Here is a 144,179-nt window from a genome sequence, read left to right on the forward strand (position 1 = left end):
AACAATTAGAATAACTGTTAAACTGATTAATGGATCGGTCTCAAATTTTGAGGGTTTATTAAGTTCCCCAATACCCAACTTTGGGTGAATCACTATAGTTCTAAGGTAGTTTTAGTAAAAGTTATTAACAAATAACGATTTTTATTTATTTTGCAGTGTGCGTAGCAACAAATTAACTTTTAAACTTTCAAAAATCGGTATTTTGAAGGTTTTTTAATGTTCTAAAAAATTAAATTTTGTAATTTAATGTCAACTATTTAGCTTTTGAAAGAGGTGCAAAAAATCGAAAAAAATCGCGATTTTTGCACTAAATTGTTAATAATTAAAAAAAGGACGCGAACTCTAGGCAGGAAACAGGTAGGTTTTCATCCTATAGGTCTACAATAACTAAAAAAGTAGTCAGCTACCTGGATCTTTGAGTGTCCCGAACATGGTCTATTTCTAGCTTATTACCCTGGTCTAATGGCTTGTAAGCCAAGAACACAATGTATTCATTAAAATACTGCCTGTAAAAGTTAAAAGAAAAGAGAGGAATCGTGGCTACGTCAGGTACAACATAAAGACAGCACACACCTGTCTAAAGGAAACCGCACACATTTTATGGAAAATATAATGTCACTCAAATTCAATAAAATTTACATGAATAGATTCGTCTCAAATTAACGGTCAATTCATAAATCATTGCGTCAACTCTTAATTATGATTAATTACGGCGCAAATCCAAATTAAATTTTATCGAAATCACATTAAATGTTGAAGTTCATACATTTTAAAGTTCATAAAAGTGCCAGTTACGAGTACTATTGCTCTGGGTGCTATTCAAAACAGCTTAAGCCCTGCGGGACCTAAGCGGATTAGTGAAACTATTATAATAAGAGGCTTAATACCAGGGGAAGATTTATGGAGTACCGATAATTTGGGTATTTTAAAATATTTTTTCTCTCTCTAAGTTACTAATACGTACCCATTTGATTTCAGATTTATTTATATCTATCAATGTATGCTCTTATTATCGAAAAATCAGAGTTGGTGCAATAATAAGAAATGACCGTTAATTCGAGACGAATCTATTCATGTAAATTTTATTGAATTAGAGTGACATTATTATTTTTCATAAGATGTGTGCGGTGTCCTTAGAAAAGAAATTGGCATAGCAGATGCTGGCATGCACAAAACATATCTGCGAGTAATTGGAGTGTAGTAGCTTGCAGGCCAGACTGGCAAGGCAAAAAAGTAGGGTAGATTTTTACACATGCCAGTTCCAGTAAAAAACTAAATTCATTAAACAAGCAAATATTACTTATGGCCAGGAATATTGTTAGAAATTTAATAATGAATCTAAAGCAGAACTCAAAAAAGCGAAAAATTTGTTTTAATAGTAAAAAATATCGTTTAAGGTAATTTGTATTACCAAAACAACATATTATCTGGTCTACTATCTACACCATAAGGCCCGGCGCAAATTGAACCTAAGCGAGACACAACCTGCGCCGGCGAACTACGTAGACAGTTCTGCGCATCCTACTATCAGTGCGTTCGTTCGCTGGTCTCGCTTGGGAACGTTTGTCATCGGCGTACAGTTTTCTTGGGCCGTGGGACGCGTAACTCACCGCCAGAGCTTTATTTTTATTTGTTTTTGTTTGCGAGATGGAAGTATCTGAAACGAATACGGATGGTACCTAAGTACAATTTATTATAATAAATAAAAATATTAGCATAGTCAACACCCCGAGTGAAAACTGCGTTGTCTTTGTCATTAAATTCTGATAACTTTTGGTAGACTAAATAAGCAAGCGGCGATATGAAATTAATAATCAAAGTTATGCCTTTACAAAAACACATTATTAGAAAATATTCATGTTACTTAAAACCGTGATCGATAAAAATATCCTATTACACTCAAATTCAAATTGTCGGCATATTACATTTTTGTTTATTACATATTACATTTTTGTTTATTCTTAAAAATTAAAAACGAAATATGCAGATAGTGGTATTTTTTATTACCGATCAGTAGCGGAGGTATTATGAATAATTATGACCTGCAGTAATTTTAAATTATTGTGATCCGAGCAGTAAATTGAGGAATATGAGTTATGACCGAGCAGTAGGGGAGAGGTTGATTTAAATATATAAGTATTATATGCAGAAATAAAATACTCAGTGTAAGATATCTTTTTATGCACCCGCTTAGGATCAAATTCGATGTTTTCGAAAGCCAAACCGCTACGACTACTACGGACGTGTAAGATATTTTTAAAACGTTACTAGTTACAAGTACCGAAATACCGATTTTAAGTTGCCTACTCAATTCAGTACAAGGATCAGATACATCAGTATTTGTACCCAGTACCACTGAGAACCGGTATCAAAAGTAACCGTTACATGTCCGCACTGATTTTGCCCGTCTCTATTCGTCACGTCGATAGCCAACGGTTGGGTTGGCTTGTGTTCAATATGCGGCGCGCTAGAAAAATAAATGCACGGGTCACCCGTCCCGCAAGGCAGCGCAGGTTATGTCTCGCTTAAGTTAAATTTGCGCCAGGCCTTAGTCCCGGCGCATATTGAACCTAAGCGAGTCACAACTTGCGCCGGTGGAACGGGTGACCTGTGCAGTTATTTTTCTAGCGTGCCGCATATTAAACACAAGCTAACCCGACCGTCGGCTGTCGCCGTAGCGAATAGAGACGGGCAAAATAAGTGCAAACGTGTAACGGTTACTATTGATACCGGCTCTCAGTGGTACTGAGTACAAATACTGATTACAAAATACTGATGTATCTGATCCTTGTACTGAATTGAGTAGGCAACTAAAAAACGGTAGTTCCGTACATGTAACTAGCAACGTTTTAAAAATATCTTACACGTCCCTAGTAGTCGTAGCGGTATGACTTTCGAAAACATCGAATTTGATCATAAGCGGGGTGCATAAAAAGATATCTTACACTGAGTATTCTATTTCTACATACCTTTATAATAACAAGCATAAGTTAAACATTGCATTGATTGTGATTGCAAAAACGGTTCGCATGTTTTAAATAAGATTTTTGCTGATTATGTTTTTGCTAAAATATTAAATAACACAAAAAATACAATTCACAACCATCATTTAATTTTTAACGATAAACAAAAGTCTAATAAATATATGATGACAAATTTAAAATTGATCGACTTTGTCGATAACAGTGTCATTAATAGATATTTTTTACCATGAATCATTTTCCAATGATTGTGTGGATTTAGAAATACATACTAAACAATTTTTTGATCTGTATAAAGGAGATTATAATTATGACACATTATGGTACTCCTTATTTTTCAAATAATATGCTCTTGTAAACGCATAACTTTGATTTATTGGCAAAAGCCACACTAACTACAGAGCCGTGCGGTACATCTTTTCAATATGATGCAAGTCTTCGAAATGCCGCCTCTTATGTATTACAGAAACTTAACTTTTATTTTTATTAAATGAACCTACACAAAATGAAGGACACCTTTTATTTTAAAAGCAAAACATATTTTATATACCTGGATCCGGCAAACTGAAAATTTGTTAGTAGCTTAACGGTGTCTATTCGGACAAACTTTGATGTACAGGAACACTGGAACAGGGGAAGGTTTAATAGTGGAACAGTTTAAAAATTTGGAACGTCACATTACGAAAAGTCCCATGTATTTTGTCGGACAGAACAACCAATCGATTTGTTACCCTATCATTAAACTCTCATTCAAAAATCAGACTGCTATTACTAACCAACATATTCCTGTTATTTGACATGTTCTTCCTGTTTCACTCATTAAAATGCCCAGTTAGTGATAAACACCAGTCTAATTTTTCCATGAGAGTTTAATGAAATGGTAACAAATCAATTGGAAGGTATGTCCGACAAAATATATGGAACGTTTTTGTAGTTTGACGTTCCAATTATTTAACCTGTTCCATAATTAAAACTTCCCCTGTTTCAGTGTTCCCGTACATCAAAGGTGGTCTGACGAGACACCGTTAAGCTATTAACAAATTTTCAGCTTGCTATTTATCAAATTTTTGTTGGTACGCGGGATCCAGGCCTAGAAATACATTGTCACCAATGATGGCGTAATCCCTTTTCTATAGGTATAAAAATGTTGTAAATATCATTCATTTCTTAAATCTACACAACATTATCATTAAAAACCTTTAAGCATATCTGTGAATATCGCACAACCCTCAAATAAAATGTGTCATCATACCAGGCTTGTTCATGCTTAAAAATAAAATATGTAGACAAGATATAAATATAGTCCAAGTAATGAAGTTTGAAATAGGACAAAACCTCGCAATTTTTACAGAATGGATCGATTTGCTTGAAAATTTGAAAATAAGTAGTGGATAGTCCAAGGATCAAAATCTATATGATGCCGAAAGGCGCTTTTACCATGGGGGTGGTTGCCACCCTCTGTTGGGGGTGGAAATTTTTAATTATATTTTGACCGCAAAAGTTGGTAAAAACGTTCATTCTAAGCAAAACATGTTCTATACATTTTTTTGATAAAATTAATAGTTTTCGATTTATTCGCTATCGAAAGTGTTGGTATTATATCGAAAAATCAATGTTTTTAATCAGTTTTCTACTAATAACTCCAAAAGTTTTCGTTTTATCAAAACAACCGTACTTAACAAAAATGTACTATTTGAAAAAATAAATAAAACCATCTTTTTTAATTTTCTTTAAGACCAACAGTAATCAAGATATACTTTATTATATGTTAGCTCTCCTTTGTCAAATGTTAAATATTGTAGTTTCAAAGTCAAAAGACGGGAAAAATATGCATTTTTCGAGAATAACTTGTTAAAAATAATTTAAAGAATTTAAAAATATCTATCTCTAGAAATAAAAAAGAAGTGTTTAACTCAAAAATTAAGTGACTTATAATGAAAAGAATGTCAGTCCCTATTTTTTTCAGCGCAAAAGTGGTCGGAAGCAACCCCGTAATCACCACCCTAATTAAAACTAGTCATTGACCTTATTTGGTCTTATTTATTTATGTATTATTAAGTTCGAGAAGTTTGACCGACTTAGAATGATTCGTTTAAAAAAAATGAAGTTAACAGCGATTAACGAATTTTTGTAGTTTTTAAAAAATGGCGTTTTCTTCTGAATAGAAAGATTATCATCAGAGATGTGAAAAAATGTTTAAATATTAAATTGTAGCTAATTGAATTTCCAAAAATTTGGTATGAAAAAATTTTTCTCTGACAAAAATTAAGTGAGCTATTGAGAATTAAAACTTGTAATAGCATGCAAAAACCACCTTTACCAACCCTTTCAAAGTCACCTCTTTTTGTGACTAAGCATTTTAATAATATCTAATATTAATAGGCTTGTAGATCTTGTAAAAACCTACAAAATTCTTTTATAACAAACTTTCTAAGATACAAAATAAAAAAGTTACGGTTACAAAATCAACATATTTTTTTGAGAAAGAAAAAGGAGAAATCCAATTGTAAGCATAATAATGCAAGTTAGCGGTGTTTTTAGGCATTGGCCTTATTCATTCTTCTTTATTTGTGTATTATTAATAGATTCCAAAAGTTTGACTGGCTTAAAATGATTAGTTTTTAAAAAACTGAAGTTAAAAGCGAATAAAGAATTTTTTTAGTTTTGTAAAAAATGCCATTTTCTTCAGAATAGATTAGCATCAAAGATAAGAAGAAATGTTTAAAAATGAAATTGTAGGTTATTTAATTCTTAAGAAATTGGTGTAAAAAATTTTTTCTACGACAAAAGTTGAGTGAATAGTAAATGAGCATACTAGAGAAGAACATTGATTTTTTCCATACAAAAATAACACTTTCGATAGCGAATAAATCGAAAACTATTAGTTTTATCAAAAAAATGTATACAACATTTTTTGCTTAGAATGAATGTTTTTATCAACTTTTGCTGTCAAAATATAATAAAAAATTTCCACCCCGAGATGGGGTGGCAACCACCCCCATTATAAAAGCGCCTTTCGGCATCATATAGATTTTGATCCTTGGACTATCCACTACTTATTCTCGAATTTTCAAGCAAATCGATCCATTCTGTAAAAATTGCGGGGTGAAAAGCTTCGGTTCCTGGACTAATATATGTAATAGGTAAGCAGTTTTTGCAACGACAATCCAATCGCAATCAGTGTTGTTTATAATAATAGTAATTCCGAACGAGTTCTATTAGCTTTTCTACGTCCATCTCGAAAACAAAACCGCAACTGGGAATTGAGTCACGCGTCCCACGACACCAGAAAACTGTACGCCGATGACAAACCTTCGCATGCTAGACCTGGCACTGTATTCACTGATATTAGGATGCGCAGAACTCTCTACACACCTCGGCGGTGCCAGGTTGTGTTCGCTTAAGATCAATTTGCGCCGGCACTTACTCTCTGCTAGCTACTGGTATGCCGTTAGCGCGCGTTCATACATGCTTGTGCCACTTCCCAAGTATGCGCATTGCATCTCACAGCACCTTTCTAGCATGAAAAATCAAATTTCGATTAGCTGGCATGCCAGTTAACATACACACTTGCCAGTTTAGGGACAGTAGCTGATACTAGGTACCGGTATGCAAGGTGTTATTTACAGGTATGTGCCTTCCCGGCTTAAGGCAAGTAAATCATTTACACTCTTCTCCTCTTCAAACTTAGAATATTGCCAATGAAGATACTAATATGCCATTATAATTTAGTCTATTAATTGTATCACTTACCTGGCATTTAGGATATTGTTCATCCTTCGGTCTTGCTACCTTCCATCCCAGTAACGGTGGTATGCAGATTAACGCAGACAACACCCAAACAGCTGCTATCATCACTATTGCCCGCACTGGAGTTCGTTTTTTCAAATATTCTACGGCCTGTGTGATGCTCCAGTACCGATCGAGAGAAATTAAACAAAGGTTCATAATAGACGCGGTACTAAGCAATACGTCCATCGCCGAATGTACTTCGCACCTGCAATTTAAGAAACATTACTCAATAAAAGTTTATGTAATTTTATTGTATTTAATAAATTATTTTTTCAAAAATCGTGTTAAAAATGCAATTTTTAGCACTCCCTAGGAGCGTTAAAAATGCTACTTTAAGGCACTAGTGCTTTCAAATTTTTAAGGCACTGCAGTTAAAAGTGAATTATCAAATTGTGAAACGTGAAAATATTTATATTTTATTTATTAACATTAATATTAATAGTACAACTTGCGCAATTTGAAAAAGGTGGTTTAAAAGTTTTTTTTAAATTTTATTTAAACTGTATTATTGCATTTTTAACACGTTTGTAGAAAAAAATAATTAAAATTTATTAGAATATACAACAATAAAAGTAAGATGTTATTCTATAGTTGTTATGATTTACATTTTTACAGTATAGGCAGTTTTAATGTAATGTCAAGAAAAATATAAAAATGGAATTTCAGTCAACTTCAAGTAAAAGCTTTTGTAGATATTGTCCTGTGATTGAGAATGAATAAATTATAATTGTTGATATAATATAAGACGTTTGTAGAAAAAATATTGTATGATATACGTGTTGAGAACTACATTTTTAAGGCGCTCATGTGAATTGCAGAATTCTAGTATGTTCTTTAACGGTAAAATATTGCAAAACCTCTAAATTTTAAAGAACCGCTTGGATTGAAGAACCGCAAATAGAAAGTATTTTTTCGAAAAAACACTCTTAGCAAAAATATAGCCTGAAAAAAATTAAAAATAAAAAGGTGTATATATCACGTCTCTATACCTAGTAGAAGCAGAGTTATAGCTAATTAAAAATAGGTTCATATTCGTCAAATTCCAAATGGAATATTTTAACGTGAAATAACCAAAAATGAAGCACATTTCGGGGAAAACTCATTAAAACTTATTTAAAGTGTTTAAAAAAATCTTCATTTCTGTTTTATAAAAAAATTTCTAGCATCAAAAGTAAACAAGTTACGCTCAAAATAAAGTTAGTCCCTTTTTTTTTTGGTTAAAAAATCGGGAAAATCAACCCTAATTAGTATCTGTCTCAAATGAACTTATTCGTTACGACTTCACAAGTTTCTTGACTCGCGTATGTACTGTATATTCTTCTTCTTCTTCTTCTTGTAATAGGACTATGTCCTGTTTCTTCTGTTACAGTCTTTGCTGCGATCCGGAGCTCCAACTCTCGTACCATCGTTTTTTGGGTCTTCCTATGGGTCGCTTCGTGTTGGGCTTCTGTGTTTTCGCCCAATGCGCCATACGTTCAGGGTCCATCCGATCTACGTGGTCCCTCCACATGCGTCGTCGCGCTCTTGTCCATCTCACTACGTCCTGAACGCCTAGCTCTCTCAATGTGTCTTCGTTTCGTACTCTATCTCTGAGTGTGATACCTCTTATGGATCTTAGGGTTTTCATCTCTGTTGTTCTCATTATCTGTTTGGTCTTTGTTGTCTCGGCCCTTGTCTCAGCTGCGTATGTCAGTACGGGTCTAACACATGTCTTATAAATGCGGACTTTGCTTTCGGTGCTCATATATTTATTCCACCAGATTATATCCCTCAGGAAACCAGATATTCTCGCTGCTTTCATTGCCTGCTGTTTTGATTTGTATTGCCTGCTGTATTGTATATTATGATCTGTAAGTGTCATCGGTTCAAAGTCCTTATTTTTGAAATCGCTGTAGTTAAAAGGGGTTGAATCAAAAAGGGTTAAAAGGGGTCACTGATCACGAATGTATGCAAATTTAGAAACACCAAATCTTAATCGATTTTTGTCTTACAGAAAAACAAAAAAATACATTATATTCAAAAAAGCAATGCTGACTTTTTTGTTTTTCGAGATTTTTGGTATCTCTAACAATTTTTAAATTATTTTGAAAAAACATATTTTTCAAAATAATTTTTTTGTTAAATTTTACTTATCAAATTATCATCAGTAGACAGTCATCAAATAACAGTCTGATTTTTGCATCAGAGTTTAATCTCTGTTCGGAGAGTTTAAGTCTATTGTGTCGGACAAAATAAATGTGCCGTTTTCGTGGTCTGACCGTTCCAAATTTTTAACCTGTTCCACAATTAAAGCTGCCCCTGTTCCAATGTTCCCATATATCAAAGTTTATCCGACTAGATACCCTTAAGCTATTAACAAATTTTCAGCTTGCTATTAATCAACTTTTTTTCATACGCGGGATCCAGGCCTACAAGTATGGCAAGGATATGTCAAACAGTTTTACTCGTAAAGTAATGGGTACAAATAGTTTTAAAATAAAACACCCTGTCACCCAGTAAGGAGTCACATTTTATTTAAATGATTCGGGTTAAATCTTAATATTTTGAGATCTAGAATCTACAACTCAGAGATTGATCATTCTTAATGAATCATCCTGTATAGATATCGATATCAAAATCGAAAGACAATAAATAACGGCACGTGGCACTTGCGACACAATTGACTACTTCTTAGAGTGTGTTATATATTATTCAAATTTTATATCTGCTTATCACTAAAGTATCGTTGTGCTATTATACTATATTCAACAAAACCAGCTTCGTACGACCTTTCATTAAATATCGCAAATCAGTTTGGCTGATTTTGACTTCAGACATAATATGTTTTAGGAAATTAAAAAGGCAACAAGATCTCTGGATATTTTTCCATGTAAAATCCCATAAAAAATCGCTAAGGTCCATTCTGCTCATTTTTGTCTCATTTTGCGCAAAGCTGACTACAGGCTGACTCGACGCTGACACGACCTGATTACAGGCTGACTCGACGCTTTCAGCTTTGCGCAAAATGAGACAAAAATGAGCAGAATGGACCTTAGCGATTTCTTATGGGATTTTACATGGGAAATTATTCAGAACTCTTGTTACTCTTTTACTAAGGAATTTCTTTTGTGGAGCTGTATATGACGTTGCTTAAGCATTAAATCACATTAATGGTGAATCGTTGGTATATAGGGATATTAAACTGTTCAATGTACTGGTACGTACGTGACAACTGTTTTAAATTAGCCGATTCTGTCACTTTGTTTGATCTTCTAAGGTGTTAAATATACAATATAAAATTTATTCATTATTTACATTTTGATTATTATCCTATATTTATGTTTAGTTACTTAATTTTGATTAATATTATATTGTACAAATAAACGACTGGTTCGTGACGAATAAAAGAAGATTACATATATTATTTTAGTCTATTTATTCTTGATCGTTCTATGTGGGGTCGGCTTTCCTAATTGCATTTCTTCATACAATTATAATCTTGGGTCATATCAATGTTAATCTCTTTTACCAACTTGTCCTGCCTTATCGTCTCCCCCCAGGTCTTCTTTGGTCGTCCTCTCGTACTCCTTCCAGGAATCTACACTTCAGATGTTCTTCGTATTGGGTGATTAACGTCTCGACGTTTAACTTGACCAAACCATCTTAACCTATGCTCTTTCATTTTGGCATCAATTGGTGCCACACCTAGACTTCCCCTAATATACTCATTTCTAATTTTATCCTTCTTTGTCATTCCACTCATCCATCTAAGCATTCTCATTTCCGCCACATGCATTCGTTGTTCCTCTTTATTTTTCACTGCCCAACATTCAGTTCCGAATATCATAGCCGGTCTTGTATCTGTTTTATAGAATTTTCCCTTCAGCTTCATTGGAATTTTTTCTGTCACACAGCACACCACTCGCTTCTTTCCACTTCATCCATCCAGCCTAATTCTACTGCATGCATCTCCATCTATTTCTTCATTACTCTGCAATACCGATCCTAGGTACTTAAAACTATTGCTTTTCACAATCATTTCACCATCCAAAGTAGGGACGGGAAAAACCTACCAATTATAACCTGAAACCGGTTTTTTTCCTCTGCAATAATCGGTCTTTCCGGTTGTTTTTTTGATCCGGTTATAACCGGTTTTTTCTTTTTAAAGTAATAGCCCGTGAAAAACCGGATAAGTGGAAAAAATACTAAATTCAGAGAAAAAATGGGAAAATGTTTCGCTCCCCGCGCGTATATGAGAAATTTTCAGCTGATTGAAACCGATTTGACAACACAGATGACTGATTTCTATACTGATATAGACTGATTCAAATGGAGTATCGAAAACTAAGGCGCAATGTAAATGTAACCTATTGGGTATTGGCTATGAATAAAAAAACCGAAAACCGGTTTATGGAATAACCGGTTTTTTTTTTTGGACCGGTTATAACCGCCAGGTTAAACCGTAGATTGAAAAAACCGGTATAAGTGAAAACCGGTGTTTTGTCAATAACCGTCATCCCTAATCCAAAGATACCATTTTATTTGTAGTAACTCCATCTTTAAATGAACATTCCAAATACTCCGTTTTTGTCCAGGTACATCTGCAGGGTACCAGGTTTCTCCCCATAATATGATATTCTGACGCGCTCGAGTTACTGCAAAAATCCCGGCTTGGGCTCCCCTACCATAAATAACTCGCGCTAAATAAATTTCAAATATTATAATCTAGTTATGAATAGTTAAAAAAGCTATACTTTACAATTTTTTTTAACTACAAAACTCTTCTACTAAACTCTTCTAACCGGAAGCCACTGCGTATGATAACGAGGTTTCAGTCCACAATAATAATAACGAAAAGATGCAAATTCGTATCCTAAATATTTCTTTTTATCGTAGATTGACTCCTTTGATATGCACATTCGTTGAAAGAGAACCAAGGGATTTATTACGAGTGGGGATTTCTTATCCTCAGTGCAGCTTTAGAACAATTTTAAACAAAGGCTTTTACTTTGTCGCTCAACTGCTAAGCTTTTTAAATTTTGTTCTTGTTTTTCGGCGATTATTATTTTTTAATACGAATCGAAGTGTTTTACTTTTGTTTAACGAACAAAAGGGGTAAAGAAAAACAAGTTCGTATTTCTTGTTTTTAATCTGTATTTTTTCAATTCCTATTTTAGTACAGTATAGTTGATCCAAAAGATGGCATAACCCAGACATCCAAAGTGAAAGTTATCCTTCAACACCAAATTGTTCTATATGGTCCACACAATGTCCAGAAAAAAGTCACACCATTTTGAGCGTCGGGTTTGGGGGGGAGAGGGGGGAGAAATAGGTAAATTCGTAGTTTTTTAAGTTTTTCGCCCATATTTCTAAAACTATGCGGTTTAGCATGAACAACCCTCTATACAAAATTGTTTTACATTAAATTTGAAATAAAAAGGTCCTATGCATAATCTTTCTAAAATGAATGGTTCCAAAGTTACGTAAGTAGTATAGTATAACTGGTCCAAAAAAAGGCCTAACCCAAACATCCAAAGTAAAAGTTTCCTCCAACACCAAAATGTTCTATATGGTCCACATATTGTTAAGTAAAAAGTTACACCATTTTTAGCGTCCGGTTTGGGAGGGAGCTGGGAGAGAAGCCGGTCAATTAGTAGTTTTTTACGTTTTTCGTCAATATTTCTAAAACTATGCTTTAGCGTAAACAATGTTATATACAAAAATGTTCTACATGAAATTTAAAACAACAAATATTCTATACATAATTGTTATACAATCAACGGTTCCAGAGTTACGGAGGGTGAAAAGTCGAGGTTTTCGATAGTTTTATATTTTTTTGGGCAATATTTATGATATAACTATACCAACAACCCAGACATCCAAAGTGAAAGTTATCCTCCAATTTAATGGTGATTAAATGGTTGCACCCATGTGTGGTTCCTAGATTTACCATCAGGTGCCTCTCCAGGCAGCAATAAGGAGTATGCTTCTCAGATATGGGTGGTCCGAGGAAAGGAAGTACTCAGTTTTTAATAAACCTAGCAGATAGAAATGAGAAATGGAAAGCAGATTTTTTAGTACTATGTAAGGTGGAGAAGAATTCTTCAAAACAGTTTAGTGCGGACACATTTAGGCGAAAATTACAATATTAGATTGATACAATGGCAACAGGAAACCATCTCATTATACTCCCTGGTCGTCATCATGGCGTAGATTATTAAAACCAATAATATTACTGATAATGGGCCGTGGAACTCATTATTCGGCAGAGGAAGGAATGCACAATTAAACCACAGGGATTTCCATCTAGCCAGAGAAATCCCTGTGAACAAAACATCACCAGATATAAGATGAAGATCAGGCAGCCGTATAAAATAACTGATTGGAATATGATGCCAACAAGCTGAGAAATCTACTGTCTGCAATGGACAAACTAAATATTAGATAGTATCATAGGGTTGAGTGAAAGATGACCAAATACAGGAAATTTTATAGCAAAAAGATATTTATCGACTTTTAATAACTATAAAATGGGTACCCCTATAAAATAGCGTATTAGTAAGTGTGTCCCTAACTTCGACCCAATATCAGACATAGTAAATAAGGAATTTTTTCTATATTCCGCGACGATAAGCTGGCCAAATAACCAAGTAGGTGGAGGCCAATAAACCAAAGAAGAAGAAGAAAAGTAATTTTAACACAGCTGAATGTCAAACCTGTAAATATAATATAATCTAAATTTATGCTACCACTGTTGACGCTGATGAGCATAAAATTGAAGAATGAAGAACTGAAGAACTGAAAACCCTGTTTTTGCTTGTAAGTTGTGAGCTTTACCTAATAACCAATATCAATATACCTTGTATTTCAGTTAGTTCCTCAGTTTTCTTTCCAATATAATATGTTCCTGCCGCTTTAGTTTGCTGCCCTAATGTACCCCTAGGTATTTAACTGTTTTCTTGTACACGATTTTATTGTTTATTATAACTTGGAGATTATTTATTTTTCTGTAAGAAAAGTCGACGTGGGAAAATTTCCTTTCATTAATTTTTATGCGTCATTTATCATTCCAAGTGTTTATTTTGTTCACTGTATTTTGTAGGTCTCTAGTTGTTCCTTTGAACGTCTCACCGACTGCTAATATTGCAGTGTGGTCTGGAAATGTTGCTAGTTTAATATTTTCTTAATGTTGTTCTGAAGCTATTTTCTTGTGGCATTTTTATAATCAAGTATATTCAAATGGGAAATAAGCCACAAATTTACCTAAAAATGATTTTATTAACGTTTCGACGCCCAAGTCGGGTCTCGTTGTCAAAATACAAAATAATACTAAATAAACAAAAATGTTGTTGCTTAGTAAAAAATTCTTCTAATAATTTATTTAATCTGACTCATTTATATCGGCAATTCAGACACGTATTATACATTTTAAAGTAGACGACTTTAAAATGATATTGCCAATATTGATGAGTTGCGTTCCTGGGACGACTTTACTAAAAGATAGTTCATTCGATTACATGAAATCAATCCCAACTCAAGAATATCCGCCACAAAAAATCATAGCATGTGATCTGTCTTTAAAAAGACAACAAAATGCAACGGTGGCACTGAAATTCTTGCGTTAGAGATTCCATAGTAAATCACTAGGGAAAACCAGGAAAAACCTCGTGATACTATCCCGACATCGTAAGTATTTGGGTTTACATTTAGTTTACTCTCAAAACTAATACCAAATTCTGACTTGATATTTTAAATTTTAAATAATACTAAAATACTAAATACAGTGGAACCCCGTTAACTCGGATTAATTGGGACCGCGGCCGATCCGGGTTATCGAAAATCCGGGTTAGCCGGAGAAAATGGTAAAAATTAATAAAATATGGTATGCTTACAGATAAACTCCGTTATAATTGTCACACAGACACTGGTAAACCACGTTCGCATTCCACACAAAACCACACATACAAAGCGTCGTCAAAAGTCTCATTCTTAGCTTTATTAGCTTTGCACCGATTAAACTGTCTTTTGTTATCATTTTGAAAAAAAAAAAATTCTTCGATTTTAGTTCTATTTTTCTTCTAATCCGATACTGTAGATGTACCGACACCATAATATAATGCTGCAAGATTCACCTTTATCAATTCTACTTAATGCTTCTAGTTTCTTTTCCATTGTCACTACAACATTTTTACGTTTTGTTGCCCTTATAGACAAAAGACACACAAACACAAAATCTGAATAAATTTACGAACGATTACAAAACGGAAGCGAACAATAATACGACTTTACTACACATAATACCGTCTCTGATGTTATGTTATTTAATAAAAGTGATGACTAAGACCATTGTTAAAAAAAGAATTTTAATAGTCTTTTCTAAACAATGATAACACAGACAGTTTCAAAAAAATAAAGGATAATACAGGTGCATGTTGTTTTCGACAATGAATGTGGTGTACCAAGAGTCATTTTTACTATGTTATATGTAGTTCAATCCGGTTCCATTATCTCTCAAATATTATATTACATAGAGTTGGTACAAAACCTCGTGAACCTTGAAAATGCGTATGTATAAACGAAATAAAATGAAGCCAAAAACATACGAATATTTTATTTGCTGCGAATTGCGCGACAGGGTCCCATCTGCACCCTGATTGCCCTGATATTTTCAGTAATGTCGGATTCATCAATCGTTTCGTTCGTATATTGACGTCACCAAATGAATGAATTAGGTTTACGAGATTTCGTAACAGCAATACATTTTTATTGTTGAAATGTTTGTCTGATAAAAATCGGTCCGGGTTAGCCGGAGTTCCGGGTTATCGGGGGCCGACTTATCGGGGTTCCACTGTATGTACTAACTCGATATGTTACTGATTTACTAATTGTGGTATTTTCTTTCTATTGACTTCCTCCTTTAATATGGGTAACCACATCCTACTGCATTCTACCGAGGAATTTGCGACACAATTGGTTTCATTTAGCATAATTAGAGCCGCTTCTTTGATTTTTCTCTTTTTACTATCTGCTTCTTTTAGGACTATACTTAAATCTTTCCACTGAACTCTATGTTCATTATCCCATATTAAATATGGTTACCCATATTAAATATGGTTACCCATATTAAAGGAGGAAGTCAATAGAAAGAAAATACCACAATTAGTAAATCAGTAACATATCGAGTTAGTACATATTTAATATTTTAGTATTATTTAAAATTTAAAATATCAAGTCAGAATTTGGTATTAGTTTTGAGAGTAAACTAAATGTAAACCCAAATACTTACGATGTCGGGATAGTATCACGAGGTTTTTCCTGGTTTTCCCTCGTGATTTACTATGGAATCTCTAACGCGAGAATTTTAGTGCCACCGTTGCATTTGGTGGTCTTTTTAAAGACAGATCACATGCTATGATTTTTTGTGGCGGATATTCTTGAGTTGGGATTGATTTCATGTAATCGAATGAACTATCTTTTAGTAAAGTCGTCCCAGGAACGCAACTCATCAATATTGGCAATATCATTTTAAAGTCGTCTACTTTAAAATGTATAATACGTGTCTGAATTGCCGATATAAATGAGTCAGATTAAATAAATTATTAGAAGAATTTTTTATTAAGCAACAACATTTTTGTTTATTTAGTATTATTTTGTATTTTGACAACGACACCCGACTTGGGCGTCGAAACGTTAATAAAATCATTTTTAGGTAAAATTGTGGCTTATTTCCCATTTGAATATACTTGATTAATATTTTCTGTAGCAGGGATGTCATAGGTAATAACAAATATAGGTAGTATGGGTCTCAGAACACTACCGTCTGAGATTCCTGCTTTGATTGGTCGTAGTTCTGAATATTCGCCTTCCTGTTTATTTAAAAAAATACTCTTCTTAAAAATAAGTCTTCCAAATATTGTACTAGATGGACATATTGGATGCGAAGACATCTTTTTAGTTTTAGTAACACGCCTTTGTGCCACCCTTAAATGTTTTGCTATGCCTATAGCAGTGGTGCAACTTTTTTTATTTGATAAAGGATAGTCAATACTTAACACTAGAAGCACCAGAGCGGTGATTTTGACTGTTTTCTATTTTTAACCCTCTGTATTACTTATTCCTAGTTGTTTTAGAAAGTTCCTAATTTAGGCCTTTTCCTAAATCAACTTAAGCATTATAATTCCTCCTTTACAGGTACTTAGTGTAATTAGTTTTTGAGACGTGTTAATATATACCTAGAAGCACCAGGGCGGCCATTTTGACTGCTTTCTATTTTTGACCCTCTGTATTAGTACTTATTCGTAGTTATTCTAGAAATTTAAAAATGTCTTTGCTACATATATTTAAGGATTACAAGTTCTCTATTGCAGGTAGGTAGTTACTTAGTGTAATTACTTGTTGAATATGTTGATGTCTACCTAGAAAAAATGCGGTCCTTATTACGGAGGAGAAGTACCAGATCTGAAGGATGATCAACAGATAAATTTTCACTTGCTTCGGCAATATGGAACTTATTTATAGAGAATTGAATATTTTACTACACCTACAACCGTCTAAAATATATCTATCGACGAACAGCTTTTTCCCACAAAGGCAAGATGTCACTTCACCCAGTACATGGCGTATAAACCCGATAAGCTTGAAATCAAATTCTGGCTTACAGCTTATGTCTGGTCCAAATATTTATTGCACGGATTTTCTTACCTACGGAAAGATGAACAACGACCAGACAATCAACTTCTAAAGAAGGGAAGAAATGTCACGATACATAAAAAGCATTACGAAAAAGGCTACCAGCAGTACTGAAACAATAAACGTAGCAAGAAAGGATATTCCTCCGCCAATAAAAAATGAAAAGATGGAATTATACAGATCAAAAATTTTCATACACAAAGACTTGAGCTAACCAGGGAAACCAGGAGTACCAGAGAAAAATGATCAAAAATGTTCTAGCGCTGAATTCTCTATACTCAAACAATATTGAAATAGGCATAGACAAAAAGAAGAAACCTAAAACCATTACCTACTACAACCATAAAAAATACGGAGTAGACGTTGTAGATCAGATGGCCATACAGTGCTCAACCAAATCAGCTTCAAGAAGATCGCCGTTGCAGGCTTTTTTAATATCTTAGATATGGTAGGAATAAATGCTTGGATTCTATATAAGGAAGTTATTGGTTGTCAAATATTTGGGAAAACTTTTCTACTTCAGTTAAACGGAAACAAATCAGAGATACAACACGTCAATCAAATAATAACCGTAGGCAGTGACAAAAGCTACAATATCTCGGACATGTGATGCGAGAAGTATGGCATTCTATGACTCATAATGCAAGGAGGGGTAGATATCAGAAGAAGCATAGGAAGAAGACGAATTTCACGGCTGATTTTTGGATGCAGCTCAAAACAACTATTCAGAGCTACTGACTCAAAAATTAAAATAGCTATGATGATTGCCAACCTCCGTAGCAGAGATAGCACCTGAAGAAGAAGAAGTGGAAAGCTGGGAACTAAAACTAAAATAAAACATGTGAAAGTCATATTCCTATGTAAAAAATTTGTGTGTAGGTCTTGTACAAGCAAAATTAACTAATTTTGTTACTACATAAATTATTGTGCTTAAATAATTAAATAATTTATTTAAATTAACTAAATGTCTTTTGTTAGTCGGTATTAACTCAATATAGGTTTGTTTTTCAATTAAAAAACGAAACGAAAACGACTGGCGATAGAAAATTCTAATACCCGTCATCTTGACCGCTCCGGTGCTTTTAGGTATTCAAAAATGTTGGTGCTTCTAGTGTTGAAGAAGTTTTAATTTCTTTTTGGTGCTCCAAAATTAATTAAAGGTACCGTTTTTTTTAGTAATATATTATAAACAAGTAAACAATAAACAGAAGTGTGTAAGTAAGAAAGAGGTATTAATTTGATATTACTAAAAAAAACTTTAATAATAACTTTAAAAAATTTCCTAAAAATCTTTTTAAACAGGCAAAATATTTGGGAATTTAGGCAGTTATTTAAAACAAGTCCTCTCTTTTGTTGAACTCTTTCTCACAATTCACCAAACAATTTTGTTTTCAAGATTTCACATCTAAAACTTCTCAATTATAAACTTCTATCGGCAACAAAGCTTTTAACTAAAATTATTATGACTGCAAAAGCGAATGTTTAACTGTTTGTGTTAGTTCTCAACATTAAGTGTATCAAAAGGACTGTCCATAGCTTCGAGCAGTTGTGAACCCCATCCTTCGAGTCCTTCAAACAAGAGTTTTATGTTGCGGTATGGAAACATTCTACTCCAAAAGGTTATGGAGAGAAAGGTGTAGTCTTTAACTAACAAGGGATAATACAGTCCGAGTGTTACTAATTATGGTCCTATATATGTAATAGAGTTAAAATTTTCCTATTTGTTTAGTCCTTTCTTCTAGTGAGGTTACTACTTATGCGAACGCGTAGTTAAATAATCCCTGAAAATTACCCTAATTATTGGTCCAATGTAATTTGAAGGATTGTTATAAGGGATAAGTAGTCTGTAAAGTTACAATAAATAACTAAGTAATAAAATTAATTAAGACATAATGCTGCTTTGCAAGAACGTAGGCTTAAGTCAAAAAAGACGATTTTAGAGGAGACGCATTTTAAAATTTATGGATATAATTATGAGCAGAACTCCTAATAAGTTGTCACTTTAAAGAAATTTACCTATACAATTGCGTTAGAAATATATCTAAATACAAACTCTGATAACTAGATAAATTTATAAAGTGTTTTTATTAACCCCTATTACATTATTTGAGTCTTTTTTCCTGAGAAACATTTATTTCAACTTTGTTAAAACGCGGACCTAACTAAAAAAGGGTCCTTATTTCAGAGAGAATTTTCACAAAAACTAATCATAGGTATAAATAAGATCGGTCGTCCTTGACGAGAAATAAACACACAAAAATTAATCGTAAGTATAAGATCGGTCGTCCTTGACGAGAAATAAACACACAAATTGCTTCACATTCTGCGCTCTTCTGCGGCGTAACTAACTTGGGTCTGTATTCATACGAAAATGTTAAGTATTTTACTAATTTCGCGCTAAACAAATATAGACACTTGGTGCCATCTCTTAGCGACTATTATTATTAACGTCATAGGTCTTTATTCACGTGATAGATACTTTTATTTTTAGTAGATCTGCATTAATAAGTCAATTTCGGCAAATTTCGACTTAAGCCTACGTTCTTGCGAAGCGGCGATATATATTTTTTTATTTATAACAAATTAAATCAATTTTGTATTGATTTAGTTAATCTTATATCATCTAACAACCCCATTATTACCATAACTATCTGAGGGCCGTAATCACAGCTGACAACGATGTTACTGAAGAAATAAAAGACAGAATCCAATCAGCAAATCGCTGTCTGTTCGCACTGGATAAGCTTATAAAATCAAAAAATCTTACAAGAAATTCCAAGATCAAAATCTATAAATCCATCGTCAGACCTGTACTAACATATGGTTGCGAAACGTGGACCATGACCAAATCAAACGAAGAAAATTTTCGGACCTCACCACGATATTAACAGAAACCAGTATAGGATCAGAACCAACTTCGAATTAAAAGAACTCTACAATGACACCAATATTGTCCAAGAAATTAAATCACAGCGACTAAGATGGGCAGGCCACGTGCACAGACTTCATAACGAGAGACTTGTAAGACTGGTATGGGAGGAGATTCCTACAGGCAAAAGACCACTCGGACGTCCCAGAATGCGATGGAGAGATAACATCCAAGCAGATCTCCGAAAAATGAACATCCCATTTGACCCTAGGTTGATGGAAGAGCTAACAAATTGGTAGAAAGTTCCAACTTTCAGCCAGGACCCACCCAGGGTTGTAGCGCTACGTGATGATGAACCCCATTATTAGCTATCATTAGTAAAAAATGGAAATCTTGAGAAAATAATAAATGTAATGAAACTTTCGATATACCGTTACATTTACAGTTATACAACCCTTCCTGTTTATTAGAATAACGGTTATAGGAATATCCCAGTTTAAGGAATATAAATTTAAGGTACCGAAATATTCTACTAGCTACCACTGATCGTTTATTAGAATATCCCAGTTATAGGAATACTTTTGCTTGGTACGAAAGCTATTCCAATAAGCGGGTTCGACTGTAACAATAATTGGATTATAGAGTCCAGAAAAGGCAAGTGTCACCCGTTTTAATAATGTGTGTTGCCAATACGGTTCTGAATGACATTTATCATACGATTTCGTATACAACTTATCACGTTTGATGCCTTTGGTGGAAAGTGGTCCATTCCTCAATGAGACCTATTCAAAGCTTTTCATAAATTGTTGAAGCAGGTATACGTCTCATACGCTTTTGTAGAAGGCTCCATATATGCTCAATAGGACTAATAGGAGATGCAGACTGACCACCAGGGAGCATCTTCTACGGTCTAGAATCTAGAAGAAGAAGTTGGGCTGTAAGATTTTTGGAAGGCTCACTATGTGGAGACTAGTCTGAGATGGCCACTTCACTTGAATAGAGTAGAATATAATAGAGTAGTCTAGAATCGTCCATAAACAATACTTCTTGTCCTCCAACTGACATGTTCACGGACAAATAGGGGAGTCAATATAGAATCAAAACATGCATTGTATCAGAAAAAATCAAACAGGCTTATATTTTGCTGAATATTTTTTTGTTAGTTTATACATGTTAAGTTCTACTCACAAAGATTTTGCCGCTAATTATTTATTAATTGTTTAAACAATAACAATTGTTTTGTATAAATAATTTTAAAAATATCGTTGAATTCATCATTTTACTTTGATCAAATATGTTTCTATTTTGTTTTTGAATATGCTGAATCCGAACATAGCATTAAAAGTTGAAAATTTTTATACAGAAGTTCTTATACAGTATGTCTGCATAGCTAGGAACCATATGGGAAACTTTTTTATTATCAATTTTACGAAAAAAACTTATTCTTCATAAAATTCTCTGCACAGTCTAAAATCTAAAACTCAACCATCAGATATCAAATTTTATGGTCTAAATTTTAAGAATCTTATGTCTGATACAACTATCAGATATCAAACTTTTTCAATTTTATAGCAGGTATACACAAACAAAATAAGAATTTCGCTTAACGGTTAAGTGCCTTTATAGTTCACAATATTTCAATTAGAAGGATTTAATTGAACATTGTAATATAGTTTTTAATTCCAAACAACTTTTCTTAATAACAATTTTCGATATTGTGAAATATAAAGGTACTTTACTTTTGAGTAAAATTCATATTTTTTTGACATACCTAGTATAAAATTAATAAAATTTAATATATGATGGTAACGTCCGATGGTAACATCTTTCGTAAAACTGATAATAAAAAAGGTTTCAATACGTTTCAAGTTACGCAGACACAAGGGCGCCCATATAAACATTTTTAGGGGGGGGCCAAACGTGAAGATGTTGCACATTACATTTTGTATATTTCGGATGACAATATATACAGTAGACTCTCTCTATAACGAACACGGATATAACGAGGTTTCGCTTATAACGAGGTACATTAGGTGTCCCATGAAATTCCTATTGAACTATAACGCTCTATAACGAGGCATATTTGGTTATAACGAGGAAAATTGAAATCGAAGAATACTTGTCTTTACCTGTTTTTAGCGTTGTAATGGTCATAAATAAATAAATGCCCCAACTACCTGTACATAGAAATGCCCAACATCTATCCTATTATCGAGGCCAGTGCTATAATAAACTCGGCCACCTGTAATAAACATCTGCCTGTTTATCGACCGATATTGAATACTATAGGAAATTTACAATTTATGGCGACGAAGTCTCATTGTTCACTGTTCAGGTTGACCATCGACACATAATAAACTACGTAAGAGGCATCAAAAGATTTCAATATTATTATTGTTTGATATAACGAGATCCGCTTATAACGAGATAATTAATTCACCATTTAAGTTCTCGTTATAGAGGGAGTATACTGTAGTTTAAACCACCTAAAAAACCTAGTTTGAACCCTGTTGTGAGGAATTATTCATACATTTAAACACTAGACCAAGTTTTTAAATGGAAATGTCGTGGGTACCACAAAAGTTGAGCCTCTCTTTAAAACCCGTTTGAAAAGAATACAATGCTTGCAAAGCCTTCCCTTCAACTTTGGCGAGCAGACTAACCAAGAGTATGTGTCGAACCAAGTTTTTACTTTAAAATCTTAAAAAGGAGCCCCCTTTATTTTTGCAGATATAGAATCCTTATGAAAAATAAGGCACACATTTTTAGAATTGTTGATAGATGGCGCAAATAAATCGCATTTTCCGAATATAGCGCCATCCGTCAACAATTCTAAAAAAGTTCGAATAAATGTTACTTATTTTTTGAGGAGGAAACTCAATCTGCAAGAAAAAACGGGGGTTCCTATTTAAGATTTTAAAGTTAACTCTCACCCCACCTCCAGAGTGTGGAATGAAAAATCCTGTTTGGTGTCATTCTATAGATTTTTGAAAAATATTAAACACGTGTTTTTTAGTTTTATTTGGAAGTAAATATATTTCTCGATATATTAGACCGTTTCTATAATTTTGCTGTGGTATCACGATATGGGGGGCCCATTTAAGATTTTAAAGTTACCCCCCGCTCCACACCCAGGGGTTGAAGTGGTGGACTTGTTTAGTGTCATCGCATAGATTTTTGAAAATTATTGAACACGTATTTTTCAGTTTTTCGATCCGATGTTCATTTCGCGAATTATTCGGCCTTTCCGCTACTTTTGGGACACCCTGTATATAACACTCATTCATCATGAAAGATCACCTGTTTTTCATTAAAATAAAATTGTTCTGTTCATCATAATGCACACTTTAAAAATAATCTACTTACTAAAAAAATACTTTTGCAAACTAAAATTTGACTATGTTCAATAAATTTTAAAAATTATTTTTCAGTATGAATTTTTTCAAAATATAAAATATAATTACTTTATACCAGTTGTTAAAGACAAATGGCTCATTAGTGATTATCGATCAGAGATCGGAATTCTTGCTGATATGGTTTTTTTGCAGTATAAATTATTCATTTAATTTGTAATTTTGGGTGTCGATTACAGTGTATATGTTTCCCACGCCTCTAATCTCTGTCAATGTTTTCGTTAGTAGCATACCGTGATTGTGGGAAATGTGTATTATGCACATTCCATACAGACCACTGTCGCAGACACAAAGATTTTCTGTTAAACTATTAAGAACTACCCAAGATGTGAATTTTTTTTATTAATAAATATGTTGTTTCCAATTTATCTCTCAAAATTATCCAATAATGTTTTGACAAAAATGCGTTTATGTAATATAAATTTAATTTTTTTCTTTCCCGAAAAGCTAGGGGGGGGGGGCACGGCCCCCCCCTGCCCGTGTGTATGGGCGCCTATGCGCAGACATTGTATAAGAGCTCAAAAAAAATTTTTTGTTGAACATTTATTAATGTTGAAGTTGTTATTATTAAATGTATTTTAGATAATTTTTACACAAAAAAGTTTTAATCACTTTGTATAAAGTTTTTAGCTGGTAATTTTCGGTTTTTGTATTACATTTTTTTATTTTCTTAAAAAGATAGTGTTTATTTCATTTCTAAATAAACACATTTAAAATTGTAATAATTCTGTTCAATATTGAGTAATGCCGTCTTAAAAAGTGGTAGGTAGTAATTCTGTAAAACTACGAAGTTTTCAAAAATTACATTTTTTGGACGACGCGTCGTATCATTTGAATCAAATTTTTGAGATTTTTTTGAATGAAACATCTAAGTCTGGATCCCGCGTATAAAAAAAAAGGTTGATTAATAGCAAGCTGATAATTTGTTAAAAGCTTAATGGTGTCTAGTCGGACAAACTTTGATGTACAAAAACACTGGAACAGGGGGAGTTTTACTTGTGAAACAGTTTAAAAATTTGGAATGTCAGATTACGAAAACGTCCCATGTATTTTGTAGGGCAGAACATCCAGTTGATTTGTTACCCTTTTATTAAACTCCCATGCAAAAATCAGACCGCTATTACTAATCAACATAATTCCTCTCATTTGACATGTTCTTCGTGTTCCACTCATTAAAATGCCCAGTTGGTGAGAAACACCAGTCTGATTTTTGCATGAGAGTTTAATTAAATGGTAACAAATCAATTGGAAGTTCTATCCGACAAAATACATAAAACGTTTCCGTAGTCCGACGTTTCAAATTTTTAACCTGTTCCACAACTATAACTTCCCCTCTTCCCGTTTTCCCATACATTAAAGTTTGTCCGACTATAGACCGTTAAGCTATTAACAAATTTTCAGCTTGCTATTAATCAACAGGGGGACAAGGCAGTTTTTGTTTTTATTAGATTCAGAGTTAGACCACCATCTCCAGATAGCTATTTCTGCCTCTCAGGCGTTATCAATGGAGCTATGCAGTCACAATTCTGAACCAAACACCAACAGACTGCCTTATTTAACGGAAATTACCGCGATTGCAATAATTCCACCTTTAAGAAGCAAATCAGCGACATCTCTTAAAACAAGGAAGGCGAAAAGTCTCAGATATAAAGTTCACTACCATTAAACAATTAAAATAATTAAAATAAAAATAATAAACAATATTTTAAATCTAGGACTTTTCATTACAAGAAACTACTTTCTGTCTGTATCTTGAGCCTCCGGCTTTTACAATGTATCAGCACGAAGATGACGAATAAAGAAGAAAGCAGAAAGGACAGCGGTCACGCATCTACTTTCTTTTCGTCTAGGAAAAGAGCTAAAAGACAGTTTTAAGTACACAAAAATCTAAGTAAAGATGAAAAAGGGGGAAAGGCAGTGTTTGTTTTTATTTGATTCAAAGTTGGACCACCATCTCCAGATAGCTATTTCTGCCTCTCAGGCGTTATCAATGGAGCTATGCAGTCGCAACTCTGAACCAAATGCCAGCAGACTGCCTTATTTAAGGTAAATTACCGCGACTGCAATAATTCCATCTTTGAGACGCAAATCAGCGACATATCTCGTAAAACGAGGAACACGAAAAGTCTCAGATACAAAGTTTACTACCATTCTTAATCAAATTACAAAAAGTTCTATCTTGTTTGATTTTTTCCGAAGTAAAAATCTCTATTGACTCCCCTAAAATGCATGTCTGCGTTTTTTGTGAGCAGCAGTAATTAATGGCACCGTTGCTGGATTGCAAGCTGGCACATTTTGTTGCCTCAACCTTCGTCGAATTGCTGAATGTACCCTTGGAGCATTGCAGCAGTTTGTCCTGCCCTACCCTTTTGGCTTGATCTATTTTTCAGCAATGTAACAATCTGAATATGCTTTCGAAATTATTATGACTGCAATAGTAATTGCGCATGTTAGTGATTATTCTTGCCTAGACTAGTGCAACTATTTATGTTTTCCATGAAGTAGCTAAACATTTTGGTTAAACCTTAAATTAGATCTTAAATAATGCAACAGTAAACAACAAATGTAATATTTATACCAATCGACAATAATTACGGTAACCAGTTTATCGTTCCCCTCTAATATGAATTAAATAGGATTAGACGTTAAATTTATATTATAGTGCAGCATATGTGAAACAATTGTGCATTTAATGATAGAAGTATATAATTTGGACCACATATACTGCACATATATAAAGGTTCAAATTTAGAAATGAGGCCATCTCAGATTTTGCCTTTTACAAAAATGGCGGGGATTCAAAATGGCGACTATACTTATGTGACTAATAGCACGATAACTTTTGAACGAGATTTCAGATTTCAACCAAATTGGGTATATAAGTTATTTTTTAATGTATAAGATCGAGGTCTTGAACCGGGAGAATCGGTTTACCAAAAGTTGTGTTTTTCCTGGTTTTTATGTAAAAATATGCTGTTCTTTTCAATTATTTCACTCTGTATGTATTAATTTTTCAAAAAGTTAATACCGCCATTAAAAAGAGCGTAAAAATATTTTTTAGGAAATATTTTTAACTTTTTAGTTACGTTAATTACCATTTTTAATAAATGCAAAACGTATCTTCTCATGTAGCTACATACATGCGGCAGATTCGTGCAAATAATATAAGAATTATTGTGTATTTAACGGTAGAAGCATATAATTTCAACCACATTTACTACGCATACAAAGGTTAAAATTCAGATACAAGGCCATCTCAGTTTTGTTCCTTTTATAAAAATGGCGGGCATTCAAAATGGCGACTATACATTATGTGACTAATAGCACAATAACTTTTGAACGAGACGTCAGATTTCAACTAAATTTGGTAAATAGGTTCTTTTTTTGTTGAGTAATATAGAGGTCATGAACCGGAAAAATCGGTTTACCAGAATTTGTGTTTTTACTGTTTTTTTATGTAAAAATATGTTGTTTTTTTCAATTATTTAACCCTGTATATATAAATTTTTCAAAAGGTCCATACCGCCATTGAAAAGAGTGTAAACATATCTTTTAGGAAATATTTTGAACTTTTCAGTTGTGTTGATTACCATTTAATAAATGCATAACGTATGTTCACATGTACCTATGGGCGGCAGATTCATTTTGAATGCCCGCCATTTTTGTAAAAGACTAAATCTGAGATGGCCTTTTATCTAAATTTGAATCCTTTTATGTGTAGTAGGTGTGGTCCAAATTATATGATTCTACCATTAAATGCACAATAATTCTTATATTATTATTTGCACGAATCTGCCGCACATAGTGAGCATAGTGCCGGTACATGTGAAGATAGGTTATGCATTTATTAAATGGTAATTAATATAACTAAAGAGTTCAAAATATTTCCTAAAAAATATTTTTACGCTCTTTTCAACGCCGGTATTGCCTTTTTGAAAAATTAATATATACAGGGTGAAATAATTGAAAAAGAAACAACATATTTTTACATAAAAAAACAGTAAAAACACAAATTCTGTTATACTGATTCTTCCGGTTCAAGACCTCGATATTATTCATCAAAAAAAGAACCTATATTATACCAAATTTGGTTGAAATCTGACAACTCCTTCAAAAGTTATCGTGCTATTAGTCACATATATATATATAGTCGCCTTTTGAATGCCCGCCGTTTTTGTAAAAAGAACAAAAGCTATTATAATTCTTATAATATTCGCACTGATATGTCGCATATAGGTACATGTGAAGATACGTTTTGCAATTATTAAATAGTAATTAATTTAACATAACTAAAAAGTTAAAAATATTTCCTAAAAATATTTTTACGCTCTTTGTAATGGCGGTATTAACTTTTTGAAAAATTAATACATACAGGGTGAAAGACTTAAAAACAACAACATCGTTTTACATAAAAACCAGGAAAAACAAAACTTCTGGTAAACCTACTCTTTCGGTTCAAGACCTCGATCTTTTACATCAAAAAAGTAACCTATATATCAAATTTGGTTGAAATCTGAAGTCTCGTTCAAAAGTTATCGTGCTATTGGTCACATAATGTATAGTCATCATTTTGAATCCCCTCCATTTTTGTAAAGGGCAAAATCTGAGATGGCCTCCTATCTAAATTTAAACCTTTATAATGTGTAGTATATGTGGTCCAAATTATATGCTTCTATCATTAAATGCACAATTCTTATAATATTTGTACGAATCTGCCGCACCATTAGGTCTACATCGAGTCGCAACAGACCGTGAATTCATTTAGTAGTTGCCTATATTTAATAATATCACTGCATTTTGCGCTGCAAATTTTGATTCCCCCTACGCCTGATCTGAGTAAACAAGGATACACAAAGTAAAGACCCTATGATGTTTACCCATTTATTAATTTTGACTGTATTAACTTAGGACCAGAGGAATCTATTATGCATTAAATGTACGAGACTATAAGGTTGGTACGACGTGGTATGATATATCGGGACAGGGTCCACTTGTGAGCCCTTCAGACACTTAGAGCTCCGACGTAGGGTCAATTTCCTTATAATACGGACGAGGTATATAAGAACTTGGTCTTCGGCGTCCAGTCCTCATCGGACTTCTATGTCTCTCAGAATCAGAAGGGGCTGAAAATCTGAGCTCCTCTTATAGCCTCACAGAAAGCCACAACACTCTTTAAAGGCAACTTCATCATCTGGCTCGGCTGTATAAAGGCTGATCCCAGGATAAGACACATCTGATAGACCAATGCCGGGCACTTCCAGAGGATATGTGAGAAGGTTTCATCTTGCTCATCACATAGATGGCACCGTGGGCCATACGTCAATTCAAGAATATACGGTGGCCGAAGAGCATACTGACCACCAGGGAACATCTTGTACGGTCTAGAAGAAGTTGGGCTGTAAGATTTTTGGAAGGCTCACTGTGTGGAGACTAGTCTGTGTCAAACCTTCACAAATGGTTTAGGAGTCCTAAAACCTCCGCAGAAGAAGCTCCTAGCGATTATTCCGAACACTATTGAAGGGCACTCCAATCACAGGTTCGGGTCCCACAGACAGAGTGGATGAGCCCCGTCGAGCCAGGGTGTCAGGCCGTTCGTTTCCTTCCACACCTGTGTGTCCCGGTACACATACTAAGCTCACCCTGTTGATCAGAGCAAAAATCATCCAGTGCGCTTTTGTACTCAAGAACCAGCTAAGAGCTGACCTTCGGCACTTCTAACGCCCTTAGCGCTGTCTGGCTATCAGAGCAGATAGAGATGGTCCTGTCTAAGCAAGCCCTATCTATTATCTCTTGAGCACATGCCAGTATCGCAGAGATCTCGGCCTGAAAGACTAATGCATGGAAGCCGAGAACCTGGCTAGACTCATCTGTGAACCAGGTGAGTCCACTTCGACAGATTAGTGTAGGCTCTCGTTCCATCCACTCATACCTATCAGGAAACTGAACCAATAAGGAGGATGAGAACTCCAATTAAGGGGCCATACTGTCCTGTACGATAGAAAGCACAGGACAACACTCGATAGTCTGTATCCAAATGTCACAACCTCAAGTGCCGCTGTGGGAGTGGTCCTCATGGCTCTTGAGATTTATATTTAGATTTTATTTACGTTTATTAGTGAACATAAGAATAGTACAAAGTATATGACGTAAATAAGAGATTGTACATGCTAGTTACTATTGAGAAATTCACACCCAGAATGCAATACGGCTAAGATAGAGCAATACATTCCTAATGGGGAATAATAAACGCACAGGGTTGTCTTCTTCATAAGTTTTTGACTGTTTTTTCAAGAGCGTCGTACAGAGACTGTGGCAACACTGAATGCGCATTCCTATCTTAACCGTACTGCAATCCCAGTGTGAATTTCTTCACTCTTGTTTAACCTTAAATTTAATCTGAAATAACACAACAACAACAAATTTAATATTAATACCAATCAAGAATAATTAGGAGAATTACTTTATCGTTCCCCTTAAATATGAATTAATTAGGACTAGGACTAGACGTTAAATTTATATTAAGTCTACCTCGAGTCGCAACAGACTGTGCATTTCGCAGTTGCCTACCTTTAATAATCACTGCCTTTTGGGCTGCAAATTTTGATTCCCCCTACGCCTGATCTGATTAAACAAGGATACACAAAGTATAGACCCTTTGATGTTTACCATTTATTAATTCTGGCTGTATTAACTTAGGACCGGCGGAATTTATTATGCATTAAATTTACGAGACTGTAAGGTTACGATAAACATACAATAAATATTTGATGAGCTGATCATTTGACAGCACATACCAATAATTCGAAAAGATATTGTTCGATTTATTTCTGTTGGAAAGTGCTGTCACGCAAATCAAATATGTCGAGGGGAGTGTAATTTAGAAATATGTTTGTTTTGTGGTTAACGGGGAGAAAGAATTCTTTTCATGCTTATTTTTTTAATAAAAAATTGTATTAGATTGATTGAAAGACATTCTAGAAAAACACATAGAACGTCAATACTGTTTCCAATTACATTATTTATATTAAGCAAATACACTGCACCATAGTTTTGTTTGATAAAAGAATCACACGTGTTCGAAAATAAAATGAACAATATAATATAAAATTCTTGACACTTGACAATAGGGGTAAATATTCTAGATTCTAGAGTAACTTTTTCATTGCTTTCTTTTTCTATACGCTACATCTATCAGATCAGCACTCTAAAAAGGGCGAGAAGAAATTATTTTTCTAATCAGTCATTTACATAAGAGACTGTATTGGACCGATTGAAGGATAAGGGGGATGGTTGAGGTAATTATTGTTGAAAATAAAACTATAATATTGTGTAAATTTCTTGACACTCAACGATATTTGTAAATTGTTGCACTAGATACTTTGCCTACTAGACCTACTGGACCTACTAGACTATGCCTATCAGACCTACTAGACTATGCCTACTAGACCATGGCATTTAGAATAAAAAGCACGGGAATAAATCGATTTTTTGTATTGTAGTATCAACTTGCAATGTTCAGGATGACGCCATGCCAGGAAAAACGCCTACGATAGAGAAATTGGTGAAAATGCATAATTGTATTTACAGTGCATAAAATGTTTTTTTTTTTACATTTAAAATGTCTTCTTCTTCTTCTTCCTCTTTATAAGCAATTCTGCTTGTTCATTGGCCGATTGATACCTCTATGGAAGGTTGTCACTCCACCTTCTGCGCTGTCGGCCGATACTTCTTCTACCTATTGGTGATTTATCTCTTGCTATTTTGACCACACGTATCTCCCCCATCCTGGTTATGTGGTTGTTCCATTCTCTTTTTCTATTTAGTGTCCGTTCGTTTATACTCTGTACGTTACATTGTCTTCTGATATCTTCACTCCTCTTTCGATCTCTCAGTGTATTTTCTGTAATTATTCTCAGTACTCTCATCTCTGCCGTTTCCAGTAGTCTTTGTGTTATGGCTGTATCGGGTCTTGTTTCTGATGCATATGTCATTATTGGTCTTACACTGGCTTTATAACTTCTTGACTTCATCTCAGTGTTAATTTGCCAGTTTCCCCTTATAGTGTTATTAAGGCATCCTGTCAGTTTATTAAATAGACAGAGCAAATTTTGCTCTTTGTACTTGATATCTCACTTCTTTGTCTAGGGTTCCGTAACTTGACAATGTAATTCCAAGGTATTTTATTTCCATTACTTGTTCAATACTGATACCATCAATTTCTATTTTACATCTGATTGGTTCTTTACTGATTACTAAAGCACGGATTATAGGCAAAATGCCTTTTTTTGGCTATTTTGCCTATTATAATTGTTTTTTGCACTTTTTGCCTTTTTTCGTAAATTCCGCCTATTTGTGCCTTTTTTAAAATTTCATGGTACTACCCATGATATTATTCGATTACTAAACCATTCTATAATAAAATTTTGGGTCAATAATAAAATATCAATGGTTTGTTTATATAACAGATTTCTAGGAAAATGTACCTGATCGAGACTTGACGGTTAACTATTTGAAATTCCCTAAGCTTTATTAGTTTATTATCAGTTGTACAGTCGGTTACTGTATCAGAGTTTAGTCACAAATTGCTATATCCTAGTTTAGCTTTGTTGCGTATACCGAAAAGCAAAGAACACGTTTTAAAACGTTTTAGATATTTGTGTGAAAAGATGACATCTAAATTAAGGCTATGGATCGCACCTTATTCGGAACTTTCTCTAGAAGGAGCATTTTGTAAACCATGCGCCAAATCGTTAAGTTTTATTTTTTCTCTTTTTTCTCGTCCCACAACATAACTAAATTCTAAAGCGGTTTTAGAATTCTAATTATTTTTTTTTAATTCTCAGATTTCAAGTAGAAAAAAGTACTTTATTGACCAGCATTGTGGAACCCCACTTCATAAACGTAATTTGGAAAAATTAAATTTCTCTAAGTTAGCCCAAATATCTCTGCGGGATAGTTTAAGCAGTTCAAAAAAAAGGAGGAAGACGCTTTTAAATTTTATTTATGCCAGATGATGATTGCATCCAACATTCCTCTATATGAAGTTAATAAATCTAGTTTTAAATGCTTTTTCGAAAAATATCTTAATAAATCCTTACCGGACGAGAGTACATTGAGAAAACATACTGTGGAAAAATGTTATGTGGAGTGTATTTCAAAAATTAAGCGGGAGTTAGAGGGCAATTTTTTGTATATTATCGTGGATGAAACGACAGATGTATGCGGCAGGTATATAGCTAGTTTAATGATTGGAATTTTGAACGAAAACTTTGCGAGAAAACCTTATTTAGTTGCCGTTAAAGAATTGGAAAAAACAAACAATTTAACAATAAGTCGATTTATACAAGATAGTTTAACAAACCTCTTTTACCCAACCCTATACCAGTAAATAAAATAGTTTTAATGCTTTCAGATGCTGCGGCATATATGTTAAAAGCTGCTTTTAATTTAAAGATTTTTTATCCTAATTTAATTCATTGCACTTGTGTAGCCCACGGGGTAAATAGAATTGTTGAAGAAATAAGAAAGCTGTTTCCGTTGGTAAATAATTTTATAAATTTTATGAAAAAAGTTTTTGTAAAGGCTCCGTTGAGGGTGCAAATATATAAAGAAAGACTTCTCGGTGTCCCTTTGCCACCTAAAGCAGTAATTACAAGGTGGGGAACCTGGCACGAAGCAGTTTTTTTACTTTGAACACTGCAATGAAATAGAATTAGTTATGTCAGAATTTGATGATGATATTTCCGAAGCCATTCGAGAAGCAAAAAAAAATTTTAAAAATCCCAAATTGAAACAGGAACTCGCTTATATCAATGACAATTATAAATTAATAGTTACCACAATTACCTTATTAGAAAAACAAGAGATAAATTTATGTGAGTCAGTAAAATTAATAGATAATTTAAAGACGAAAATTAAATCGGCACCTGGAAGTAACGGTCAATTAATTTAAAAAAAAAATGAAATATGCTTTCGACAAGAACGGAGGTTTTTCGTTTTTATCTAATGTTGCTAAAGTTTTGAATGGGCAATTTTCCGAGGAATTACAAATTATGCCAGATTTATTATCCGCTCTGAAATATGCTCCAATTACATCTGTCGATGTCGAACGTTCATTTTCAATGTACAAATTAATTTTAAGTGATCGAAGACATAGTTTTAAGATCGGAAATATTGAAAAACATTTAGTTGTTTCTATTAATGATAAAATTTTAAGTGGTTACAATGTTTAATTATTAATTAACAGTTATTTAGTTACTAGTTTATTTATACTAATGTTATGATTATGATGTGTAAATATACCTGCCTTAAGTTAATATTACGTTAATTCACTTTATACAATAAATAATAAGTTATATTCCTTTATTTCCTATATTTTGCCTAAATGTTAATATTCCTGCCTTTTTTTAATAAAAATCTTTGCCTATATAGGCGCCTTTTTCTTCAATTTTTGTTGCCTATAAATCCGAGCTTTACTGATTACTATTGTTTGGTTTTCTCAGATGAAATTGCATTTAAAATGTGGATAGAAAAATAATTGTTACCTGAGGTTTTTGAGGTCGATGAACAAGAATACGCCATCAGAACCGACTCCTGGAGCACTTCGTGCCGCGATTCATTACTAATAATGGCCGTAGTTTTAAGTTTTGAAGGTTTTCGGCACTAAATTGGTGTAAACATATTACTTGGAGGGATTTTGGGGCCGCTTAATATGAATACGACATAAGAACCGACCTCTGGAGCACCTGGTGCCTAGGGTCACTACTAAGTTACGTCATTTTCTGGATTTTGAAGGGTTTTCGGCAATGTATCGATTCCAAACGAATACTTGGGGTTTTTTGGGGTTGCTGATAACTGTTTTGTTCAATCACATTTTTTTTATTTAGCTAATGCCTCGACAACTAATGGCCATTGGCATGGTAGGTACGGTGAATTTTTGCAGTTAGGTACCTAGTGTCATGTGTAGTGTGTGTGTGTTGAGTAAGTGTCTTGTTACTTTGCAAAGTCGACGTCATTTTCTTTGCAAAGAGACGCTAATTGTATCCGAACGTCTGTGGTCCCTTCGGTGAGTGCCGATCCCACAAGGACAGAAACTATTTTCATTTCTTAATTTATAATAAACGAAAAATTTCTGGCCCTGGTGAGATTCAAACTCACGATCATTCGGACCTTTCGATCAAAAGGTAGGCCCTCTTACCACTGAGCCCCAGAGGGGGTCAATCACAAATGAATCCCTTATTTATTCCTAATTTATTATTTTTTTATAGTTTATATAGCTTAATTATTACAGTCCATTCAACTTCCTGTAAATTAGATAATTTGCCAAATAGTTGTTATTCTAATTGTACCTCCAATTGTTGTAATTGGGTCCTCGATTAAATTGTAGTTCTAAGTGCTTTCAAATTATTCAAAATTCAAACTTTTTTTACTCTACAAAAAGGCAATAAAATTATTGATGAATCGTAGCATTTTGATGATTATAAATTTGCTTTCGGGACTGTTTTGAGACGCAGTCTATTTAGAATGGGTACCTCATTAATAGGTGCGTAAGTCATTGTTTGCCGTTACGCCAAATATAATTACCAAATCTCAATCTTAAATGGAACTCCTATTAGAATAGACATATTTGTCATTTGTAGAGATTCCCTCTCGTATATCCATTCAATTAATAAAATTTTCACTGTTCACCAAATAATTTAAAATATTCATGACATCTACCAAAATCTTTGCTCACGATGTAACAGTCTCTCTCAGATGGTTGCTTACTCATACTTGCTCTCGGCATTTACGACTGACTATGTTAAAAATAAATAAGATTGAAGACGTATGATTAGGATCGTGAACTTGTAGAAATTATTAAAAATCGGAAAACGTCTTACCTTAGATGTATACTCAGACGAAATACATACAACTACCTTCAACTAATAATCGAAATAGCAATAGAAAAAAGTGTGGTACTAGTAGACCACAAATGTACTATTTACGTAACATTAAGAATTGGACAAGAGTAGATCACCAAACTCTATGGTTTATTTTTTAACCAGGAGGAGTAAACTAAAAAAGACAGATTCACACCCAACAAAGTCACTAGAATAATAACAAATACATACATCTTCTTTTTTCGTGATCTAGTCGGCCCTTAACGGTAATCCATAAATATTATATTAAATTATTACGTTGCTAAGGACTTCCAGAAACAACTGCTTTTTATATAAAAGCAGACTAACAATCTAAAAATTAAAGGAATAACACAGAAAACACAAAAATCGATGATAATATGACTTAATTAACCTATGAAATGTCACTAGTGTCAAAATTTGATAAATGTCATTAGTGTTAAAATTTTATAACAGTGGGGTAAACTTGCCTGCTGTTGGAACAATTACAAATAAGCAATACAGCGCGGTAAATTTGGATCACTCCTCTTGGTTAAAAAACAAACCATAGTAAAAAAAGCGCAGGATAAAAGCTTTGCAAAAGTTATCGCCAATCTTCATTAGAAATAGCATCCAAAGAAGAAAACAGCTGATCATTTTACCAAAGAGTTTACCAAGCAATCTTATAGAATAACCAAAATTTACTCTTAAAGGAATGCTTAACAACCCTACAGAGATCACGAAAACTATACAGTTTTTAAAAACCGCTCAGCTGTATTGTTTTTGGACATAGTTGTCGAGGAATTTTATGTAAATATTTTTTTTATTATTATATTCGTAATACATTAGAGTTGAGCGTTATTTTCCTGATTTTCACTTCTAGCATTTTTCATTATTGAATTTAAAATTCCACACTGAAATTACTAGTGAAAGTATAAATCTGAAATTAATATAAAATCGAACGAGTACGAATATTTCACAAAGCTTTATATTTATAGACTAGGGCACATCTGTAAAAATATTAGTACATTTGGATGTTGAGAGGTGACTCATATTTTCTTGCAGAAATTGCTTGAAAATAACTCATATAATAATATTTGAGCTATCCTCCCATTCAAGAAGGTCCGGAACATTGTTTAAATAATTAAAATGTTAAAAAAATAAGGAAAAATTCGATTTTTTATTTCGTTTTTTGACTATAACTTTAAAGTGTTCATTTCCGAGAAAAGTTGCGTAATTAAATTTCCTACAATATAGGATTAGTTAAAAATTTTAATAACTTTCACCCTTGTTGCAAAATAGCAATCATTTCGAAAAACCCATAAAAACAGAAGTATTCGCATTTTACGTTTTTCAACCATTTATGCTACATTTAGGTCCTTCATATTTCACCCAGAAGAACTTTATGCTATGGTAACAAGCTGGTGTAAATTTCATTAAGGACCGTTTAACCTTCCGATGACCAACCTTTTTTTGTTACACGGATGACCAAGGGGGGGAAAATGACCCCAAGTCAAAAATGTCAAAATTGAAAATTAACAAAAAAATAGAGTTTTTTTTTTTAATTTTTAATTTTTTTTTGGCATGGACTTTATGTCTTCAGCCAGTCACAACATGAGTATTAGTGTCATGTGTAGTGTGTATGTTGAGTAAGTGTCTTGTTACTTTGCAAAGTCGACGTCATTAGCGTAAAACTACTTGTAATTACACATAATAGACGCTATTTTACTAAACATCAATTTCAGAATATATTTTTTTTCGTAACATATAGGGAATTTTTTTATTTCAAAATATGAGGATATCTAGAACGATATTAAAATCAAATAAAAAAATAATGAGTTAAAAATTAAAAATAATTTTGAATTAATTAAAGAAAATCTTATGCTGGGGTCACAATTTCCCCCGCTTGGTCATCCGAAGGTTACTAGATTTTGCAAAAGAAATTTTAAAATCCAGGTTTCGCAAAAAAAATTGATTTTTTTGAAAATGTTGCAGGACTGAAAATAAAGAACACAGCAGGATGAGTTTTTTTTTACTTAACAGAAGAATACTGTTCCTTTCATTTGTAATTTGCAAAATTAAAATTTGTTAACTACCACGGCGCCAGGATATTTTTTAAATAAACATTAATTTTTGGTGCTGCGCGCAAGACAGCGGATACGTTTGCTCGTGATTGGGCATTCCAATGACCTTTGATAATGATTGGTAAATTTTAATTTTTAGTACATTTCGATATAAATAAATAAATTTGTTTATTGCAAAATAAAAACACATACTCTGTCCTTTGAAATTACACTATTTTTAACAAAACCTTTCTTTGTTCGTATATTTTAACTTAGATAATAAAAGGTTATTAATTTTAAACATATGCAATTGTTTATACAATATTTCACAAACAATATTCAAATTAGTTAGATTTTTGTGGAATTAAAATATTAAAATACAACAAAATATAGAGTAAAAAAATAATATATTAGATAAAGGTTGGAAGAAATTTTGGAGGAAATCAACTTGTGTAAATCGAACACCGCTGTCCTGCGCGTAGCACAAAAAATAATGTTTATTTAAAAAATTCCTGATGCCGTGGTAGTTAACCGATTTTAATTCTGAAAATTGGTAATGAATGGTACAGTATTCTACTATATAAAAAAATTAATCTTTCTATGTGCTTTATTTTCAGTCCTGCAACCTTTTGAAAAAATTATTTTTTTTGTAAGCTGGATTGCAAAATATATTTTGCAACATCTGTTAAACCGATCATAATGAAATTTACAGTATTGTTTTACTAAATCATATAGTTTTTTTGGGTAAATATTGGTCCTAAGTGAAGCATAAATGGTTAAAAAGAATGGAAAGTGCAAATACTTGTTTTTTATGTTTTTTCGTAAGTGTTGCTATTTTACAACGAAGGGTGACAATTTTTAAAAATTTTAACCAATTCTATATTGTAGGAAATTTAATTACGAAACTTTTTTGTCAGTGCAGCTTTTCTCGGAAGTGAATACTTTTTAAAGTTATAAGTAAAAAACCAAGAAAAAATCGGATTGTTCTTTCATTTTCTAACATTTTGAATATTTAAACAATGTTCCGGAAGTTTTTGAGTGGGAGGATAACTTAATTATTATTATATGAGTTAATTCCAAGCAATTTCTGCATCAAAAAATAAGAGTCACCTCTCAACGTCCATCTCAAAACAGATGTGCCCTGGACTATTAACAAACAACTGAATATTCTCTTATCTCTATGAAGACTAATCAACAGTATCGTGATAGACTTCATAGGTACCGGACGTATTTCTATCAACAAAACCAGTGATAATTACCGATATCGGCTATTAATTATTTAATTTTTACTTTGTAAACTAGTTTAAACTCTTTTTGCGATAAAGTGTACGGAGTGTAAATAGCTCCCCCTAAATGGGGGAAGCTGTAAATATAAAGACGCCGTTAGGTGAAACGATTAACCAGACAGTGAGTGTAAATAACTCTAAAAGTGATGCGAATTATGAATCGGTCCCCGTACAAGAGATGGATACCACTGCTTGTTCTGTAGCAACAGCTGGAACCAGTCGTCAGCTCATTAGTGATAATGAAAAGGATATTCATAAACAAAACAAAATACCTAAACTTTTTAACCTAAGGAATGGAGATAAGTATAATTTGAATAATATTTGTGTTTATATCGAACGGAAAAATATTCAAAATGCAGGTCGGTTGCATCCTTTATGTGTGGCAGATATTTTGCATAAGAAATTGAACGTTAAGAATATTATTCAAATTCGAAGCGTTGGAAAAAATAGAATAAAAGTTTGTCTAAAAACATGTTCTGATGCCAATGCTTTGGTAAACAATCCTCTTTTATCAGAAAATGATCTTGTAGCGTTTATACCAAATCATTTATTGGAAATTAAGGGTTTGATAAGAGATGTTGATACTCAATACGATACGAAATATATTTTAGATAACATAACATCTTCCGCAACAGTAGTTGATGTTAAACGTACACATCGTAGAATAGAAAAGGATGGTGATATACAGTATGTCCCCAAAAAAACCGTCATTGTAACCTTTGAAGGGAATATTTTACCCAATTATATTTCAATAAATAGTGTTTATTTTTCGGTAGAGCGGTTTTTCAGCAGAATTACTCAATGTTTCCGGTGTCTGCTTTTTGGACACATTTCCGGGAACTGTAAAAGGGTTGAGGAATTGTGCATTAAATGTAGTAACGTAAAAGGCGAAAATCACGTTTGTAACGATTCAGAAATTCGCTGTATATATTGCAAAACTAATGACCATGTTTCCATTTCAAGAAAATGTCCGCATTATGAGAAACAACGTAAAATTAAGAATATTATGGTTGTGGAGAATATTTCCTTTATTGAAGCAAGAGAAAAATATGAAATGTCTTATTCGGGAATATCTGTTAAAAATAGTTTTTCTATTTTGTCCAACGAAAATTTTCCGCCTTTACCAGCAGTTGAATCCAGGTCTGGAAATTCTAACTCCTTTTTACACTCCAATTTTAAGAAAAATAGCAATTCTGTTTTGCCCACACATCCTACACGTAGTCCTACCGTCAACAGCAATAAAAAACGTCGAATTTCTAATGACACTCCTCCTCCACAACCGATGTTCCCTTTTCAGTTTGGCCCTAATCAACCACTGCCTCGAAATAATAATCCACCAACTTATCAAGATTTAAATAATAAAAACATTGTAAAGTCAATTGCAGATTGTATAGTTGATTTTTTAAAAAGTATTCATACTATTGAAGATATAAAAAATTTAAATAATGATTTAATTCAAACAAGAATAAATAAAGTGTTGGAGGACACATGTAAAAAGTAACCTTCACTCCATTACTAAAGACATTAAATATTTGTCAGTGGAACGCACGTTCTGCTGTTTCCAATAAAAATAGTTTAATGCATTATCTTGTAAATAATAATATTGATGTGGCAATAATAAGTGAAACATGGTTTAAACCCAACAAAGTATACAGTTTTGTAGGTTATAATGTAATTCGTAAGGATAGACAAGATGGTTTTTCTGGAGTTTGCATTTTGGTCAAAAAATCGATTTCACACCTAGAATTAAGCATAGTTTCCAATTTTAATGTCGACCTTCTTGTTTGTGGTATTAATATTAAATTCAACAATAAAATTTTAAGTATAGTTTCCGTTTATAGGGCACCGGACATTAAAACCAACACGACTGATTGGGTAAACATTTTTTCGCAATTTTCAACTCCATGTATTATTGGTGGGGATTTTAACGCGCATCATTCTACCTGGGGATCGCATAAAAACGATTCTATTGGTAAACAACTCATTGAAGCAAGTAATAATTGTGATTTTGTAGTTATGAATACGGGCGAACCTACGTGCATTACCCGGCCAGGCTGCAATGTTTCTATGATAGATGTGACCTTTTGCTCCTCGGATGTAGCTAGTGATATAGATTGGGCAGTTTACTCTGACACACTAGGATCGAATCATTTTATGATAAAAATAACTCTTGCAATGCAACAAATTCCGCAGGATATCACAGTTCCGCGATATAGATGGAACCTAAAAGGAGCTAATTGGGAGCAATATAAAGAGATTGTGGAAGACTATTTTTATAATTTTACTGATGCAGAATATCCAACCACCAAAGAAAAATATGCATTCTTAATCAATTGTATAAATAATGCAGCACAAAGAACTTTAAGAGAATACAGACCATTTAAGTGCAAAAATCGAACACCTTCACCTTGGTGGGATGCAGAATGTGACAACATAATTTCTGAAAGAAAACATTTACTGCGAGTATACAAAGAAACCCCCACAGAAGATAATTTTCTTGCTTACCAAAAATGTATGGCACTTACTAAACGAACATTAAAAGAAAAAGCTAAAAAAAGTTGGATTGAATGGTGTTCCAATCTCAACAAAAATACTCCAGCGAGCATGATATGGAAACAAGCAAAAAAAATGAATCGTAAAGCAATAAACCTGGGTAAGCCACATAATGATGATTTAATAGATGAGTTTTTTAATCATGTAGCTCCCCAGACTGTTCCTTCCACTGTAAATATCGAACAAACGTTCTTAGATAAAAATCATTTTTTGGCAAAAAAATTTCACATTAATGAACTAAATTATGCTTTAATAAATAAAAAATGTACTGCCCCGGGTTTTGATCAAATAAAGTATCCAATGTTAGAGAACCTACCAATTATAGCAAAAAGGTTTCTTCTACAAATTTTTGATGAGATGCTTGCAGGTGAATGCATTGAAGACTTTAGAAAAATTATAATCACACCGATTCCTAAACAAGGTAAAGACCCTAATTTGGCCCATTCGTATAGACCGATTTCTCTGCTATCATGTGTGCAAAAAACTTTCGAACGTATGCTAAAACATAGGCTAGAATGGTGGCTACATAAAAAAGACCTGCTTACGCCCTATTAATTTGCATACAAAAGAGGAGTGGGTACGCTAGATGCACTTACAACCTTAGTAACAAATATTCAAAATAATTTCTCTAGAAATAACTATCTTTCAACAATTTTTATTGATATTGAGAAAGCATATGACACCTTAAGCTTAAATATTTTGAGTAAAAAAATGATTATTGATTTTAAAATTCCTAAGGCAATAGTATATGCTATTGTCGGATTATATTCAGAAAGACATGTTTATGTCAGGGATTTTAACAACCATTTATTAGGCCCAAGATATGTTTTTACAGGAATTCCACAAGGAGCTGTCTTAAGTCATTTGCTTTTCAATTTATACACAGCTGACCTACATAAATTAAGGTTGGAAAAATATCCTTTTAAGATTATCCAATATGCAGATGACTTCAGCATATACTGCGAAACAAAGAAGAGAGATGAAGCTTTTGGATTTTTAATGGATACTTACAATGTTGTAGAAATATGGTTGGAAGAAAATCACCTTCAACTGTCGACCACAAAATCAGTAATGACCATTTTCAGTAGACATAATATTCCCAATATAGAAACATTTATAGTAAAACAGCGAGAAATTCCTTTTAAAAAGGTAGTTAAATATTTGGGCATTATACTGGATCACAAACTCACATGGAAATTTCACATAGAATATATGTTAAATAGATGTGAAAAAGGCCTAAACTTTCTGAAAATGACAACTAAAACTTGGTGGGGAACAGATGTTCAGACTTCCTTACTTTTTTATAGGACGTACATTCGCTCTATCGTAGATTATGGATATTGGTTATATGGATCTGCCAGCAAGAACTTACTAAACAAATTAAACATATTTATAAACCAGTGTCTGCGGATCTGTATTGGAGCCATGAAGACAACTCCTATTGAGCCCCTTTATGTTGAAGCACTTGAGCCTCCAATTTCTCTTAGAAGACATTTCCTGGCCGAAAAATTTTTACTGAAAATTAAACACCAGAACACTTTCCTTTATACCGAATTAATAAATTTAAACAATTATAATTTAACGAATAAATATTGGATGAAGAAAAACTCTCCAACCCTATGTGAAGCTCTTAGAGAAAACACAGTTTCTGCTGATGAAGCTATTAACTTAAAATCACACACAGATACAAATGATTTTGAAACATTTTTTTATGACGTTAAATTTATTAAACCAAATTATGTAAACACTGGAAGAGCAAATAACAACATTATAACAAGCATCTTATCCAATTGGGATTACCACAGTACTATCTACACGGATGCCTCCAAATCAGGAGACGGTACAGGATGTGCCTTTTACATCCCCATGGAAAAGGTAGAAAAAATGTTCAAATTAAAAGCAAATATTTCCATATTTAGTGCGGAAGCAATTGCCATATATCAAGCCCTAGTTTTTGTTTCTAACAGGGAATCCTCCGTTATTATTGTTACAGATGCGATGTCAGTTCTCACAGCTATTAACCAACCTATTTTTCCAAGCACATACTCCAATCCCTATATAATTTTAATTAAAAAATTGGTGAAACAATTTAAAGAAAATAAAAAAAATGTGATATTTATATGGGCAAAAGCACACAGTGGGATTAAACATAATGAGCATGTGGACCATTTAGCCAAATTAAGTATTTATTCAGGGGAAACCACAGAATATCTACCAAGTATTTCTGATTTGGTTGCCACACGTAAGGCAGCCTTGAAACATAAATGGAGTGACCTATGGTCTGAGTTTTGCTTTACCAACCCAAATAGATACACTTCTTTACACACAACTGTCCCTGTTTCACATTGGCATAGAACCTATAATGTCCCTAGGCGTTATATAACAACGATATCTAGGCTAAAATTTGGACATGCTTGCTTTCCTGCTCATCTTGCAAGAATTCATGTGGTTGAGAGTAAAAACTGTGTGGAATGTGGAGTAGAAGGTGACCTAGATCATGTAATTTTTGGTTGTGCCAAAAATAATCTGGAATCCACCTTATTATATAATAATATAGTTCACATTACCGGTAAATCTCCGTTTAACGTTTTATCTGCTCTAGCGACTCAAAACAGATTAATTTACGACTGCATAATCGATTTTTTGGCCAAATGTAATATTTTTCTTTAGTTAAAAAAAAAATAATAATAATTTGTTTTTACTGTTTACCTTTGTTTTCTCTCCTTTATATGTTTAATCCTATTTACCGTGGCCTAGTTTTCCTGTATATGTTTTATATTATAATGTCCTGATGGGCCCCTGGACGTGAAGCGTGTGACCCTCGTTAATGTGTATGTATATATATATATAAAATTTTCTCTTCTTTTCACTAATTGTTGTATTGATTTCCAACTTTAAATTTATCTATTCTAGTCTATATTTAATTGAAAATAATTCATAAACTTTTTACTGCTCCTAATGAGATTAAAAAAAAAAACATGTAACTGGCTGTATGGCAAACTGCCAAAGCCATATAAAAAAAAAAAAAAAAAAAAAAAAAAAAAGACTAATCAAAATAATAATATTTATTGAGGTTTCAACCCACAATAATTGATCGTATTAAATTATTATTTAAATATTACTATACAGCTAAATGAAAAAATTCAGTTATGGAAACAATATAATAAACAGATAAAAAATATGAATTATGACTAAATATTTTTTAATAAAAACGCAATATATAAAACCCACTCAGGAAAGTTTATCTTTATGACCGAAGCAGTATATATAGACCAGGGCAATAAGAAAAAATAAAACGATTTTTAACTGCAGCACGCACCTATTGACTTGTCACTTTTGCACTGTGTTCGGGATGATGTCAGGAAAAAAGTCTATAAATTTATATCGTCTTCCTTGCCTGGATGAAATCCATACAGCATAATGGAGAAATAGGTGGAAATCCATACAGCACTACAGTGCATAAAGTGCATCCAAAAGTGCATAAAAATGTCAAAATCAGTATCAGTGGAAAGATTTTGTTACCCGAGGATTTTTGGGGTCGCTGTACATGAATATGCCATCAGAGCCGACCCCCGGAGCACCTGGTACCTGGTTACTGGGAAGACACGTCATCTTGGAACCATGTATCAGAATAGAAATACACGTGGTGTTAATTATTTCTATGCATTTTCAAGATGATATAAATTTGAAAACAAACTTGCCAGAAATTATAATGTTAGGCAATTTGACTAAGAGTGCTGTCGATACATTTCATTTGTCACTCAAAAACAGTTGCCCCAAAAACTAGAAGATGACTTTAAAAAATTTTATGGTATATTGCTCTGGTAGAATTAATTGTTTTGTCGATATAATATAATATTATACAACGATATAAAACATTGGACAAGGGTTATACTCGAACTATTTTTTAAACATATTAGCGGATGTTCTGGTGGAAGATTATATCGCCGGTCCGGGATAAGAATGACGTAACAGCAAAAAGTCAACTTTCTCAGGAGAGCCAAAAAACGATTTTTAAATATTTAAAATAGGTATTAATTGAGGAGTAACTATCCAGGAGCATCGGTATGGCGTTTATTCTTACAATGATGGCTTTTGGTTTCATCCCTATTTGTTTCAAATTTCACTATTTTAATTTAATCCCCCCATTTTCAACCCTAACTAGACTTGCACGATTCTTGATCTTAAAACTTTTCTGAAAAAAATTATTATAAAAAGGAATGATTCCCTCTCATTGGCTGTATACCATAATAAAAATTATTAAAGAAGTAAAAATCTTCCCTTGTAGATGGTATACAATTTATTTAAAGAAACTTTTTCGAAAAAAGATCCAAGTTGGACTCAAAGTGGGTACATCTAATGTACTGAAGCTATTTTTCCTTGTGACATTTTTATAATCAATTATTTTCAATGGGAAATAAAGACACAATTCTACCAGAAAAATGCTTTTATTAACGTTTCGACGTCCAAGTCGGGTGTCGTTGTCAAAATACAAAATAATACTGTATTAATAATAATTTTGTATTTTGACAACGACACCCGACTTGGGCGTCGAAACGTTAATAAAATCGTTTTTTTTTTTGATAAAATTGTGGCTTATTTCCCATTGAAAATAGTTGATTATCTAAAGTACATCACAAACAAACGTTTTCGGGCTAATTCTTCATCAGGTTAAAACCTGGAAATAAATAAACCACTGTGTAAAAATAACAAAAGATGAGATTTTGACTGCTGAAAAAGTTAAGAAAATTAAGACATGTGGTCACTTACTCCAGATCCAAAGCAGTTGAAACTAGCTACTGAGGTAGGTCGAATGACCTTACCATTATAAAATATTAGATATCTAGGCTACATCGAAAGCAATAACAAGTGGATGTTAACGGAATAAAGCATATTTAAATCAACATGTTGATGTTGAAATATAAACTATTGCAATTTTTTTAGCCTGATGCATCGTTTCAGCTATTACATTGTTACTCGTCACGTGGTTACTCGGTTCATTTATTAATGGTAGCGTGTAACATTACATTATAGAGGTGTCCAGAAACTCTACCGACAAACGAAGACAGGAGATTTTTAAGATAATTTTAAGACAATTGAGCAGTTTGCTGTAAGAAGGATGCAGCTCCATATTTGGTAATTGTTGGGAAATTGAAAAAAAAACTGTTTTTTAATAAAAGTTTTTATTTTAACCCGAAAGACATAATATCAATCGTTGACAAACAGATTTATAGTCAATACTCGAGACTATTTTCAAGTAGAAAATTTTTGAAAAAATAAGAAAAAAATTGAAAAAAAGTTAGACCTGCATCTTTCTTGCACCAAACACGTAAAATAGTGCTGCTTCACTACAATTTTTGAGAAGAAAAAAAAACAAATTCCCAACAAAGACTCTTTTATTCGGTTACAACAATCAAAAGACTATGGTTTGCCTACTACACAAATACGAAAAATCTGTAAAAAGAAACAGGTTGGTGTCAAAAAAATAGCATTCAGAAAAAAAAAAATAAAACATTAAACACACGGGCAAATACATCCTTCATTCATCCACCTGGTCGTCATCATCCGTTCCAGATGATTCGGTTTTCTGGTTTTCTGCCATGGCTGCATCACTTGTGAGGCGGGTGTAAAAAGCCATTTGGTCCATAGGAACGAATCGTGTTGCCAAATCTGCATATTTGGCTTTGTGGATAGGTATAGGATTGCAACAGATAGGAATATCAGAAGAAACTAAGAGGTCGCTATCAAGGTTTCTCAAGATTTGGAATAAGTGAAAACTCGGAAGGCCAGTAGATATACTGACTTTAATACTATCTAAATGTTCATTACTGTACTGGAAAATTCGGTATTTGGAAATCTAGAATCTTTGCTTTGCTGCATCTGAGATAGCTTTTTTAAAATATCCTTCATAGTGACCACTAAAGTTCAGGATCATATTTTGTTTTACCAGAATGGAAATAAACTGTTTGGATGATTGTTTAACAAAATCAGCATATTGTTGGGCGCTAAACACGTAGTCCTTCTTCTTTAAAAACTTCTTAATAACTTCAGAGCAGCGATTACAGGGAAGAAAGCTGAGTCCTGGTTCAGGAAAGCGGTGCTCTATCTTGTCAATAGACCTAGTTCTCACCAGCACATACATAAACTAAATCATTACTGAGTTTTTGTTTTACGCAGCAGCGTTATCGGAGAAAAGGTATAAAACTTTAACATTTTTAGGGAGTATATTTTTTATATAGTGGTACAAAAATGACACTAACTCGTTTGGTGACTTTCGAGCCGTAGTTTCATCATACATATAAAAGTGAGCTTGAGTTGTCTTACCAGAATGGACGCAGAAGTTGTATGTCCACAACTGGCGTTTGTAGAAAGCTTCCCCAGCAGGACTTTTTAAAAGTGGAAGGTTTTGTTCGAAGTCAAAGGTCAGAACCTACACTTCGTCACTATGCTTGCACAGTGTGGTTTTCTCCTTCAGCTCATTGAAAACCAAATCGGCCTTAATTTCATGCAACTTCTTTTGCGCTGCTAAAACTTTTCGTTCATTTTCGTCGAGGGTCACATCTTTGAGTTTGTTATCTAAGACATCACATTTTTTGCACGTATCTGATCGAGGTGAGCCAAACCTGTAGTTGAAGTTTTCTTTGAAGTATCGATAGTAGAAGTCATAGGGAACTTTGGGTTTATATTTATATGACCTTGCATTCCACGAAAATCATCGAACATTCACAATCGTCTGGTGCAAAAAGGATGCAGGTCCGGAGCTCCACCCTTCTTGCACCAAATGACTGAGGATGCAGATTCATAAATACGTATATTTCCTTTATTTATTATCGGATCTGCATCGTTCTTATACCAGTCAATCCGCCAATTTTTTTAAATTATGGCATTAGTTTTCACCCAAAACGGTCTAAATATGGAGCTGCATCCTTCTTACAGCAAACTCCTCAATTTAGCTCAATTCGCTTAGTCCGAAAATGCTTCCTAAATGAGCTAGAGCTCTGTGAAGATGGCTTCTTGTAATTAGTTTTTCTTAAATACCTCCAGAACGCTTCAATGTAGAAAAACTAAAATAGGTACGTATATTTATCTTCCAGAGATAAATCGATTCCATCCATTGCCAATTCCTAGTACCGATTATAGGCGTCCGTTTTGGGTAAGGCAACGGTTTTTTTATCACATAACTTTTTTGTCTTTAACTTTTAAGCATTTTTGACACTGGATTATTAAATTGTGAGGCATTCTAGTACTAAAAGGTACTCTTAGTTTAAGTCCGTAGGACACACGGTTTTCTAGAAAAATCGAATTGAAAATTTTTAGTTTTTTGAATTTGAACAAAAATTTAAAAAAAGTTTCAAAATAAACGGTGTATTTTATCAGCTTAAAGCAAGAGTAACTTTTAGTACTAGAATACCTCATAACTTAATAATCTAGAGTCAAAAATGCTTAAAAATGATAGACAAAAATGTTATGCGATAAAATAACCGTTGACCTACCCACAACGGAGGCATATGACCCGTACTAGAAATTCGCAGTTAATGAAATCGATTCATCTCTGAAATATAAATAAACGTACCAGTTTTCAGATTTCTAAATAGTTTTTTTTTGAAATTTTTTTTGGAAATTAAAAAAGAAAAATTTCCAAATCGATTTTTCTAGAAAACGGTGTATCCTATCGACCTAAAACAAGAGTACCTTTTAGTTGTAGAATATCTCACAATTTAATAATCGAGAGTCAAAAATGCTTAAAAGTTAAAGATAAAAAAGTTATGCGATAAAATAATTGTTGCCCTACGCAAAACGGACGCCTATGACCGGTACTAGAAATTCTCAATGCATGGAGTCGTTTTATCTCTGAAAGATAAATATGTGTACCAATTTTCGTTTTTCTCAATAGAAGCGTTTTGGAGTTATTTAAGAAAAACTACTTACAAGACGCCATCTTCAAAGAGCTCCAGCTCCTTTAAGAAGCATTTTCGGACTAGGTGAATTGGGTTAAAATATCTTAAAATTATCTAAGGAATCTCCTGTCTTCGTTTGTCGGTAGAGTTTCTGGACACCCTGTATAAATGGTTTGTTCAGAGTAATCAATACGTATATTATTAATATTACTATCAATTATTATAAACAGTATTTTAAAATTTAATTTAAAAGTAGTTTAGTTGCTTATGCTAAAGAAAAAAGCCAGCCGCCGCCTGCAACGCCGATGGCGCGCGCGTGATATATTTCTTTCTTTTTTTGCTGACCGACCATTTTATTAATGTTTCATATATAAAATACTACATCCGCAAAACTTTTAAAGTATAATAAATGAATTTCAATCATTAATTGTTTTGTACATTCATTGGGGCCGACCGACCGACCGGCTCTGTCCCGTCATACAGTTGACCGACTATAATAACTTTTACTTATATTCAATTTAGAATGTGTGTGATGACTTTTAGCCTTAGTAAATGGATTGCATTAACTCCGCAGGTAAGCAACTTTGATAAGCTATCAGTAACACATGTTCTACGTTTCGCTTGACCGACCGCAGTATGTTTCTCTACACAATTACAGTAATCAACTGTGAAAAAACTAGCTTTAGTAAATTCAGAGAGATTTTTCAGCGCTACCACTTGAACTATTATGATTAATCAGCGGAATTCTCTGGATCAACGTCGTCGAATGCGTGCGCTCTACTTACATTGTAACACATGTATATTTTTAATATTATTTATCCGAACCAATCGTATTAAACAATAATTAATCTATTTTAATTAAAAGAACTTAAGAAGTTTCTGAATACTAAATTAAATCCCGTTACATGCGCTAGGCTCGTTAGATTCGTTTGATTCATTAGGAAGAAAATTCTGTAGTCAGTACGCACCTTTAGACATGAAAAGAAATAAAATAGTAGATTGATAGTAAATATAGTTTTACTTACCACCACAAGCCAAACACCCAATAGCCCATTAACTCATTGGCTAACGAAAACGGCATAATGATTAACCCTAGAAAAAAATCCGAAACGGCCAAAGACGCAATGAACCAGTTCTGGATATTCTTTAGCGCTTTCTCCGTACTTATTGCTATAATGACCAGCATGTTGCCGACGACTATGACGATCATTAGAACGGTAACAACAATGGATGCCACTGCTATTTGCGTGATCGTGTATCCACTCGGATAATGCGGAACGGACACGGTGTGGTTAGTTAAATTTCCGTTTATATCGTCTACCTCGCATTGGTAGTACATGTCTTCGAAACATACTGGTAGTTGTGTAGTTGAAGTTGGAGTTTCTAGTGACATTTTAGTTCTGAAAATAAAAAACAAAAGCAATTAGTCTACTGCACACTGCAGTAAAGAGTACATTAATTTCAAAATACAATAAATTCCATAGGAATTGAGATAATCGGTAAAACGTTGGCTCAATAATTTTTTAAATAAAGCAAGGACATTTTTTAAATAAAATAGTTATTTTCGGTTTTTGTGATAGAGCCAGAATAAACCATAAAATTAAAAATAATCTATACAGGGTGAGTCATGAGGAACTGTACATACTCCTACCTCGTATAGAGGCCCCTATGGGGTATAACAAATGACCATTAAAAAGTATCTGCTCTCATTGTTTAATAATATATAGGGCGAGTTTCGCATTTTGACAGAAATTTTTATTCGTCATAATTTTTGAACGGTCAGATCGATGTGTCTCTTATTTTTCTCAATCGTTACACTATTACCATCCAATCAACTGATTTAGTCAAACGCAAAAAAAATCAGGTCCGGCTTTAAAAAATTAGTTCCTTTTGGTCTTAGAAAAAATTTCACCCTGTATAGGCTTTTTGAAAAGTCTAATATGAATTTAATAAATTAGACAAATAAACCATTAAAATGGCATATTTATTTTTTTCCCCACACGATTATTTAATTTTTAATAAAAAGATCAAATTTGACTACGAATTAAAAGTTTGGTAAAGTGAACCATAGATTTAATAAAATTAACTTTTATTACAAAAATTTATTTTTTTAAACAAATATTTAATTTATGTTACCACCCAATCAACTGATTTATTCAAACGAAAAAAAAAAGGTCCGGCTTTAAAAAATTGGTTCGTTTGGGTCTTAGAAAAAATTTCACCCTGTATAAGCTTTTTGAAAACTCTAATATGAATTTTACAAATTAGACAAATAGGCAATTAAAATGGCATATTTATTTTTTCCCCACACGATTACCTAATTTTTTATTAAAAAATCAAATTTGTCAAAATCGCAATTTTACCATAAAAATAAAAAAATTAAACAACGTTTTTCTTAAAATTAAAAGTTTCACCATTTTTTTTCTATAACGCGTCTATATCTAAAACCCCCCATACACTTCTCTTTGGACTCTATAGTTTAACCTAGACGTGATCAAATAGACAAATTTTAAATGTTTTCACTTAATTTTTGCGATTTAACTTTGCAATTCACGAATCTGCACCTTTTATTTTAAAAATTCATAACTTTTACGAGAAGAAGACTGAAAGTCTACAACAATTTTTATAGTCTTCACAATGGTAATAGGTATGGTGCTGTAAAATTTCAAAAAAAAAAAATATTAAAATGGAACAGAGTTGTAGCGAGTTACCGTGATTTCATTTTTTTTTCATTTTTAGGTTAAAATTCCCATTTTGACAAAATTGATTTTTTAATAAAAAATTAAGTAATCGTGTAGGGAAGAAAATAAATACGCCATTTTAATTGCCTATTTGTCTAATTTATAAAATTCTTATTAGAGTTTTCAAAAAGCATATACAGGGTGAAATTTTTTCTAAGACCAAAACGAACTAATTTTTTAAATCCGGGCCTGATTTTTCTCTAGTTTGAATAAATCGGTTGATTGGGTCGTAACATAAATTAAATATTTGTTAAAAAAAATTAATTTTGGTAATAAAAGTTTTTTTAAATCTATGGTTCACTTTACCAAACTTTTAATAATTATTCATAGTCAAATTTGATTTTTTTATAAAAAATTAAGTGATCGTGTGGGGAAAAACATTAATAAGCCATTTTATTTGCTTATTTGTTTTATTTGTAAAATTCATATTAGAGTTTTCAAAAAGCGTATACAGGGTGAAATTTTTTCTAAGACCCAAACGAACTAATTTTTTAGAGCCGGACCTGATTTTATTTTAGTTTAAATAAATCAGTTGATTGGGTGGTAAGATAAATTAAATATTTGTTTAAAAAAAAAAATTTTGAAATAAAAGTTAATTTTTTTAAATCTATGGTTCACTATACCAAACTTTTAATTCATCGTCAAATTTGATTTTTTTATAAAAACTTAAGTAATCGTGTGGGGAAAAATATATATGCCATTTTAATTGCCCATTTGTCTAATTTGTAAAATTTATATTAGAGTTATCAAAAAGCTTATACAGGGTGAAATTTTTTCTAAGACACAAACGAACTAATTTTTTTAAAGCTGAACCTGATTTTTTTAGTTTGACTAAATCAGTTGATTGGGTGGTAATAGTGTAACGATTGACCAAAATAAGAGACACGTCGATCTGACCGTTTAAAAATTATGACGAATAGAGATTTCTGTCAAAATGCGAAACTCGCCCTGTATATTCTTAAACAATGGGAGCAGACACTTTTTAATGGTCATTTGTTATTCCCCATAGGAGCCTCTATACGAGGTAGGAGTATGTACAGTTCCTCATGACTCACCCTGTATAGTCCATTGAAATGTTACGTTTAGGGTTGCATTTCTCAGAGGAGTCAATTTTATTTTTTTTTAATGTGTAGAAGAGTTCAGTATAAGCTTAAGTTCATATTTTTGGGGTCGCCGCTCTTATTCCCCGGCCGCCATCTTGGAAAAAGGGATGTAAAACGTAGCAAATTAAAGTTTATAGTGACATTTTAGTTCTAAAAATAAAAAACAAAAGCAATTAGTCTACTGCACACTGCAGTAAAGAATAAATTAATTTCAAAATACAAAAAATTCCATAGGAATTGAGATAATCGGTCAAACGTTGGGTCAATAATTTTTTAAATAAAGCAAGGACATTTTTTAAATAAAATAGATATTTTCATTTTTTTGTGATAAAGCCAGAATAAACCATAAAATTTAAAATAATCTATATAGTCCATTGAAATGTTACGTTTAGGGTTGCATTTCTTAGAGGAGTCAATTTTATTTTTTTAATGTGTAGAAGGTTTCATAATCTTAAATTTAAGTTTTTGGGGGTCGCCGCCCTTGTCCCCCGGCCGCCATCTTGGAAAAAGGGGTGCAGGGCAAATGTAGCAAATTAAATTTTCTACAATTTCATATTATAAATAGTCCGTCCGCTATACCTTTTCCCATGCGGTACGATTCGTTTTCAATCAAATTAAGTCAAAACAGAAAGTGAAACGTACGCCGATGTGTGTAGTATATAGTATACAGTATACAAAATGTATATACACATCGACGTTCGTTTCAATTTATGTTTTGACTTAATTTGATTGAAAATGAATGGTACCGCATGGGAAAAGTTATAGCGGATGGACTATATAAATTTTTATCGTCAAGTGACCAACAAAAAAAGTTATAAACCAAAATAAGAGAACATTTTGTAAGAAGTTTCTTTTTGGAGGTTATAACTTTTTCTCCGTTAACTTTAAAATAAAATAACATCATAGCGATTTTGTAGAGGATTTTTTAACGAAAAATTTACACTATAAAGTTGTTTAATTTTATTTATTTATCTAGGTTTTACAGCACTACAAACTTGACCAGATTCTCGAATATTCTCATAGGAATATAATAAGAATAAAAATTTGGGCTTACTTTTCTATCTATATATTTACATACTTATTATGATTTTAATATTTTTATGCTATTATTAAGCTACTTTTGACCCTTTTCCCGGCCACCTTTTAAGTAGAGTCTGGAGGCGCGTTTTTTGTGTGGTATCCCCATAGGCCTAATCCACGGACAATTTCTAGACAACATAATATTTTATTATTATTATATGATGAAAAAGATCTATTATAGTTATTATTTTTTTTATTTTTGAAGTTATACTTCTTTACCGGCGATATGAGGGTGAATTTTTATATTTTAAAACCTATGATCCCGGCGCATGCGCATTATAACTTTGTTCTGATTGGATGTTCAAATGACATGTCAAAAATTATTCAATATGGCCGCTGTGGCACAGCTGTAGTTTGATTATTTATGGTTGTTGCGTTTTAAAATTTGTGTGAAAAGAAACAACAAGCAAAAGTTAGTTAATAGTTGCACTGCCTTTTTAAATAGTTTTCATATACCTATATTTTTGGACTTTTGGACTATTTTGGACAAGGAAAACTCATTTTAATTTGGTAAGTAGTTTTTATTATAATCATATTGTAATTATACATTTGGATTAGGTTGAAATACAGTAGAGCGTCGATTATCCGAACTAATTAGGGGACATAGGTGTTCGGAAAACTGATTTGTTCGGATAATCGGACTACAATATATTGATACATATTGATAGTCATACATATTTATCCACAAGTGAATAAAAGCCATATTTATATACCTACATATTTATTTATATCTTGATAATGACAAATAGCAACTAAACAAAAAAGTGCAGTCTTTGCAACAACATAATTATTTCTGGATACAATATTGAAGAAAATTGAAGATATTTTAAGCGTCAATTACTAACGCTTGCTCGGTATTCGAGTGCGGGACGCGGGAGTCGATAGTTCGAATAAGCGGTCGTTCGGTTGATCGACGTTCGGATAATCGACGCTCTACTGTACATTTATTTTCTCAAGAATGAGGATTTTAGAGAGAAATCCCAAATTACGTCCGATTTTTATTTTTAAATTATGATTTTTTGGCGTAGATTTATTTATCTAGTAGGTATGTAATGCTTTGATTTACATACTTAATTTGATTACCAACAAAAGTTCTTACCAATTTTCATCTAATATATTGTTTTCTTACTGTTTTGTTATATTTTAATATTTTCTTCCACAAAATTTAAACTACATAATTTAATTATATTCAAAACAACTGTCAAGCAGTAAAACGTTCAGTTACCCTATTTTTCCACATGACAAATAATGTGGAATTGGACGAGTGAGTCTAGGCTTCGATTACGAATCAAAATGCAAGTTTTTATTTTTTATTTTTTATGCATTTTATGATTGTAAGTATATTTGTTATATAATTTTTTTTTCAGAAAATGCGTATTTAAAATTTTTGCCAACAATTATTATCGTTCAGAAATCATTTTTTCTTTGTGGCATTTTTCAATGTGTTTGTGTGCGCTTTATTCTTTTATTTTTTTAAATTTTTGGTATTGTCTTAAAAATCACATAATATGTAGTAGAAGTATAAATTCTTACGTGCGTACAAAGTACACACACATTCTTTTTTTTTTTTGATGGTCCAGACTGAGAGTCAAGATCCTCCTGAGTATTCGAGGTGAATTTTTGCGGTATAATGAGAGTTAGTTGGCATCATTGTCGCTAGTTCATCTATTAATTCATTTTCTTCAATAGTTAATGTTGATATGTCCACGATGTTGCTGCAACTTTCACCACTACAATAAAGGTACACTGCTGAACATTTTGAGGTCTGCTTTTCGGCAGACACATGCACTTCCAGTTTCCACTGCATCTGCTAAAAATGAATTTCATAAGCTCGGGGGCACTGGAGGCTTGGAAGTTTGGATTGGTATCCAAAATTGTCCATGCTTTTTCCAGCCCCAATTTTCTGGGACTCTGTGGAAACGGGCTGCGTCTTGTTGGAGGAAGTGAGAAGATATTGAACGCATTTTTTGTCATTGTTTTAGCAAATCGTTTGTAACTCAGGGTTTTCAGAGAATCGTCTTTATTTCCGCCATATAAAGAGAAGAAAAACGTTCGCCGACAACAGTGAGTCAAGATGGCTCGACTTTCCCACCGACAAATAATTTTTCCTATAAATTTCTTACAAATATATTAACCACCACTCATGATGCGCTCTTAAAAAAAAACACATGCTGCATAATGCTTATCTAATCACTAAAATATAAATTTTATCCACAAGAACCTCAATAGTATTCTCCATAAAATTCAAAATATTTTCACAATTTTTAATACGACTGCACGTGGCCAAATAGGTAGCACAACTACTGTAAGAATAAGTTAAGTAGAGGAGGACTGACTGCTGTGCCACCTAGGATAAATTATAATAATAAAAGTAATAGCAGGCAGATATTCAGTCCGGTACGGAAGAAAAATGACGTAACTGAAAATTTTGTCAATTCCTCTTTATTGCGCATTTAACTTCTAAAATACTATGTAAAGATGATACAAAAACGCCGAACTGTAAAAATGTGCTGAGCCACTATAGGGTAGTTGCATCGTTACTGAAATACGCGCTATGTTAGACCTTGTTTCAGATACATAATGACGCAACTGTAGATAGGGTTGAAAATGGGGCGATTAAATTAAGATAATAAAATTCGAACCAATATCGATGAAAATAAAAGCCATCGTTGTCAAAAAAACGCCATACCGATGCTCCTGGACGATTACTCTTCATTTAATCCCTATTTTAAATATTTGAAAATCGTTTTTTTTTTGCCCTTCTGAAGAATTTTGCATTTTGCGGTTGCGCCATTCTTCTTCTAGACCGGCGAATTTGTCCTCAAATAACTTCTTGGGCCTTTTCTATATATTTTAGGGTTCTAAGTTTTATAGTGGGGAGAAAGGTCAAAAATAGATGAATATGTAATAGCATAGGAACGTTAAAATCAGAATAAATTGTATGATTAAAAAAATATTAAGATAGAAAACTAAGCCTAATGTTTTGTTTTTATTGTATCCCTATGAACATTCGAGAATCTGGTCAGGTTTGGAGCGCTGTAAAACCTAGATAAATAAATAGAATTAAACACCTTCCTAATGAAAATTGTTCGCTGAGAAACCCTCTACAAAATTGCTATAATATAATTTTATTGTAAAATGAACTGCAAAAAAGTTATAACCTCCAAAAAGAAACTTGTTAAAAAATTTTTACTTATTTTTGTTTATACCTTTTTTGTTGGTCACTTGACGATAAAAAGAAAGGAAATAAAAATAAAGAAATAAAATTGAAAAAATTTAATTTGCTTCATTTTATATTTTATTAGATTTTCCGTAGGGTTGGTAGCTTACGAGATATGGCGCGAAACCCCTTTGCACCCCTTTTCTAAGATGGCGGCCGGGGGACAAGGGTGGCGACCCCAAAAACTTCCCTACACATTAAAAAGATAAAATTGGCCCCTCTAACAAATGCAAGGTATGGCCCAAAATATGTAACACTTCAATGGACTAATACTCGTATATGTATAAAAAATTAACCACCTACGAAAAGTAAAACAAACACGTATCAACGTATAATCAAAACATAACCATATTCGGTCTGATTCTACTTCTAAGTAAATCTTGTGCAGTCATTAAACTTGCCACATGTGTTTCTAGGAAAAAACCATCGAAGAGTTCCATCTCCATCGAAAAACAGTACCCAATTTGGATGAGAAGGCCAAAGATACCAAAGTTCCAGATACCTCCGGATAGAGACAACATAGTCCTAAAAATTAGCTGAAGTTCCTTTAAGGTCTGTCAAATTTTGGGCCACAAGGTTTACAATTTGAAATCTATTGACTATTTATTTTTAAATAAACCACAAAAAATTTAGTTAAATCATCTTTTCTGTCGTTTCGATAAAAATTTTGTTTTCTGTCAGTTTGACGGTAAGTAAATTATTACGACATTAGCAGTTGAAACTTACATGCCTCAGTCCTAATCATAATTCAGTCACTTATTTTATTAATAAACTAAACAATATTAAATTTAAAAATGAATAACCATTTTCAATTTCTCGATCTCGTTGGAACTTTACCGCGCTTAGCAGATGGGATATGAATTATAAATTGTAAAATTCTCTCATCTTCCTTAGTCTCAGCATCCGTATGGCTTGCAAATTGTAGAAGCCTCGGAGATGTAACCAGAGAAGGTTCCCATTGTTTTCAGTCTGGTGGGATGTAGAGTAACATTATGTTGTTTTATATGCCATGAGAGTGAAAACTTAGTCTTTAAACAATATTAATTTAGAGGTCATAGAGGTATATATTAACATAGAGTGAGCCTACACTCCGCGCTTCCTGACGACAAGATCTCTTCGACTGGTTTGCGGTATCTCTTTCTAGCACATTGTATCGAGAATCTATGATGACATTCAGTGTGAGTATAGGCACGGAAGGGGAGGACTCCTGTCGCAGCTTTACTATGCATAAGAATGAAACAGCACTGATCCAAAGAAAAACGATGGTGTCGTCACATCGCTCTGAATGATACTCCGTCTATCATTATTTAAGTCTATGAAGTAGTGTTCTAAAACTGTTGACTTGTGGCATGTTTAAGTTAAATGTTAGGTGTATACGCTGAGTGCTCGTAGGTAGAGGGGATATTTAAAATTTCGTGAGCGCTAGTAGTGACAAATCAGTGAACGTTCGGTGGAAATTTGACATAAATATCAAAGTGATTAATTTAAAACATTGAAATTAAAAACATTAATAGGGAAAATATTAGTTGGTCAAAGCTATTTTGGTGTATATTTTTACCTTAAATATAATTTCTTTGTAAGTAGTGAATTTAAGTTTTTTTAATATTTCTTAATATGTAATTATAAATTAATCTAAGCGATAATTGTGAAAGTATCCAAAGTGAGAAATTAATATTTTATTCATAGAATGTTCAAATGATTAGCAAAATTTTTAAAAAATCGATTACATTTAAATACTTTTTGGCGTTGTAAATATTAAGCGATAACAATTAAATAATAAATTTAAAAATTACCGGCGAAAGTTGCAATAGTAATCCGCTAGTAGCGACACCAGCGAAGTTCAGAGCGTATATGGAAGTAGTCGCAGTTAGGTTGTAATGACAGCTATATATTTTACCTAAAAATACTTAACATGTCTATTTCCACTTTGAAAATCGTGATCAGAAGAAAATTAAAACAATTTAAAAGACTAAGTTTTCACTCTAATGGCACATAACATATCCCACCAGAATGAAAACAATGGGAACCTTCTCTGGTTACACCTCCGAAGCTTCTACAATTTGCAAGCCATACGGATGCTGAGACTAAGGAAGATGAGGGAATTCTACAATTTACAATTCACGTCACATCTGCTCAGCGCGGTAAAGTTCCAATGAGACTGGTTCCCTTCATACTCCACACAGAGTAAATGTAAATCAAAAATGAATAACCATTTTCAATTTCGTTGCAAAACGAAAATACAGCCGAACCATATTCCAGTCCAATCAGAGAGTGCTGCAAGCACCTCTACCGGTTTCGAAACCTATTAGTCTCTCATCAGGAGGCACATATGCTGCTCTCCCTGATCCAACCAAAACAAACCCCAGCGTGCAGTCCCGAATTGCAACGAACGAAATAGCATAGATGCCCTAGCGGCAACTGCTAGCAAAAGACTAAGTTTTCACTCTAATGGCACATAACATATCCCACCAGAATGAAAACAATGGGAACCTTCTCTGGTTACACCTCCGAGGCTTCTACAATTTGCAAGCCATACGGATGCTGAGACTAAGGAAGATGAGGGAATTCTACAATTTACAATTCACGTCACATCTGCTCAGCGCGGTAAAGTTCCAACGAGACTGGTTCCCTTCATACTCCACACAGAGTAAATATAAATCAAAAATGAATAACCATTTTCAATTTCGTTGCAAAACGAAAATACAGCCGAACCTTATTCCAGTCCAATCAGAGAGTGCTGCAAGCACCTCTACCGGTTTCGAAACCTATTAGTCTCTCATCAGGAGGCACATATGCTGCTCTCCCTGATCCAACCAAAACAAACCCCAGCGTGCAGTCCCGAATTGCAACGAACGAAATGGCATAGATGCCCTAGCGGCAACTGCTAGCAAAAGACTAAGTTTTCACTCTAATGGCACATAACATATCCCACCAGAATGAAAACAATGGGAACCTTCTCTGGTTACACCTACGAGGCTTCTACAATTTGCAAGCCATACGGATGCTGAGACTAAGGAAGATGAGGGAATTCTACAATTTACAATTCACGTCACATCTGCTCAGCGCGGTAAAGTTCCAACGAGACTGGTTCCCTTCATACTCCACACAGAGTAAATGTAAATAAAAAATGAATAACCATTTTCAATTTCGTTGCAAAACGAAAATACAGCCGAACCATATTCCAGTCCAATCAGAGAGTGCTGCAAGCACCTCTGCCGGTTTCGAAACTTATTAGTCTCTCATCAGGAGGCACATATGCTGCTCTCCCTGATCCAACCAAAACAAACCCCAGCGTGCAGTCCCGAATTGCAACGAACGAAATGGCATAGATGCCCTAGCGGCAACTGCTAGCAAAAATACTAAGTTTTCACTCTAATGGCATATAAAACAACATAATGCTATTCCACATTCCACCAGAATGAAAACAATGGGAACCTTCTCTGGTTACACCTCCGAGGCTTCTACAATTTGCAAGCCATACGGATGCTGAGACTAAGGATTAATCATTCATAATGACTCGACTGATATTAGTACAGTTAAAATAATTAAGACTATAACCGGACAATGATGATTTAATGAGTAAAATTTAAAGTTTTTTTAATTTAATGCCAAAAAAAGTAAGCCCATTAGCAGAACCCAATTAAAAATTATTTTGCACATCTTATTTGAAACATTATTTCGTTGAAAAATCTCATTTATGTTGGCAAAAAAAATATATGAGGGAATTAAGAACGAGAATGTTAAGGTGCTATGTTTTCTCCGTTCTGCTGTATGGCATGGAAGCTTGGACTCTGAAAAAGGTAAACATAAAAAAACATTGAGGCATTCGAGATGTGGTGTTACAGAAGAATGTGGAAAATACCATGGACAGAAAGAGTAACAAATCAAGATGTTTTGCTAAAGATGGGGAAGGAATGCGAAGTCATAAAAACCATACAAACGAAAAAACTAGAGTATCTAGGCCACATAATGAGAGGAGAAAAGTACTCTCTGCTTAGACCTATAATCCAAGGAAAAATCTCGGGAAAGAGAAATGTGGGACGTAGGAGGATTTCCTGGTTGCGAAATTTAAGGGAGTGGTATGGGTGCAGTTCAATACAGTTGTCCAGAGCTGCAGCCAACAAAGTTAAGATTGCTGTGATGGTAGCCAACCTCCGATAGGAGACGGTACTGCAAGAAGAAGAAGACCAAAAAAACAAAGTATAGGACCTTTAGTAAAATTCCAATTTATCATACAGCCATTACTATAAAATAGCACCTATATTCCATTGGTGAATAATTATTTCAAATATGTGAGGATCTATAAATTTGCCTTGGGAGGTGAAATGTGCCTTAGGGGGAACTTCCAATGAAAAACCAACCAAAAGACGAAAAAACTATAAACTCAGATTACGTAAAAGACATATATTATAGGCATTAAGTTTCCTTAATTTTCATAACTAGCGTGTTTATTGAGTTGAATTTGTCTTTCTGTGATTTTGGTTTTAATGTCGGCTAAGATATTTTTATGTTTGAACAATTTTTTTTTAAATTTGGACCTTGTTAGAGGGGGAAATTTCGTCATTTTCCCTCCTCGTAGATCCGCCATGATAAAGACGGCATCTTTAACATCTGTTTTATCGGGAATGTGCGTCGTCGTGAATAATTTTTGCAAGTATTCTCTCTGAGGTTCGCTGGTATCGCCAACTAGCGGATTACAAAAAATGCAACATTTGCCGGAAATTTTTAAATTTATTATTTAATTTTAATCGTGTAATATTTACAACGCAAAGAAGAATTTAAATTGTAATCGATGGATAATATCTGTAAGTACAAAATTTATAATTCATTATGATTCTTTTTTAAGATTTTGCTAATTAATTTTGAATTTCTAGCGATGAAATATTAGTTTCCTTCTTTCTTATATCAGATACTTTCAAATTATCGTGTAGATGGCGCTTAGATTAATAGATTAATTTACGAAATATTAAAAAAATCAAAGTTAAGTATTTAAAACGTAAGTATATTTTACGGTAAAAATATATACCACAGCTTTGGCCAACTAATATTTTTTACTATGAATGTTTTTTAATTTCAATGTTTTAAATGAATCACTTTCACATTATTTATGTCAAATTTTCAGAAAAAGTTCACCGACTTGTCACTACTGTCGCTCACGAACTTTTAAATATCCCCTCTACCTACGAGCTCAGAGCTGATACTAGATATATAAATAATCATAAACATTTGAATATTCATTTCAGTACTGTCTATTTTACCGTTTACTGTACATAAAATAAGAGCTGCAATGTATACGCAAAAAACATCTTTGCTTGTTTGAAAAAACGCATAATTTTGTAAATAATTGATGGATTCGACCGTTACTTGATGGAAGTTCATTTTATCTAACAATAAAAAACTGAAAACGTTTGTTTTCTATACTTCCACAAAATTTATTATATCTAAGTGACTACAGCTGTTTCGGCGGAGTGCCTTTCTCAAGTAATATAGTTTACAATGTGTTTGCCTTTTTAATCTTCAACTGAAGAGGTTGAGGAGTGGGGAGCTGTTTGTCTCGAGTTGGTCATTCAGAATTATATCTGTATTTTTCAGTTTATTAATTTCCATAGATTCTAAAAAAGATAGCTTAAGGCCTTTATTTTGAATATGTAGAATTTTAAACTCTTCATTGAAAGAATGATTATGATCTAGAAGGTGAAGTGCGTATGTAGAAGTGTCTGTTTTTCTATTGTTGAATGCCCTTTTGTGTTCTGCTATCCGTTTGTCAAAAGTTCTGCCAGTTTGACCGATGTACGTTTTCGGACAGTCACCACAAGTTAGTTTGTACACACCACTCTGTAGTTGCTTTCTCTTTCGGCTTTTAAATATATTAAGAACAATAAAAGCCGAAAGAGAAAGCAACTACAGAGTGGTGTGTACAAACTAACTTGTGGTGACTGTCCGAAAACGTACATCGGTCAAACTGGCAGAACTTTTGACAAACGGATAGCAGAACACAAAAGGGCATTCAACAATAGAAAAACAGACACTTCTACATACGCACTTCACCTTCTAGATCATAATCATTCTTTCAATGAAGAGTTTAAAATTCTACATATTCAAAATAAAGGCCTTAAGCTATCTTTTTTAGAATCTATGGAAATTAATAAACTGAAAAATACAGATATAATTCTGAATGACCAACTCGAGACAAACAGCTCCCCACTCCTCAACCTCTTCAGTTGAAGATTAAAAAGGCAAACACATTGTAAACTATATTACTTGAGAAAGGCACTCCGCCGAAACAGCTGTAGTCACTTAGATATAATAAATTTTGTGGAAGTATAGAAAACAAACGTTTTCAGTTTTTTATTGTTAGCATAATTTTGTTGTTATTTACAATTTGGAATAAAGTCACGAATGGGCACATAACTCGCTTTCCACTTCCACCTGCTTCCTACTAAAGTCGGTTACATATCCAACGGGTTACTTTTTTAAATGGATCATTCCATGCTCAAAGCTATAACTTATGAATGTCATCTGTATTTTCGGGTAAAATTACAGCACCAGTAATCAGTCTGTTCGTTGTTTTGTTTTATGCTTCGATATAAAAAGTTTATTTCACTGATGCAAAGTAGAAATATATTACTCTATAAAAACAAATAACGTTGTTTTTATTAAGATTAAAATATAAAGATATATTAGTACTTGACGTCGGGTCCTAAAATAGTTATGTTTTATGCAGAGAATACACTGCTTCTAGGTAATATTGGAATTGAAATGCTAGAAAATAGAGCGATGGGAGCGCTAATAACCGGCAATATAAAGCTTCTCCTTCTTCTTCTTCTTCTTCTTCTTCTTCCTACTTTATAAATAGGCTCAATGTTTTACTTCGGTTCTTAGCCTCAATTTACATTGCCTGACCATCTTTTCCTCGGTCGTCCCAATGATCTTCTTCCATTTGGAGATGTGTCTCTTGCTATTCATACTATTCTGTTTTCTGTCATTCTTTATATGTGTTGATTCCATTCTATTTTTCTTCTTTTGGTCCACATGTTTATTTCTTCTATATTACATCTCGCTCGTATTTCGTCACTTCTTACTCTGTCTCTTAGAGTTTGGTTTGTTATTTTTCGTAAGACTTTCATTTCTGCTGTTTCCAGCATTCTTTGTGTTTTCGCCGTATCTGCTCTTGTTTCCGCTGTATACGTCATTATCGGTTTTACTGTTGATTTATATATCCTGGTTTTCGTTTCTATTGTGAGGTATTTGTTTCTCCAGATTGTGTTGTTGAGACATCCTGCTGCTCTGTTCGCTATGTTCACTTGTTTTTGTACTTCTTCGTCCACTTTTCCGTAGCTTGACTGTTTTATTCCCAAGTATTCTGTTTCCATCACTTTTCTACTATTTTGTTATTTACGACCAATTTACATCGTCTTGGTTCCGCTGATACCACTATCGATTTAGTTTTCTCTGTTGAGATCACCATGTTTTACAGTTGAGCAGTGGCGGCTCGTGACCTCAGTATGCGGGTAGGCAACACACACATATATGTATATATATATATATATATATATATATATATATATATATATATATATATATATATATATATATATATATATATATATATATATATATATATATATATATATATAGTTTTACTAAGTTTTTTTATATTATATATACATTTTTCTTAGGTTCTATGTACATTTAAAAAAACGCTGATTTAAAGGACTTACTTCTTGACAAAACTCGGAAGTCAACCAGTTCGCGTGGTGATGTATATATTGTGTTTAGCGAAATGACATACACACCCCCGGGACAATCCCGGTCCCTGCCAAATCGACCCCCGACACTATTCGTCCGAAAACTAGAGTGCCACGAGTAGATTCGGGAGGAACCCTTCCTTACCACCCCCTGGCTCATCCGCCAGGTCGTCACTCGATCTCGCGTCACCCGAACGTCTAGTTTCCTTATCCCATGATTGCATTTGGTGAAGGAAACTATTCAATTCGCGCTACTCAGAAGAATAGGGCATTTAAGAAGCCCCTCTATCCTCTGTCACTAAAATTCGAATTCGCTGGTGTGTATCCTGACCGCAGTATCCCACAGCCCTTCGGCGGATTGTGAGATAAACCATCAGCCAGATGTCAATACCTATATTATTATGTTCGAAAAGTTTAGGACCCTGGCCGATCTGAAAGGTGAAAAGCTGAAAAAAAAAACATTTTTTTGGGGGTATCGAAGTACCATTTTTTGTTTTTATATATATTTTTTGTATTTTTATATTTTATTATTTCAAACCAAAATGCCTTATTTAAAAATAGTTTTATTACCTACGATAAATTAAATTAATGCGCCCGTCTTTGGTAGAAGAAAACTTATTTATGATTATGTCGTAAAATTGTTCGTTTTTAGACAAAATCGAAAGGACATCTTTTTCAATTGACAGTAAAAACAAAGCTGTCAGTCGATTTTGTGACATAGCATTTCTTAGATAGGTTTTAATTCTTTTTAAACAAGAAAAATTGCGTTCAACGGAAACGGAAGTTGCGGGTATAGTAGCAATTAAAACAAATAATTTATATGCTTCAGGAAATATTTCAATTAAGTCAATCTCATTAAAATATTGCAAAATGTTAAAAACATTTAATGTATAAAATTCTTTATCTTCGTAAATGACACATAGCTCATTAATTAATTTTTGTTTATTAAATATTCCAAAATATTGTGTTATTAAACTATTTATTAAATTATGTAGAAAACTTTTTGAAAAATTTTGAAAATGTGAAGAATTTGCAAGGCTAAAAAAATGTAATTCTTTTAAATCTCTAAAGCGAACTTCAAGTTCCATAATAATATTATCTATAATTTCAAAATATAAAGCTCTATATTTTGTGGTCCGGTCAACATCGGACGACTGTTTTATTCTTTTAGGCAGGTTTAAGTTAAATTCTGATACCCTTGTTTCAGCCACAGAAAATAAATTATTAAAATCCTGATCATTACGAAGTTGTCTTATTCTTCCCAAGGCTATACCTATTTCTTTTTGACAGAAATTTATATCTAAGCATTTCAGTTGTAAAATGTTGTACAATATGTCAGTTATATTAAATATTTTATTATAAAGGCACAGAAGAAAAGCAAACTCAAAATTTTTTAAATTTTGCAAATATCCTCGAGCACCATTTATAGATTCGGCTCCCGAATTTTCGTCTTCGATAATTTTATTAAACACTGAAATTAACTCATTCCATTTTGAATTAAGAACGTTTACAATTTTCGACTTTGAAGTCCATCTAGTTTCAGAGTTTGTTGGAATACTTCGATTTAGAATTGAATTCAGAATAAAGGTTCTCTTCGCAGAATGATTAAAAAAACCAGGAATTGATGTAACCGTTGCAAAAACTATCCTACAATTACTAATACATTTTGAGCCGTCTTGCAATACTAAATTTAATCTATGAGCGCAACAATGTGTAAAAATTGCTTTTGGAGCATCTACTTTAATTTTTGATTGTAATCCGTTTAAAGAGCCGGCCATTACACTTGCACCATCGTAACATTGAGCAATTAATTTATTTTTGTAATCATATGGCTCAAGCACGTTTGAAATTATACTATATAGAGCGCCTGCAGATCTATTCTCGCTAATATCAAAAAACCCTAAAAATCTTTCTGTTACCTGACCAACTTTGTTAACAAAACGGATTGTTAAAGTACACTGTGATTTTTCGGTTATATCAGTAGTATCGTCCGCTAGTATAGAAAAAAATTGACTTTCATTAATTTCTCTTGAAATTTCATTTTTTACGTAATCGGCAAGACAATCTATTAAATCATTTTGTATTGTTTTTGACAAACCCGTGAACGCCCCTTCTATTTTTTTAACATGATCCTGGATTTCCTGATCGCGTTTAACTACTAAATTAAAAATTTCTTTAAAATTACCCATGTTGGAAGAATTATGGCTCTCATCACGACCGCGAAATGCAAGTTCTTGTTTTGCTATCAGAATTGTAACATCAATTAAATATGTTAATAAAATTCTATTTTTTTCATTATACATCTTATTAGATAGAGAAATATGTCCAGCTAAAGCACTGTCAATAGTTTGTTTATTTTTTTCTAACCGTTTTAAACCTAAGCAATTGTTTAAATGCTCTTTCGAAGATTCATGTTTTTTTACACTAGCTGATAAATTTTTCAGATCTGAATATCCCTGACTCACCCAAACATTTTGCTTCATATTTGAGAGCAACAGACAAGGCCAACAGAAAAGTGAATTTTTAAAATAACTTCCGCTTAGCCATTTATGGTTTTCATACCATATTGTTTTAAACGATCTCGAAAATGGTCGATTGTCTTTTGTCTTATCTGTTGATAAAATTGTTAAATTTGGTAAAGGCCGGCCCATTGAAATAATTTCTGATCTTTCTTGATTTTGGCGCCTTGAAAAAGGCGTCTCGATCAAACTGCATATTACATCGTTTAAAATATTCGTATTCGATGACTAATGTTATTCCACCAATAAAACTAACACACCTACGTTTCCACAACGTCAAATATTACTTATTTTATTTATGTATGAAATAATAATTTACTCTTCGAATAAATTGATAAGTTAACAATTAACCTCGCTTTAAATTTTTAATTATCTATATAATCTAATAACACAATTCGTCAGTTTAACTTTAAATTATCCAAATTGTATTGAAACACAATACAAATATAATGGATGACTGACAAATAACTATTCGCATATTTATTTGTCGTTAATATATTAATATAAAATTAAAATCCCCTTCAATAGACCGATCTCAAATGTACCTGTTTATTATTCAGTTTTCATAAACAAATTTAAATTGTCCTACCTATTTTTGTTGAATACTTAACCTACTAATAACAGCCAAATTCAAAAAACAATTTTTTAAAACAGTTTCACAACACACCATGGAAGCAACTGATAAAGTTTTGTAGGTTCGGCTACAAGATTCTGTGCCTATCCACTTTCAAAATTCGTAGAAATCGGGCCCGTACCAGGCCTTTAGTTCGTGTAAACAAAGAGAGATCGCACGTCAATAATTCGATGTTGGCGTCGTTCTATTTCAGGCTACGTTCACGAGTGCCTGACCAAGGAATAATAATGCACTTACTGATACTACAAGGAGCGTACAATAATTATAACTGAGGATAAATTTTTTTTTGGATATTTTTAAAAATAATTTGGATAATTTTTGCTTTTTTATTGTAGGTATTGTGTCAAAATTTATAAATTGCAATTTTGAAATAAGTAATTTATAATAATAATTTATATTACTGTACTACATTTGAAGAGGGTAGGCGGCGCCTACCTTGCCTACCCCGACGGGCCGCCCCTGTAGTTGAGTCCGCGAGTCTTTACCCGTACGTCATTAACACCTGGCGAGATAAAACACATACTTTTTATCTAGCATCATTCTCTTCCACGCATGAAACTCATGATATGACGTGCTGACGTTTGTTATTAAGTAAAAACACATGTTATTTTTATGAACCATCTAGAATCTAGAGTCAGTGCATTGAAAAGAGATAGGTACAAAAAAAGACGATTCGGTATGTTTTCATATTTTAAGCACAATTTGTTTGACGTTTCTGCTTTGTTTAATTTTGTGGCAGTCAGTCAGTTGAATTTTTTGCGGTTTTTGTCGAATTTTTGCGTTTTGAAGTTTCTTTATATTACACAAACAGTTGTTTTCACAACTAATTTTATATTGGGCTTTGAAATTTTAAGGTAAATAATTATATTTTGGCAATTAATATTTAAAACATACAAAGCCAACGTCATTCACACGGTAAAGAAATGACTGTGTTTAGATTTCCGTCAAAGTGAATAAAATAACAAAAATAAAATTTATGTTATTGAATTTTTTTATAAATTGTTTATTTATTTATTAATCAATAATAATAAAATAATTTATTAAGCTACTTCAAATGTAGTTGTAATTCTGCATAAAAATTTTGAAGCAAAACTTACATTTGACATTCTATATATTTGATAACGTCAAATTTTATAATAAAACCCGTAATCGGGACAGTAGCCACTTTCTGTCAGTCGTTGTTGCGTGAAATAGATTTCCGACTTATTTCGTATGCTTTTTAGTCCAGAAAGCCACTGCGCATCCTCTAGGAAAAATATTCTAATTCGGAATTTTTGCGCAATCTTACTCAAAAAGGACTCCTTTTAACAAATTTGCATGTTGCCAGGACCAAATGGTGGTCAAAAATTTTTTAAACGTTTTTTTTTTTGTTTTTTTGCCTAAAATTATTTTTTTTGCATGGAAAAAAGTTTTTTTAGGTTTTCTGGATCATTCCAAACAGAAAAGGTCTTTAGTGACTTTTCTCTAAAAATGATAGTTTTTGACATATAAGCGATTAAAAATTGAAAAATTGCGAAATCGGCCATTTTTAACCCTCAGAAACTATGTGAAAAACTGAAAATTTTAATGTTGCCAAGGTAAGCAGATATTCTTTAAATATCGATTGATGAAATCCCGAAGAGTTTTTTGCAATACAATATTCAAAACTCCTTTGTTTTTTAATTGCTAATCAAGCGTGCGCGACACTATTTTCCACCGACAGTATGGTGCAAATGAAAGAAATAAATTAGTTATTTCGTAAACCGGCGCCTTTAAGGAAAAATCCCGAAACAGATCGATCTTTATTTTTAAGTTATGATATTGTGGCATATATGGTATACTAGTGACGTCATCCATCTGGACGTGATGACGTAATGGATGATTTTTTCAAACGAGAATAGGGGTCGTGTGCTAGCTCATTTGAAAGGTTCTTCAATTCTCTATTTAGTAATATAAACATTTACATAATTATTTACACAGGGTGCCCAAAAAATTTTTATTAAATTAAATTATTTGAAAAAAAAATGGAAGGACACCCTGTATAAATAATTATGTAAATGTTTACATTACTGAATAGAGAATTAAAGAACCTTTCAAATGAGCTACCACACGACCCCTATTCTCATTTAAAAAAATCATCGATTACGTCATCACGCCCAGACGGATGACGTCACTAGTATACCATATATGCCACAATATCACAACTTAAAAATAAAAATCGACCTGTTTCCGGATTTTTCCTTAAAGTCGCCGGTTTACGAAATAACGAATTTATTCCTTTCATTTGCACCATACTGTCGCCGGTGGAAAATAGTGTCGCGCACGCTTGATTAACAATTAAAAAACAAAGGAGTTTTGAATATTGTATTGCAAAAAACTTTCCGGGATTTCATCAATCGATGTTTAAAGAATATCTTCCTACCTTGGCAACATTAAAATTTTCAGTTTTTCACATAGTTTTTGAGGGTTAAAAACGGCCGATTTCGCAATTTTTCAATTTTTAATCGCTTATATGTCAAAAACTATCATTTTTAGAGAAAAGTCACTAAAGACCTTTTCTGTTTGAAATGATCCAAAAAACCTAAAAAAACTTTTTTCCATGCAAAAAAAAATAATTTTAGGAAAAAAACAAAAAAAAAAACGCTTAAAAAATTTTTGACCACCATTTGGTCCTGGCAACATGCAAATTTGTTAAAAGGAGTCCTTTTTGAGTAAGATTGTGCAAAAAATCCGAATTAGAATATTTTTCCTAGCGGATGCGCAGTGGCTTTCTGGACTATTTCGTGTCTACAAATTCTTTAATTAATCTTTGTAGGTCATCACATTTTTAAAAATGAGGTCATTCTTCTGTAATGATACCTTGCAACTTCAACTTCGAAAGCGCATGATTAAATGCTACATTTGGTCAGTCCTCTTGTATGGTGTCGAAGCATGGACATTAAAAATATCCACCATTAACCCTTTGGAGGCCTTTGAAATGTGGCTGCACAGACGTATTCTAAAAATACCATGGACGGCTATGCTGACAAATGTGGCAGTCCTTAAGAGAGCAAATGCTACCCGTGAGCTGCTTGATAACATCAAATATAGAAAGATGGCCTATTTTGGACACGTAGTAAGGGGAGACCGGTATAATATTCTTCAACTTATTATGATGGGTAAAATCGAAGGACGCAGAGGAATTGGTAGAAAGCAGGCCACTTGGTTGAAGAATATCCGGGAGTGGACAGGAATAAAGAAAGCAGAACACCTATTTAGAATAGCTCGAGACAGAGACAGTTTCGCCATGTTAATCGCCAACGTCAAGGGGACTTGATAGGGCACGTTAAGAAGAAGAAGGTCATCTTCATTTTCGGCTCTTATTATGACGCCGTCGGCGTAGCAGATTATCTTTATTTCCTTTTCTCCCATTCTATATCATCTACTTTTTAACTGTCTTTATGATTTCATTTTATGATTAAGAATCTTGAGGCCCCTAGACAACCCAAGCTATGCGCTCCCTTCAGGCCTCCGCCTTCTCCCTCCAAAACCACCTCGGTTAACCTCTCCATCTCCATTCTCCATCTGCAGTTTTAAGTTCAATCTCTTTTTATTATGAATGTTTAATTTTTTCAAGTTCAATTACGAATGTTTCTTTTTTTGACATTTCTTTCAAAAAAACGCTTAGCCTCTTAAACTGTTTCATCCTTTTGATTAGTGTTTTCAGCAAGAGAATGCACAGCATATTTACAGACGTTGTAACCTTTGAACAAAGTTTTTGTTGCGTCAGCCCTTGCACTTCATCTAATGCCGCTTGTTTTTTTAATGATTATATCGTGGCGAATAGGATGTCTTAGTGGAGTTTCATTTAAGCATTTGATCATAACTTTCCAACGGTGGGTAGAGATACCATTACATTTGCCTGACATGTTTGCTGAATAATTGTCTGCTCATGTCGTTTACATCAATGCCACAGTCTTTTTAAACGATTAAAACAGCAAAAGAAAGATTTTCTCCAGTATGGCTACTTATGAGTATGCATGTGAGAAAATCATTATATACTTTACCATCAGCTGGATTTACATATCGGAATAGTCAACTGGTCAATATGAGACAAATCTGGTATTAAATCGACACTTAAGGAGTAGTATGCGGATTCCTTAATTTCTTTAACAATTGTGTTCAAAACGTGTTTTCCCATTACTTCTATTATTTCTTCCCAGATCTTTGAAGATAAGTAAGAAGGCTTTCCAATACCGTTATTGCCATACTTATCTAAATGAGAGCTTAATAAAGAGGATCGTAATGTGCAAATAGCTCTAAAATGCCTAAATAGTCCCCATTAGGTTGTGAACGAAGGATCTCTGGATCACTTCTAAACGCTAATCCGCGAGAAGACAGAAACTTAACCACAGTGACTACTCTATTCAGAACGTGAATCCAGTAATCTCGTTCTTGATTAAATTAAAATAAGCCAAAGAGCTGTCAATTCGACCATGAAGGCGCTGCCTGTAGATGAGTGTTCGCCAAATGTTCGCCATGTTCGCCAAAAAGTACACATGGAAAGCAGTAAACATAAATCTCTTTTAATTTTTTTACACTGATATATTTTCGAAAACCATAGATTGTGTAAAAAATCTTGTAATACCCTCAAAATTTCTGTTTGATCCTGAAAAACTTCCATCAAGATTTTTACATTCTGAAGAACCTTTCCCAATCCAAAATTTCCATATTTCTTCAGTTATGGTATTCCATAATCTTATGTTGTTTCCGAATTCTGGGCCCAATTTACCTTTAACTTCAATTTCTAACTTAGTTTCGGTTTCTGGTTCTTTTCTTGAACTGGTATATAACTGTCATGGTATGTTTTTTCATCTTCTTCAGTTACGGAAGCTATGTTTCCCTCAGCTATTTCTATTTCATCACGTGCATTTTCATTGGTGGCAGCTTTAACTAGCTGTGGAGTTGTAATATATTGTATTTGTATTGCGTGATATTTGAATTTTTCAACGTATGTGATTTACAATTTTTATTTAATTCTAATTATTATTTTTCAAAAGACTAAGTATTCAATCCAATGGCATATAAAACAACATAATATTATTCTACATCTCACCAGACTGAAAAGAATGGGAACCTTCTATGGTTACACCTCCGAGGCTTCTACAATTTGCAAGCCATAACGGATGCTGGGACTAAGGAAGATGAGGGAATTTTACAATTTATAATTCACATCCCATCTGCTCAGCGCGGTAAAGTTCCAACGAGATTATTATTATTTTTCATTTTGGGCCCTACGAGGCCCGCTTTGGGGCCGAGGCCCCTAGGCAACTGCCTATTTTGCCTAATGGTTAATCCGGCACTGGCTCAGCGAATCTCCTTGTCTAGTGCCAGTTTCATACTTGATAGGTTGCGATAGTTTTCCCTTACATCTTACCATATCTATGTTATCTTTATATATTCTCTTCTATTAAATCCAGTGATATTTCCTTTTTATGTAGTAAATGTATCACGTCCCGAATTCTCACTCTATCAAACGCTTTGTTCAAATTTATCAGTTTCACATATGCTGGTTTGTTATATCCCAAGGACTTTTCTCTTACTTGTCTTATTACAAAAACTGCATCCGTGCATGATCCTCATGTCCGAAATCCTTGCTGTTTTTCTTGCGGAGTTATGAGTTCATTCATTTTTTTCGCTATAGTTCTTGTTGTCAATTTGAGTGTTGTATTAAAAAGATTTATTGCTCGATAAAAATTTGGGTCTTTCTTAACTATTTCCTTGAAAAACATCAGCATGATCGCTCTCCTCCATTTATCTGGTATTCTGTTCGTCGTGATTATTTTATGAATAAGAGGTTGCAGTTGTTGTACAAGGTGATCACCTCCATATTTTAAGAGTTCATTTGGTATTTAATTTTCCCCTGGTGACTTTCTAGCAAAATAACGCAAAACGTTTGTTGTTTATAGAAAAAGACAGCAAATACAAAATAAGTGATTGATGTGATCGTTTATGGGTATTCTTTCCTTTTTCCGACTGTAAATAAGTTACAATCTGAGAGACAAAAACAATGGTTTAGTGCTATAGAATGTCCTATAAAAATGCTAAATAACTAGCTAGGTATGTCCATTGTCCATGTTACTTACGCTTTGAAAACGTTCTCCTCTGTAGGCTGATTGAGATTCCTTGAGGGAAAATGAGTCTATATTATTTATTTTGCCAATATTTTGCTTGTACCTACTAATAGCAACATCTGAATTTCTTATCAACGACTGCCAAAAATATTGAGTCATGTTTATTTACTCACTACTTTAAACTAAATAAAGTCGTTCAAGTACTTCTACAACTAAAAACTACACAAATTCAACAACAACATTTTCGGAAAATACAACTAAAAAAATATTAAAGGTAAAGAACTTAAGATTAAGAAACAGACTGTGGTACAATTATAAACAAATACAATATTTGACAGTGTTATTCCCAGCGGTGTGATAAACGTCAAAGTTTTGGAATGACTTATGGCGTTCTTTCTAACCTAGTTTTATTAAGTAATGTATGTTTTCTTCTTTGGTTTATTGGCCTCTACGTACTTGGGTATATGGTGGTCTCGGAATAAAGGAAAAATCCCTATGATTTAGAGTTATCAGAGATATGCAGCACATCACTGCAGCATAGTCCATTCTTGCCATTAGGTCCATATTAGCAAAAATTGAGCAAAAAGGTATGATAGTGCAGACTTTAGAAGTCATTCGTTGTGTCGACATTATTTTAGTATGGTATTAGTATTAGTATTACCGGAACCTGATGATGCTGTGCAAATTATAGACAGCAGAACCGATAGTCAGATTAATGCGACAAATGGTTGTGAGTACGTCTCTATTTTATGATTAATTATTTATATGGGAAATAAGCCACAATTAAAATGAAAAAAATAATTTTATTAACATTTCGACGCCCAAATCGGGTGCCGTTGTCAAAATACAAAATATTGTATTTTGACATATAAGTCTCTATTTTAGTTTCATTTTTATGAATTTTAAAAGTTTTTTACTAAATAAAATTTTTATTTTGAGAAAATCTAATTTGATAAATTAATTTCATCTTGTTGAACATTTTTGAAGTATACAATGATCGATAAACCGGTGCCAAGGAGCCAACATACCGTATATGTAGAGCCATACTAATGGTATATCATATTACATCTTCTTATTACTTTATTACACGCAGGAAAGCTAATGGAAAAAGTCACCTTCGCTTGATTTATGAGCGTGGCTTTTAAAAAGAATGGGACTATTATGAATTACTTTTTTATTTTTTATTACGGAACGCCATCTGCTAAATTTCGTAACCAAAATACAAAATTGTGTGATGTGATGAAGTAAACTGAAATATATATTTTTATTATATAAAATGGAAATTTTATATTTCACAAATAATTAAAAAATCTAAATCTTCTTTTGGTATTTCTATTTTTTCTGCTAATTGAGTGAGTGTTTTCTTCGCTTGTTCGATCCTTGATATAATTTCGTTTTTTGGTTTGCACTGGCTATTGACATTTGCTCATTTGGTATCATCAGCATACGTGATGTTGTCTATGCTAGCACCGTTAACTTTGATTCTACCTTGGATCCAGTTCCATGCTTCTCTGAATATAGACTCAGAATACAGATTAAATAATAGTGGTCATAAGATACAGCCCTGTTATAATCCATGTCGGATTCTTATGTCTTCAAATATTTGTGCTCTAGTTCAATTGATGCCGCTTGGTACCAAGTTCTATATAGTTCCATACAGTTTTGAGAAAATTTGCAGGTCTTGTACGTCAGTTCCAGTTCTCAGAATTTTGATCATCTTTTGATGGTTAGCACAGTCAAACGCTTTTAGATAATCAACAAAACATGCATATAGGCTGAAGAACACTGAAGAATCTACAGGGAGAAAAGTTGTATATAGAATCAGATTTAAGAAGAAAAGAAAGGGAAATACAAGCAAAAATTAGGAAAATTGCAAAAGAAAAAAAAGACAAAGGTAATATTACGAAGATAGGATATATGAAACTGGAAATTAATGGGAAGGAGTGGAAATGGGACCATAATAATTAGAAAATTATACAAATTTACAGAAATATCGGGGAAATGACTCCAAAAAAGCAATAGAAAATAATGAGACCGGACACACAACAATGACGACCAAGGCAATGAATGGGAAAAGCGATAGGGAAAAAGATGATGCACAGGTAAACAAGGATGACAATAAGAAGAAGGGGAAGCTAGATTGCAGAAAAAAGGAGAGATAAAAATGGGAACATGGAATGTGAGAAGCATCAATGGAAAAGAGGAAGAACTGGTAGAAGAAATGATAATACAAAAAATAGAAATACTAGGAATAATGGAAACGAAGATGAAAGGAAAAGGTTTTAAGAATATACACAAAGGATATTGGTTACTTTGTGATAACATAACACATGAAAAACACATGATATACTACAAAACCGTCTATTTTCTGTATTTCTAACGATGTCATGAACATTAAAAAAATGTTCACAGAACATATAACTACAATACGATTCCGATGTATACTCACATGTTTACGTCGTCCTCCATACAGAGTGTCTCAAACCTAACATAAGAAAGATATTTTTTTTCTTCCACCCGGTATAAGTACAAAAAGTAGTTTGAGTAACCCTTTTCACAACTGTGTAGATAATAAAGAAAACTCTAAAATAATAAGAAAAAATAGCGGAATTCATTAATCTGTTCATGAAAAAATCAACTAAGAAAATGAGCATAATTTTCTATGTCCCTAACCCTACACTCGTAGTTTTTATTATTGAATTGTTGTATTGGATATGCGATATAGTATTGACCGAATTGATAAGTCCAAAATTTCTTCTTCTAAATTGGCTCATATATGTATTACATTTTAAAGGAGCCTGTAAATAGGATCCGTTCTCTTAAGCATTCACCTATTTAAAAATTTTGCCACGAAGCAGATCATGTAATCAATTTAGGGTAACAAAAAAGCCTTTAGATTGAATAGAAGTGGAGGTTTTATTATTTACGAACGAAGAGTTTAGAGTAAATGGGGAATGAAACATTCCTTGAAAGAATGGAAACAAGTCGTGAATGACAAAAGGACGATAAAGACTTGAGGTCGAGGATTTCCAGCGATGCCATGATCAGATAAAGAAACTCTGTTTAAATTGTTGGCAAGAATTAATACGGAGACATTCTTAAATAAAATCGTGTCGTTGTAGGTTGAAAAAGATAAAGTAGGGTCGATTTTTTGTTACGCGATAGACGTAAGTCAGGATTGTCTAGACAATGGAAAAACGTTATAATAAATGATATTATTTTTCATAATTTATAAAACAGAATATATGATCAGTTATGTGGGTTCTTGTAGTACGAGATTCCACTGCAGAATGACTACGTTCATACACTGCGAAAAAAAAAACATACTACGTTCATACACTCCCAAAATTAACGCATAATTTAAACATTTTAATTTCACTTGAAATGAAAAAATTTTTGTTTGCTCTTTTGTGCATTAAAGTTGCTTTTACAATATCTGAATTTAAAAACTTTTCTTTGTTGAGAGAATATGTATTGAAATACTATTATTGCACATGTGATCTAAATAAGCTAACATCATAAATAACTGACTGAATTGAAACTGAAAGTTCAAGAAAGAACTGCGAGTAGTACCGAGTCTTGCTTCTTCTGATATTTATTACTTCTTGACGACGATCTCTTATACTGAGAATTACCGTACTTATTTCTTCTTGATCAATTTGATCCTAAATTTCAACTAACCTCAAAAACAGTTCATCTAATGTGTTTGATGCATTAGATAGTTGTCGTAGCCATCTGCCTATAACGTTCCGTCAGTAATGTTCCGTTTAAGGTCAGTACTTCTCGCAGGCCAATCCAGGGCAAGAATTCCAACCTCCTGACAATATTGCTGCACAATTCTTGCCATGTGTGGCCGGGCATTATCTTGCATTAGCATGAAATGATCCCCAATAAATAGTGCATCTGGCACGACATGCTCTTCTAAAATGTCTGTAATATACCTCTTTGATGTAAGTCGCCCGCGATCTATTCTAATTAACCCCGTACGAGCCTGCAAATTAATCCCACCCCACACCATTACCGAGCCGTCACCATACTGTACGCAACACTGTGCCTAGAGTTCCCCAGGCCTTCTGTACACTGTGTTCCGCCTGCCATCAGAAAAATGACAGTACCTGAATATATTTATTCCTTCCGAAACAACATGTTCACGAGCAAAATGCAATTTTTGCTTTCTATGGTCTCTGTTCAATAATGGGCCAGTGGATGTCCTTCCAAGGCGTAGGTAGTTTTCGATAAGTCTTTTTGTTATCGTATTTTGAATGATTCTAAAGTTGTGTTATCCAAAAATTCATTTTGTAGAGAAGTACTGGTAAAAGACCTTTGTCTCAATGTATGAAGTGTCAAAACCCGATCTTGATTAGGAGTTAGAGTGAACCCTTCTACGGCTTTCACCGGGTCTACTCGAGTTCATTCATTCATTCATTCATTCATTAAGCATCACAATCCGTAGGGATTATAGCTAACGCCATGGTGTTTAAAATCCTATTCTTGGGTGAGCTGGATTAGTCCTCTGTCATTTTATAGCTTGCTGTGTGTCTTTGCTGTTCTCGTGACTTTTTTCCAGTTCTTCCGGTCCTTGCACTGAACTTTCCAGTCTTTCACATACAGTGCTTTTATGTCTTCTTCAACATCATCCAGCCATCTTTTTCTGGGTCTTCCTCCACACCTGGGCCATAGTGAAGTCCAGTTAGTTATCCTTGTATATGACTTATCCATTCTTAACGAAGCGATTTTAGGTATCTGACTACGTTTTCTCTTTTTAATTCTTCTTCAAATTCGGCATTTGTTTTCACTCGTATTTCTTCCTCTTTTGTTACATTGTCGCCCAGTATTGTTCTCATTATTTTTCTTTTAAATTTCAGAAGGCTATTTTCTTCTTTCTTGTTAATCATTGTTGTTTCCATCCCATATGTAACAACAGGTCTTATTAAGGTCTTAAATAGGTTCATCTTGGTTCTCTTGCTCAGGGTCTTGCTTCTCAGCAGATTTCTATTCATTTCATATGCTTTTCTGTCTTTCAGAATTCTTTCCTATGTTCTCTTTCTTCCAGTTTTCCCTATTGTTGCTCCCAGGTAGGTAAAGGTGGATACAGTTTCAAATTTATGGTTCTGTGTTATTAGATATTTCTGATTTGTTGTGTCGTCCTTCGCTGGCGTCATGTATTTTGTTTTGTGCTGGTTTATATGTAGCCCTATCCTCTTCGCTTCTTATCTAGTCTTTCAACGGCATTTATAAGTGTCATCTTCGTCTTCGCTATTATGACTAGATCGTCTGCATATGCTACTAGTTGAAGTTGATCTGTAATAATGTTCTTGTTTGCAAAGTTTGTCCTCCTTATTATTACTTCCAACATCAGGTTAAATAGTGTCGGTGAGATAAAGTCACCTTGCGTCACGCCTTTGTTTATATTGATTTCGTTAGAAGTAGTTCCGTTGAAGCTGATCTTTGCTGTGGTGTTCTTTAGGCTCACTGTTAGCATATTATGTCTTAATTTTTCTGGGATTCCAAGAATCTCTAGCTAGAGTTTCTCCAAGATTCTTTAGCTCTTCTCGAGTTACTTGCTGTAAAACAAAAACGTGTTAACCCTCTTGAAATGGTTGACTGAGTGAGCTTAAAACGTTCAACGAGTTCTACTTGACTGTATCCTTCTACACGAAGAGTAACGGTTCTAATACAGTCACTTTCTGACAAGTTTCGATTTTTTTGCTGCTGATGGTTCATTTCAAAGGAGAAAACACTTATTAAACTTGAAAAATGCTTTTAAACTTTCATCACAACCTATTCTAACCCAACTAAATTCGAATTAAAATGAAGCACAAGTAGCACGTTTTTAATTTTTTTGTAAGAAATGGTAAAAACATCAGCGTTTTTTACCGTTCTTTCGATAAACTTTACAATATACCGGAGGTATACAATAACACCGATATTATCACAAAAATCCAAACATTAAAATTATTTCATTTACCAGGGTTTTTAAAATTATGCGTTAATGTTTTGCGGACAGTGTATTTATGTTAGTTAATTAAAATTACATTTTTATATAAATTTAAGACAAAAAGAATACATTGATAACAGGGTGCTAGTCAAAATGTGGCAGCAAATAGTTTTAATTAAATCAATAGTTTTCATTTTTAAAACAAAATTTCGTTCATGACGTAGATTTTTTTATCAAAACAGAATTTCGTTCATGACGTAGATACAATTTTTTTTTTCAATACGACGATTTAGGGTTGCCTGTGAAAAACTATCCACAAAGTACGGTTTCCAGCTGCTAAAAACGTGAGGTATCACAGATATAAGAAAAGAGAGCTTGCGCGCAACATCACTGGTTTGACAAGATGACTGCTTTGACAACATTCGCCATCAAACCTTGCCAACCTTGTCAAACAAGCGGCATTGCACGCTAGCTCTCTTTCACTTTATCTCTGATACTACGCGTTTTTAACAGCAGAAACCCTAATTTGCAGCGATTTTTTCACAGGCAATCGTATATCATCGTATTAAAAAAGTAGCTTTAATTTGATATAAAAAAGACATGCATCTACATCATGAACGGATTTTTTAAATGAATTACTATTAATAATTTCTAATTAAAACTATTTGCGACTACTTTAAGACTGGCAATATGTTATCAGTGTATTCTCCTACTCTTAAATTCATGTAAAAAAATATGATTTTAATTAACTTATTTTTTCTATTAAATTAATGAGGATGAGCCAAAGTTTATACAGAACAGCTTATACAGAACAGGTCCCGTGCTAAATATTTGAATATAATAAAGAGACAAGTAAATATATACTAAAGAGAAACATCACGAGCAGGACACCCTCAAAAAAGCGCTTAGTTTCCGAGATACTGACCACGGAGGGCTGAATGGCTAATTTTATTCATACAGTATATATTCGAGGGTGCTGAAAACGAAAATGAAGTTTATTTTGAATTTTATGTGGGGGAACATTGTCAAAATCGGAATTTTAACCTAAAAATAAAAAAAATGAAATCACGTTTTTTGCGTTTACCTCGCTACAACTCTGTTCTATTTTAATATTTTTTTTCTGAAATTTTCACAGTATATAGCCCTAACATTTGTGAAGGCAACGGTACCTGCTTCAAGCTTTTATTCTTATCCTAAGAAATGTTATAAATTTTTCAAAGAAAAAGGTGCGGATTTGTGCCTTGCAAAGTTTAATCGCAAAAGTTGTGTGACGAAGTTTAAAATTTACCTTCTTAATCAAGTTTATGTTAAAGTAGAGAGTACGAAGAAGTTTTCTGGTAAGTTTTAAAACAAAATGTTGAATAGAAAAAAATAGTGCAACTTTTAATGTCGACATTAGAAATCCCCAATATAACGCTTATATTTTGAGATACTGACCATGGGTGGTGTATGGCTAATTTTGGTCTTAGATTATGTTTTTGACCGTGATTAAAACGAAAATGAAATTCACTTTAAATTTTAGGTGAGGGAATATTGTCAAAATTGCAATTGTGTTTAGCTCACGTTTTTTTTTGCGTTTAGCTCGCTACAACTCTGGTCTATTTTAATATTTTTATCTAAGTCTTGTACACTATATTTGTTGCTCACTTTTTTGAAGACAACGGTAGTGTTTTAAGATTTTAGTCTTATTCTAGTAAAAGTTATGAATTTTTTGAAGTACAAGGTACAGATTCTTGAATTGCAAAGTTTAATCGCAAGAGTTAAGAGGAGAGTTAAGAAAAAGGTGCGGATTTGTGCCTTGCAAAGTTTAATCGCAAAAGTTGTGTGACGAAGTTTAAAATTTACCTTCTTAATCAAGTTTATGTTAAAGTGGAGAGTACGAAGAAGTTTTCTGGTAAGTTTTAAAACAAAATGTTGAATAGAAAAAAAATAGTGCAACTTTTAATGTCGACATTAGAAATCCCCAATATAACGCTTATATTTTGAGATACTGACCATGGGTGGTGTATGGCTAATTTTGGTCTTAGATTATGTTTTTGACCGTGATTAAATCGAAAATGAAATTCACTTTAAATTTTAGGTGAGGGTATATTGTCAAAATTGCAATTGTGTTTAGCTCACGTTTTTTTGCGTTTAGCTCGCTACAACTCTGGTCTATTTTAATATTTTTATCTAAGTCTTGTACACTATATGTTGCTCACTTTTTTGAAGACAACGGTACTCTTTTAAGATTTTAGTCATATTCTAGTAGAAGTTATGAATTTTTGAAGTACAAGGTACAGATTCTTGAATTGCAAAGTTTAATCGCAAGAGTTAAGAGGCAAAAATCAAAATTTATCTTATTAATTACGTTTATGTTAAAACATAGAGTACAAAGAAGTTTTCTGGAAAGTTTTAGTTACAAATGTTTAATAAAACAAAAATTTCGCCACTTTAAATATAGACGTTATACGTCCCCAAAATAGCGCTTATTTTTCGACATACTGACCATGGGAGGTGAATGGCTAATTTTGGTCTTATTTTATGTTTCCGATGGTAATGAAAATGAAAAAGAGGTTTATTTTGAATTTTATGCGACGGAACATTGTCAAATCGCAATTTTAACCTAAAAATGAAAAAAAAAAGTGAAGTCACGAATTTTAACGTTTAAATCGCTACAACTCTGTTCCATTTTAATATCTTTTTTCTAAAATTTCTACGGCATATATTTCTTACCTTTGTGAAGACTATGAAAGTAGCTGTAGTCTTTCAGTTTTTTTTTTGTAAAAGTTTGTCTTCAAAAAGTGAGTGATATATAGGGTAGAAACTTTAGAAAAAAATGTTAAAACGGACCAGAGTTGTAGCGGTAGCGAGCTAAACGCAAAAAACGTGATTTTTTTTTTTTGTTTAGGGTTCAATTACAATTTTGACAATATTCTCCCACCTAAAATTTAAAATAAATTTTATTTTCGTTTTCATCACGGTCAAAAACATAATCTAAGACCAAAATTAGCCATTCTCCACCCATGGTCAGTACCTCGAAAAATAAGCGTTATATTGGGCATTTCTAATGTCGATATTTAAACTTGCACAATTTTTTTCTATAAAGCATTTTGATCTAAAACTTTCCAGAAAAATTTTTTTGTACCCTTTGTTTTAACACAAACGTAATTAAAAAGCTAAATTTTAAACTTTGTCGCACAACTTTTGCAATTAAACTTTGCAATGCACAAATCCGCACCTTTTCCTTTAAAAAATTCATAACCTTTATCAGGATAAGAATAAAAGCTTGAAACAGGTACCGTTGTCTTTAGAAATATTAGAGCTACATATTGTAAAAATTTTAGAAAAAAATATTAAAACGGAAGAGAGTTGTAGCGATGTAAACGCAAAAAAAGTGATTTCATTTTTTTTATTTTTAGTTTAAAATTGCGATTTTGACAATGTTCCTTCACATAAAATTCAAAATAAACCTCACTTTCGTTTTCAGCACCCTAGAAAATATAAAGTATGAATAAACTTAGCCCTCCGTGGTCAGTATTTCGAAAACTAAGCGCTTTTTTGAAGGTGTCCCGCCCGGGTTTATTACTAAAAAGAAATGCATAATAATAAAGTGATTTGCTCTATGGCTGTTTATCCGAATATCAAAACGGAATCCTCTTTATCCAAACCTGTTTAATCTGCATTTATGTAACGATTTTCTGTTTTGTGAAAATACCACTTTATGCTCACTAAAATCTAAATGCACCCATAAAGCAAACCGTTCGGTGGCCGCTGAAAAATTATTTTTATTTGTGATTTCATGTTTGATAGATAAACGTGGCAGGTTGCGTCGACAAATTGATGCGGATGGTTTCGAATAGACGCTACATATTTACGATGAGGCAAGGCGTACAGATTTCGAAAAATGTTTTAATGCAAATCGAATGGCAAAAAATTGCTTTCAGATATCAATTTAAAGTACAGACATTTATTCGCTGCGATATCAATGGTCTTTAAATCAGATTTAGTTCACAACATTGGAGTGTAAGTGATTTTTGATATACACAGGATGTTTAAACTTGATGGGAAATATTGTTTCGCATTTGTCCTTTAATTTTACGATTAAAAACCACGTGTGCTATGAAAATCTGTGATATATGTGGTATTATTCAGAAAAATATTATTAAATTGTTTGTCATAATCCAGATTTTAAGAATAGAACAGAACGGGGTTAGAGAAGAAGATTCTATCTCACATAAAGTATTGACTTTTTTAGCTCTAGAAGATCTGTTTCGAACTTTAAAATGGACAAATCAAGAAGTAACGAAGGCGAAAACTTGAACCATCTGAGATTTGCCGACAATGTAGTGCTATTATTATTTATTTAGAGTATGGCTATATCGCAATTTTTTTAGATACATAAAGATAACAATACATTATAAATAACAATTAATTTTTATAAACGAAAATTTAGTCTAATAATAAAACACTGAAAACGTTTGTTTTCTCTGCTTCCACAGAATTTATTATAACTAAGTGACTACAGCGGTTTCGGCAGAGTGCCTTTCTCAAGTGATATACTCGAAAATTCAGTCATTGGTCGTATAGTTATTTAGTCAATCGTCTCATTGGTCGCTACTAAAAAATCGGACCGATTGCCACTGTACGATCTGATGGGGCATTCCTCCACCAAATGCTTAATCGTTTGTCTTTCAGCACCGTAATTGCAATTTGGAGAAGGTATTTTCCCCATCTAAAAAGTGAATCAGTGCATCTACCATGATGTTGTATTAATAGCAGAAGATAGAAACAAATTGTAGAAACTGCTATTAGAATTAAATTGTACAAAGTTTGGTAAATCTAGCAAATACTAAATATCTACCAAACGAATCTCTAGATATATGTAACTTAGGATATAACACTAATATATAAAAGGAAAGGTTATGTCGTATATTTATACTTACGGCAAAAAATGATGAAGTTCTAGTATGAGCAGCATTTGGAACATTCCAAACAGTATTTAAATCAAACTTACCAAATGCTTTAATGGCAAACATTTTCGGGGAGTGCTCAACATTAAGCTCAGAAACCGTAAATCCAACGAAGGAATAAAAAGACGGCCAAAAGTATATAATCCAGGTGGACTGATGATATCAAGCGAATGAATGCATAAAAAAAGAAATTGAAGGCACTCGTGGGAGTGCCGACAGAAGTGAAAACTTCTTATAGTATATAAATTACGAACTTAATGCTTTCTCACCATTCAAAACGAAGTGCTATATCTATATCATATACGCGATGTGTATGCCCTATGCTATTTATGTATACATACTCGTAATTTATATACGTACAAAATGTATTTTAGAGAAGTGATGACGTTCCCTAACTTAATACTTTTCCCTATCAAAAAGTGCGCAACGTCCCTCAAGAAATTTTTACTTCAAATATTTATTTCGTCGGAGCGATGATGGTCGCGATGACGGACGCTAATTTAATACTTTTTCCATCCAAAAAGTGCACAACGTCCCCAAAGAAATTTTCAATTCAAAAATTTATTTCGTCGAAGCGATGACGGTCGCTAATTTAATACTTTTTCCCCATCCAAAAAGTTCACATCATCCGCGTCCCTCAAGAAGTTTTCACTTTAAATATTTATTTCGTCGAAGCGATGATGGTAGCGATGACGGTCGCTAATTTAATACTTTTCCCATCCAAAAAGTGCACAACGTCCCTAAAGAAATTTTCACTTTAAAAATTTATTTCGTCCAAGCGATGACGGTCGCTAATTCAATACTTTTTTCCCATCCAAAAAGTGCACAACGTACCTCAAGGAGTTTTTACTTCAAATATTTATTTCGTCGAAGCGATGACAGTCGCGATGACGGTCCCTAATTCAATCCTTTTTCCCGTCCAAAAAATGCACAACGTCCTTAAAGAAATTTTCACTTCAAAATTTTATTTCGTCGAAGCGATGACGGTCGCTAATATAATACTTTTTTCCATCCAAAAAGTGCACAACGTACCTAAAGAAGTTTTCACTTCAAAAATGTATTTCGTCGAAGCTATGACGGTCGCTAATTTAATAATTTTTCCTCATCCAAAAAGTGCACAACGTCCCTCAAGAAGTTTGCACTTCAAAAACCAATTTCATCGAAACGATGACGGTTGCGATGACGGTCGCTAATTTTATACTTTTTTCCATCCAAAAAGTGCACAATGTCCCTAAATAAGTTTTCACTTCAAATATTTATTTCGTTGAAGAGATGACGGTCGCTAGTTTATTACTTTTTCCCATCCGACAAGTGCACAATGTCCCTAAAGAAATTTTCACTTCAAAAATGAACAGAAATGTTTGAACATACCTACGGGAGGACTTAGGTGTGTTCACCTTACAACCGACCAGGAATGGAATAGCTGTTGATGATTATCCTACATTTGATATCTGAGTTCATTCACGAATATTTTTTATTCAAGATACTTATGTCCTTATGTCTTCCTACTCCTCTACGACCCTCTATTTTGCATTTAATTATCAGTTGTAATATTTTATATCGATTTCCCCTCACTATATGCCCAGGTAAGACATTTTCCAGTGTTTAACAGTCTTTAGCAGTTCTTTATCTTTGTTGACCCTTCTTAGTACTTCTTCATTAGTTTTTCTTGCTGTTTAAGATAGTTATAGCATCCGTCTATAAATCCACATATCCAATGCTTCAATTCTGTTCATGATCGATACTTTTAGCGTCCACACTTCTGTACCATACAAAAGTATAGACCAAACATAGCACTTAACCATTCTTTCTTTGTTCTAAATTGAGATGATTATTGCAACGAAATGACTTCATTTACATAAAAGTTATTTTAGTCATTACTATTCTACGTTTTATTTATATTTCTGGATCTAGCTGGTCCGTTATCACAGTTCCTAAATATGTAATTTTGTAAACTTTCTCAACTTGGATTCTATTTAATTGACTGAGATAAACCATATATTGTGCACTAGTGGCCGGAAATTATCTGAGATAAAAATAAAATATTGATGAAATAATGATGATGAAAACTGTCAAAATTTAAACATTTGATGATGGATATGGCACGCAACTATATTTTGAACCGAAATTCATTATATCAGGATGCAACACCAATAAACCATAATTATTTCAATTCAGTCTACTTGTAAAGCCTCTTTGACAAGGACTAGATTCCGAAACATCAGGTGTCAGAGGCAAGAGACTCGAATTGAATCAAAACGAAAACGATTATTTTCTTTTTTGTCATACCTTACTCGGTTTTAGAGTAAAAAATGACCAAAATTCAATAAAGTAATCTGCGACGCATTATTGGAGTGTTCTCCTAGCTGCGCCGTTTGGTACTGCCGGAATAGGACGTTTCGATGCCGCCGGTTCATTGCCGGCCGTTTCGATGCCGCCGGTTCATCGCCAGTCCATTTCATCGCCGTCATATCTCGCATTTCCTAGAATTCCTAATTAATACTAAAAATAACTAATAACTGTAACTGTCGAAAATTCGGAAATATATCAGATAGCGATTAATTGACTGGCGATGAATCGGCCGGCATCGGCATCGAACTGGCGGCATCGAAACGGCGGCGATGAAACGTCCTAGACCCGGTACTACTGTACCTCGGTTAACATATTTCTGGACTCGTGGTCGAAATTATTTTTCACTCATTTCATAATTATTTTATATTCTTACAAGAAATCCTCTTTGAGCTCTATTTAATTTTTCTAAATAAAAAAAAATGCAGAAAAATTAAATAGATCTCAGAGAGGATTTCTTGTAAGAATGACGGGAGCATTTAGAACAACTGAAACACAGGCACTAACAGTTTTAACTGCAATGCATTTAGAAACACAAAAAAGAGCATGTAATTATTGGCTAAAAAAAGAAAAATATGAAAAAATAATACAAATAATAGGCTTAGATATAAGAAATAAAAGAGAATTAAAAGAAATAATAAATAGAAAAAGACAAAATGGGTTAGAAAATTATCAAAGTTGGTATAATAGTGTATTATATAGTGCTTAATCCGATTTTGGGATCAAACTGTAAGTTAGATCATCTTTATTACTATTTTTTAATCAACAAACAGTAAACAACGGTTATAAATACCAGTAACGAGGTAATTAAGTAGCTTAATTACTAATGAACCTGTCCAAGCACAAGGGCCGTAATCAGGCAACATAGGCCCAATATGCAGGAAATTTCAGAGGAGAGATCTTCTGAACTTCAAAATTCTCAAGATGTCATTAATCCATCCAATCAATCAAAATTATATTCAACCGCTCTGACTCAACCTAACAAAAAATTCGCAAGCAAAAACCAAGCCATTTTATTCAATTCACTTCCAAATACAAAAATTGAAGATTATTTAAATGCCATAGCAACTAAAGTCGATCCCAATAAAATTCTCGCCATTTCCAGGATTGTAAATGATCGTATTTGCGTATATTTTACTACTGAAGAAACAGTCACCGAATTTTTAAGAACAGATAATGGAACAATAGTAATCAATCAGGAACGTATCCAAGCCAGGAAGTTAGTCACACCAAGCGAAAAACTGATAATTTCTAATGTCCCCCCATCAATACCTCACAGTATTATAGAGACTCAACTACAAAATTTTGCAATTCATCAAATAACTCCATTGGATTTTCTAAGAATAGGTACCAGGTACAACTAACTCTTTATTTAAGCATATCTTGAGTTTCCGACGCTATACTTACATTTCTCCTAAAAATCTGGAAAATATTCCTGAGTCTATATTAATTAACTATGAACAAATCAATTATCGAATTTATTTTTCACTTGAAAAACAGTCTTGTTACATTTGTAAAGAACAAGGTCATCTAGCCTCTCAGTGCAAAAAAAATACAAACACTCAAACATCTATCGAAAATTCATCACCTACTGCTCAACCAAATTATATCCAAAATTGCCACCCTATCATAAGAGATGCTCAGCCAACTATCCATCCTTCACAATCTTCGCAACAATCCACCAGTCCACAATCAAAAGAAACAACCAATACTTCTCTATTTGAGTCAAATCCCATTCAAACACCTATCCAGCCAGATAATGTTGAAATGAATAATCACAGCCAAAATCAACCTCCTACACCCTCTGACACTCAATCGTGTAAACGAGCGGTGTCAGAAATAACGTCTCCTTCAACATCAGTAGACCAGAACCCATTTAAAGAACCTTTGCGTAAATCTAAGAAAGCAAAAACTATTCCTGAAGATAATAAGACTTTAGCAGAAGATCTTATTAAATGCACTAGTTCTTTTTTCCAAGATAATTCTGACAACGGATATTTAACCCAGGAAGAACTAATTGATTTCTTTGAAAATGCATACGGCTCTGCAGATCCTCTCAGCATTGCAAGAACGTATACAGAAGATATCGAAGGACTACTCAATTTTTTAACTAAAATCCATCCAGCATTAACTCCCAAGTATCTGAAAAGTCGCTGTACAAGATTAAAAACTAAGATTAATAAACAGCTATTATTATCCGCTTTCTCTACTGATCACAGTGAATACAGCAGCGACGCCTCTGCTGAAATTTAATACAACATTCAACTGTATACTGCAATGGAACCTAAATGGGTATTACACCCATTTAGAAGAACTTAAATTAATTATAGCTAAGTTTAAACCATCTGTAATATGCCTACAAGAAACCCACTTCAAAGAAGATAACTGTCATAATTTAAGAAACTATACTCCGTACTATAAGAACAGAATAACTGCTAGCCATGCTAGTGGGGAGTAGTAATATATGTCCATAACTCATTTAATACCGAAGTAATACGTTTAAGAACTGAGTTGGAGGCAACAGCAGTATCTATAAAAGGCCCCCACAAAGTCAATATATGTAATATTTATTTTCCTCCGAACTTAGACCCGTCCATAAAAGAAATAACTGAACTCTTCAATCAAATTCCAGAACCGCGTATTATATTAGGCGATTTTAATGCCCACAATATACTTTGGGGAGGTAAAAAAACAGATTCCTTGGGACGTAAAATCGAACAAATTGTTACAGATTCTAATATGAATATCCTTAACGATGGAAGAATCACAAGGTTCAATATTTCCACCGGCAATGGATCCCCAATAGATTTATCCCTCTGTGACCCTGTCTTACAACCAACTCTGTCGTGGGATGTGACATCCCATTTGCATGGAAGCGATCATTTTCCTATCCTAATTACGAACAATAACCATATCTCCTCATCAATTCCATCCAATAAATGGTGTCTGAAAAATGCAGATTGGTCTCTATATTCCTCTTTAATTTCACAAAAAATTTCTCAGTTGGTTCAGCCCTTTGATACAGACATTGATATTAACTCCAAAGTACTCCATCTCGTACAGTTTTTAACGTCAATAGCTCACGAGTCCATAGGTTATTCAAAATTTCCAAAAAAACGTGCTCCAGTCCCGTGGTGGAATTCCCACTGCGAAGCAGCAATTAAAGAGCCAAAAAAGGCGTTTTATAAATTAAGAAGGCACCCAACTTTAAATAACCAGCTAGAATTCAAAAGATTAAGGGCGTATTGTAGATACACCTTAAAGAAGAGTAAGAGAGAAGCCTGGAAAAATTATGTATCATCTTTAAATTCATCTACCCCGACTTCTGAGGTTTGGCAAATGATAAGCAGAATGTACGGGAAAAAATCATTTAACACCATTCATTACCTAGAACATCATAACCATATTTATTCAACTAAGCAAGAAATAGCCTCCGTACTAGCAAACGTATACCAACAACATAGCAGTGACGAAAATCTATCTACAAGTTTCCTAGCCCATAAAAATAAATTTAATAATGCATGTATAAATCTTGATGACCACAATAATTTACCTCTAAATGCCATATTTACGATGGATGAACTGTTAGAAACTTTAAACAAAGTTAAAGACACTAGCCCAGGGCCTGACAACATCCCTACGACATTTTTAAAAGCTATGCCAACGGAAGGAAAACAATATCTTTTGGATCTTTATAATTTCATTTGGACAAATAATGTTTTCCCCATTGATTGGTACGATTCCATTATTGTACCAGTTCTTAAACAGGGCAAGAATAAATCGGACCCAGAGTCTTACCGACCAATCTCCCTAACATCTAATATGTGCAAAGTACTTGAAAAAATGGCAAGCAACCGACTAATGTGGTACCTAGAAGATCGACAGCTACTTAGCCCTATACAAAGTGGATTTAGAAAGTCCAGATCTACATTAGACAACATAGTGGATATTGAATCTGTAATTCATGAGTCATTTGGATGTGGTCAAGAATGTCTGGCTGTATTTTTTGATATAACGCGTGCATATGATACAATCTGGAGATCAGATATCATAAGAATCCTGTCAAGTTGGTCGATTAAAGGAAATATTATCAAGTTTATTAATAATTTTTTATATAGGCGAAACTTCAAAGTTCGAATAGACAACTTTCTTTCAGACTCTAAAATCCAATTAAACGGTATTCCTCAAGGGTCTACTCTTAGTGTTGCACTTTTCCTTATTGCCATCAATGACATCGCTAAGTCACTTAGCCCATTAGTCAAAGCCCGTCTATTTGCTGATGATCTTGTTATATTCTGTCGTGGTAAAAATATATCAACAATGACGACCCATATACAGCAAGCCATTTACAAACTAGAGAATTGGTCGAATACTACTGGCCTAGAATTTTCACCCACTAAAACGAAAGCAATGATCTTCAGTAAAACTCCAAAGAAACAAGTAAATCCACCGAAACTCTTCCTAAAAAATTTACCAATAAAGTATTCAGAATCGATCAACTTCTTGGGAGTAAAACTGGATAGCCGACTATCTTGGCAAGACCACATCCACTCTCTCCGTCTGTCAGTTCAAAACGGCCTTAACTTAATGAAAAGTATCTCTCATAAACAATGGGGTGCCGATTTCCAAACTCTTATGACTGTATACAAAACCCTAATTCGTTCAAAACTAGATTATGCTGCTGTTGCCTACAACTCAGCCAAAGGTTCACTATTGAAAGTGCTAGACACAGTTCATAATTCAGCAATTAGAATTGCACTGGGAGCACACTACACAAGCTCAGTTGAGTGTATGTATGTTGAATCAGGCGAACCATCCCTTCAACTCAGGAGAGAATACCTTAGCCTCATGTATGCCTTAAGAGTATCAACTAACCCACATGTACCTGTTTATAAAAACACATTTACAGATAGATTTCCATCGACATTTAATTGTGGGAAAAGATTGGATCCTCCGTTTTATCATCGAGTGAGAGCAACGTTACAGAGCTTAGACACAATAATTCCACACACTTACAATACTTTTAAAGTCAGCCAACACATATTACCATGGACAATTGCTCTCCCTGATTGTAATACAAACCTATCTGCATTCAAGAAAGGTGACACACCAGCAAAAATCTTTAATCAGAGATTATTAGAGATATTAAATGGTTTTAATGATCACATCCATATTTATACTGATGCATCCAGATCTGCAAATGGAGTAGGAGCGGCTTTCACAACAGATAACTATAACAGTTCCTACCAGCTCCCTCCCCAAACCTCCATATTCTCAGCTGAACTCTTTGCTATCCTCCAGTCATTAAAGTTTGTTAACACACATGACATCAAATTCTCAATAATCATTAGCGATTCCCTAAGTGCATTAACGGCCTTGAGGCGGGTATACCCCAAACATCCTATCCTCCTCTTAATTAAGGCGGAACTCTTGATATGCCAACAAAATCAAAGATTAGTTCAGTTCCTCTGGGTACCATCACATTGCGAGATAAGTGGAAATGATAAAGCTGACACATTAGCAAAAAATTCGAGTGAGAATCCCTTAACAGACATCATAACTACTTGCGTTCATACTGATCTAAAGCAATATTTTAAAAACAAGATCATGACAAAATGGCAAACAAATTGGAACGAATCAAACTCTACATTAAGAACAATCAAACAAAGTATATCACCGTCGAAACATCCTACAAAGAGAAGAGACCAAGTGCTCATGTCCAGATTGCGACTTGGTCATACGAAGATCACCCACGACTTTTTATTAAAGAAGGAAGCCCCTCCGATGTGTTATGTGTGTGATAGTGAACTAACAGTGCAACATATAATAATAGACTGTCCCCTCTACGTTATAGAACGGCAACATCAACAGTTACCAACTACAATTAAAGATTGTTTAAGTGAAAGTAATTCATGTAAGACTCTTAATTTTTTACGTACTATAGGACTCATTAACCAAATTTAATATACCTAAATTTTGTAATTTGATGTAAATACAGTTCATTGCTAATAACCCTTGTGGTTGAAGCAAATTGTAAATAAAAAAAAAAAAAAAAAAAAAAAAGACAAAATGAATGGGAAAATTCAACAAAATCTAGACCTTTATACAATTTTATACCAATATTAGAAAACATTCCAAATTATTTTAATCCAAAACAAGGTTTAGTACACTTTTTAACAGGACGTGGACCGTACCCAACATATTTGGAAAGATTTAACAAAGATGATGCCTATTTTGAATGTGGAGAACCAAGTACACCAGAACATATAGTGTTACATTGTGAAAATACTATAGAAAATGAAGAACATAGAGAAATGAGAAAAAGATTAGAAAGAATTGAAATAAGAGATATATTACAAAATGAAGAATATTTTGGAATACTAAACAATCTAACAGAAAGAATATCTAAAAAACAACAAGAAATCTATAATAATAGAAGAAGACAAAAAATAATCCAACCCTGATGAAGTTGAGTAAGATAAAGTTAAAATAAATAAAATAAAATATAAATTCAAAAATAGATATTTACAAGTATAATAATAATAATTCAATATAAAATAAATAAATAAAAATAATAATTCAATAAATAATTCATTAAATTAAAAAAAAGACTACCAACTCTCTTCTGAAAATAGAGTCTGTCTTTATAACTTAGAAGGGAGTTGATGGTACCAAAAATATTTTAACAAATGTATATTGTTTATTTAAATTTGTTGAATGTATTTGTTAAATGTAATTAATAGATTATGGAAAATTAGTTAATAAATTGTAAAAATAGATTTAGTAGTTTAGTAAAAAATGTAAAATATAAACAAATATCTGTAATCTCATCAGAAAAAAACGACCTGGATTAGTCACTAGAGGCCAGGTCATATGTATAAACAATAAATAAATAAATAAATAAAAAATAACGGGTATTAAGATACGATATAAAACAGCATTTATTGTTTAAAAATAGAGTGGTTTTTGAGTTATACATAAATAACATATGAAAAATAAATGAAAAAGCCGGTACTTGATAAAGCCTTCACTTTAATATTTCAAGAAACGAGTGCTTCCTAAAATCCTCAACTTCTCAAAGTTTGCTCTTTGATGTAAGTCATTCTCCTGATGTATTCAGGGCCGTATTATTAGCTTCTAGTCTCACTCAAGTTTTGTCGGCAAGGAATCATTTATTAATAGTAGAATGACAGAAATATCAAGCTTATGCTAATAGTAGATAATCTTCAACTTTTACCTATCATAATGAAAAAATAAAAAAAGGTGAACAAAAATAACTTAAATTTTTTGTACAAATTTTGTTTTAGTGGTATAACTTTTGGGCATCATTAAATTGTAGAGTCCGAGAAGTTAGCTACAGCTACAGATATAAGGAAATGAAGGCATGACAGTGTTGCCATGTGTTCTTAGAATAAATCGTATAAGGCATGTGATATATTTTTATTAATTTATTTATTAAAATGGAAAAAATTTACAATGTAGATAAAACAACGAGAAAAACTTTTAAATTTCTGTAATTATGTCGAAATACCAACATTTTAGTATCAATAATAAAGTTAAAAATTGTAAAATAAGTAAAACTCTTCTGCATCTGCAAATCTTAAAGCAGAAGAATTTTACTTGTTTTACATTTTTTAACTTTATTGATACTAAAGTCTTGGTATTTCGACATAATTAGAGAAATTTAAAATTGTTTCTCGTTATTATATCTACATAGTTAATGTTTTCCATCTTAATAAATAAATTAATAAAAATATATAATAGTATTTCTATTTTACTATATACTATAATATAGTTTATTATAGTTCCAGATTTAGCCATACGGCCCACACTCCCTCTAACGGGGAAAATTCACTCATCCCAGATACCTAGGGTATCAAAAGGATTGAGCTCTGGTGGGACTCTTTCCGTGTTATCGAGCCCTAGGTGACTTGGTATGCCGGAGTATCTCCCAAAAATTTTCATATGCATCTGGAAGTCGAGAGTAGCACAGCTTTCTGATATTTTCTATGAGGTTCTTCGGAATGACTCCAGTAGTAGAAAGAATAATAGGTATTTTCTGGGTACTTTCCATTCTCCCTTGTTTCCTTATTTGTATTTTGAGATCTCTATACTTGGCGATATTTTCGTTGTGCTTAACACGAAGATTATTGTTGTTAGGTATCGCCACCTCTATTAATGTTGTTTGTCTCGTAAGTTTATTAACTAGTATGAGATCCGGTATATTGTGCACCACTGTTTGGTCTGTGAGCACAATGCGATCCCAGTATAGCTTGTAGTTGTCATTTTCAAGCATTCTATCAGGGACGTATTGATAATAAGGGAGATGGTCGGTCTGGAGAAGTCCAAGTTTGCTTGCTAGTTTTTGGTGAATAATCTTTCCTACTGAGTCGTGGCGTTCTTTATAATCAGTTCCGACAAACGCCTGGCAGCCCCCGGTAAAATGTTGAACGGATTCCTGGGCTTGACATCCATATCGGCATTTGTCGTTTTGAACTTGAGGATCTTACACAATGTACTTCAGGTAATTTCTAGTTGGAATTACCTGATCCTAAATGGCAAGTAGGAAACCCTCTGTCTCGGAAACACTTTTCCTGATACCAGCCAATAGTTCGACGCTTTATTGACGACGTATTCCTGGTTAACCTCATTGAGATGCCGCCCATGCAGGGGTTTGCCCATCCAGATATTCATTTCTTCTTGCTTAGATAGGTGATTTATGCGCATTTCTTGTTCCTTCAGTTTAAGCGGCGTTGAGTTATCTACTGCGCAGATTGCACGATGTAAATTAGATGTTTCAGCCTGCGCCTGAAAATAAGATCTCAAGTTAGCAACTTGTTTATCTAATTGCTCACCTATATCCATGAGTCCTCTTCCCCCTAGATACCGCGGTAATGTTGTTCTCTCTACTGCACTGCAAGGATGATGTTTTTGTGCCTTTGTGAGAAGTGCTCTTGCTTTCCACTGAAGACTTTCTGTATCCGTTTTTGACCACCTGATAATACCAAATGAGTAGCTAAGCGCGGAAAATGCATATGTATTTAATGCCTTAAATTAATTTTTACTATTGAGATATGACCGATTAAGCTGTCTTACCCTTCGTACAAACTCAGAAGTTAGTTCGGTTTTCATTTGTTTATGATCAATTTTTCGCGCTTGCTTTACACCGACATATTTATACATGTCATTTTCACCCATGGCCTCAATGGTCTGGCCATTTTGCATATCGAAACTACCGGGCTGAACCTGTCCTCTGACTATATTTAAGATACGGCACTTGTCTAGACCGAAGTGCATACTAATATCATTAGAGAAGGTTTCTACAATTTTTAGCATCTGATCTAAGTGTTTTCTAGTGGAAACCATTAATTTTAAATTATCCATATACAACAAAAATGATTAAGCTTCGCTACAACAGTATTATTATTTTTGATGGTAAAGCCTGAATCAGTGGAATTCAGTAGCTGAGATAGTGGGTTCATTGCCAGGCAAAGAGTCCCCCTGGAAAAGCCCCCGGTTAATTGGGATGTCTTCAGCCTCGATATTGTTTTCACCAGGTATTTGGAGGGGCATTTTTGTCTTCCACTCAGTCATTATATACTTTAGAAAGGTCACAATATTATCATCGACTTTTATTTATATATTTTCAATATATCTATAAGCCATTCATGCGGCACTGAATCAAACGCTTTTTTGTAATCAATGAAACCAGTAAAGAGATTTTGTTTTTTGATATATGCCTGCTTAGAAATGACCGAGTCGATAATAAGTTGTTCTTTGCAGCCCATGGAGCCCTTAGCGCATCCTTTTTGTTGAGGCTCTATGATATTATTTAGAGCACAGTGTTGGTAGATACGCCGGGCTACACAGGATGTGACCAATTTGTACAAAGTAGGTAGACAAGTAATTGGGCGGTACTTGGCTGGATCTTGGGTGTTATTTTATCCTTCGGTATTAGATAAGTGGTTCCCTTTGTAAGGAATGATGGTATTTCTTGCGGATTAGAAATAACATAACTAATTAAAATTGACAATCGCTCATGAACACTCCAAAGCTTCTTTAGCCAGAAGTTTTGAACTCCGTCCGGTCCAGGAGATTTCCAGTTGTGAAGCTCTTTGATAGTATTCGAGACTTCTTCAGTGGTGAAGGGTTCATAAGGAATATTATTGTAATGTTGACAGTTGTTCGTCGTGTCTTTAATCCATCCAGCATTGTTGTTATGAGTAGCTGGCGTTGAAAGTTGGTTTCCCCAAAACTCATGAATTTCTTCTTGACTTGAGTATGCTTTATTTTCATTTTCTACAGTGGAATTAAGCTAAGCTTCCTATTAAACGCCTTCTCTGAATGCTCAAAGGGTATATTGTCGCATTTTCGGTTGTTACTGACTTTGTATCTCCTTAGACGGCCTGAATAAATGGAGAGTTTTTGTTTTAATGTGTCCAGGCAATGTGGAGCTGTGTTGTTTTATGGATCATGCTGTGAGTGTCTCGGTGTATTTCGCATTATTTCTTTAGCTCTTCTAATTAGTTTTCTACTCGTTGTTCCTCGAATATATTCTGTTATTTGACCAATATCCCTACGCAATGTTTCAATTTTTCTTTGCAGCCGTTTTTCCCAAGGTGCAATTCTGTCACCAGTTCTTCCGTTGTTAGTACCCCGTCGTGTTCTGATCTTAATGCCCGTTACATTAGCAATTGTTGTCGCTGCACAGTAGATCAGCATATGCAAATATTCTAATGTTTGAGCTTCTACGACATAATTGGGTAGGACTTCGGTGTTCATAATTTGTAACAGCGCACCTAGTTTCTTACAAGAGTTTATTCTTGGTAGCGGTGGTCTGCTAAAAGGGCCAATTTCTCATATCGAATTCAACTCCAGTTTAACCTGAACTTCTAGTAAACGTCAGTTTAAAGTCAAAATCGTCTTTCTCATTTCGTACGTTCAACTGATGGCAGTTTAAACTCGAACGATGCTTCAACGGTGGAATTCGGCCGTTCAAAGATTTCAGAACTCAGTTCGGATGATTTCATGGACTACGCATGCGTTGTATTAACACGAAACGCTGTCATAATATAAATATATCCTATTTTATTATATTAAGCCTAACGATAAACGATAACATTATTTTTGTTTTTATAATATTTATTTATAATTATTAAAATTACTATTTGACTATTGGGACCGTGCAAGTTCGGCAAAGCGACCTCTATTTCTACGCTCTGTACTTTTATTCGCACTTTTAATTATATTGGCCAATTATATTAGTCCTGGTTGCTGGATAATTGTCAAGGTCATAGTCAAAAAAAAATAATAAGAAGAAAAAATAAGATGCAGGTTATGTTTAGCAAACGTAAACCATTGTATGTAGTAAATAAAATCAGTTATTAAAATGCAGTACTGCAAGCAAAATACAATTAATTAAATTTACCTTTATATAATAATTGCATATCATATCAATATTGTGGAGCAATATATAATTTTTCTGCGTCAATGACAGAAGGTATGAAATATACGTCAATTTGACAATTTCAATTGACAATATGAATTATTTAAGATAGTTGCAATATTTCTCCGCGACTCGCGCACGGTCGTTTCTCGTTTCCCTTTCCAAGTACTTGCACACCGCGAATAAATACTTAAATTTAACTTTATTAAAAAACAACATAAAAAAGGTAGTTCAAAGTGGCGACAGTTTTTTACCTTTTGCCATCTATATTGGCATTTTTCGAAAGCTGTAGAACGAGCGCAGACATGAACGTGCAATGAGAAATGCATTCCCAACAAAATCGTACATCACCGGTGAACCTGGTTCAACTGAACCATAGATTACCGCAAGTATGAGAAATCGACCCTTAGGGTCGATTTCTCATACCTGCGTTAATCTATGGTTCAGTTGAACCAGGTTCACCCGTGATCTGTGGTTTTGTTTGAAATGCATTTCTCATTGCCCGTTCATGTCAGCGCTCGTTCTACAGTTTTCGAGAAATGCCAATAGATGGCAAAAGGTAAAAAACTGTCGCCATTTTGAACTACCATTTTTATGCTGTTTTTGAATAAAGTTAAATTTAAGTATTTATAGTCAAATAGTCATTTTAATAATTATAAATAAGTATTATAAAAACAAAAATAATGTTATCGTTTATCGTTGGGCTTAATATAATAAAATAGGATATATTTATATTATGACAGCGGTTTATGTTAATACAACGCATGCGTAGTCCATGGAATCATCTGAACTTAGTTCTGAAATCTTTGAACGGCCGAATTCCACCGTTCAAGGATCGTTCAAGTTTAAACTGCCATCGGTTGATCGTGAATTGAGAAAGACGATTTTGACTTTAAACTGACGTTTACTAGAAGTTCAGGTTAAACTGGAGTTGAACTCGATATGAGAAATTGGCCCTTAGTGGGTTTGTTCCGCTAAACTCTTGTACGCCTCGTGCCATTTCGTTTAACAGGCTATCGCGCAACTAGTTGTTGTTCTCCTGTGTGTTCTCAGGTCGATGTATGGCAGGCTCAGGAATCTGCTCATGTGTTTCGTTAGGAACTTTATCCACAACTAGCTCTTGGTTATTGATCTCCCTTTCGACTTCTCTTTTGATAGCATCGCGTCCAACCTCAGGGATAAGATTATTTCTGATGATTACCCGGTATTGGTCTATTATTATAGTTTATTATTATCTATACAAAAATACGATTTGTATAAATAATAAAGTTAAACAGTGAAAAACTTTTCCGTGGTAGGTACAATAGTTGTAGGCATTTTAATATTTTAAAAAGGCACACAATAAAAACAAAAATAACGTACTGACGAAGTGAACACTTTTCAGTAACTAACAGCATATCAGTATTCAGGTACATTCATTCCAAATAATAAATAATAAAATAATAAAAAGAAAGTCATAAAATTTATATCTACGGAACATCTGTGCAATCTGGCAAACGCAATTTTAAACGTTCTGACTCTATTGCCAAATCAATCCAGTAATCTATCAGGGCAATTGCCACAAAAAAAATTTCTAATAACTAACTGCAATTAATATCAAAACAAACAACAAATATTTATTCGTTCGTTTTTAACATAAATTAAAAATTAAAAATACAAAATCCATAAAATAATGTAAAAAATGTAGTTTTCAAAGATTTCTCTGTATATTTGAAGGGTGCAACATATTATACATTATAATATACATTATAATCACATGGCACCACTGTCAAACTTAAATTCAACGTTCTGTAAAAATCTAATGTGGCTAACTCGGACCCTCCAACTTAATGATGTCCTAACTTTTTTCCGGACATTTTACAATAAAATGACATCAGAGTAATTTGGTGGAGAGATTTTCGGCAAATAATTTTCACTAGAAATTTGTTTACTTATTTCATTAATTTATCTGGGTTTTACAGCGCTCTGAAGTTTACCACGTTCTTGAATATTCATAAGTACTTGGACTTGGACTTCCGGTTTTAGAGTTGCAACTGGAATACTGTTTTAAAGTTGCCGAAATTATACAGGGTAGCGAGAAAGTATGGACACACGGTAATTTCTCGGAAACCGCTTGAACGATTGTTATAAATTTTGGTGGGTAAGGGTATTCTAATACGGCCGATTTTATAGTGGTAATTACACTGTTGTCAAATCTTTCGTTTTTCTGGAAATCTGATGAACTTTTTTATTTTAAATAGAACACCCTGCATATTTTTTACGTTTTGAAGTCCATAAGAAATACTGATTATTTTTCATGTTATGTTCCCTATACCTAAATGCCATAATTTCAGAGTTATTGCTACATTTATTAAAAAAAAATAACAATTTAGAAAAATCAATTTTTTCGGTCCAGGTAGACATTATTTTAGGTTCTATGGATCATTGGGAACAAAAAAGGTCTTTTGTAATTTTTCTCAGAAGTTAATCGTTTCCGAGTTATAAACAATTTAAAACTGAAACAAGCTGAAATTGCGAGCATTATCATAACGAAAACTTTGTTTATTTACGTATTTAAATTCATAATATGGAAAATCTCTATTATGAAAAGTTGTTTAGTAACTATTAAATGCTATGTTTTAAATATCCTAATGTAAATATTGTGAACTATAAAGGTACTCGACTCTCGAGCGAAATTAATATTTTTTGACATACCTCGAATAAAATTGATAAAATTTGATATTATGATGATTGCATCTTAGATTTTAGACCATGCAGATCTTTTTATGAAGAATAACTTTTCTTCGTAGAATTAATAATAAAATAGTTATGAATGAAAATGGTATTGGTATTCGTAATTTGAGAAAAATTTGCAAATATTTTTTTATCTTTAGAAGGATGTACAAGTAATTGCATATTAGAACATAGTTTTTAACTCCAAACAACTTTTTATAATAACACTTTTCAATATTGTGAAAAATAAAGACACTTTAATCTTGACCGTATAATACAGATTCGATATCTAATAAAAATAAATAAATACAAAATAAACAGTTTTCCCTGAAAATATTGAAGAGTAATTTAACATAACATTAACATAAATAAATGAAATTTGTTTATCTGACATTTCAATTTTATGTTGACGTTTAGTTGCGTCAAACGAAAACAAAGTAGAGTTGACGTTTCTATGTCGGAAGGAAATGGCAATTTAAAGGAGGCTTGTGACGTCACAATGACGATTTTGAGGTCGGATATCTTGAAGATGGTTAGAGATAGCGAAATGCCGTTTTCAGATTTGGATTCAGAAGACAAAACTACATAGGAATCCGTTGCTAGTTGGCCTCTAGATATTTCAGGAGCGGCAACGCAATAACACACACACACACACACTTTTACGAATTTATAAACGAAAAGTTTTCGTTGAAAAATAAAAAAATGACGATTTCCAAGGTTTAAAAACACAAGTAAACAACTCGTTCTTAAAATTACGAATTACCTAAATTCAAGCTTAAACCTTTTTCTATCAGATCCCTATAAGAATTTTTGGAATATTTTATTCTAAAATATTGTTTTTTTTTTAATTGTTAATAAGGCTCATATGAGAGGACGGCATTAACAACTAAAAAATAATGTTTTAGAATGAAATAAGGCCAAATCACTTATCGTCGCTGATAAAATAAGGTTTTTCTTGAATTTAGGCTTTTCATAGTTTCAAGAATAATATTTTTTGCTTATGTTCTTGAACCCAGAAAATCATCATTTTCGATTTTTTTCAGTTTAAATTGTTTATAACTCAGAAACGATTAACTTTTGAGGAAAATTACAAAAGACCTTTTTGTTCCCAATGACCCAAAGAACCTAAAATAATATCCAACCTGTCCAAAAAAATAAATTTGTATAATTTGTTAAATTTTTTTTTTTAAATAAATGTAGCAATAACTCCGAAATTATGGCATTTAGGTATAGAGAATCTAACATGAAAAACAATCAGTATTTCTTAAGGACTTCAAAACGCAAAAAAATATACAGGGTTTTCCATTTAAAATAAGAAAGTGCATTAGATTTCCAGAAAAACGGAAGAATTGACAACAGTGTAATTACCACTATAAAATCGGTCGTATTAGAATACCCTTACCCAGCAAAATTTATAAAAATCGTTCAAGCGGCTTCCGAGAAATTACCGTGTTTCCATACTTTCTCGCTACCCTGTATAAGCTATATAATATTCGACGCACCGTAGCTAAACGAGAACAAAATATACAGGGTGTTTGGTAATGAATGGGCCAAAGCTAAACCACAGATTTCTGAGCTTAAAATAGGTCGATTTAAGCTAATTTTCCTTAGTACGAAACGAATTGGAAACAAAAGGTACTGAGAGCCATTTTCCAGGGAAAAAACACGGAAGACGAAGAAAGAAAGAAGGACCAATCAATATTAATAGATGTTTTACAAGGAACCGAATGTAACAAGATTCACAAAGGCGCACAAATAATCAGGGAGCAGTTCATGTTGAGATAATGAATAGGGCAAGAATACCAAAGAAGACACTGCTAAGAAGACCAGTTGGGACAAGGAGCCGAGGTACACCAAGAAAAAATGGCACGAAAAGTTTCAGCAAGATATAGGATCTATGGAAATATCTATTACAGACTGGAAAGAGAAGGCGAAAAATAGGATACAGTGGAGAACCATAATGCAGCAATTTTTACATAAACATTAAAAAAATTATACAGAGTGGGCCACAGAAAAGAGTCCACCTCGATATTTGGCAGGATTTATCAGATTTTAAGAAAATTTTTGATCTAAGGGGACACATTTTTATGGTACATATATCTGTCATTTGTAAACCCCCTCCCTTCCACTTCCCCCACCCCTTATTTTTAAATAGGGGTCGTGTGCTAGCTCATTTGAAAGGTTATTCAATTCTCTATTCAGTAATATTAACATTGACATAATCATTTACACAAGGTGCCCAAGAAAAATTATTTTGAATTGAATTAATTGACATGAAAAAAAAGAATGTACGTAATTTATTTAACTCAGAATACATTCTACTGCTGACAGAAAACAGAAAAATTTGATAAATAAACATTGTTTCTTGCTTAAATTCAATATTCAACCTACCAAAAGGCAGATGGGTGGCAGCTTGAACATTGAAATTAAGCGAAAAGCAACGTCTACTTATCAAAAAACATTTTTTCTCTTTTGTGACAGCAGTAGAATGTATTTTGAATTAAATAAATGACATACATTCTTCTTCTTGTGTCAATTAATTGAATTAAAATATTTTTTTTTCTTGGACACCCTATATAAATAATTATGTTAATGTTGATATTACTGAATAGAGAATTGAATAACCTTTCAAATGAGCTAACACACGACCCCTATTCCCTATTTAAAAATAAGGGTGGGGGAGTGGAAGGGAAGGGGTTGAGAAATGACAGATGTATGTACCGTAAAAATGTGTCCACCTTAGATCAAAAATTGACCTGTTTTTTTATTTCTTTAAAATCTAATAAATAAATTTTGAGTTATTTTGCCGGTTATTAGCGCGCCCATCACCGTATAGTGTCATGTGTATTACCTATATAAAATTGAACAATTTTAATTGTAAAATTGTAAAGCCTGTAGAGCATACTAAATTAACTACTCAGATCTTACTTTTCAGCCTGCATATTTGCTCGATTCTGGCTATGACTATTACAATGTTGAAAACTTAGCGCTACGGTCCTGAATATTGTTCGTAGCCCTTGTCAAAATTTTAGTCTTTGAGTTCTAGAAAATTTTATTTAGTATAGATTTACCACATCCACAATTGTACCGAACGAGTTCAAGAACTTCAAATACGACGTTGGTAGGTTTAGGGTCTTATTGAATTTTTTTAGCGGTACATAAAGAATGTCGTCTTTTACGATGTGACCAATAAAATTAAGGTCCTTTTCGTGCATCGTTCCTTAAGGAAATGTTGACGCAGTTGGGAAATAAATTTAGCAGGAATAACGTGCTGATAACGATCAATAAAATTTTAGGGAAGTATCGTTTTGAATCAGATAAAGGTCGTAAAATATATATGTTTTTGTTTATGATCATAGTGAGTTAACGGCGATACAACCACTACATTTGGCTAATAGATTTTGTAGTTGTTAAATTGACCCTCATTGAGTCTACAAAAAAGTTGTCTAAAAAATTGCAAAAATAAAAGCAAAAAAACACCTGTTCAATATTTTTCCACCAAATGAGATCCCTCAGACACACCCCTAGGGCGGTGAGGTGGAGCAACTTGAAATCTTAAATACGAACCCCCAGTTTTTATTGCAGATTAGAAAAAGTAATTAACTTTTATAGAGAAAACTTTTTCGAATTGCTTATAAAACGTGCATTGAAATCGGCCTACTTAAAATTTGGTCATTTTTGATGTCTCGAATTTCCAAAACATGTTGTCCGATTTAAGTGATTTTTTTATGTAATAGCCTTATTCTTTGTCAATACCTCTGTAATATTGTTGCTAAAAAGGTAAACTTTCATTGTATACCGGACCGGGTGTACGAATCAAAGTTTGTTTTTTTATAAAAAGTTCGCATCACCCTGTGGAATATTAAAATACTGAAAAATTTATATTTAAAATACTAAAATTTAAACCCAATTATAATATTATCATGTTTCCTCAACATTATTTTTTTATTTATTCGCTTATGTGGGACCATAAAAAGTTCGGTACTTTAACAACTAGCCATGTTTTCCATCAATACAGGGTGTTTTTAAATAAGTACGGCAAACTTTAAGGGATCATCCTGAATGAAAAGTAATGACAGTTTGCTTTAAAATCGGATGTCTGCAAATGCTTTGTTTCGGAGAGGGGGTGTTGAAATATTTCTTACAAACTGTCGATTTGTTTATTGCTTTGAAACCAGTTGAGATATGCAAATGAAATTTGGTGGCTTTTAAGACGCTGTCATTGCACATTTTTTTGGCGTCTAATTAAGAATTTAATATTCACCATTGGCGCGAATACGGCTAATATGACCAACCATATTAGGGTTATTATTAGAGCTACTTTAAGGAGATAGACAGTCTGCAGCCGATAATGTCTCTCTGTTTTTCTCCTTTTTGTTTCTATTTGCTCACTCATTTTTCAGTCAGTTCCTCTTTCCTTGTATTCGAGATATACAGTGTGTTAGTATATAAGTATGAAAAATTTTAAGGGCTAATTCTACATGAAAAAATAATGCCGGTTTGTTCTATAAACATATGTCCGCAAATGCTTCGTTTGCGAGATACGGGGTGTTGAAATTTTTATTTCAAACTGCCAATTTTTAGCATTTGTAGATTTTCACAAAGCATTTGGCTCAGTAGAACTCGACAATGTTATAGAAGCACTAAACGAGAGCCGCATTGATAGCCGATATTCGAGGCTAATAAATAATATATATAAAAATGCGACAAGCTCGATATAACCACACGCTAACAGCAACCAAATAAAAATCCAAAGAGGTATCCGTCAAGGGGATACTAAATTGTCACCTAAACATATCCTTTCATATCGGCTCTAGAAAAAGCGATCAAAACCCTCGAATGGGGTGATAAAGGAATGTGGACGGAGAGATGCTACACCACCTAAGCTACGCAGACGATATAGTCCTGATTATAGACGATCTGGGAAAAATTATAAAAATGTTGGAAGAACAGTACAGAATGTCATAAAATAGGCTTAAAAATGAATATAACAAAAACAAAATATATGACGAACTTAGTACCAAGTAAACACCTTGAAATACAAAACGAACAAATAGAAATGGTAGAGAAATATATCTGGGTCACGAAATTAAGATAGGTAAGGACAATAAAACAACCGAAATATCCAGAAGAATAATACAAGGATGGGCAGCATACCAGCCTCCTAGGAACATTTTTGAAAGTGACATTCCAACTAACATGAAGAAAAAAGTTTTCGACCAATGCGTGCTACCAGTGATGACCTATGGTGCAGAAACATTATCGCTCACAAAGAAAAACGCACAAAAACTAAGAGTAGCGCAGAGAAGAATGGAGCGATCAACGATAGGGGCCACTCTGCGAGACAGGATTAGAAACGAAGATCTACGAGCTAAGACCAAAGTCATAGACGTCATTGAAAGAAGCTGTAACTTAAAGTGGAAATGGGCTGGACACGTTGCCAGAATGAAGGACGGAAGATGGACTCGCAAACTAGTTGAATGGAGACCAAGAGCCGATAAACGTAGCAGAGGAAGACCACCAACACGATGGCAAGACGACTTACGAAAGACAACAAAAAACTGGATGCAGAAAGCACAAGATAGAACACTTTGGAGACAAACAGGGAAGGCCTATGTCCATCAGTGGATTGAAAGAGGCTGATGATGATGATAATCCAATTGTGGTGACGCTGTCTGGTAATTTTAGGTGAGAATTTAGTTGGTCCAAAGATTTCTATACCTTATTCAAGCTTATTTTATTTTTATATCCCCACATGTTCCCGGTCAGCGATTAGAACGCGCCGTATTGAGGATAGGAACTTCCATCCAGTTTGTCATGTGTGTGGTTCTAATCTGTATGGAGTCACCTGCACAGTCTCGTAACGAGACGGTCCAGAGCGGAGATAGTATAGAAGCTGCCTATTGGAAAATCTGTCGATTTGGGATATTATTATGTAATTCTTCTGTGTCATAATATTTAGTATAATGCATAGAAACACATGCTGAAGGGATTTGAATTGGCTTTAAAATAATCTCGTCTTCAGTTTTAAGAGAATAGGTATGGAGCAAGTGGTAAATTATTAAGACTATAGGGACTTTTAGTTTCAACTAGGAATGGCATGCATCGCGATGAGTTCTCATTGACGCATATATCCTAGATGTTGCAGCCATATTTCCTGAACAAATCTCTTCTAATGATTGACTATCCGCTGTGAGCTTGTAGGTAGAGGAGACATTTTAAAGTTCGTGAGCGCCAGTAGTGAAAAATCGGTGAACTTCGTCCGGAAATTGGACATAAATGTCAAAGTGATTAATTTAAAACATTGAAATTAAAAACATTAAAGAAGCATTAGAAAAAACATTAGTTGGCCAAAGCCGTATCATATATCTCTACCTTAAATATTCTTACGTTTTAAATATTATTTTTTTTTATGATTTTATAATGTGTATAATAGTTAATCTATTATTCTAAGCGTCATCTACACGATAATTGTCAAAGTATCAGAAGTAGGAAAGAATGAAACTAATATTCGCCAGTAAATACGTCAAAATAATAAGCAAAATCTTAAAAAAAATCTCGTTACTTCTTTATATTGTAAATATTACACGATAAGAATTGAATAATAAACTTGAAACAATTATTTGCTATTATTCGCAATACGTTTCTCATTAAATTTCCAGCAAAAGTTGCACTCGTAATCCACTAGTTAGCGATACCAGCGATGCTCACAGCGTATCCGCTGTGAGCTCATCGGTAGAGGGGATATTTAAAACTTCGTGAGCGCCAGTAGTGACAAGTCAGTGAACGTTTGCTGGAAATTTGACATAAATGTCAAAGTGATTAAATTGAAACGTTGAAATTAAAAACGTTAATGGGAAAAATATTAGTTGGCCAAAGCTGTGGTATATATTTTAACCTTAAATATACTTACGTTTTAAATATTAAAGTTTGTTTTTTTGCAACTAAATATAATTAATCTATATCTAAGCGCCATCTACACGATAATTGTCAAAGTGTCAGAAGTAGGAAAGAAGGAAACTAATATTTGCCATTCAATACGTCAAAATAATAAGCAAAATATTTAAAAAAATAATCTAGTTACTTCTTTTCATTGTAAATATTAGAAGGCAAGAATTAAATAAATAATAAATTTAAAACAATAATAATTATTATTTGCTATTATTCGCAATAATTTTCTCATTAAAGGCTATAGCGGGATGAGATGGTCAAAAATGTCCCCGCACCGATCAGCCCCGCTACTTATGTTTTCGATAAAGGATATAAAATTATGCCCTCATTCAAATTTTTAGATTCCCAGCGGTCCTAAAACCTCTTAAATCGAGAAAAGAAGAATTTTTAGGTTTTATTTTTTTGTGAGCGCAATTTCAGTTTAAAAAATATGAAAAAATTCAAAAGGATATATGTTTTGAATACAAAACAGCCTGATTTTTTCAGATTTTTGTAGTGAAAAATGAACCCAGGAAAAATTTTTGAAATTTTCAAGAAAAATTTAAGTTATGATAATATGATTTGGCGAACTTTTAAATAATATTTTTTTGTGTATTTTTTGTCGTTCTTTTGAATGGCAAAAGCAGAATTTTTAATGCCTGAGCGGAAAAAACGAAAAAATTGAAAAAACCGTTTTTGGTACCAACTTTAGGATTTAGGATCCTGACTACAACAACTGAAAAATCACTAAAAGTGTGAATTTTTCCATAAAATTTGGTATGTGGGGTTATAATAATATTTGGAACAGCTTTTCCAAATAACTTTTTTCGATATCTGTAACGCGAAGCAAATCGAATCGCATATCGAAAATTCACCCTGTTTGTAGATTCACAGTAGACCGCGTTTAAAATTTAAATTTCAGTTGATTATTTTAAAAATTGTGAACCATCAACCTGTATGACTTTGCCAAATTTTAAATCTGTATATATTTTGAAAGCCGAAATATAGGGGTGTCTTCATCTTAAATGCGACACATTGTATATTATTAATTTGATAATTTATTGCAACTAATATAGTCGTATTTTTTTCACCTAAATTCAAAATATACATTCAAAATACTGACTAATTCACTAATTTTTTCATAAAAAGTTCAAATTGATTGCATAGAATTATTGAACTAATTAATGCGTATTAATATAATATTATATTGTATAATAGAGTCAGTTTTATGTATAGAAACCCGCAATTATCTCGGAAACGGCTTGCACGATTTTTATAGGTTTTGGTGCGTAGAGGTTTTCTAGTGTAGCCGATATTATAGTGATAATTAAATTGTTTTCAGATCTTCCGTTTTTCTGGAAATCTAATGGAATTTCTTATTTTAAATAAAGTACCTTATATATCTTTGGCGTTTTGAAGTCCCTAAGAAATACTGATTATTTTTCTTGTTATATTGCCTATACCTAAATACCATAGTTTCGGAGTTATTACTACATTTATTTAAAAAAAAAATATTAAACAAATTATAAAAATCATTTTTTTTTGCCCGTGTAGACATTATTTTACATTCTTTGGATCATTGGGAAAAAAAGCTATTTATAATTTTTCCCTAAAGTTAATGGTTTTCGAGTTCTAAACAATTTAAAACTGAAAAAAATCGAATAATGACGATTTTCAAGGCTCAAAAACACAAATAAAAAATATTATTTTTGAAACTGCTCAGTACCCAAATTCAAGCTAAGCCCTTATTCTAGGGGCTCGCTATAAAAATTTTTGGCATGTTTTATTCTAAAACATTGCTTTTTAATAATTGTTAATGAATTGAATATGAGAGGACGGGCGATCGGGCTATATTTACAACTAAAAACAATATTTTAGAATGAGACAAGCTTAAATTACTTATTGGTAACTGATAAAATAAGGCTGGAACTTAAATTTGTGTACTTTGCACTTTCAAAAATAAAATTTTTGATTTGTGTTATTGAAACTTGAAAATCGTCATTATTTTCGATTTTTTTCAGTTTTAAATTGTTTATAACTCTAAAACGATTAACTTTATTGAAAGATTACAATTTTTTATCCAATGGTCCAAAGAACGTAAAATATTGTCTTAAAAGGACCGAAAAAATTGATTTTTATAATTTGAAATATTGAAATATTTAAATTCGATTTGAGCTTCGAAACGTTAATAAAATCATTTTTTTGGTAAAATTGTGGCTTATTTCCCATTGAAAATAGTTGATTATAAAAATGCCACAAGGAAATAGCTTTAGAACAAGATTAAGAAACCGGTATGGGCCTAGCGTTTGTCAAAATTTTAGGAGATTGGAAACCTTGTACGAGAAACTGGCACACTGTCAAAATTCAAGTAAAAACAGTAGTATTTTGTATTTTGACAACTAAATCCGATTTGGGCTTCGAAACGTTAATAAAATCATTTTTTTGGTAAAATTGTGGCTTATTTCCCATTGAAAATAGTTTTTTATAATTTGTTTAAATTTTTATTTTAATAAATGTGGCAATAACTCCGAAATTATGGCCTTTAGGTGTAGGGAATATAACATGAAAAAAAATCAGTATTTCTTAAGGACTTCAAAACGCAAAAAATATACAGGGTGTTCCAATTGAAATAAGAAAGCTAATTAGATTTTTAGAAAAACGGAAGATCTGACAGCAATGTAATTATCACTATAATATCGGCCGCATTAAAAATCCCCTACCCACCAAAATTTATAAAAATCGTGCAAACCGTTTCCGAGATAATTGAGGGTTTCCATACATAATATAACTCACTCTAATAAATTATCAAATTGATAATATACAGGGTGTAACAAAAATACAGGTCATAAATTAAAGTACATATTGTGGGACCAAAAATAGCTCGAATGAACCTAACTTATCTTAGTACAAATATGCACATAAGAAAAGTTACAGCCCTTTGAAGTTACAAAATGAAAATAGATCTTCGCGAATATATCGAAAACTATTATAGATTTTTTTTGAAAATAGGCATGTGACATTCTTATGGCAGAAACATCTTAAAGAAAAATTATAGTGAAATTTGTGCAAACCCTAAAAATTTTATGGGGTTTTGTTCCCTTAAACCCCCCCAAACTTTTGTGTACGTACCAATTAATTTATTATTGTGGTACCATTAGATAAATTCAATATTTTCAATACTTTTTTGCTTAGTATTTTTTCGATAAGGAAGTTCTTATCGAGATGCGGCTTCTTTTTAATACGTTTACATACAAAATTTATGGGGGTTTTGTGCCTTTAAACCCCCCAAATATTTGTGTACGTTCCAATTAACCTATTACTGCGGTACCATTAGTTAAACACAGTCTTTTTAAAATGTTTTTGCCTCTTTGTATTTTTTAGATAAGGCACCTTTTATCTAGATGTGGCGTCTGTTTTAATATGATTCAAAATATACCTAAAAATGTAATTCATAAATAAATTTTCATATTATTACCAAGTCTTCATAATCGTATAATCGTACTTAACCATATATACAAAATATGTGATGGATTTTAAAAATATTCAAAATATCTCGATAAAAACTGATTTTTCGAAAAAGTAATAAGAGGAAAAAAAGTTTTTAAAACATTTTGTTTAACTAATGGTACTATAATAATAATTAAATTGAAACGTATACAAAAGTTTGGGGGGAATTAAAGGAACAAAACCCCCATAAAATTTTTGAGAGGTTTCTAAATTCCACTATAATTTTTTCTTAAGATACTACTGCGATAATAATGCCACATGTCCAGTTGCGATAAAAAAGCTCTAATAGTTTTCGATATATTGGGAAAAATCGATTTTCATTTTGTAACTTCAAAGGGCTGTAACTTTTTTATGTGCACATTTGTACTAAGGTAAGTTAGGTTCAATCGAACTATTTTTGGTCCCAGAATATGTGAATAAATTTATGACCTGTATTTTTGTTACACCCTGTATAGTGTGTTGCATTTAAGATGAAGACATCTCTATATTTCGGCTATCAAAATATATACAGATTTGAAATTTGGCACAGTCATACAGGTTACAGGTTGATGGTTTACAATTTTTAAAATAGTCAACTGAAATTTAAATTTTAAACGCGGTCTACCGCGAATCCACAAACATGGTGAATTTTCGATATGCGATTTGATTTGCTTCGCGTTAGAGATATCAAAAAAATTTATTTGGAAAAGCTGTTCCAAATATTATTAAAACCCCACATACCAAATTTTATGACAAAATTCACACTTTTAGTGTTTTGTTCAGTTGTAGTCAGGATCCTAAATCCTAAAATTGGCTGTCCCGAGATGCATCTCGAGACAGCCGAAAACGGTTTTTTCAATTTTTTCGTTCTTTTCGCTCAGGTATTAAAAATTCTGCCTCTGCCATTCAAAAGAACGACAAAAAATAAAAGTTGGAAAAATCATATTATCATAACCTAATTTTTTTTTGAAAATTTCAAAATATATATCCTCTTGAATTTTTTTAGATTTTTTAAAGTAAAATTGCGCTCACAAAAAAAATAAAACCTAAAAATTCTTCTTTTCTCGATTTAAGAGGTTTTAGGACCGCTGGGAAGCTAAAAATTTGGATGAGGGCATAAATTTATATCCTTTACCGAAAACATAAGTAGCGGGGCTGATCGGTGCGGGGGCATTTTTGACCATCTTATCCCGTTATAGCCTTTCCGGCAAAAGTTGCACTCGTAATCCGCTAGTTGGCGATACCAGCGAAGCTCACAGCGTATAGAGCTCCCTTGGTGACCAATAGATTCTGTATTGACAAATCTTATGGTTGGAAGGTCTGCGTTGGAAGCTTTGGAAGTTCCCGATACATCTTTATAACATATTTACTTAGGCACAAGGTGGATGACTTATTTACTATTATCTACTTTTTAGGCACCAAATGACTTTTTTATATCCGTCATTAAAAATTAAACATTGAAACGTTTTTGAATGGCTGGAAAAGCGCTCAATGCATTTTTAAGACATGGTTTTAAATTGCGTCATGGATAACCATGAAGATGATAATTTCAAATAACAAAATATATAAAGCATATTATGCTTTCGAGGACATTTTTATTTTTATTTGTCGCAAGTTGTCTCAAGTACTTCAAGTAGCAACTTTACGTATATCCAAAAACGAATACTAATAAAAAAACTAATAAACCTATATTTAAAGGTAAATTCTAGTTCCTTTTTAAGTACTTTAGAAGTGATTTTACCAAAATAACATACAAGTAAATATCCATTCTTACGAGTACATCATTTTATTTTTTAAATAGGAAAGTTTATACAATGTAAATACAACTCCCAAATAACTCTCCATTTAAACCTGTGGATACTTGCTATTATGATTGAAATACTTATCAGAAGCATTTGGATCAACTTTTAGTAAGGCCATTACCCATTTGAAGTAATAAAATACATTTTATGGCACCGTATATTCAAATCACTTAGGCTAATGCATGCGAGACTCAATAAAGATACTTTCTAAAGGTTTATGCAGTGAATGGTGGGCTTTCCAGGGAACTACATTTTAAGGATATCAGAGCAATAAAAACATTTATGTATTGTGAAGCCGTCGAAAGCAAGTCTTAAAAAGGTAATAAGGAGTTGATTAATGTTGTTTGAATAAAAGTTTGACCAGAAAATGCGCTGATGTGATAAAATCAGCGAAAAAAGGACACCGAAGTATAAAAAGAAATCAAGATTGCCAAGCTTTTATGGATGTATTTACATACATAAAAATACGTAAACTACTTGGACTTACTAACATTTCTAGATCAACCTGTAAAGTGAAATGGAAAGTCGAAGTACATATAGATTAATGGTAGGGGAGCAAAGTATGCTAAATGTGCAGTCACTCGAGCGCTTTGGGGACATATTGGATTGTGAAGAGTAGGTCCTAAAACCAAAAAAATTTAAGTAAAATTTTCCATTTTAGTGGGCGCTTGCCATTTTTTAATTTAATTTTCCATTTCCAACAATCGTTTTTTTCGATTATAACGCCATCTATCCATAATTCGAAAAAATGTTTCGAATAAAAGTTACTTATTTTTACGTAAGGAATCCACATCTGAAATAAAAAAATGAGGGCTCCTATTTAAGATTTTAAAGTAACCCCCCACCCCACGTCCATGGGGGTCGTGTTTGGTGCCATTCGATAGATTTTTCAAAAATATTAAATAAGTTTATTTTACAGTTTTTGGATCTGATGTTCATTTCGCGAAATATCGCGGGATTCGTATTTAAGATATTAAATTTACCCCCCACCCCTCTGCGTGGGAAGTCGTGTTTGGTATCATTCGATAGATTTTTAAAAAATATTGAGCACATATTTTTTAGTTTTTCGATCTGTCAATCATTTCGCGAATTATCCGCTTTTTTCTTGTGAAATTTTGCGACTCACCCATTTCCTTACGCCCGGCTCAAATCGTCAGATTTTTGAAATATACACTCTTTTGCATGTACTTAACTTACCGTATCTTAATCTGACAATTTCGAGTTTTTTTTTGAGGATAGATTTGTTTTTTCGGGCCCCCTTAACGAACTCCCCTGTGTTAAGAGCCAATATATGGTAGAGGTACATCTGCAGAGTACCAGGTTTCTCCCCATATGCTAATCTGACGCGCTCGAGTAACTGCAAAAATCCCCGCTTGGGCTCTCCTACCATAACTTCTAAATATCTCTTGTGAAGCGTTGTTTGTAAAAAAATTTAAAGACTAAAGAAGTTGAAATTAATTTTTAGTTCAAAAAAATTTATATTTTCTTTTCACGCTAAAGAATATTCCAGAACAAAGAGGTTGTAATTTCATAATAATTATCCTACTAATCATCGTTACCATCAAGGGCTATAATTCGCTGTTCTTACTCTTGTTCCCTGTAAATTAATTTTTTTAAGTTATATTTCTTTAAGCACAAGGGTAAATTTTTATTTTGCTGGGCGCATGCGCACACCGACAGTATGGTATGAAACGTTATGATAGATCTGATTGGGTGTTAAAATCATCTGTCAATAATTGTCCAAATGGTGATTCTGGATAAACAAAATGTGGTGTATTTTAGTTTTTATTGTTGTGAGGACAGTGACAAAACCAAGTTCATAATTGTAGTGACTTTTTAAATAGATTTTAAAAGCAACAAGCACGTACCTTATTGTAAATATTTCAGTGTTGTAATAAAAAATTACAAATTAGGTAAATACCGATTTGGAAATGTACCTACCTAGTTAGTAGGTAATGCTTTGATTTACATAATTTGATTACCAACAAAAATCTCCATCTAATATATTGCTTTTTTAGTCTATATTTTGTCGTATTTTAATTCCACAAGAATCAAACTTATTTGATTAAACTAACAGAATAAGCAATTGTCAAAAATTTTTTAAAACCTTTAGTTGCTGGGTATAGCTTTACACTTCAATTACATGTCTCGGTAGTTAAATGCTGCGTGGGGTGAGTTCAAAATAATCTAAACCTTATAGACGCAGGTTCAATTCCCAATGCAAATTTTTATTTTTTTTATTTCTTTTATACATTTTATGATTGTAAGTATATTTATTATATCTTTTTTTTTTCAGAAAATACGTATTTACTTAAAATTTTCTCGACAATTGTTCAGAAATAATTTCTTTGGTTTCATTTTTCAATGTGTTTGCGTGTGTTTTATTTTTTTATTTTTTAAATTTTTCGTATTGTTTTAATACTTTAGAAAGTATTAAAATTAGTTTAATATTTAAATAAAATATAAATAAACTGTTATACTGACTTCGTTGAAATCATATAATAGAAGTATAACTTCTTACTTGCGTACAAAGTACACACACTTTTTTTTTAATTTTTAGTCGTAAATAACTAACATACGAAAACTAAAGGAACTTTAAACAAGAATATGCGAAAATATGTTTAAAAACGAATTTAAATAAAAAAAAAGTGATGACAAATCAAAATAGTGACATCGAAAATGTCTAAAAATATATTATATAGTACATAGGTCACACGATCAAACTAGGCAAACAGAAACAAACAGCAGAGATAACTAGAAGAATATGAATAACTTAAACAATAGTAGGAAAAAGCACTGTTTTGTTGAAAAACAAAAATATACCAATAAATCTAAAAAAAAATTAAAGCACTCATGGGAGTGCCGACAGAAGCTAAAACTTCTTATAGTATATAAATTACTAGCTCAATGATTTTTCCCCCATCCAAAAAGAAGTGCTATAGCTATATTATATACGCGTTACGTACGTTTTATGCTATTTATGTATACATACACATAATATAATATATACTTACGAAATGTAGTTCGGCAAAGAGATGACGGTCGCAAACTCAATCATTTTTTTCCTATTTAAAAAGTGCACAACGTCCCTAAAGAAGTTTTCACTTTAAAAATTTATTTCGTCAAAAAATGACGGTCGCTAATTTAATACTTTTTCTCCATACAAAAAGTGCACAACGTCCGTAAGGAAGTTTTCATTTCATTTTTTAAATTTAGGAGAAAAGACAACGTTTCCATTCACCCCTGTATAATACCATGCAAGCAAAATGTTTTGTTACCAGAATAATACCAAACGATATCAATACACATACCTACAAATTGGTGAAAGAATATTGAAAATCGGATCACAAATAATAAAGTTATAAATTGCCAAACTTATCAAAAATTTTGGGTGGCGGAATTTTGTGCCGGTGTGTGTCTTATTTTCATCCAAGGGACAATTTATACAGGGTGTAACAAAAATACAGGTCATAAACTAAATCACCTATTCTGAGACTACCGGGAAAATAGTTCGAATGAACCTAACTTACCTTAGTACAAATATGCACATAAAAAAACTTACAGCCCTTTAAAGTTACAAAATGAAAATCGATTTTTTCGAATATATCGAAAACTATTAAAGACTTTTTATTGAAAATGGACATGTCGCATTTTTATGGCAGGAATATTGTAAAGAAAAATTATAGTGAAATTTGTGCACCCCATAAAAATTTTATGGGGGTTTTGTTCCCTTAAACCCCCCCCAAACTTTTGTGTACGTTCCAATTAAATTATTATTGTGATACCATTAGTTAAATTTAATATTTTTAAAACTTTTTGGCTCTTAGTATTTTTTCGACAAGGCAGTTTTTATCGAGTTGCTGCTTCTTTTCTAATATGTTTACATAAAGATTTTATGGGGGTTTTGTTTCTTTAAACCCCCCAAATGGTTTTGTAGGTTCCAAATTAAACTATTACTGCGATACCATTAGTTAAACACAGTATTTTTAAAACTTTTTTGGTTCTTTGTATTTTTCCGGTAAGGCACCTTTTATCGAGATGTGGCTTCTTTTTTAATATTGTTCATGATACAGTAAAACCTGCCATATCCAGATCAATGTTGCGACAGACCTATCCGGATATGAAAAAATCCGGATATCAAGAACACTACTTATTTTACAGTCTCTGAAACGTTTTCTCTTTCATGCATTCCAGTAATCAACGCCGTCAATAACTTTCGTCGATAGACACGTTTTATAGATTCTATAATACATTATTTCGCCATCTTTGAGTTCTTCTTTTAGTGCGTTGTTCAACAGCAGAACTGCCTTTCTCGGTAGGTTTTGGTAGATCCGGACGGCGCAGAACCGTCCGGATATGGGGAGGTCCGGATATGACAGGCCCGGATATGACAGGTTGTACTGTATACCTAAAAATGTAAATCATAAATAAATTTTCCCATTATTATCGAGTCTCCATAATCGTATTAGCCATATACAAATATGTGGTGGATTTGACAAATATGCAAAATATCTCGATAAAAACTGACTTTTCGAAAAAGTACTAAGAGACAAAAAAATTTTTAAAACATTGTGTTTAACTAATGGTACTACAATAATAATTAAATTGGAACGTAAACAAAAGTTTGGGGGGTTTAAATTAACAAAACCCCCATAAAATTTTTACGGGGTGTCTAAATTTCACTGTAATTTTTTCTTAAGATACTACTACCATATGAATGCCACATGTTCATCTTCAATAAAAAATCTCCAATAGTTCTCGATATATTGGAAAAAATCAATTTTCATTTTGTAACTTTAAAGGGCTGTAACTTTTTTTATCTGCACATTTGTACTAAGGTACCTTAGGTGCAATCGAACTATTTTTGGTCCCAGAATATGTGATTAAAATTATGACCTCTATTTTTGTTACACCCTGTATATTGTTTCCAGGTGTTTATTTGTTTGTTTTACTATCAGGACCCACCTGCTGTATGGCTTTATACCCCAGATACTTCTTTATTTTTCTTATGGAGGTTAAAATTGTAATGTTTACTCTCCATCGCTTCAATTTCTTCGCATTGCTCTTCCATGAGTTTATTTTTGGCAGCTCGTATTTCGTTTCTTACTTTTATGTTATTTACGTTGTATTTTTTTCTTTCTATGTTTAGCTTTTATTGATCTTTGGTCATTCATAGTGGCTTAGATTTCATTGGTCATCTATTTCTGATTTCTATTATGACATGTGTTTGACCACATGTTTCTCTATTTCGCAATTGAGTGCTGCACTGCGTGTTTGATTTACCGTGTTCGCTTCTTTCATGACTTTTGTTGCATCTTTTCGATGAACTTCACTGTCAAAGTCACTTTTTTTGTATGGTCCATGATTATTTTTCCTAACGCTTCGTGGTTTTGAAGTTTTTCCTAGATAAAAATTGTTGCATTCACATGGTACCTATTTTATAGATGCAGTTATTTCGTCTCTCCTGCGTGTTGTTGTATTTGGTTTTAAAGAGAGTAAATCTCCTTGTGTTAGTTTTTGTGGATGTTTTTGCGATGTATTTATTTCCCACCCTTTTTATTTTTCTGACTCATTTCCCACCCGTTTTTACATTATGGTATTGTCGTTTTATTCTCGTCGCTTTTTGTGAACATTTCTGGATAGTTTTTGGTGTTTTGTTATTTCTTTTCTTTAATATTTTCTTTTAGGAATTAAATGTTAATATTTTTAAAGCTTCTATTTTTAATTTTTAAGCTAATGGTAGGGGAGCACAAGCGGCGATTTTTGCAGTTACTCGAGCGCGTCAGATTATCACATGGGGAGAAACTTTGTACCCTCTAAATGTACCTCCACCATAGATTGGCTCTTAATACAGGGGAGTTCGTTAAGGGAGGGTCCGAAAAACCAAATCTATCCTTAGAAAAACTGGAAATTGTCAGATTAAGATAAGGTAAGTTAAGTACATGCAAAAGGGTGACTATTTAAAAAATCTGACGATTTAAGCAGGGTGTAAGGAAATGGGCGAGTCACAAAGTTTCACAAAAAAAGGGAATATTTCGCGAAATGAACGTCAGATCAAAAACTAAAAAATAGGTACGTAATATTTAAAATACCAAATACGAACCCGCACTGAGAGGGGTGGGGGTAAATTTAAAATTTTAAATATGAACCCCACGATAATGAATATCAGATCGAAAAACTGCAAAATACACGTATTCAATATTTATGAAAAATCTATCGAATGGCGCCAAACACCACCCACCACGGAGGTGGGGTGGGGGGTTACTTTAAAATCTTAAATACGAGCCCCTAATTTTTATTGCCGATTTAGATTCTTTACGTAAAAATAAGCAACTTTTATTCGAGACATTTTTTCGAATTATGGATATACCTAATTCGACTTATGGATATAATTATGGCGCTATAATCGGAAAAAACGATTGTTGGAAATGGAAATTTAAATTAAAAAATGTAAAGTCTCCCAATTTATGGAAAATTTTACTTAATTTTTTTGGCTTTAGCACCTACTCTTCACAACCCAATAGGTCCCAATAACGTTCGAGTAACTGCAAATTTAGCATACTTTCCTCCCCTACTATAACCTTTTTAAAACGAAAAAAGCGATGCTACTACTAATTTTCAAAGCCGGTCTTACATTGAAAAGTTCAAGCAGTATTTAATTAATAAAACTAAAACATATTTGCTACGCAACTGAAACACATTGTGATATACAAACAGAATTAGTTTACCAATATGCTTTATCTCAGATTATTATGTTTGTATTAACAAAAGATTTACTTTACAATGTAAACTTGAATATACAGTCACATATTTTATAAAGATAATGTGTTATATTTTTTATATTATACACTAAGGTAATAAATTATGTATATACACCTCATTAATATGTAACACAGGTGATGCGATGAAATAAATTTAAGTTTTATTTTTTATCAAAATAAAAATCAGGATAGTATAATATGTGAAATGAACCGGTTGCTTAGCTTTTTGACTGTATAATTTTCTTAACGGTTTAAATTCGGTAATTAATGCAGCCGAGAAAAGTCGATTTTTAAATCTTGTTCTGCTTTCGCTTTGGATAATCGTAACCAGGATGACGTCGTGATAACGTCATCCAGTTTTAAATGAAAACCTATATTTTTTTTTGTCAAAATTAGATAGACAAGTATATTGTAGTTTTAAGTGTTCGCATTCATAATAATTATTTTGATGTTGCCTTATAGTATGATTGTATGATACAATTTATACAAATAATGGCATAACCCAGACATCCAAAGTGAAAGTTATCCTCCTACACCAAATTGTTCTATATGGTTCATATAATGCTCAAAAAAGTTACACCCTTTTGAGCTTCGGGTTTGGGGGGGGGGAGTGGGAGAAATCGGTAAATTCGTAGTTTTTTAGGTTTTTCGTCAATATTTCTAAAATTATGCGGTTTAGCATGAACAACCTTCTCTACAAAAATGTTCTACATTAAATTTGAAATAAAAAATGCTCTATGCATAATCTTTCTAAAATTAACGGTTCCAAAGTTACGGAGGTAGTATAGTAAAATTAGTCCAAAAAAAGGCCTAACCCAGACATCCAGAGTGAAAGTTTGAAGTTTTCTTCCAACACCAAATTGTTCTATATGGTCCACATATTGTTCAGTAAAACGTTACATAATTTTGAGCGACCGGTTTGGGGGGAGGGGCCGATGGGAGACAAGTTGGTATATTAGTAGTTTTCTTTTAAGTTTTTTACGTTTTTCGTCAATATTTCTAAAACTGTGCTTTAGCGAAAACAATGTTCTATACAAGAATGTTATACCTAAAATTTAAAACAAAAAAGGCCCGATACATAATTGTTATAAAATCAACGGTTCCAAAGTTACGGAGGGTGAAAAATGAAGGTTTTTGATAATTTTTATATATGGGCAATTGATGATGATTTTGGATGGCGAGGTTGACGTTTCTTCAACGGCTTATCACTAACGTACCATCGGCCACTGAAATAGCAAATTTTATTTAAAAAACACAATCCTGTTAAAGAAAATTTCTTTCATCAGTAATAATATTATAAATTGCCCAAAAAATATAAAAAGTATCCAAAACCTCCAATTTTCACCCTCCGTAACTCTGGAACCGTTGATTGTATAACAATTATGTACAGGACCTTTTTTGTTTTAAATTTTATGTAGAACATTTTTGTATAGGACATTGTTTACGCTAAAGCTAAGTTTTAGAAATATTGACGAAAAACGTAAACTACCAAGTTACCGACTTCTCCCCATCCCCCCACCCCACAACGCTCAAAATGGTGTAACTTTTTACTGAACAATATGTGGACCATATAGAACAATTTGGTGTTGAAGGAAATCTTTTACTTTGGATGTCTGGATTTGGGTCTAGTTATACCATACTATTAATAGTATAATATTAGTTTCAAAATCAAACAAAGCGGAAATTAATATTCTATAATTTAGACAGTCATAATTCAGGGTACCTAAACCAGAAGATAAATGTATCTATGTTACAACTAATGTGACACTATATTATTATAGTCACAAAATAAGTTGTTATCTAATTATTTTAACTATTGTATAAATATTGTAAATAAACAGAAATGTGCTAATCATAAATGTTTACAACTCTAACTGTCTAAACAACAACTATATTAATACCCAACTTTGTGCACTATAAATACAGTAAATATATTAATTTTTTTACTCGAATGATTCTATTAAAAGCTAATAAGTTTTTCTTTCAGCAAGTTAGCATAATTTTTTGTTTCATTATAAACAATGATATAATACCAAAATAAATAGATGCAATGCATGTTTCTATGTTTGTGTAAATATATTATTGTTGAACATTTATACACATTTATTATCATTCTGCAAATATTATAAATGTGCTTTAATTTGATTTTTACAGATGAGTTGGGATTTTGCAGATTACAAGTTTGTAAATATATCGACAATGATAAGAAAAATATGGTAACAATAATAATTATAGTAGGTAAGTGAAACTTGGATAATTCGAATCTCAGGAGACCGTTAAAAAAATTCGAATTATCCAAAAATTCGAATTAATAAATAAATCTAGTAGATAAATATCAGTAGTTAATCAGCAAAAAGACAGTAGTTGATCATTTTTATTGCTTGGAGATGTTTTTGTTCCTATTCTTGCGCGAGTTTTGTCAACCTAAATAAATGGGCTAACAAAATTCCACCAAAAATACCAATTAAAACATTTGCAAGCTATAAAAAAGATCTTTATTTTTTTTCCAAAGAGATCCGAAATTTTTAGCTGCTTTTTAGAATTTAGCTTCTCAGTAAAGTAATGACAAAAGATTTTAAGATATTCAGAAAAGAGAGCAGAAAAGTTCGAATTATCCAAAATATAATTCGAATTATTCACGACTTTTTACCACTACTTATATAGGAAATGCTAGGGACCAAAATAAAAATTCGAATTAAAGAAGATTTCGAATTATGGAAGTTCGAATTAAGCAGATTTCACTGTAATACCGATTTGTCTGCAACCGTGAGAAGACACGACAGACGTTCGTTTATGCGGTTCAAGTGACCTTGATGGTTTTTGATAACTCCGTTATACTTTACAATGATCCTAAAACACTGATCGATCTAAGACGGAACATTGTGTAGCATCTGCCTTTGTAACACAGGATGAAATAAAGAAATACAAACTAGCGGCGACCAATACTTTCCTGAGGAGAACAACTCTGCAATATAATATAAAGCCATATATGTCACGTTTCAAAAAATCCCTAAATTAACTTCATAATAATAGTTACATACTATACACGGTACACCCCTATTTTGAGGCTTAGAAATTGAAAAAGCGACCATGATAGGGGAACGGCAAATTTTGGTTATTAAGTTCTAACAGTGGATATCTCATTTTTCGCAACTTTTCAGGAGATCGTTTTAACTGTTTCTCTGTAACCCCAAAAGCTTTTGAGTTTTGGTTTTTAGTTTTTATTTATTGTAAATATTACTTTTAAGTTATGAAATGACTAATTAATAAAATAAATATACCATTAAAAAATTGAATGAGATATTCAGTGTTGTTGTTCAAAAGCTTGAGATAGCTAGAGTTGAGCGATTGAGATATTCAGGGTTTCCATTTTCAGTAGCACTAGATTATGAGATATCAAGTGTTGGTCGTGCATTATAATACCATAGAACTTTTTTAATATTGCTATTAAAAACAAAAAATTATTTTATCTTTAGTTTACAATGAAATTTAATAAAAGCAATACAATTGATATGGTTTTATATTGCCACCCCATTGCCTTATGAAAAAAAAAACAACACAAATATTGGTTAGGTACTTTGGTGCTACCTACAGTTTATTTTAATGAATCGATATAAAAGAATAATACAAATAGGTAAAATAAAATAATAAAAACCTTAACTGGATTCTGATTCCTTTTTCTTTTTTCGTTTCATCTCTCTTATGCTTTGAGAGTCGCTTGGAATATTGTCGTAAAAGCCATGTGTGTCGCTCGGCATAAACTGCTTTAAAATTTGCAAATCATCGTACTTGTCTTTTTTGATCGTTGGTCTAGTATCATATAGCTTAGGAAATTCTATAGAATTATTGGAATTTTTTCTTTTAGACCTGTTTGGGAGTTCTTCAAGTGGAGATCTATAATCCAAGCTGAAAAATATTTTACCGGTTGGTTCGTATACAAGACGCCTCAGATCCACCACTGTGGGCTCGCCAGGCCGTTTCCCAGGTCTAATCGAGGAATATATCATTGTTTCTTCTTTTGAATAATCTTTAAAAAAGCTGTAATCACATTGCTTTGCCCTGTACGGCATTGGGGATTTTCTCGCAGTAATAGCGTGCAATATATAGTGACTGGGAAGAAATACCTCCATCTTTTCATATTTTCTCTGAATTAAGGAGTGCACAGTGTCGCACTCCATTTCGGTGTGCCCTTTTTCGAGATATTTTTGTACGATAGTAACATTTTTGTTGATGCTCAGATGAAGAAGAGCATTAGAGAGTACAGAATTTCGGTTTTGGTAATTACATCCATCAGAGTATATAATCACTGTCTTTAATGAGGTATCCAGCAATTCACTAATATAGTCGACCATACATGTAGCGAAAATAGATGAACACATACTATTTTCCTGGGTTTCATCGATCCAATATGTCATGACATCTCTAGAAGCCATGTTATAAATCGTGAAGTTATAAATTGATAATTTTAATTTGTAATAGGCCGATGCATTAGATAGTAGTGGAAGTGGTTGTACTGCCATTAAATCGCAACACAATGTGTGACACTTTCCATCGATTGCATCCGTTTTATCTTTTTCTTTTTCTATACGTGATGCTTCTTTAAGTTGAATGTGTTTTTCATAAGTTGTTCTTGATACATTACCACGGAGGTGCAGTGTGCAAGTATCACATTTATCCTTTTTGGGTTGACAGATGTCAATGTTCTTTTTTCGTCTTGCCATATCGAAAGTATTTCTTGAAAGCGGTACTTCTCCTACTTCCATACATTTCAATTTATACATATCATATAACTGCCTCCATGACCTTATATCTCCTTGAAGAAAAGCTACGTCAGCGTCAATGTAGAACTTCTTGGTGAATTTTCGACAGTAATGCGATGGTAGAACAGGTAGAGTGTCAAAATACATACGTAGAGTCTCGTGTCTTTTCTTCAAGCTCGTTGGAATAGTTTTGCTTACTTCCCGGGAAATTTCAGCTTCATCATCTACTCCCAAGACATTTTCATTGTATGTTCTCTTATTAGTAGGTATGTTGTTATCACGATACTTAATCAGCCAAGTGTTAACTTCAGATGATTTTAAGCCAAATGTGCTGAGATACATCTTTTTGCATACGGGTATTTTTTTTCATTAACTTTTAAAAAATAAAAGTAGCTTGAGGACCTTTTAGAAGTACCTTTTGTAGTTTTTTGAATTGTTTCCCTGATTTCTACAGTTGAACACACATACATTCTTTTAGAGTCCCAAGTCATTTCTTTCCAAAAGTCATGGAACAACTTTTGCCTTGCTACCTCTGTAACTGAATCACATAACCTAGTGGCCCATTTTTTGCAGATTGTTGAGTTACAAGTAGGGCCCATTGTCCTCTCACTTTTTGGGACATCATTTAAAATTTTAAAATTGGTTTCTGATTTAGCTTCGCCTCTTCTGTACCCCATATAAGCTTCTCCCATCATTCTTTGCCTTTTAACCATGTTTTTTGTCCATTTCTTCGGATTGGCCAGTTCTTGCCTCTTTCTAGTTCTTTGTTGAATTGCTTCTAAGTCCTTTAACTCTGTATTACTACTATTACTTATCGTTATTTCACTCCCAATCACATTTTCATTTGAACTAGTAGTTTCATTCAAGTCAAATGTAGAATTATTTTCTTCTATATTACAACTAGCTTGAGCTATAAACTCACTAACACTTAGTTCAATGTTATTTACAACAGATAGTCCAGAAAATCCTGCTTCAGTCTTGTCTTCATCGCTTGGTAGATAAATAACATTAATATTAGTATCTGCTGCATTATTACCATAATTGGTTTCATTTAAGTCAAATGTATAATTATTTTCTTCTATATTACAAAGAGTGTGAGCTGTAAACTCACTAATATCCACTTCAATGTTTTTTACATCACATACTCCTGATAGTTCTGCTTCAGTCTTGTCTTCATTTACTGGTAGATAAATTACACTAACACTCGTATTTGCTTCATTATTATTACAATAATTATGGGTTTCATTCAAGTCAAATGTATCTAACTGACTACAAGTTTGAGCTGTAAATTCACTAACTTTAGCATGTCTTTCTCCAGAAGTTTTTTGCAACACAGGAAGTTCTCCACATTCCCTAAAAATAAATTTTATTATTATAGTCGGTTCGCCAAACTTAGACACAACTGGCTAGTGATTTTACTAGGTAATTTTGCCAATTTGGTAAAATTTGCAAAAAAAAAATTACTAAATAGTTAGTAATTTTGACAATTTTGGCAAAATTGGCCAAAAACAAAAAAATTACCTACTAAAATTACTGGCCAGTTCTGTCTGAGTTTAGCGAGTATACTATACCTAGGTAAAGAATGAAGAAGTTAAAATACATATTTTAAAAAGTATGAGACACAAACCTATTCTTGTCAAAAGTATTATTTTCATCTAAATTACTATGAGTTTGAGCTGCAAGCACACTATCTTTAGTACTGTTTAGTGTTAATGAAGAAGTTTTCTCCAGCTCTGAAAGTTCTCCACATTCCCTAAAAATTAATTTTATTATTACCTGTAAGTAATCAATTAAGAAATTAAAACATTATAAAAAATATTAGAATTTTCTACCAACCTCTTCTTCGCTAACATAACCATTAACTGCCCTCTTTTGGGTGGACGATTATAATTCTCCACTTTTCTCACTCGAACCATTATTACTTGCTAAAAATAAAAATAAAATTAAATTATACCAGATATTTATTTATTTTTACTTAATATACACTAACTGGGTATAAATGAATTCATTAAAATGTTTAACATATCAATATTAGATCAATATTAGAACATAAATTGGAATTTCAACAGTGTGTATCTCATGAAAGCCAAGACTTGCAACACTGAATATCTCACACTGTATTTTAAACTTGAAAAAATCTATAATTACATTAAAGTTCAACTAAATATTTGAGTAATTTTCAATTATTAAGATATGTATTAATAAAACTAAATTGTTAGAGCTACTATTCCAATAATAAAACATTAATAATCACTTACCTTTTAAAAGACTAGTAGGAGGTGACCGTTATTGCTTTGAAAACCACGTGAGTTGTTCACTGTTGTGGTACAAACTGAGATATTCACTGTTAGAATTTTTCCACAAAGCAGTGCTTTCTGTTGGTCAAAAGTTAAATTAGACGTCACCAAACTATTCGTTGTGTCATTTTACACAAGATAGCGCTCTTAACTCAAAACCCCAAAAAATGAGATATTTACTGTTAGAACTTAGACAGCGTTATTCTTTATGTTGTCGAGGTCGCTGAATACGAATATAAAGTTTATTTTTATCTAAGATTGGTGCAACATGTTCAAAAATCACATTTTATGCAAAAATGCGAAAAATTAATTTTGATGATTTTTTAAATTTAACTCGCTGTATCTTTCGTCAATTTAAATATTTCCTTCTGAAAATTTGACTGTATTATCCTTGAGGTATTTATATAACACAGATTTGTCGAAAATGTTTAAATAAATGAGAAGAGGAGTTGCTAATTTTTAAACATTTTGTCGTCAGATTTTGTTAGCTTCATGTTTCGTTAGATTTACTTAAAAACGTTTAGAGACAAACTTTTCAGTTTATCATTTTAACCAACACAGCATTAAAATATAAATCATGTAGAAGTTTTCTGGAAAATTTCAAGTTAAAATATGCAATAAGTAAAAGTTATGTGACTTTATAAATTAGCATCGGCCAGGCGCTCGTTGCGCGGATAATATGCAACGCTCTCGGTTACTTAGCAAATCGAAATTAAAAAATGGTCTATTATACAGAGTGGGCCAAAGAAAAACAGCCCACCTCGATATTTGGCAGTATTTATTAGATTTTATGGATATTAAGAAACAGGTCGATTTTTAGTCGAAGGGGAACACATTCTTACGGTACATACATCTGTCGTTTATCAACCCCCTCCCTTCCATTTGCTCCACCCCTTATTTTTAAATGGGGAATAGGGGTCGTGTGCTGGCTCATTTAAAAGGTTGTTCAATGCTCTATTCAGTAATATAAACATTAACATAATTATTTATACAGGGTGTCCAAGAAACAAATATTTTTATTAAATTAATTGACACAAAAATAGGAATGTATGTTATTTATTTAACTCAAAATACATTCTACTGCTGCCACAAAACAGAAAAAAATGTTTTTTGATAAATAAACATTGCTTTTCGCTTAATTTCAATGTTCAAGCAGCCACCCATCTGCCTCTTGGTAGGTTGAATATTAAATTTAAGCAACAAACAAGGTTTATTTTTCAAATAATTTTTTTTTCTGTTTTCTGTCAGCAGCAGAATGTATTTTGGGTTAAATAAATTACATACATTCTTCTTATTGTTGCAATTAATTTAATTGAAAATAATTTCGCTTGGATACCCTTTATAAATAATTATGTCAATGTTAATATTGTTAAATAGAGAATTGAAAAACCTTTCAAATGAGCTAGAACACGACCCCTATTACCTATTTAAAAATAAGTGGCGGGAGAAGTGGAAGGGAGGGGGTTGACAAATGACAGATATACAGGGTGTAACAAAAATACAGGTCATAAATTAAATCACATATTCTGAGACCAAAAATAGTTCGAAAGAACCTAACTTACCTTAGTACAAATATGCACATAAAAAAAGTTACAGCCCTTTGAAATTACAAAATGAAAATAGATTTTTTCGAGTATATCGAAAACTGTTAAAGATTTTTTATTGAAAATGGACATGTGGCATTCTTATACAAGGAGCATTTTAAAGAAAAATTATAGTCAAATTTGTGCACCCCATAAAAATTTTATGGGGGTTTTCTTCCTTTAAACCCTCCCAAACTTTTGTTTACATAAAAATTTTATGGGGGTATTGTACTTTTAAACCCCCCAAATGTTTGTGTACGTTCCAATTAAACTATTACTGCGGTACCATTAATTAAACACAGTGTTTTTAAAACTTTTTTGCCTCTTTGTATTGTTTCGATAAGGCACCTTTTATCGAGATGTGGCTTCTTTTTTAATATGGTTCAAAACATACCTAAAAATGTAAATCATAAATAAATTTTCATGTTATTACCAAGTCTCCATAACCGTACTTAACCATATACAAATATGTGGTGGATTTGAAAAATATTCAAAATATCTCGATAAAAACTGACTTTTCGAAAAAGTACTAAGAGGTAAAAAAGTTTTTAAAACATTGTGTTTAACTAATTGTGCTACAATAATAATTAAATTGGAACGTACATAAAAGTTTAGGGGGATTTAAAAGAACAAAACCCCCATAAAATTTTATGGAGTGTCCAAATTTCACTATAATTTTTTCTTAAGATACTACTGCCATAAAAATGCTACGTGTCCATTTTCAATAAAAAATCTCTAATAGTTTTGGATATATTGGAAAAAATCGATTTATATTTTGTAACTTCTAAGGGCTGTAACTTTTTTTACGTGCACATTTGTACTAAGGTAAGTTAGGTTAGATCGAACTGTTTTTGGTCCCAGGATATGTGGTTAAATTTATGACCTGTATTTTTGTTACAACCTGTATATGTACCGTAAAAATGTGTCCTCCTTCGATCAAAAATCGACTTGTTTCTTCATTTCCTTAAAATCTAATAAATTCTGCCAAATATAGAGGTGTACTGTTTCCTTTGGCCCACACTGTATAAACCAATAGATATGTACTGTTAATATTAATAAAATTATAATTTAATTGCTTCTTTTATTTAGCTGTACGTGTCTCTCACTGTCTGTGATACAGTTTCATCGTTGTTTTATATATAGTCCAGAAAGCCACTGCGGATCCACTAGGAAAAATATTCTAATTCGGATTTTTTGCACAATCTTACTCAAAAAGGACTCCTTTTAACAAATTTGCAAGTTGCCAGGACCAAAAGGTGGTCAAAAATTTTTTAAACGTTTTTTTTTTGTTTTTTCCTAAAATTATTTTTTTTTGCATGGAAAAAAGTTTTTTTAGGTTTTTTGGATCATTCCAAACAGAAAAGGTCTTTAGTGACTTTTCTCTAAAGTTGATAGTTTTTGACATATAAGCGATTAAAAATTGAAAAATTGCGAAATCGGCCATTTTTAACCCTCAAAAACTATATGAAAAACTGAAAATTTGAATGTTGCCAAGGTAGGTAGACATTCTTTAAACATCGATTGATGAAACCCCGAAGAGTTTTTTGCAATACAATATTTCAAACTCCTTTGTTTTTTAATTGCTAATCAAGCGTGCGCGACACTATTTTCCACCGACAGTATGGTGCAAATGAAAGGAATAAATTATTTCCTAAACCGGCGACTTTAGGGAAAAATCCCGAAACAGGTCGATTTTTATTTTTAAGTTATGATATTGTGGCATATATAGTATACTAGTGACGTCATCCATCTGGACGTGATGACGTAATCGATGATTTTTTTAAATAAGAATAGGGGTCACGTGCTAGCTCATTTGAAAGGTTCTTTAATTCCATATTCAGTAATCTAAACATTTACATAATAACATAATACAGGGTGTCCAAAAAATTTTTATTAAATTAAATTATTTGACAAAAAAAGAAGTAGAAAGACACGCTGTATAAATAATTGTGTAAATGTTTACATTACTGAATAGAGAATTGAAGAACCTTTCAAATGAGCTACCACACGACCCCTATTCTCATTTAAAAAAATCATCGATTACGTCATCACGCCCAGACGGATGACGTCACTAGTATACCATATATGCCACAATATCATAACTTAAAAATAAAAATCGACCTGTTTCGGGATTTTTCCTTAAAGTTGCCGCTTTACGAAATAACGAATTTATTCCTTTCATTTGCACCATACTGTCGGTGGAAAATAGTGTCGCGCACGCTTAATTAGCAATTAAAAAACAAAGGAGTTTGGAGTATTGTATTGCAAAAAACTCTTCGGGGTTTCATCAATCGATGTTTAAAGAATGTCTGCCTACCTTGGCAACATTCAAATTTTCAGTTTTTCATATAGTTTTTAAGGGTTAAAAATGGCCGATTTCGCAATTTTTCAATTTTTAATCGCTTATATGTCAAAAACTGTCAACTTTAGAGAAAAGTCACTAAAGACCTTTTCTGTTTGGAATGATCCAGAAAACCTAAAAAAAATTTGTTCCATGCAAAAAAAATAATTATAGGAAAAAAAACAAAAAAAAAAACTTTTAAAAAATTTTTGACCAACTTTTGGTCCTGGCAACATGCAAATTTGTTATAAGAGGCCCTTTTTGAGTAAGATTGTGCAAAAAATCCGAATTAGAATATTTTTCCTAGCAGATGCGCAGTGGCTTTCTGGACTAATAGGATAAAGGACGTTTTAAGGCAATCAAAAATTTCAAATGATGATTTGAAAAACTGATTTACAGTTGAGTCCGCGAGTCTTTACCCGTGCGTCATTAATACCTGGCGAGATAAAACACATACTTTTTATCTAGCATCATTCTCTTCCACGCATGAAACTCATGACAAACCAGCTGCCGTTTGTTATTAAGTAAAAACACATGTTTTTTTATGAACCATCTAGACACAGTGCATTGAACAGAGATAGGTACAAAAAAAGACGATTCAGTATGTTTTCATATTTTAAGCACAATTTGTTTGACGTTTCTGCTTTATTTACTTTTATGGCTGTCAGTTAGTTGAATTTTTTGCGGTTTTTGTCGAATGTTTGCGTTTTGAAGTTTCTTTCTATTACACAAACAGTTGTTTTCACAACTAATTTTATATTGGGCTTTGAAATTTTAAGGTAAATAATTATATTTAGGCAATTAATATTTAAAACATACAAAGCTAACGTCATTCGCACAGTAAAGAAATGATCGTGTTTAGATTTCCGTCAAAGTTAATAAAATAAGAAAAATAAAATACGTTATTGAATTTTTTTATAAATTGTTTATTTATTTATTAATCAATAATAATAAAAGAATTTATTAAGCTACTTCAAATGTAGCTGTAATTCTGCACAAAAATTTTGAAGCATAACTTACATTTGACATTCTATATATTTGATAACGTCAAATTTTATAATAAAACCCGTAATCGGAACAGTATCCATTTTCTGTCAGTTGTTGTTGCGTGAAATAAATTTCCGACTTATTTCGTATGCTTTAAATGATGACGCACGGGTAAAGACTCGCGGACTCAACTGTATGTATCGTGTAAACTGATTGAGCCATAGAAATAGTAGTAACCCTTTCTATGTGTTTCCTTTATGGCCAACACAAAAATTCCAAAGTTACACAAACAGATGTCAATTCGTTAAAATATCAAATATCTATTTCTAAAAAATTACATTTATGCCTGCTTAAAAAAATTCCATTTTAAGAGCTATTTTGCAAATTAATGAATGGGATCAAGCTACACTTTCCAATATAGTTAGTAAAGATTTAAATGAATGTGGATGGGTTATCAATGATGAAATTATCTCTTCTGGCTACTACGATGGATGTACAGCAATGGAACTGCTGCAGAAATATTTTTGTTCATGCAAGGAAAAAAATGTGTGTGAATATGATGTCTGTCCCTGCATAGATAAGTTAGAATGTTGTCATACCTGTAATTGTAATAATTTGTGCCATAACAAACTTGAAACGCAAAATATATAAGTAACAAACAATGTAGAAGTTAAAACTGTTATATGTATAAGGGAAGTTCGTTAAGGGGGGTCCGAAAAAAAATATATCCTTAGAGAAACTCGAAATCGTCAGATTAAGATACTTAAGGCTACGGGTACATAATTCGCAAATATTTTACGTGTATCCCTACTTTTTCTGTCTTTACACGGCAAATTACGTGTAGTAAAATTCACACTGGTATGGATATGTAAACATTACTAGAATGTCATTCTACTTGAAAATGTCATCATTAATTAAAAGAGATGGGTTTTGAATGTTCTTGGATAACTGTTATTTTTATAATTGCAAATTATTAATTCAGTTAATAAATGTGATAATTTTTTCACTAACTATGTATTCAGTGATTGTAATAATTTATTTGTACAACAAAGACTAATACTCAATCGAGAAAAGAGGAAAAGTGTTAAAGTGATTTTTTAATAATATATTGTTATGGAACGCTTACAATTTTGAACATCTTTAACAACAAAATACTTGGATCACAGAATATATTATCCTGATGTATTCTCTGCTTGGATCTTCCACAAATAATACACAATAAATAACTTTTTATTAAGTTCACGTATTAAATCAATTATTTATCAAATACACTATATATCAATAATATTTAATCAATAACTCAACATATTCCCGATGCAATGTCAAATATTTAAAATTATCACTGATTGTCAGTGTCTGACTGACAATATATGCTGACAATATAATATTCGGCTGAGTGCGTTGTAAGACAAAGATAGATTTGGAAAAAATTACCACGGCATTGTGTACATTTTTTTCGAATCCTGAAAAAACCAATAAATATTTTTGAAAAATTTAAACGCAGAATGAAAGACTAAATTATTCCCGAGGGCCGAAAGTCCCTTAGAAGAAATAAAAAGTTTATTTTGAATGATATATTTGAAATTAAAAATCACACTAAATTTTCTCTTAGTTTTTCACCCCTGTAACTTATTAAAATAAACATTATAGAAGTTCTCAGGGACTTTCGGCCCTCGCTAATAACGTAATCTTTCATTCTGCGTTTAAATTTTTCAAAAAATACTTATTAGTTTTCTCAGGATTCGAACAAAATGAATCCCCATTTGAATAGCATTGCAGCCGAAAATACGTACCGATCCTCTTAAGGTAGGTAAGTTAAGTACATGCAAAAGAGTGTATATTTAAAATAAAAAATCTGGCGATTTGACCGGGGCGTAAGGAAATGGACGGGTCACAATATTTCACAAAAAAAGCGAATATTTTGCGAAATAAACTTCAGATCGAAAAACTAAAAATACACGTGTTCAATATTTTTCAAAAATCTATCGAATGGCACCAAACACGGCCCCCCACGAAGGTGGGGTGGGGGGTTACTTTAAAATTTTAAATGGGAGCTCCCAATTTTTATTGCAGATTTGGATTCTTTACTTAAAAATAAGCAACTTTTATTCGAGTTATTTTTTCTAATTATAGACAGATGGCGCTATAATCGGAAAAAACTATTGTTGGAAATGGAAAATTAAATTAAAAAATGGAAAGGCCCCCACTAAAATGGAAAACTTTACTTAACTTTTTTTGGTTTTAGGACCTACTCTTAACAACCCAATAGGTTCCCATAACGCTCGAGTAACTGCAAAAGTTTACTTTCCTCCCCTACTATTAATGTTTGTATAAGAACGTTGATCCTATCTTACGCAAATATAAAGTTATTACGAAATATCAACACTTCAGTGCAAATTTTGTTTCACTTTGCTGAAAAAATAAAGAGTAACGTATAACTACTACAACATTGAAACAGATTTCTGAACTGGTAGTTAACCATTAGTTAACTGGTAGTTAACCAAGTGCGTTTTGAGTGAGAAATAAAGTTGAGTTGAAAAATTACCCGAAAGAGTTGCTAAAGTTCCTGAATTAGAGTCCCATCAAAGGCTCTGAAGTCAGTATATTTATATTACTTGCTTTATTAGCCATTAACAAATTGAAACAATAAGCGAACAAAGTAGAAACATTGAAAATTTAAAATTTACACTAATCTAAGTAGTAGTCTGCTTAATAATTTTTTGTAGTTGTGATACAGGGTCGCACTGACTACAATAATGATTTTCTTTAACATTTATTTTAAGGAATTGGTCTAAGAACTAGCAACGTCTTCAAGAAACTATTTTAAGACAGCTGATTCTTTAATATATTGTTCTCTGTGCTTCCTTGAACACTGTACCGGCCATTTGGCTGCTTATAGAGGTTGCGTTCATTACTGCGCAGCACACATATACAAGTAAATACAAAATCAAGGTGACTGATTAGTGTGATAAAGCTTATTAGATCCGCTATAATAATAGATAGCAATAAAAGCTAATAAAAAAATTGTAGCTAACTTTGAGCTTCACATTACAAAATTAGTTAGAATGTTACAGGGTGCTCGAAAACAGAGTGGCAGACCAAACTTTTATTTTTTTAAATAGAACACCCTATATTTTATTTTATATTCGAAATCTTCTTAACTTCCCCATCACAAAAATATAAAGGTTTGTTATGTTATACAGGGTATTTACAAAGTTATAACCAATGTTCTCTGAAAATCGTAATAAGTTCAGCTCCCTATATAAATAAAAATAAGCACAACAGCAAGGGTTTATTGGTGCCATATTTTTTGTTGATTGCCAAAATTACAGAGAGCGTTGATATTGCTAATTTTCTTTATATCGAATACAGGGTGAGTCAAAATGCAAGTATATTATTTTCTCAGTAATTTTAAATGGAACACCATAATTAATAACTTGCTCTGAAAAATGAAAATATCTCGAAAACTAACAAATTTAGATATAGGGAATATTATACAAACATTAAAGTACCGTAATGGTACTTTTCGATAGTGATATAAGATACAGGGTGTTCCAGTTAAAATTTCTGAGAAAAGAATATACTTGCCTTTTGACTTCGATATAAAGAAAATTAGCAATATCAACAATTCTTAAAAATTTTTACAATCAACAAAAAATATGGCACCCATAAACAATTGCTGTTGTGCTTATTTTTATTTATACAGGGAGCTGAACTTGTTACGATTTTCATAGAAAATTGTTTATAAAAATTTGTAAGAGTATATAACATAACCAACCTTTATATTTTTAAATGTTGAATGGGTTGCATGTGAGAGTTCATTTTAAACGAAGTGAAAGACAGACGTACTCTCAATCATTTTTTGTAACTTCCGACGACCGGTTTCGCTCTCTAAATATGCAGAGCGTCCTCAGGTCAACGGTTAAAAGTCACTAAATGATTCGGATACAAGGAGCTACTATCTCAGTATTCATTGACATGATGTTTTTGCTTAAGTTATGCTAACGGGATATGGTGGAATAGACGGAGAATGTTGCAAAGGTAAAGAAGTTTATGGGATTTCGGAATTTTTGAGGGTGAAGAGATAGTTGTTGAAACACAACCAACAAATCTGTGCCTGTTGTTATAGTCCAGGAACCGAAGCTTTTCAGCTCGCAATTTTTACAGAATGGATCGATTTGCTTGAAAATTTGAGAATAAGTAGTGGATAGTCCAAGGATCAAAATCTATATGATGCCGAAAGGCGTTTTTACCATGGGGGTGGTTACCACCCCATCTCGTGGGTGGACATTTTTTATTATATTTTGACCGAAAAAGTTGATAAAAACATTCATTCTAAGCAAAAAATGTTCTATACATTTTTTTGATAAAATTAATAGTTTCCGATTTATTCGCTATCGAAAATGTTAGTTTTGTATCGAAAATATCAATGTTTTTCAATAATATACTCATTTACGATTCACTCAATGTTGGCCGTAGAAAAAATTTTTTTAAACCAAGTTCTTGGGAATTAAATAACCTCCATTTTTTTAGTTACGTAAACATTTTATCGTATCTCTGACAATCTTTCTATTCTGAAGAAATAGGCATTTTTACCAAACTACAAAAATTCGTTATTCGCTTTTAACTCCAGTTTTTTAAAAACTAATCATTTTAAGCCAGTCAAACTTCTAAAATCTATTAATAATACATAAATAAAGAAAAATGAATAAAGTCAATGACTAAAAACATCATTAACTTACATTATTATGCTTCCAATTAGATTTCTCCTTTTTTTCTTCAAAGAAATATGTTGATTTTTGAACCGTATCTTTTTATTTTTTACCTTAGAGAGTTTGGTAAAAAATAATTTTGTAGGTTTTTATAAGGTCTATAAGTCTATTAATATTAAGTCTTTTTAAAATCCTCAGTCACAAAAAGAGGTGACTTTGAAAGGGTTGGTAAAGGTGGTTTTTGCATGTTATTACAAAATCTAATTGTCAGTAGCTCACTCAATTGTTGCCGCAGGAAAAATATTTGCAAACCGGTATTTTGGGAATTAAATAGGCTACAATTTTATGTTTAAACATTTTTTCGTATCTCTGATGACAATCTTTATATTTTGAAGAAAAAGCCATTTTTTACAAACTACAAAAATTCGTTATTCGCTTCATTTTTTTTAAAAACTAATCATTTTAAGCCGGTCAAACTTCTAGAACCTATTAATAATACACAAATAAAGAAGACCAAATAAGGTCAATGATTAATTTTAATTAGGGTGGTGATTAGGAGGTTGCTTCCGATCACTTATTCACTGAAAAAAATAGGGACCAACATTCTCTTCAATATGCGTCACTTAATTTTTGAGCTAGAGACTTTGTTTTTCTTTCTGGAGATAGATATTTTAAAATGATTTAAATCAAAAATAAAAATGTATACCATTTTTATTCATTCAGTTGCGGTGCGAAACCAAAACTGTCTTAATTTTTACTCAGATCAGAGAGTGCAGCCAGCACTCTTATCGACGATTTCACCTCTTGTTAGAGGTTCATCAGAGACTGCATAGGCTGCTTTTCTCTGGCCCAGGTAAAAATTTTCGGCATATCCATCTCCCACCGCAACTGAAGAGATGGTAGTAGGTGCCTAGCGGCATCTGCTAAATAAAAGACTAAGTTTTCAACCTAATAAAAATATTTGTAAATTAAATATTTTTAAAAGATTTTTAATTGAAAAACTTTATTGGCCCATTTCCTGGTGACAACCTCCAAGGCTTCTACAATATGCAAGCAAATGGATGCTGCAGTGAAGACTAAAGGGAAGGAATTCTACACTATGCAATTCACAACCCCGTCTGCAGCATGGTAAAGTTCCAACGGAAAATGGACCTAGTTACTCTATAGGAGTAATACTAATATAAAAATAAAAATGTATACTATTTTTATTCATTCAGTTGCGGTGCGAAACCAAAACTGTCTTAATTTTTACTCAGATCAGAGAGTGGAGCCAGCACTCTTATCGACGATTTCACCTCTTGTTAGAGGTTCATCAGAGACTGCATAGGCTGCTTTTCTCTGGCCCAGGTAAAAATTTTCGACATATCCATCTCCCACCGCAACTGACGAGATGGTAGTAGGTACCTAGCGGCATCGGCTAAATAAAAGACCAAGTTTTTCAACCTAATAAAAATATTTGTAAATTAAATATTTTTAAAAGATTTTTAATTGAAAAACATTATTGGCCCATTTCCTGATGACAACCTCCAAGGCTTCTACAATATGCAAGCACATGGATGCTGCAGTGAAGACTAAAGGGAAGGAATTCTACACTATGCAATTCACAACCCCCGTCTGCAGCATGGTAAAATTCCAACGGAAAATGGACCTAGTTACTCTATAGGAGTAATACTAATATAAAAATAAAAATGTATACCATTTTTATTCATTCAGTTGCGGTGCGAAACCAAAACTGTCTTAATTTTTACTCAGATCAGAGAGTGCAGCCAGCACTCTTATCGACGATTTCACCTCTTGTTAGAGGTTCATCAGAGACTGCATAGGCTGCTTTTCTCTGGCCCAGGTAAAAATTTTCGACATATCCATCTCCCACCGCAACTGACGAGATGGTAGTAGGTGCCTAGCGGCATCTGCTAAATAAAAGACTAAGTTTTTCAACCTAATAAAAATATTTGTAAATTAAATATTTTTAAAAGGTTTTCAATTGAAAAACTTTATTGGCCCATTTCCTGGTAACAACCTCCAAGGCTTCTACAATATGCAAGCACATGGATGCTGCAGTGAATACTAAAGGGAAGGAATTCTACACTATGCAATTCACAACCCCCGTCTGCAGCATGGTAAAGTTCCAACGGAAAATGGACCTAGTTACTCTATAGGAGTAATACTAATATAAAAATAATAAGGTATATTTTATTAGGTTGAAAAACTTAGTCTTTGATTTAAATCAGTTTAAACAAGTTATCCTCAAAAAATGCATTGTTGTCTTATCTTTTGACATTGAAACTACAGTATTTAGCATTTGACGAAGAAGAGCTAACATATAATAATGTATAGCTCAACTACTATTGGTCTTAAAGCAAATTAAAAGAAACAGTTTTGTTTATTTTTTCAAAAGGTACATTTTTGTTAAGTGAAGTTGTTTTGATAAAACGAAAAGTTTTGGAGTTATTAGTAGAAAACTTAACTTAACTTAATTAACAACATTGATTTTTTCGATATAAAACTAACACTTTTGATAGCGAATAAATCGAAAACTATTAATTTTATCAAAAAAATGTATAGAACATTTTTTGATTAGAATGAATGTTTTTCCAACTTTTGCGGTCAAAATACAATTAAAAACTTCAACCCCCGAGATGGGGTGGCAACCACCCCCATGGTAAAAGCGCCTTTAGGCATTCATATAGATTTTGATCATTGCACTATCCACTACTTATTCTCAAATTTTCAAGCAAATCGATCCATTCTGTAAAAATTGCGAGGTTTTGTCCTATTTTAAGCTTCATTACTTGGACTATTATGTTTGTGAAGTAAACTACAGTGAATGTCATATATACAATTTTTTAAAATGTGATGGTTTTAAAGATTTTTATTTCCATTTGTTCAAAGTTTTTTTTTATTTATATATATTAAAAGACTTCTATTTATTAGTGTATGTATTAGTGTAAGATTGACAACGTTTGGATCAAAAGGGATCGAATGTTTAATATGTATATTAGATGTGGATGTGCAGCTTTAACCTAAATTGTTAAGGTCAGTACTTCTTGATGTTTTAATGAGAGGAGTAGTGGTCGTATAAGGGATGACCAATCCGAAAGCTTAAAAGTTGTAGCTAAAATATTAAATTAGCAGTCATATAATAAAAACAGTAATAAATGTGAATTGATAGACAACAATGTAGGTAAATGAAACTGAGATATAAATTAAAGGGTGGAGAATTAGAGTAGAAAGAAAAGATAGGAATTAGAATTCAGTTGAAAGTAATTGATTGTAAATTGAGACTATGTTTTAATGATATAAGCAGTGAAGAAATATTAATAAACTATTGAATCAGATAAAAGAAATGAATAGTAACAAATTATATTTTGGGGGTATACCTACATTGTGCTTTAAAATTCGTCAATGAATAAATAAATAAGTAAATTCAAATCAAAATTAAAATAAAACAAAACACACAGGACAAAAGACGATACAACAAATAATGTGGGAATTTAAGATTGGTCAGGAGCACTGCATTTAATGTATTTAACTGTATTGGTTTTTTTCTAAACCAATATATTGCTATATATTGTTATATATTGCTATATATTGCTATATGTCGCTATACAGGGTGTCCCGAAAAGATTGGTCATAAATTATGCCACACATTCTGGGGTCAAAAATATTTCGATTGAACCTAACTTACCTTAGTACAAATATGCTCATAAAAAAAGTTACAGCCCTTTGAAGTTACAAATTGAAAATCGATTTTTTTTAATTTATCAGAAACTATTAGCGATTTTTTTATTGAAAATGGACATGTATCATTCTTATGGCAGGGACATCTTAAAACAAAATTATAGTGAAATTCGTCCACCCTATAAAAAATTTTATGGGAGTTTTGTTCCCTTAAACCCCCCCCCCAAACTTTTGTGTACGTTCCTATTAATTCATTATTGTGGTACCTTTAGTTAATCACAACCTTTTTAAAACTTTTTTGCCTCTTAATATTTTTCGATAAGCCAGTTTTTATCGAGATGCGACTTCTTTTTTAATATATTTACATAAAAATTGTATGGGGGTTTTGTTCCTTTAAACCCCCCAAATGCTTGTGTACGTTCCAATTAAACTATTATTATGGTACCATTAGTAAAACGCAGTGTTTTTAAAAGTTTTTGCTTTTTAGTCTTTTTTTGGTAAGTCACTTTTTATCGAGATGTGGCTTCTTTTTCAAAATATACCTAACAATGTAAATTGTAAATAAATTTTCACATTATAAACAGGTCTCTATAATCGTACTTAACCATATACATACAAATATGTGGTGGATTCGACAAATATTCAAAATATCTCGATAAACACTAGCTTATCGAAAAAGTACTAAGAGGCAAAAAAGTTTTAAAAACACTGTGTTTAACTAACGGTGCCACAACAATAATTTAATTGGAACGTACACAAAAGTTTGGGAGGGTTTACGGGAACAAAACCCCATAAAATTTTTATGGGGTACACAAATTTCACTTAAATTTTTTTTAAGATGTTGCTGCCATAAAAATGCAACATGTCCATTTTAAATAAAAAATCTCTAAGAGTTTTCGATATATGAAAAAAAATCGATTTTCATTTTGTAACTTCAAAGGGCTGTAACTTTTTTTGTGTGAACTATTGTATATAGGTAAGTGAGGTTTAATCAACCTATTTTTGACCCCAAAATCTGTGGTATAATTTATGACCAATCTTTTCGGGACACCCTGTATATTGCTATATATTGCTATGTTGCTACCCAGAGCCAATTAATAAACATTTAAAAGTTTGAAATCGAAACATTAAAACAATAAAAATATAAATCAAAACCGGAACTGGTGTATGATTTCAAAAAACTCTTAGTGTGTAAAAACTTTATTATAATTCAGCTAAGTACTTTCAGCATATCAAAGTACCATCATCACAGACTAAGTTTAAGAGACTTATTCAAAAAAATTAAGGAGTAAAAACTTATACATATTTACTTTCTATTTATTAATAAAAAATATAACTGCCATTACAACTAATTGAGGTTTAATCCCATATAAAATAATATTTAACTTAAATATACCAGAAAACCCATATAAAGTAATATTTAACTTAAATATACCAGAAAACTGTTTAAGAATTCCTCTAATGGTGATTATCTTTTGTAAAAGTTTATTTTTCTATTTTTTTTTTGTAATTCAAAATCGCGCCTCGTAGTAAGTTTGCTCCTGCAGTCCCAAGTAAACATACTCATTTTCTAACATGAATAAACCATACTGAAGATAGAAGTGTTCGAAATACGTACCTATCTACGGTTGTCCTCTATCTTTTTATAAATTTCATTTTATTCACATTCACTTTGCGAGTTTTTGCCAGTCATTTTACTTATCTAAACATATATATTTACTATTGTGTTTTTAATTTATCAATCAAAGGCAAAATGAAAATTAAATTAAATTTTTTTTTAAATAACGCGTGCACATAAATTTGATACACCCTGTATATTGATCTGTAAATATTTATTAGAATTTAGTTTGGATGTAAGTAGATTTCTCTTTTAATGAGCTTTCCGATGAACCATTAAAAACTTTTGTGAATAATTAAAGTGAAAAGGACGATATATTTAGATTTAAAATGGAAAAAGATTGTTTATTACTATAACTATACTACTGTAACTATAGAATCCACAGGTAGAGGTAATTATCATTTTCTAGAAAAATGGTTTAAAAGAAAGTTTGGAATTTTAATATCTTTGTTTCAACCCGAGTAAATATTGTAGGGTTCCCCGAAAGTAATTAGGATGGTCGGAATAATTTTGAAAATGACTGTTTGTCGAATGGAAAAGAGACATGTTTATGATTCTTGGCAAGTTGGAAGGGGAAAAGTGGTTTGAATGTTGAGTGAGTTTGAAAAAGAATTTATTATGTTTTTCGCATCGCTGAGGAGCAGTTCGACGTTTTCGTGGATAAGTAGTTAGCAAGTACCAGTGGTTGTTTGATAGTGGAGAATAGTGCTGAAAAGTGGAACGAGAGACAGATCAAATTGAGACGAAATACCTCTTTGGTTCTGTATTATTGTGAGAAGGAGAGCAGAGAATTTTTGGAGTTTGTGTGAATCGAGTACTGGTCAAAAGAGGCTTTGGCTCGTTGGAGAATTGGTGCTGGTATGCTGATAGTTTTGAAGCTGGAGAACGGAGAGGGCTTTGATGAGTAGCCTTTAACATAGTCAACGAGGGAGAGCTGTTTTTGGGTCACGAGAAGACATCAGAGTCAGTGAAGAAAAAGGTCAGTCAACTTATGTGAAAGATATTTTTATGTTCGGAAACTAAAATTTTGAGTAAAAAGCATATGAATTAAAATTCCAATGTTTCTAAAAGTAAATAGGAAGTATAGCTAATCTTGCGAATACATAAATTTGTTTTGTTTAGTTTGTTTTACCAAAGTCATCGGGAACAAACCGATAAATTGTTTTTTTTTTTAACTATAATAAATTTAAGTGGTAAAAATTTCATTCGGACATCTGTGTCCACAGGTTTTAGGTTTGATCGATTTTTAGGGTATTGATTTTGATAAATAAAAGACAATTCTGTAGAT

General features: G+C 32.7%; 1 protein-coding gene across 1 annotated transcript; it reads right to left on the reverse strand.

The window, feature by feature from the left end:
* Nucleotides 1-6,668: 6,668 nt before the first annotated feature.
* On the reverse strand, nt 6,669-105,148 carry LOC114328224 (alpha-2C adrenergic receptor-like). The gene is made up of 4 exons (XM_050653121.1): nt 105,005-105,148; nt 96,321-96,583; nt 50,425-50,799; nt 6,669-6,978 (listed from the first exon to the last, which is right to left on the reverse strand). The coding sequence occupies exons 1-4, from the start codon at nt 105,146-105,148 to the stop codon at nt 6,669-6,671; spliced, it is 1,092 nt and encodes a 363-aa protein (XP_050509078.1).
* Nucleotides 105,149-144,179: the final 39,031 nt, after the last annotated feature.

This window comes from Diabrotica virgifera, chromosome 6 (genome assembly GCF_917563875.1).
Source record: "Diabrotica virgifera virgifera chromosome 6, PGI_DIABVI_V3a".
NCBI classification, from domain to species: domain Eukaryota; kingdom Metazoa; phylum Arthropoda; class Insecta; order Coleoptera; family Chrysomelidae; genus Diabrotica; species Diabrotica virgifera.

Coding starts and splice junctions, on each gene's coding strand:
- LOC114328224 (XM_050653121.1), bottom strand. CDS start 105,148: ATGCACGAAAAGGACCTTAATTTTATTGGTCACATCGTAAAAGACGAC. Junction 96,584..105,004: donor TCGGTACAATTGTGGATGTG/GTAAATCTATAC, acceptor TCTTATTTTCAG/GCGCAGGCTGAAACATCTAA. Junction 6,979..50,424: donor TGGGTGTTTGGCTTGTGGTG/GTAAGTAAAACT, acceptor CTTAAATTGCAG/GTGCGAAGTACATTCGGCGA.